General features: G+C 46.0%; 2 protein-coding genes across 9 annotated transcripts; one reads left to right on the top strand and one right to left on the bottom strand.

Moving 5' to 3' along the window:
* The first annotated feature begins 6,047 nt into the window (after window positions 1-6,047).
* sec22c (SEC22 homolog C, vesicle trafficking protein) lies at window positions 6,048-100,647 on the top strand. Of its 7 annotated transcripts, XM_055663374.1 has the most exons (8): window positions 6,271-6,333; window positions 7,201-7,252; window positions 15,992-16,203; window positions 19,382-19,545; window positions 23,901-24,080; window positions 27,071-27,189; window positions 28,155-28,220; window positions 36,555-38,669. In XM_055663374.1, the coding sequence occupies exons 3-8, from the start codon at window positions 16,022-16,024 to the stop codon at window positions 36,753-36,755; spliced, it is 912 nt and encodes a 303-aa protein (XP_055519349.1). In that variant the 5' UTR covers window positions 6,271-6,333; window positions 7,201-7,252; window positions 15,992-16,021; the 3' UTR covers window positions 36,756-38,669. The 7 variants fall into 7 exon arrangements, with proteins under 7 accessions (XP_055519366.1, XP_055519376.1, XP_055519391.1 ...); XM_055663391.1 differs by lacking the exon at window positions 36,555-38,669 and adding an exon at window positions 63,579-64,900 and having other exon boundaries at window positions 6,048-7,252; XM_055663401.1 differs by lacking the exon at window positions 36,555-38,669 and adding an exon at window positions 44,057-45,255 and having other exon boundaries at window positions 6,049-7,252.
* LOC129713939 (vasoactive intestinal polypeptide receptor-like) lies at window positions 45,361-105,989 on the bottom strand. 2 transcript variants are annotated; one of them, XM_055663362.1, is made up of 13 exons: window positions 104,147-105,989; window positions 100,688-100,790; window positions 88,332-88,439; window positions 85,792-85,895; window positions 82,824-82,921; window positions 80,748-80,871; window positions 73,817-73,970; window positions 70,700-70,760; window positions 69,738-69,804; window positions 68,242-68,333; window positions 67,257-67,386; window positions 63,567-63,608; window positions 45,361-45,584 (listed from the first exon to the last, which is right to left on the bottom strand). In XM_055663362.1, exons 1-13 carry the CDS (start codon window positions 104,207-104,209, stop codon window positions 45,513-45,515), a joined length of 1,218 nt encoding a protein of 405 aa, XP_055519337.1. In that variant the 5' UTR covers window positions 104,210-105,989; the 3' UTR covers window positions 45,361-45,512. The 2 variants fall into 2 exon arrangements, with proteins under 2 accessions (XP_055519337.1, XP_055519329.1); XM_055663354.1 differs by lacking the exon at window positions 45,361-45,584 and adding an exon at window positions 58,382-61,015 and having other exon boundaries at window positions 104,147-105,975.
* Window positions 105,990-121,896: the final 15,907 nt, after the last annotated feature.

Genomic DNA, 121,896 nt, shown 5'->3' with positions numbered 1-121,896 from the left:
GGGAAGGAGGTGGGAGTGGTGGGGAAGGTGGCGGGAGTGAAAGTGGTGGGATGGTAGTGGGGGCAGTGGAGTAGGTGATGGGAAAAAGATTGGGGCGGAGGTGGGCATGGAGTCGGGGTGGTATGGACAGGGTTGAAGGGGAAGGAGGCGGTGGGGAAGGAAGTGGGGGCATTGTAGTAGGTGATGGGAAGGAGGTGGGGAAGGAGGTGAGGGTAGACAGGAAGTAGAAAGGGTGGTTGGATGGAGGTATGGGTTCTAATTGAAAAAGGAAAATAATGCAGATACATGAAGCACTAAATGAGTTCTTGCTTTAGAAACAAGGAACTGTAAATACAAAAAAAGACACAAAGTGCTGGAGGAACTCAGCAGGTCAGGCAACGTCCCTAGAGAGCATGGAGAGGTGGCATTTCGGATCGGGACCCTTCTTCAGACTTGCGTTTCAGGATATGAAACATTACCTACCCAAGCTCTCCAGAGATGCTGCCTCACACACTGAGTTACTCCAGCACTGCAAGTACTTATTTTGTCAGGTTTTTATATTCAGCCAGTGCTCAAATGTTCTCCAAACAAGTTCTATTCAATCAAGCAGATGTCAGGCAACCGTGGTAGGGCCTGAAGACCATCACTGACAACAAGGAAGGGTGATCTCTACTCAATGCCTTCCATGCCCACTTTTTATTTTACTCAAGAGGTGAACACTGCTCGGTCAATCATGGATACTGACCATCTCTACCATCCATGGGATCCTCAGGAGGTGCTGCATCAAGAAGGCAGCTGATATTATCAAAGATCTACACCGTCATTGCCCTGCTCTCATCTTTGGTAAAAAGATGCAGGAGCCTGAGAACCCTGACCTCCAGGTTCAGGAGTCGTAGCAAGTTAAAATTCCATTGCTCAGGCCTGACAATTAAACACTGATGAATATCATCAAAGACTTACACCACCCTGGCCACAATCATCTCACTGCTACCATTGGCAACAAGATACAGGAGCCTGAGAACTATGACCCCCCCACCCCCCTCCCCCGGTTTCAAGAACAGCTCTTGAACATGACACAACACTAACCTCAGCAACCATGAACTTTTCTGGACAGTCTGTGGTAGCACTACAGATTTGCATTTTTGCATGAAGTTTTATTGTACTTCTTGTTTGTTATATATTATGTATTATTGCATTTATAGGCCTGTAAAGTTGCAGCAAGTAAGAATTTCATTGGTCCTGCCCTGGTACATATGACAATCAAACACACTCTTGATCTTTGATATGAACGACCATTTTTTTTGCACCAGTATTTGGAATATTAATTGACTAATTATTTTGTGTATTTTATCTGTGTGCATTGTGTTCACGGGCCTGTTAAGATGCAATATACAAGATCGTCATTGTTCTGCTGTCAGTATATATGACAATTAAACTCTCTTGACACTTGAAGGTTTTCGCTGGAGTGTCAGAGGCTGAGGGGAAACCTGAACAAAGTTTATAAAATTATTAGAGATATGGATAGTGTAGACAATCAGAGTCTTTTTCCCAAGGTGGAAATGTCAAGGGCTAGCGTTGTCTGTGAATATGGCAATGAAACACTCTTGATCTGTGACAATGTCTTTAGACAATAGACAACAGTTGCAGGAGTAGGCTACTCGGCCCTTCGAGCCAGCACCGCCATTCAATGTGATCATGGCTGATCATCCACAATCAGTATCCCGTTCCTGCCTTCCCTCCATATCCCTTAACTCCGCTATCCTTAAGAGCTCTATCTAACTCTCTCTTGAAGGCATCCAGAGAACCAGCCTCCACTGCCCTCCACACACTCACAACTCTCTGTGTGATAACGTTTTTCCTCGTCTCCGTTCTAAATGGCTTACCACTTATTCTTAAACTATGGCCCCTGGTTCTGGACTCCCCCAACTTTGGGAACATATTTCCTGCCTCTAGTGTGTCCAAACCTTTAATAATATTATATGTTTCAATAAGATTGCCTCTCATCCTTCTAAATTTCAGAGTATACAAGCCCAGCCACTCCAATCTATCAACACATGACAGTCCTGCCATCCCGGGAATTAACCTTGTGAACCTACACTGCACTGAAGTCTTTCACACCAAAGACTTCAGGGTTTTTTTTGATATAGTATTGGGGTTATTAATGTATTGTTTTTTTTGTGTGTTATATATTATCCTTGTATTGCATTTCCAGGCAATGTTAAGCTGCTTCAAGTAAGGATATAATTGACAACTAAACAATCTTTCTCCACAACTGTCTCCACTCTCCACATACCGCCAATGTTAGTCTCATCTGCAAACATTAATTTGGCAGCAAAACAATGTGCCAATTCAGTGGGTCGGGGAGCATCTGTGGAGAATATGGATAGCTGAAGTTTCAGGACATGAGCTTCCTTCAGACATACCTGCAACGTTCAACATTCCTCCACCTCATGGTCTCCCCCTACTGGCCTTCTATTCTCTCTTGATATTTATATTTCTAACATATTTCTAGTGCAATATCAACTGTTTTAACTCTTTCATTCTCCTATCCATTCTAGTCTAATCCCATCTGAGCGTACAGCCATCTGCTCATTCAGTAACAATGCAAATATTGTTATCAAACCCGCAGACAAGGCAGATGCTGCTGTAGTCTGGCAGGCTAGCGTCTATCGTGCAGAGGCAAAGCGCCAGCTCTTGGACACCTCCTCATACTTACCCCTTGACCATGAACCCATAGATGAATACCAGGCCATCATCTCCCAGACTGTTACCAATCTTGTCATCTCTGGCAATCTCCCTTCCACAGCCTCCAAGCTTGTTGTTCCTCAATCCCGCTTCTATTGCTCTCCCAAAATCCACAAACAAGACTGCCCTGGCAGACCCATTGTATCTGCCTGCTCCTGCTCCCACAGAACTCATCTCCAAACACCTTCTGTCCCTTAGCCCCTTTTCCAGTTCCTTCCAATCTACATCTAAGCCACCTCCCATGCGCTTCAATAATGTTCAATTGAATCTGAAGAAGGGTCCCGACCCATACCGTCACGTGTCCTTGTTCGCCAGAGATGCTGTCAGACCTGCCGAGTTACTCCAGCATTTTGTGTTTTTTGCTCAAAAATCATGCATTTTTGATTTGTGTTTACTAATCTGGAACGTTGTCTCTGCGATTAGCATTCTCTGCCCTTACTTCAGATGAATGTGGAGGGGTGGGAGAGGGTTTAGGTTTATTATTATTGTAACACATACCGTGGTACAGTGAAAAGATTTGTTTTGCATGCTATTCAAACAGGTCAGATAATACTATACATAAATAAAATCGTCAAACTCAAGTACAATAGGTAGACTAAAGGGGAAGATACAGAGTGCAGAATGTAGTTCTCAGCATTGTAACGCATCAGTTCCACCGACAAAGTCCAATGTCCGAATTGGGGTTGAGGGAAATGGACAGTACCCTAGCTTATGGAAGGACAGTCCAGAAGCCTGTTAACAGAAGGGAAGAAGCTGTTGCTGTGTCTGGTCATGCGTGTTTTAAAACTTCTGTACCTTCTGTGAAACCTTGCGCATGCGCATTGCCCGATCGCACCGCTGCGCCAGCACCACCCACCGCAGTGTATGCTGGGGGATGTAGTTTGCGCGCTCCAGCGAGAAGGAGGAATAGCCGGGTGGGTGGGAGGGGGGGTACCATTCCTTTCAGGTGAGGCACTTGCACCTCCTCCAAACTTATCTACTGTATCCGCTGTTCCAGGTGTGGACTCTTATACATCAGTGAGACCAAGTATAGCGATCTCCCGGTTGCCAAACACTTTAGCTGTCCTTCCCATACCCACTGACCTTTCTTTCCTGGGCCTCCTCCACTGTCAGAGTGAGGCCCAACACAGATCAGAGAAACAGCAACTCATATTTCACTTTCATTGGGTGCAGCTTACATCCCAGCAGTATGAATCTTGATTTCCCCAACTCCAAATAACCCGTTCCCTCTCTCCATCCATCCCCCACCCTGGTATTCCTACTAATTTCACTGTCCTCTCATTCATTTTAATGTTCAAAGGTTCATAGGTCAGTTTATTGTCACATGTACCAATTAAAGTAGGGTGAAACTCGAATTACCATACAGCCATACCAAGAAAAAGCAACAAGACACACAACTACATAAAAGTTAACATAAATATCCACCACAGCGGATTCCCCAAATTCCTCACTGTGATGGAAGGTAATAAAGTCCAATCTTCTTCCTCCATATTCTCCCGCGGTCAGGGCAGTCGAACCATCCGCAGTCAGGGCGATTGAAGCTCCCATAGCCGGCGGTCGAAGCCCCCGCGTTGGGGCGGTCGGAGCTCCCGCGTCGGGATGATCGAAGCCCTGCGGCTTGGAGCTCCCAAAGTCGGTCTCTAACCAGGGACCATGAGCTCTACGATGTTAAAGTCCACAGGCTTCCGTGGTTGGAGCTCCGAGGTTGGTCCCTGACAGGGACCGCCAGCTCCACAATGGTAAGTCCCGCAGGCTCCTGTGGGTGGAGCTCCTGAGTCGGTCTCCAGCAGAGGCCGCTAACTCCTCGATGTTGGGCCGTAGTGCGGACGAAGATAAATACGGAAATAAATTGCATCTCCGTCGAGGTAAGAGATGAAAAAAAGTTTCCCCCAACCCCACCCCCACATAAAACAAACTAAAGAGATTAATGTGCAAAATGAGAGCACATGGTATTGGGGGTAGGGTATTGACATGGATAGAGAAATGGTTGGCAGACAGGAAGCAAAGAGTAGGAATTTTCAGAATGGCCGGCAGTGACTAGTGTGGTGCCGCAAGACTTGGTGCTGGGACTCCAGTCATTTACAACATATATTAACGATTTAGATGAGGGAATTAAATGTGACATCTCTAAGTATGCGGATGACACAAAGCTGGGCGGCAGTGTGAGCTGCGATGAGGATGCTATGAGGCTGCAGGGTGACTTGGATAGGTTGGGTGAGTGGGCAGAAGCATGGCAGATGCAGTATAATGTTGATAAATGTGAGGTTATCCACTTTGGTGGCACGAAAACAAGAAGGCAGATTATTATCTGAATGGTGTCAGATTAGGAGAAGGGGTGGTGCAACAAGACCTGTGTGTGCTTGTACATCAATCATGCAAGCATGCAGGTACAGCAGGCAGTGAAGATAACTAATGGCGTGTTGGCCTTCATTGCGAGAGGATTTGAGTTTAGGAGCAAGGAGGTCCTACTGCAGTTGTACAGAGCCCTGGTGAGACCGCACCTGGAGTATTGTGTGCAGTTTTGGTCTCCTAAATTGAGGAAGGACATTATTGCTCTTGAGGGAGTGCAGTGTAGGTTCACGAGGATAATTCTCGGGGTGGCGGGACTGACATATGATGAACGAATGGGTCGACTGGGCTTGTATCCACTGGAATTTAGAAGGATGAGAGGATATCCTTGGACAAGCTAGATGTAGGAAAAATGTTCCCGATTTTGGGGGAGTCCAGAACCATGGGTCACAGTTTAACACAGCTATTTAGAACTGAGATGAGGAAAAACTTCCTCGCCCAGAAAGTTGTGAATCTGGAATTCTCTGCCACAGAAGGCAGTGGGGGGCAATTCACTGGATGTAATCAAGAGAAAGTTAGATTTCGCTCTTAGGGTTAAAGGAATCGAGGGATATGGGGAAAAAGCAGGAACGGGATTCTGATTTTAGATGGTGCAGCAGCATCTATGGAGCGAAGGAAATAGGAAACGTTACCTATTTCCTTCGCTCCATAGATGCTGCTGCACCCGCTGAGTTTCTCCAGCATTTTTGTGTACCTTCGATTTTCAAGCATCTGCAGTTCCTCCTTGAACATTCTGATTTTAGATAATCAGCCATGAAGGGCCAAATGGCCTTCTCCTGCATCTATTTTTCTATTTTCCTATGCCTCGTTGTCACCTTCCCCTAAGCCAACAATGAACCATTTTACATTTCCTGAAGACGGTTCGACCTTTTCCTTCGCTCCATGGATGCTGCCCAAAGGAGACAATGGGTTATCAGGGCTGTGTATTGTGACAGACAGACAGCCAGCCGGGGTCCATGAACTACAACCTCCAGCATGCATTGCGGCGACCAGCACCGGCGCAGTGATGCGATCGGGTAAAGCGCACGCGCAACGTTCCGAAGCGTCCGTCTCCCCGCCCACGCTAGGGCGCATGTGCAGGGCCGACACCCCTCCACGTTTATAACGGAATTGGACTACAACCTCCAGCAAGCACTGCGGTGGGAGCGCATGCGCAGTAGTGAAGTTGGACAGTGCGCATGCGTAGAATTCCGGAACGCCCCCGCCTGCCTCCCCAGGGCGCATGTGCAGCCACCATGAAGCGTCAATAAGAGGCAATAGGTGAGATTTATCCAATACAATTTATCCAATACAATGACAAATGTCAGTCCGCTGAATGATTTTAAACTGGGGGAAAGTAAATCTTCTGTGCAGAGGGTTGAGGTTTGGAGGGGGAGAAAATATTGTTGAGTTCTCATGGGCTTTTAACCACCTCAGGTCAAGTCGAATTTATTGTGAATGTAATTTTACATAACTACATTCTGTGCTTCTCAGCTGTTGTACTTCAAATGACACTATTAATATCACAAGTCAAGTCTATTGTCAAACGCACAATGACTGTGAAATACAAGCACAATGAACATTTTACTTGCAGCAACATCATAGGCACCTAGACTCAGACAACACATAAAAGAATACATTTTGCATACATTAAAGTGAAAAGAAAAAAAATGCATTGTTACAAAAAGCAAAACATTAGTTCAGACAGGTCCATGGTAGTGCTAGAGAGACACAGGGAACTGCAGATGCTGGAATCTTGAGTAAAACGCAAAGTGCTGGAGAAATTCAGCTGGTCAGGCAGCATCTGCGGAGGGAATGGACAGGTGACGTTTCAAGTTGGGACCCTTCTTCAGATAACGTAAGAGGTGGTCTTTAGTGTTCCGTTGCCGAAGTAGGATTAGGGTTGTGTAGGTCAGTTCAAGAACCTGATGGTGTTCACTTCCTGAAACTGAGGGCATCCACAAGGATTTGGCTGTCTGGCAGTCATGGTCTCAATGTGAAAAGCAATTCTTGTACAACAACATTATATGCATGGAATCAACATATGATATGTGAGAATTATTTGGGTATAACTAACTATTAGATAACCTAGTGGTGGAGGGTCGGGTGGGGTGCAAAGTGTTGAAACTCCACTGCTGTTTTCTGCAGGGATGCACAACTGAGGGAGGCGGATGTAGCCTAAGTTTATTGCAACTGAGAGGTGAGTCCTTATATAGAAAGTACAACTCGTGGAACAAAGGCCACAGTCCAACAGTTCTTGTTGGTGTTTATGTGCGACTATATCTTCTTACAATCTTGTCATATAATCTCGTAGGTACGGAATTATACAGCATACCATCAGGCCCTTCAGACCATTATGTCCATGCTGACCAACAATTACCTATCTACATTAAAACAGAAACAATTAACTGCAGATGCTGGTTTACAAAAAAATTACCCAAACTGCTGGATCTACATTAATAACATTGAGCAGTAAAAAGTTCTATAGCTTTTTTTTAACACATGCTACAATGCTACAAACTATATTCTGCACTCGGTATCTTTCTGTTTGCTCTGCCTATTGTACGAGTTTGGCTTGATTGTATTCACATGCTGTATGATCTGATTTGATTGGATAGCATGTAGAGTGAAGCTTTACCTTGGTACACGTGGCAATAATAATCCTAAACCTAATTAAAGTGCCCGTCCAGATACAGCATCCACTCTGGCTGTGCCTAACAGACGCTAATGACTCTGGGTGAAAAGGTTCATTATCGTCTCTTATTCTTCACCTTAAACCTATGCCTTCTTGTTGTAGTCAATCTGTTATGTATAAAGGTTTTCTATTACCTCTCCTATCATAATTTTGTATACTTTTTTTAATTTTAGAGTTTAGATAAACGGCAGGGAAACAGCCCACGGAGTCTGACCATCGATCACCTGTTCACACGAGTTCTATTACATATCCGCTCCCTACACACAAGAGAAAACATTCTTTTCTCCCTGTATATGTTCCCCTTAGGCGAAGTAATTCAAAGGCACGGCATTTCCTTCCATTGCTATGCAGACGATACACAACTCTATCTCCTCCTGAAGCCCAAAAAACGATCAAATCTACTTAACCTTATCCACTGCCTCGAGGATATAAAGTGTTGGATGACCCAGAACTTCCTCCAACTAAACGAGAGTAAGTCTGAGGTCATCCTTCTCGGCCCCTCGGATTCATTCAAAATGATAGTAGGCAGCCTTGAAAGCCTTACCCCATTATTCAAACCTCACGTCAAAAATCTTGGCGTTATATTTGACTCAGCTTTGAAATTTGACAAACAACCGTGGTAAAAGCTAGCTTCTTCCAGCTTCGGACGATAGCTAAAATAAAACAATTCCTCCAGTTTGATGACCTCGAAAAGATTATTCACACATTTATCTCCTCCCGCCTCGATTACTGCAACTCCCTTTACACTGGGACCAGCCAATCTTCCCTGTCCCGCCTGCGACTGGTCCAAAATGCCGCAGCGAGACTCCTGATGGGCACCAAAAAAAGGGACCACATCACCCCGATTCTGGCCTCTCTCCACTGGCTCCCTGTACGGTTCTGAATAAATTTCAAGATCCTTCTTTATGTCTACAAAGCCCTTAACGGGCTTGCCCCCACCTACATCAAAAGTCTGCTTACCCACCACACCACCTCCAGGTCCCTCAGATCGGCCGACTTGGGGTTACTGAACATCCCGCGGTCTAGGCATAAGCTCAGGGGCGACTGCGCCTTTGCGGTTGCAGCTCCTAGATTGTGGAATAGCATCCCTCTTCCCATCAGAACTGCCCCCTCCATCGACTCCTTTATGTCGAGACTTAAAACTCATCTTTACTCTTAAGCCTTTTTGACGTCCTCTGAGGGAGGGCTATATGCATGTATTTATGTATGTACTTAATCTATGAATCAATGTTGTATAACGTTAGTACCTCCACCAATGTAAAGTACTTTGGTCAATGTTGTTTTTTAAATGTGCTATAGAAATAAAAGTGTGACTTGACTTGACACTAGGGGTAATATATTGACAGACAATTAACCTTCAAACCTGCACATCTTTGGGATGTGGCAGGAAACTGGAGCACCCATAGGAATCCCACGTTGACACAGAGAAAACGTTATAACTCCCGCACCCGGGGTCAGAATGGAACCCAGATCTCTGCACTGGTAGGCACTAGAGGCTGCACCTCTATGGTATGATAATTTTGTCAGGTTCTGTTTCTTCCCCTATCTTTGCTGCAAGGAAAGTGTCTATGGTGCACCTATGGCGGCACAGTGGCACTGCGTTATAGTGCCAGAGACCCAGGTTCGAACCTGACTACGGTTGCTACCTGTACAGAGTTTGTACTCGTGGGTTTTCTCTGGGTGTACCGGGTTCCTCCCAGAGTCCAGAGAGGTGTAGGGCTGTAGGTTAATTGGCTTCTGTGAATTAGTGTACGGGTGATCGGTGGTCGCCGGGTTCTCGGTGGGCTGAACGGCTGGTTTCTGTGCTGTATCTCTAAAGCCGAAATTGGTAAGAAATCTGTAGAGATTGGTAAGAAATTGTTTGAGTAGAGGGGCTGAATAGAGTTATTTGAGAGCCCTGTCATATACTGTGGAGGTGGAACCATGTTAATAAAAAAGATCTCTTGAAAACAGTGGTGTGGAACAATTGTGAAGGTGCCAGTTTACCTGGGAGAATGGAATGGGGTCCATGTAGGAAGCAGAGTGGGAGGAGGTCAAGTCAAGCTGTCTCTGGGTCAGTGGGAGTGCAATGGATATTAGTCAGACCCATTCCTTGCAAAGTTGTCAATTCTAATTGTTTACGGAGGAAAAATATTGAGAAATAGAAGCCCAAAGCAAAATAGATGCAAAAGATCGCTACTCTTTTTGCATTATTTTGCTTATAAAATCAGGCAAATGAGTGCATAATATATGCTTTTGAAGCCACTCCTTAAGCCAACCATCCATAAGAATGCAAAGTGCTGGGGTAACTCAGCAGGTCAGGCAGCTTCTCTGGAATACATAGATAGGTGACATTTCAGGTTGGGACCCTTCTTGCAGACTGATTGTAGAAAGAGGGGGGAAAGAAATCTGGGACAGAAGTGAGGGTGGACAAAGCTTGGTAGGTAATAAGTGGACACGGGTGATAAGAACATTGTGCTCGACTTATTTAGCATTTACAGTTGCTTTATGTACTTGCCAGTTACGTGATTATGGTTTAATAAGTTGTATTGATCTTGGTATCTGACATCATTTGTAAAAAAAAAGTAATATCTGAAGTAATAATTACTGCATGGCCAAACTCGCTGAGCATTTAATAACAAGACACTGCTGATGCTGGTTTATACTAAAGATAGACACAAAATGCTGGAGTAACTCAGCAGGTCAGGCAGCATCTTTGGAGAAAAAGGATAGGCAACATTTCAAGCCGGGACCCTTAGTTTAATTTTGTTTAGAGATGCCGCATGGAAACAGGCCCTTTGACCAACTGAGTCTACACCGACCATCAATCACCTGTCCACACTAGTTCTATCCCACACAATAAGGACAATTTATTGAAGTAAACTAATCTACAAACCTGCGAGTTTTTGGGATGTGGGAGGAAACTGGAGCACCTGGAAAAAAATCCATGGGAAAACATGCAAACTCTACACGCACAGCATCTGTAGTCACGATCGAACCCGGGTTTTTGGATTTCCATAATCACGTAAGAATAAGAGATAAGCCTTCTAGAACGGAGATGTGGAAATGTCTTTTGCACCCAGAGAGTTGTTAATCTGTGTAATTCTCTGCCTCAGAAGGCAGTGGGGGCCAATTCTCTGGATGCTTTCAAGCGAGAGTTAGAGCTCTTAAAGATAGCGGAGCCAAGGGATATGGGGAGAAGGCTAGAACGGGGAATTGATTGTGGATGATCAGCCATGATCACAGTGAATAACGGTGCTGGCTCGAAGTGCCAAATGGCCTAATCTTGTACCTATTGTCTATATTGTGTATTGTAAGGCAGACATCACCTATCTGTGTTCTCCAGAGATGTTGCCTGACCTGCTGAGTTCACACTCTTACCACTGCTGCTCTTTGGCTACCACCTTTCTCCCCTGTCCTGTCAGGCAAGAGGTACGGAAGTGTGAAAACGCACATCTCCAGATTCAGGCACAGTTTCCCAGCTGTTATCAGGCAACTTATCACCATCTTATCACCAACTATTGAACGGGGTTCCTGAACTACCAACTACCTCAGTGGAGACCCTCGGACTATCTTTAATCGGACTTTATCTTGCACCAAATGTTATTCCCTTTATCCTGTATCTGACTGTCTACCAAAGATCTACCTTATCCATGGCTCTATCTCCAAAACTGCAGCTATTCCATAATATAAATTGCCATTGTTCCTTCTCTACTCCCCTTTCTTTCATAAACGTCACGTATTAACGAATAGTTAGAACGCGTCTGCCCTTTTTTTAAAGCCAGTTTCTGTCATTTCAGTCGGAAGAAAGACCCCGTCCCAAAACGCCACCTATCCATATTCTCCAGAAATGCTGCATGATACGCAGAGTTACTCCAGCATTTTGTGTATGTTTTTGTTAGCCAGCATCTGCAGTTCCTTGTTTCTCTATTATTTCTACATAATTAATGGCTGCTGCATTTTACCAATCTTGTTTAGATTCAGATCCAGGTTAGTTTAGTGTCATGCACCAGGGAGCAATAAAATTTTCAGTTCACATGAAGTTCACAGAGTAAACAGTGTACATGCAGTAATGATAAGAACAACATTTATTATACTTTAATTTAGTTTGGTTTAGAGATACAGCGTGGAAACTGACCCTTAGGCCCACTGATTCTGTACCGATTAACGATTACTACTTCTATCCAACACACTATGGACAATTTTTATCAAAGCCAATTAATCCACAAACCTGTTCGTCTTTGGAATGTGTGAGGAAGCCGGAGCTGTGTCTAAAAGCTAAACATTTCGTGTCGATAGCTTTCTTCAGCTTCCCGACCCTTCCCAGAGCTGCCAACGTTCACGCATTGAGCGTGAGACTCACGCATTTCACCCAATTCTCATGCTCTCACACTGATCACAGAATTTCTCACGCTCTGTGATCAACGAGAATTTCAAAACTAATATCAACTGCTTGTGTGCGCGTCTGTTGACAAGACTCAGCACCAAACCATGTCCCCATGCAAATTAACATTGAAAGACACGGACCGGGCAGTGAATGATTGTCACCCAGCGCAGCAAGTGAGGCCATGTCCTGTTCCCGGCGGCAGTCGGAATTTAAGGATTTGCGGGGAGCGGCTGACTTGAGCGAGGTCGGCGAGCGGCGGGAGAGAGGTACATGGACCGCGGAACCGGGGGGAATGCAGCCCCCACACGTTTTTGGCTAGACCTGTTTAAATATCACCGGCTTTGGACAAGGCACTACTTTGCTCTGAGCAACCTGCTTGTGGGTGTTGGAGAGCCGGGGTGGAGGGAGGGATGGAAGCTGAAGCAACGGCGGGGGCTTGCGAGTGTTTGCTGGGCTGGCAAGTCGCCTGCTGCAACTCAGGAATGAGAGAAGGTATGCAACTGGGATCAGGAGTAGTACCAGTGTGCAGAGAGACCCAGGAAGGTCAACATGGGCCAAGTGCTTGATTATAATCTGATTTCCATACATGAATATACTGAGATCATTCATGTGCTGCACCTGTTGCTCAGAGCCTGGCTCTACTGTGGAATGTAATTAGGAATGTAATTTAGTCCAACCTTATAGCTAATCCAATTTAAAGCATAAATATTGCTTTCAAGTGTAACTTAAAAGACTCCCTACAGTATGCACCAGATTGCACAATTTCAAGCTGAAAAATGCGAAAGCTCCGTATCATAGGAGGGGAGGCACCCTCATCCCACACCCTCCCCCCTCACCTCGGCCTCTACACTCCCTTGGGCTTGATCACTCGCAATTTCTCACTCCCAACACTCACCCAATGTTGGCCGCCCTGCCTTCCTAACCCAAAACATCACCTCTCCTTGTTTATCAGAGATGCTGCCTGATCTGCAGTTACTCCAGCACTTTGCATCCTCTCTTTGTAAACCCCCATCCTTGTTTCAACACCGTGAGAGCACCTTTAACATGCAAACGGAAATATTCGACCAAGAGGTTTGCCAACTCCACCCCTGGGCATCTAGCACTCTTTCTAACAACTCACACTCCCAGTAAAGCATTAAAAAAATGTAATTTAAAAATGTCCGAAGAAGGTCCCAGACCTGAAACCTCGCCTATTCATGTTCTCCAGGGATTCTTCCTGACCCGATGAGTTACTCCAGTACTTGTGTCTTATTAAGTGGTTTTGTGTCAAGTTTTGTCCGATCATACTCTAGTAATGTGTTATGTTAAAAGGGTTCTATTTCAATATGAATATTACGGCTCCCTAAAATGGAGAATGCAGTTTGATTCCACCCCTACTGTGGAGAGGAGCTGCAGGTGATCCTCGAATTACATGTATTACATTTGATCATTTTTACTGACAATGCCGACTTTTTGTCAATATACAAGATGGCACCCACTCCATGTGACTCTGCATGCTGGTCCCTGAAGTAGATCTGCAATCATTCATTGCAATCGTTCCACTCATTTAAACCTTTTATCCTGTATGTGTACACTGTGCAACACCACGATTGTAATCATGTATAGACTTTCCGCTGACTGGATAGCAAGCAATTTTCATTGTACCTCGATACACGTGACAATAAGCAAAACTGAACGAAACTTTTTTTGTAAACCAGCATCTGCAATTCGATGTGTTTCCATTTTAAAAAGAAATAGTTTGAAACGATTTCACCCGATCAATATTCCCTTGAGAAAAACCATTTCATTTTTTGTGCTCATTATAGCCATCTGGTCTAGTCATTGAGTTCAGTAATTTTAAATAATTAGTCTACTAATGCCATTTGCAGCTCCTTGAGAAGCATCTATTATTTACTAGGCCAAGTGCAGACCCGTTGGGTCTGTTCCCCCAACGTGCAGTTGTGGGGGGGGAGGCGGCATGCAGCGTCACACACTAACTATCCCCCCCCACACTCACACTAATTACCCCCCTTGATATTATATTAATATTAATTTGCTCCTTTTACCCCATAACCACCCTATCAACTGACCCATAGCCCCAACTTGCAGTCACATCTAGAGAAGGCGAGGGGGAGGGGGTAGAGAGTGAAGGGGCAGAGACAGAGAGAGAGACAGAGAGACAGAGAGGGGGGAAGAGGGATAGGGGGTGGAGAGGAAGAGGCAGAGTGGGTGAGGGGGGAAAGGTGAGGGAGGAGAGAATTGGGTGAGAGTGAGGGGGAGAGAGATTTGACAAAGAGGTGTGGAGCAGGGAGGGTGGAGGGAAGAGGGTAGGGGGTGTGGAGGGGAGGGGGTTTAGGGGGGGGATAGTGGGGGAGGGGATTACCGGAGGAGGGAGGACTTGGAGAGGACTTGAAGTGAGGGGGTGAGGAGAGGGTGTGCTGAGAGGGGGGTGAGATGAGGGGCGGGGGCAGAGGTGGGGAGCAAGGAGTGGGGAGGGGTGGAGGGGGGAGAGGACGGGTACTAGGGGTGTGAGTCAAAGGGGAGGGATGGTGGGGGAGGGGATGGAGGGGGAGGAGGAGGAGGGAGAGTCGGGAAAAAGAGGAGGGGGAGGAGAGGAGAGAGGGGAGAGGAGAGAGGGGGAGGAGGAGAGGGGGGGAGAGGAGAGAGGGGGGGGGAGGAGGAGAGGGGGGGGAGAGGGGGAGGGGGGGAAGAAAGGGGGGGGAGAGGGGAGGAAGAGGAGGAGAGGGGGGGATGGAGGGGGAGGATGAGGAGGAGAGGGGGGAGAGGAGGAGAGGGGGGGAAGAGGAGGAGAGGGGGGAGAGAGGAGGAGAGGGGGGAAGAGGAGGAGAGGAGGGGGAGAGGAGAGAGAGGTAACCTTAGAGGACTCCCTAGAGGAGGAGGAGGGGGGATTTCAAGCTGGGAGGGGGGGGGGGAGGAGAGGGGGGAGAGGAACTCCAGGGGGGAGAGGAGAGGGGGGGGAGAGGAGAGGGGGGAGAGGAGAGGGGGGAGAGGAGAGGGGGCCAGAGGAGAGGGGAGAGAGAGAGAGAGTGCCTTTTTACTTCAATCCAAACCCAAACAACCATTTGCAGGCAGGCGGTGCTTTTTTTTACCTCTAACCATATTTTCATTTTCAAACCAAATTAAGGGTACTCACAGTGCTGTAGACATTTGTTCAGTGGCATTCAGAGCTCAGAGTGACAGAGACTAATTGACAGAGCTCCATCTTGCAGAGATTAATTGTGGCACACCACTTCCTGGTTTTATAGTCCCTCCCCCCCCCCTGCCGTCAGCGGGGGCAGCAGAGAGAATGGGGAATTTTGTAAAAACATTAATATCTCTGTTATTATTCATTGACGGGAAAAATCCTCGGCACACATGCGGCGGAGGGGGGCTCTGAGCGAGGTGGCCAAAAATGACAGCCATAGGTGGCGGCGTTCTCTCGGAAATCGCAGCACAGAAGGCCAAAAGCGGTCAAGAACAGAGATTTAGTAATATAGATTTTTACCATGCACCCATTATCTGCTTTTGACATTTAATTGTACATCCATTCTACCACTCTTTGACATGTTTGTTCTTTCCTTCCCATCTCAAAACACTTTTACTTCCCATTTCTGATCAAAGGTCAATGATCTAAATCATTAAATCTCTACACAGATGTTACCTGATCAAAATGCAGGAGTAACTCAGCAGGTCAGGCAGCATTTCTGGAGAACATGAATAGGTGAAGTTTCTGGTTGACACCCTTCTGCACACTACTGCCTGACCTGCTGAGTTACTCCAGCACTTTGTGTCCTGTTTTGTAAACCAGCGTGTGCAGTTCTGTTTTTCTGTGATCTGATCAACTTGGCTTTCAGCAGTATTTGCACTATTTTACAATTTAATTTCTGCTTAATTTTCAGCGGCGGCCTTAATGAATACCAGGGAACACGATGTCTATGATCCTGTTTGCCTATGTGGCTCGGGTGACGGATGGGTTGCCGCTCTCTGCTTCCACGGACTTTGAATACAGCACAGAGTTGCAAGAATGTAAAATGCATCTGAAGATTGTGTCCAAAATGCTGGGGCAATTTCCTGGCCGTGGAACGGTGAAGAACAATCAGCTTCACATACAGTGAGTATGCCACGGGACCCATTCAGTGTGAATGCTAACGGTTATTTAGAGTATTGCGTGTAGTTCTGCTTACCCCATTACAGGAAAGATGTGGAAGCTTTGGAGAGGGTGCCAAAGAGGTTTACCAGAATGCTGTCTGGATTGGAAAGGTTCAGCCACACAGAGAGTTTGGATAAGCTTGGATTGCTTCCTCTGGAACATCGGAGGTTGAGGCGAGATTTATAAAGTTATGAGATAAATAGATATGGTAGACATTCAAACCCTTTTTACCCCAGTAGAAATGTCCAACACAAGCCATCAGGTGAGAGAAAGCGCTGCACAGCTCTGAAATTAAAGAAAGCTAAAATTCACTCTCGCCTGCATGTTAGTGGATATTCTTTTTAATGTTTCCAGCAATTTGTCCAAAATTTGGTTATCCACTCTCTGGCAAGTGCAGATGTAATTCTTTATGACCTCTGTGAGACCTCATTTGGCTATAGTGTTCTGTTTTGGTCTCTTTAATTAGTATACTCTCCGTAGTAAAAGTAGAGTGAAGATTCACTAAAGATAGATACAAAAAGCTGGAGTAACTCAGCGGGTCAGACAGCACCTATAAACGTCACCTATTCCCTTTTCTCCATAGATGCTGTCTGACCTGCTGAGTTGCTCCAGCTTTTTGTATCTATCTCTGGTTTCAAAAGTTTCAAAGTTTTCAAAGGTCTTTTATTGTCACATGTACCAATTAAGGTACAGTGATAGATGAATTACCATACAGCCATACGAAAAAAAAAAAGCAACAAGACACATGACGACATAAAAGTTAACATAAACATCCACCACAGCGGATTCCCCACATTCCTCACAGTGATGGAAGGCAAAAAAGTCCAATCTTCTTCCTCTTTATTCTCTCGCGTCGGGGCAGTCGAACCATCCGTCGGGGCGATTGAAGCTCCCACGTCGGTGGTGGTCGAAGCTCCCACGTCGGGGCGGTCAAAACTCCTGCGACTTGGAGTTCCCGAAGTCGGTCTCTGACCAGAGACCGCGAGCTCCATGATGTTAAATCCGCAAGCACCCACGGTGGAGCTCCGAGATCGATCCCGGGCAAACGGATCACGGGCTCCACAATGTTAAAGTCCCGCAGGAACCCGCGGTGGCACACTCAAAAATCGGCCTCCAGCAAAGGCCGCCAACTCCTCGATGTTAGGCCGCAGTGCGGAAGGAGATACGATACGGAAAAAAATTGCATCTCCGTTGAGGTAAGAGATTAGAAAAAGTTTCCCAAACCCCCACCTCCCACATAAAACAAGCTAAAGATCACTAAAAACATACATTCATCACATACTATTAAAACACAAAGAAGGAAGGGACAGGCAGACTGTTGGTGAGGCAGCCATTGCTGGCACACACTGGGTGGATTAAACCAGCAACTGTAGTTCCTTCCTACAAATAAAGATTCACTGAACTGGTTCCTGGGATGGAGAGCTTGTTGTTTGATGGGGAGTTGAATAGTGTGACATTAACAACAACAACAACAATACAACAATACGGTTTATTTGTCACATTGCACATAAAGTGCAAGTGAAATGAATATGCCAGCAGCGGTACAATGATAAAGAACACACACAAAAACACAATAAAAATTTAACATAAACATCCACCACAGCATTCATCACTGTGGTGGAAGGCACACAATTTGTCCAGTCCTCCTCTATTTCCCCCCGTGGTCGGGACCTCAACCCTCCGCAGCCGTTGCTGCGGGCGTCCAGATGGTAAAAGGACAAGGTACAAGTCCAGGTAAGTCCAGGATCGGCTCTTCCCCACCGGAGACCGCGGCTTTAAGTTGGTGTAGGCCGCAGGCCGGCGGTCGAGGTGGACAAATGTTATAGTGCTGGTCTGTGCACACGCTGGGAATCTAAAATAAAAATCAGAAAATGCTTGAAATACGGCAAAGGTCAAGCAGCATTGGTGGAGAGACAAACAGAACACTTGTTTCGTTTTTCATAGATGCTGCCTGACCTACTGAGTGTTTCCTGCACTTTTTGTTTTGCCTCACAGCGCTGGAGATCTCGGTTGTTGTCTTTGGAGTTTGCGCGTTCTCCCTGTAAAAGGCCTGTCCCACTTGGGCGGCCTAATCCGTGAGTTCTGGCGAGTTTACTCAACATATACTCGCAGCATGGTCGACACGAGGTCGTAGGAGGTCTTCGTAACTCTCCTTCATGCTCGAGAGTGGTCTCCGCGTACTCGAGGCCTCAGCTAGATCGCGGCGTTTTTTTCAATATGTTCAAAAATGCCTTTGAGTAAAAAAAGGTCACCATGGACAAAATCTATACTTTTTTCACTCGTAGGTTTTTTACTCGTAGGTCATAGGTCATAGTAGGTCATAGTAGGCCAGCATGTTAGTCGTAGGTAATCGAGGGTAGTCGAAGGTAGTCATAGATAGTCTTCATCATAGTCGAAGGGAGGTTGGAGGAGATCGAAGGAGGTCGTCTTCACTCTCCACTATTCGGTGTCCAATTTTCCGGAAGTTAATCATCGCTAGTCGTAGCTGGTCTTCAACATAATCGAAGGAGGTCGAAGGAGGTCTTCTACATGTCATTTTTTCAAACTCTTCTAAACTCGCCAATTAGGTCCAAGTGGGACAGCCCCTTTACTACATGAGTTTCCACCGGATGCTCCAGTTCCCTTCCACCCCCCCTACCACACACCAAAAAAGACACGTATTTGCAGGTTAATTGGCCTCTAAAATGGGATAACATAGAGCTAGTGTGAATTGATGATCAACGATCGGCATGGACTCGGCAGGCCAAAGGGCCTGTTTTAAGCTGTATCTCTGAACTGAAACTAAATTAAGAATGCAGAGACAAGGAACTGCAGATGCTGGTTTACATAAGAGGACACAACATGCTGGAGTAATTCAGCAGGCTGCATTTCTGGAGAAAATGGGTCTGAAGAAGGGTCCCCACCCGAAACGGCATCTATCCATGCTCCACAGAGCTGCTACCTGACCCGCTGATTTGCTCCAGCACTTTATGTCCTAAAACTAAATTAAACATTGTGCAACATTGCTTCCTTGGACAAAGACATAGACTGTACTGCCTTTCCTGATAACTCCAACCCTCCAGATGCAGTAACATCCTTGTAAATCTTTATTTGCATCCTTTTCAGCTTAATGACATGTATGTAATTTCTTCTCTTCCAGTTTTACTTCTTCACAAGGTGTTGCCTACATGACCATCTGCTGTAGCTATTATCCTACAACAATGGCGTATTGTTTCCTAGAGGAACTTGGAATGGAGTTTGTTTCTTCCTTTGAGGTTGCTAAAATCCAGCTGGTATCAAGACCTTACGCTTTTCTTGAATTTGGTAAGTTGTTAACAGCCTGCCTGACACTTCCTTGGTCTGTGCTTTTACTTCTATCAGCATACAACTGAGTTTCCATTATCACTTTAAAAAAATCTGTCTCATGATCCAGATCCCTCCATTTCCTGCACTCACATGTGCCTATCTAAACGTTTCTTAAAATGCACTATCGTATTTGCCTCCACCACCATCCTTGGCAATGCATTCTAGGCCCCCAGTACTCTCTGTAAAAAAAAAACTTGCTCAGCACATCTCCATTGAACTTTCTTCCTCTCACCTGATAGCTATGCCTTCTAGTGTTGGACATTCCCACCCTGGGGAAATAGGTCATAAGGTCATGTCATAAGTGATAAGAGTAGAATTAGGCCATTGGCCCATCAAGTCTACTCTGCCATTCAATCATGGCTGATCTATCACTCCCTCCTAATCACATTCTCCTGCCTTCTCCCCATAACCTCTGACACCTGTACTAATCATACATTTATCTATCTCTGCCTTAAAAATATCCACTGACGGCCTCCACAGCCTTTGGTGGCAAAGAATTCCACAGATTCACCACCCTCTGACTAAGGAAATATCCCCTCATCTCCATCCTTTAAATCTAAGGCTATGACCTCTAATCCTAGACTCTCCCACTAGTGGAAACATCCTCTCCACATCCACTCTATCCAAGCCTTTCACTATTCTGTATGTTTCAATGAGGTCCCCCCTCATTCTTCTAAACTCCAGCGAGTACAGGCCCAGTGCCAAAAAACGATCATCATAGGTTAACCTACTCATTCCTGGGATCATTCTTGTAAACCTCCTCTGGACCCTCTCCAGAGCCAGCGCATCCTTCCTCCATTCCATTATAGAGCCTCAGCATTACATCCCCGTTTTTGTATACAAGCCCTCTTGAAATAAATGCTAGCATTGAGTTTGCGTTTGGTTCTGACTCTACACTGTCCATGCCTTTCATAATTTTACTTTCTTCTATCAAGACTCTCCTCAACCTCTGCTGTTCCAGAGAAAACAATCCAAATCTATCCAACATCTCCCTACAATCGAAACCCTCTAATCCAAGCAGCAATCTGGTATTTTCACCGTTTCTCCATTTTTGTTGCTGGAAGTTGTGATCGATGTAAAGAGTCTAGCTACATTGGATTACGCTGTCATCGATCATCGTACAAACACTTTTTACTTCGGAGCATGAAAACATATATAAATAGTGAAAGAGAGCACACGTTAGTTTGACATGTTAACTATACAGCATGCTAAAAGCTTGTGCTTGGAAAGCCAGTGAGGAAAAAAAACATATAACATGGGATTCACAGAACTCCAATTCATCCCGAATGTAAAAGCTTCACATATCCTACAATTATTTTGTAAATTCAATTATTTGAAAAATCCAAATGCTACAATCGACCAGTTTTGCTGCTGTTCCACCCACATCCCAAAGATGCACTAATAACTGCTGTACTAAGGGGCCTTGCAAAGTACTTATCTGTATCAAAGACCCCACAAGGGAGACGCAGTGGTAGAGTTGCTGCCTTAAGGCACCATAGACCCAAGTTCAATCCTGACTACGGTGCTGTCTGTGTGCAATTTGTTTGTTCTCCCTGTGACCACGTGGGTTTCCCCCGGGTGCTCTGGATTCCTTCCACACTCCAAAGACATACAGGTTTGTAGGTTAATTGGCTGGAGTAACTCAGCGGGTGAGAAGGAATGGGTGAAATTTCGAGTCGAGACCCTTCTTCAGTCTGACTAGGGATAAGGGAAACAAAAGATATAGACGGTGATGTGGAGAGAAAAAGAACAATGAATGAAAGATATGCAAAAAAGCACCAATGATTAAGCAAACAGGCCATTGTTAGCTGTTTGTTGGATGAAAATGAGAAGCTAGTGTGACGTGGGTGGGGGAGGGATAGAGAGAGAGGGAATGCCGGGGCTACCTGAAGTGAGAAATCAATATTCATACCATTAGGTTGTAAGCTGCCCAAGCAAAATATGAGATGCTGTTCCTCCAATTTGCATTTACTCACTCTGACAATGGAGGAGACCTAGGACAGAAAGGTCTGTGTAGGAATGGGAAGGAGAATTAAAGTGTCCAGTGATCAGGTAGGTTCAGGCGGGCTGAGCGAAGGTGTTCTGCTAAACGATCGCCCAGTCTGCGTTTGAACTCGCCGATGTATAAGAGTCCACATCTTGAGCAACGGATACAGTAGATGAGGTTGGAAGAGGTGCAAGTGAACCTCTGCCTAACCTGAAAGGACTGTCGGGGTCCCTGGACAGAGTTGAGGGAGGACGTATAGCGACAGGTGTTGCATCTCCTGCGATTGCAGGGGAAGGTACCTGGGGAGGGGGTGGTTTGGGTGGGAAGAGATGAATTAACCATCCCTTCCCACCCAGGTTGCGGAGAGAACGGTCTCTGCGGAAGGCGGAAAGGGGTGGAGATGGGAAAATGTGGCTAGTGGAAGGATCCCGTTGGAGGTGGCAGAAATTTTGGAGGATTATGTGTTGTATGTGCCGGCTGATGGGGTGGAGGGTAAGGATTAGGGGGTCTCTCTTGCGACTAGGGGGAGGGAGCGGGGCGGAGCTGCTGGGTACCAAGGAGACATGAGTGAGGGCCTCATCTATGATGGGAGAGGGGAACCCCCATTCCCTAAAGAATGAGGACATCTTGGATGTCCTGGTATGGAACTCCTCATCTTGGGTGCAGATGCGGCGTAGACGGAGGAATTGGGAGTAGGGGATAGAGTCTTTACAGGAAGCAGGGTGGGAAGACGTGTAGTCGAGATAGTTGTGGGAGTCAGTGGTTTGTAATAGACATCAGTCATTAGTCTATTTCCTGGATGGAGACTGTGAGACCAAGAAAGGGGAGAGAGGTGTCGGAGATCGTCCAAGTAAATTTGAGTGCCGGATGAAAGTTGATGGTGAAGTTGATGAAGTCAGTGAGTTCTGCATGGGTGCAGGAGGTAGCACCCATGCAGTCATCAATGTAGCGGAGATTGAGTTCGGGAATAGGGCCAGTGTACGCCTGGAACAGGGATTGTTCAACGTACCCTACAAAGAGGCAGGCATAGCTGGGGCCCATGCGGGTGCCCATAGCTACGCCTTGGACTTGGAGGAAGTGGGAGGAGTCAAAGGAGAAGTTGTTGAGGGTGAGGACCAGCTCTGCTTGGTGGAGTGGAGTGTTAGTAGAGGGAAATTGATGGTTCTGGGGTCGAGGAAGAAACAAAGGGCTTTAAGGCGGGGGATGGAGTTGTTGAACGTCCATAGTAAAGATGAGGGAGTGGGGGCTCGGAAAATGGAAGGTATTAAAGAGACGAAGGGCATGTGAGGTATCTTGGACATAGGTCGGGAGAGATTGGACCAGAGGGGATAGGATGGAGTCGAGGTACGTGGAAATCATTTCCGTGGGACAGGAACAGGAACAAACAATGGGTCTGCCAGGGCTGTTGTGTTTGTGGATTTTGGGGAGAAGGTAAATCCAGGCTGTGCAGGGCTGGGAAACGATAGGTTGGAGGCTGTGAAAGGGAGACAGCCAGAATTGATGAAATCAAAAATGGTGTGTGAGAAGGCCCAGTGCTCGTCTGGGATTATCGTCCATGGATAGGTAGGAGGAGGTGTCTGAGAGTTGTCGCCTGGCCTCAGCCTGGTAGAGGTCAGCGCGCCAGACTACCACAGCACCTCCCGTGTCGGCGGGTTTGATTATAATGTCAAGGTTGCTGCAGAGTGCGTGGAGGGCTGTACGTTCAGAGGGGGTGAGGTTAGAGTTGGTAAGGGGAGTGGAAAAGTTGAGACAGTTGATGTCACATCGGCAGTTAGAAAAAAAGAGGTCTAGAGAGGGTAGAAGGCTGTTCTGGGGAGTCGAGGAGGAGGGGGACCGGTGGAGACGGGAGAAGGGGCCATCACTGGGTGGTGAGGACTCCTTCCTTTAGAAAAATGCACGGAGGCAGAGGCGACGGAAGAAAAGCTCTACGTCATGGCGGACCCGGGACTCGTTGAGGTGGGGGCGGAGGGGAACGAAGGTCAGGCGTCTGTTGAGGACAGACCTTTCCGTATCGGAATGACGGATGTCAGGGTGGATGGTGAAGACATGACAAGGGTGGGGGTTGGGGTCGGAGGAGGGCCGGGGAGTGGACTAAGGCCGAGGTGAGATCTGGTGGGAGAATGGTGGGTGTTCAGAGAGGAGGGGGGGCGGCGTGAGGACTATTATATGGGTTGGGTCAGGGCAACCTGGTTAAAAGATGGGGAAGACGGAGACCTGTCACTACTGAGGTTCCCTGTAGGGGGGGGGGGGGGTAGGACCCAGCAGAGACCACTTGGTTTGGGCGTCTGCATCGTGGGTAAACTGAATATGTTTTGTTTGATTGCAGACAATGTGATACAGAAGATAAAATGGCATTATAACCATTCTAACCGTCCATCATTAAAGATCAGCGTGACAAATATCCAGAGGGAGCTAAAGGTGACGCCACCTCGACAGGTGAACCTGGATGACATTGTGATCTCCAATGGGACACTGAATGGACATCTCCATTTATGTTCTGGCTCTGGTAAGCTCAGATCAGACAATGCTTCATGAGTCGATTGATTTATATCCTAAATATAATTTTCAATAAACCACTCACTTAAATTGCTTCGTGAGATCAGCAAGAACTTGCTGGTGGAGACATCAGGAACTGCAAATGCTGGGATCTTGGGCACAACAGTAAGTGCAGGAGGAATCTAGTTCATGCCAACCATCGATCACCCGTTCTCTGTTTTCCCATTTTCTTATCCTCTCCCTACCACACTCAGGAAAATTTAAAGAGGCCAATTAACCTACAAACCTCCACGTGCAAACTCCACACAGACAGCACCCGAGGTCAGGATCGAACCAGGGTCTCTGGTGCTGTGAGGCAGCAGCTCTACCAGCTGCACCACTCATCTGATCTGTTATAAATGATAGGCATATCAGTTCAGCATTAACTATGATAGGCATTCAGTGGTTTAGGATGTTGAAGTCTCCATTCAGCATAGTAGACTGTGATGTGAGGATTCAGGTTTGTGGTGCTTAGATTCATAGAGTGGAAATAAGGCCTTCAGCCCAACCTGTACGTCTGTGGAGAGTGGGAGGAAAACGGAGTACCCAGAGAAAACCCACACGGTCTTGGGGAGAACACACAGACAGCATCCTGTAGACCGGATTGAACCCGGGTCTCTGGCGCTGTAAGGCAGCAACTCTACTGCTGCTCCACTGTCATAAGGTCATAAGTGATAGGAGCAGAATTAGGCCATTCAGCCCATCAAGCCTGCTCCCCCATTCAATCATGGCGGATCTTTCTCTCCCCTCTAATCCCATTCTCCTGTCTTCTCCCCATAACGCATGACACCCGTACTAATCAATAATCTCTATCTCTGCCTTAAAAGTTTACATTGACGGCCTCCACAGCTTTCTGTGGCAAAGAATTCTACAGATTTACCACTAAGGAAATTCCTCCTCATTAATCCCACTGTGCTGTCTCTACCAAGAAGGGGCTTTGATAAAAATGTAAATTGTCCCTCGTGTGTAGGATAGTATCAGTGTATGGGGTGATCATTGCTGAGCGCGGGCTCGGCGGGCTGAAGGGCCTGTTTCCGCGCTGTATCTCTCAAGGCTATACCACTTAGTCTTTCTGCTCTACAACTATTGACAACACCATGTAATTTACTGTGTAAATCATGTCAGGGCCTAATTTCCTTCTTTAGTTGATCTAGATCCTGTTGTAATCTTGAATGTACAAATGATGAATGAATGAATGAATGAATGAATAAGTTTATTGGCCAAGTATGTACACATACAAGGAATTTGCCTTGGTGCTCTGCTCGCAAGTAACAACACGACATACAGTGACAGAATGACACATAAAACATTAAACATTAATAATAAAACATTACAGTTTAAACATGCAAATGAAATAAAATACCAGAGCAAAAGGAGGCTGCAGACTTTTGGTTATTGAGTAGAGCAACTACTCGTGAAAAAAAGCTGATTTTATGTCTGGTTGTGGCAGCTTTGATAGTCTGGAGTCTCCTTCCAGAGAGAAGTGCTTCAATGAGTTTGTGGCCAGGGTGAGAGGGGTCAGAGATGATCTTACCCACTCGCTTCCTGGCCCTTGCAGTGTACAGTTCGTCAATGGGGGGGAAGGTTGCAGCCAACAACCTTCTCAGCTGATCGGACGATTCGCTGCAGCCTCCGGATGTCGTGCTTGGTGGCTGAGTCAAACCAGACCATGATGGAGAAGGTGAGGACAGACTCTTGATGGCCGTTTAGATTTGGACCATTATTACTTGTGGCAGATTGTGTTTCCTCAGCTGTCGCAGGAAGTACATCCTCTGTTGGGCCTTTTTGACTGTGGAGTTGATGGTGACCCCCCCATTTCAGGTCCTTGGAGATGATGGTTCTAAGAAACTTAAAAGCCTCCACAGATGTGACTGTGGTGTTGTTGATGGTGAGTGGGGGGAGAGGAGGGGGAGCTCTCCCCCTCCTACATCCTCATCCGAATAGTTAATCTGTATGACAAACCGATGGAGATCCAGCACTGATCACTGTGACACACCACTGGTCACAGGCCTCCAATTGGAAAAGCAACCTGCCATCATCACCCTCTGATTCCTACCCCCAAGGCAATTTTATATCCAGTTGGCCTAGTTCCATTTAATCTTAGCCTTCAAGACCACAGTAAAATTGATTCCTGGCACACTGATTTAGAGTTAGGCATATACATTGCTTGACATACAATAGAGCTGTCAGAACAAGAGAAAAATAAATGGTTGGGAATGTTAGAAGGGTGTGAGAATGAATAAATCTACTATTTTGCCTGGAGTTGATCGCCCAATTATAGGAATGGTGTGGAGACTTTGGAGAGGGTGCAGAAGATGTTTATCAGAATGCTGCCTGGATTAGAGGGTTTCAGCCACAGGGAGATATTGGATAGACTTGGATTGTTATCTCTGGAATGCTGGAGTTATAGAGGCACAGAGAGCCATTGAGTCATACAGCGTGGAAACAGGCCCTTCGGCCTACCATGACCACACTGACCAACATGCTCCATCTAGGTTGAGAGGAGACTATATAAAATTATGAGAGGGTAGAACGTCAGAACCTTTTTCCCAGGATGGAAATGTCAAAGAGGTGAATGGAGCAAGTATTTTTACACGATGTGCTCCACACATCTACGGATGTGTGCAACGTGCTGGTGGGGGTGGAAGCAGACACCATAGTGGCGTTTAAGAGGCTTTTAGATAGGTACATGGATAAGCAGGGAATGGAGAGATATGGATCATGTGCAGGCAGATAGTTTATCTTGATATCATGTTGATATCATCACGGACATTGTGGGGCGAAGGACCTGTTCCTGTTCCGTACGGTTCGATTTTCTTTCACACGAAAAAGTGCTTTCTATAATAATCCTTAAACTTCAATTGAACTGTACCAGTTACACAGTTCCATTAATAAATAAGAGCAGTGGTTAAACAGATTGCTTCTGATCACTATTTCAAACCTTGTTTTATTAACCCGCAGCACCCAGTTACAGGCTGGAAATTGTGAGTGCACTTGGGATCCTATCGGTTATCCTTAACATTGTATGCGGAGCTCTCAATCTCATCCGTGGAGTTCACCTCATCGAACACAACTTTCAGGTAAATGCAATATAGCTGCATAGTTTTCACTGGTGCAGTGCAATGTTGCTGGAATATTTTCTGTATGATCCTTTGATAGGCTAGACTACTGACTGATTCACCTCTACACTAGGGGCATTGGACTTTGTCTCTGGAATTGATGTACTACAAGGCTGAGAACTTTATTCTGCACTCCCCTTTTCTCTACCTATTATATTTAAGTTTGACGATTGTATTTATGTATAGTATTATTTGATCTAATTGAATTGTATGTAAAGCAAAGCTTGTCATGATGAAACAATAATGAACCTAAATCGTAACCAGGAAAAGGCTCAAAGTGCTGGAGTAACTCAGTGGGCCAGGCACAATCTTTAATTTAATTTGATTTAGAGATACAGCATGGAAACAGGCCATTTGGCCCACCAAGTCTGCGCCGACCAATGATCACCCGTTCACTAGTCCTATGTCACTCCACTGTCGTATCCTTTACACTAGGGACAATTTACAGAGGCCAGTTAACATACAAACCTGCACGTCTTTTGGAATGTGGGAGGAAACTGGAGCACCCGGAGTCACAGGGAGAACGTACAAATTCCGTACCGACAGCACCCATAGTCAGAATCGACCCTGGCGCTGTAAGGCAGCAACCATACCGCTGCCCCACTGTGCCACTCTCTGGAGAACATAGATAGGAAGAAGGGTCCCAACCTGAAACGCCACCTATCCATGTTCTCCAGAGATGCTGCCTGACCTGCTGAGTTACTCCAGCACATTGTGTCTTTGTGTTCACCAGCATCTGCATGCAGTTCACCAGCATCTGCATGCAGTTCCTTGTGTCTCCTAAACCAGGGTATTTGAATCAACTGGCAAAGATGGGAATGAATGTAGAAACTGTGTTGCACGTGAACTTGTTGAATCCTGCCTTTATTGGCATCTACTTCAGGGGGAAATAATCTTTTGTTTCTGATCACTCTGTTTTTCACCAGGACAGTAATGAAGAAAAGGGATCAGCTGTTGCATTTCTTGTAGCTTTCATTAGCTGTGCATTTCAGGTAAGTTAACTTTCTTTTTAATTCTTGTTAAACGATTAGATCACTGGAAGTTGACGTGCAAAACGCTGTCTGCTTTTAGGAGGACAAATGTTACCTTGGTTTTTATTACTAGAGGGTTTTTAGTGCAAGAGGAAAGTTGACTTACAAAAATTACTTGGGAAAGAACATAGCTGAACTATGTTTAAGAAGGAACTGCAGATGCTGGAAAAATCGAAGGTAGACAAAAATGCTGGAGAAACTCAGCGGGTGAGGCAGCATTTATGGAGCGAAGTAATAGGTGACGTTTCGGAACGAGACTCTTCTTCAAACTGATGTGGGGGTGGGGGGGGGAAGAAGAAAGGAAGAGCGGAGACAGTGGGCTGTGGGAGAGCTGAGAAAGGAAGGGGAAAGAGGGAAAAAGCAAGGACTGAAATTGGAGAAGTCAATGTTCATACCGCTGGGGTGTAAACTACCCAAACAAAATATGAGGTGCTGCTCCTTCAATTTACGGTGGGACTCACTCTGGCCATGGAAGAGGCCCAGGACAGAAAGGTCGGATTCAGATTGGGAGGGGGAGTTGAAGTGCTGAGGCACCGGGAGATCAGGTTGGTTATTGTGAATTGAGCGGAGATGTTGGGTGAAGCGATGGCCAAGCCTATGCTTGGTCTCACCGATGTAGAGCAAACCGTCCGGTCCTCCTGGTCTATACAGGGGCTCACTGTGACCTGACCTCCCTCCCACTACAGTCATAAAGTCATCGAGTAATACAGTGTGGACACAGGCCCTTCGGCCCAACTCACCCCGCCTGCCAACAATGTCCCAACTAGTATTCATCCAACTTTGGGAATGATCTCCCTTCCCTTTTTGCCTCACATTTTTCAGCTCCACTTGCACTTGAGTTCTAGGAGGTGAGTTGTTCATGTCCTTTCTTGTTGTGCCGTATTTTATTTTTGTCCTCTTGCTTCACTTTGTCCTCCAGTTTTGTTCAGATTAAAATGACGCTGGAATGCAAACATAGAAACATTGAAACATAGAAATTAGGTGCAGGAGTAGGCCATTCGGCCCTTCGAGCCTGCACCGCCATTCAATATGATCACGGCTGATCATCCAACTCAGTATCCCGTACCTGCCTTCTCTCCATACCATCTGATCCCCTTAGCCACAAGGGCCACATCTAACTCCCTCTTAAATATAGCCAATGAACTGGCCTCGCCTACCCTCTGTGGCAGAGAGTTCCAGAGATTCACCACTCTCTGTGTGAAAAAAGTTCTTCTCATCTCGGTTTTAAAGGATTGCCCCCTTATCCTTAAGCTGTGACCCCTTGTCCTGGACTTCCCCAACATTGGGAGCAATCTTCCTGCATCTAGCCTGACCAACCCCAAACATTCTGTAGATGTTGGAAACTGGAAATAAAAGGCAGGAGATAGTGAAGGATTCAGCAGGTCAAGCAGCATCTGTGGAGAGAGAAACAGTAGATGTGATGAATTTTCGTCAGAATCGAAGATTAAAGTCGTGATTTATTCTCTACGAGTAATGCTATTTTCCTGATTAATAGTTCCTGCTTTGAAAATCTACATCAAGATTCAAGATTCAATTTATTTGTCATTTGGACCCCTTGAGGTCCAAACGAAATGACGTTTCTGCAGCCATACATTACAAACAAATAGACCCAAAACACAACATAATTTACATAAACATCCATCACATCGCTGTGATGGAAGGCCAAAAAAACTTATCTCTCCACTGCACTCTCCCCCCCCCGATGTCAGAGTCAAAGTCAAAGCCCCCGGCTGGCGATGGCGATTGTCCCGCGGCCATTAAGCCACGCCGGGTGGTGCAAGGTCGCACACCAGGTTCTTGATGTTGGAGCCCCCGGCGTGCGCTCGCAGAGTCCTGCGGCCATTCCAAGCCGCGCGGGGCGGTGCTGTGAGGCCCCGCTTCAGGCGCTCTTCGACCCCGCAACTCGTACATCATACAACTGTGCAGCAAAACCCTTTACATAACCTCATGCGATATAGGAGTGGCATTAGTCCATTTGGATCGTCGAGTCTGCTCTGCCATTTGATCCTGACTGATCGATTTTCCCTCTCAACCCCATTCTTCTGCCTCGCCCGTAATCTTTCACACCCTTACTTACGTCAACAACATAATTGAACAATTTTCCTAGAGTAGTGAGGGTTGAGATTATTTTCTCTTAAAACCAAAATGGTGGGGCAGCAGTATAGTTGTTGCCTTACAGCACCAGAGATCCAGGTTCGATCCTGACTAATGGTGCTGTTTGTATAGAATTTATACATTCTCCCCGTGACCTGAGTGGGTTTTCTCCGGGATCTCCAGTTTCCTCCCACATTCCAAAGATGTACAGGTGTGGCTTGGAAAAATTGTAAATTGTCCCTCGTGTGGGTAGGATAATTTAAATATACGGGGATTGCTGGTCGGTGCGGACTCGGTGGGCTGAAGGGCCTGTTTCCGTACTGTATCTCTAAACTAAACTAAAAAAACTAAACTAAAAGGACAGCCCAGTGGTGCAGTGGTGCAGTTGCTGCTTTACAGCACCAGAGACCTGGGTCCGATCCTGACTATGGGGGCATTCTGTATGGAATTACTACGTTCTCCCTATGACCTCATGCGTTTCCTCCAGGTGCTCTGGTTTCTTCTCACATTCCAGAGATGTGCAGGTTTGTAGGTTTTAATTGGCTTCTGTAAATCCTAGTATAAAGGATAGAACTAGTGTACGGGTGATTGTTGGTTGGCGTGGGCCTGTGGGCCGAAGGGCCTGTTTCCACGCAGTATCTCTCAACTAAAAAAAAATTGATTCCCACTTTCCAGGCACTGTTAATCTTGAGAAAATGTCGATAAAATTCCTTTATCAAGAATATTATACAGCCCTTTGCTGCATTAGTTGAGTCATGTTTAATTTATGTTTATTGAATTCATCTTCTTACCTTAAATCTACTTAATCCCAAAATAGATTAGGTAGACAGTCTGAATCTTTTTCTCAGGATGGAAATGTCAATCTTTAAAGTGAGAGAGGGGCAAAGTTTAAAGGAAAAGTACTGAGCAAGTTTATCACACAGAAAGTGTGGGTGCCTGGAACTGCTGCCAGGGTTGGTGGTGGAGGCTGTTATGATTGTGGCGTTTACGCGACTTTTAGATGGGCACATGGGTATTCAGGGAGTGGAGGGATACAGATCACGTGTAGGCTGATGAATTTAGATCTTATTCTGATTAATTTATTATCTTGACATTATGTTCGACCCTGATACAGGAAAGGGTTTGCTCCTGTGCTATACTGCTCTATGTTTTGGGTGTCATTCATGTTGCTGTTTGCAGATAGCTTTAAGCCTCTTATATTATCCAAAAAGTTATTGATTCAAGGGGTGGAAGGGAGGCTTCCATTGTACGGACCCACAGTCAAACACCAATTGAATTACTCTGCAGTTTTGGACAGAACACTTCAGGGCAACCGTGAGGTTCAAAGCAGATTGACTATAATACGACGTAATATTGATGGGTTTAATTTAGCAAACAGTTGAATAAACTTAATGTATTCCCTGGAGTGTGGAAGATTAAGGGTTGAACTAATTGAGGTGATTAACAGGATAAAAGGCCTGAACAGAGCAGACTAATCATTCCCCATGAAGATGAATTTACCACAAGGGAGTGTTTTCTTGAAATTAAAACCAGACAACTTAGATGACTAATGGAAATCTGCTCTTTTATTCAAAGTGCACTGGTAATCTGGAACCAGAACAGAAGTGCGAGTATTCTGTAGGAAGGAACTGCAAATGCTAGTTTACACCGAAGATAGACACAAAGTGCTGGAGTAACTCAGCGGGTCAGGCAGCATCTCTGGAGAAAACAAATAGGTGGCCCTTCGGGTTGAGACCCTTCTTCAGACTCAGAGTCAGGGGAGAGGGAAACTAGAGGTACGAAAAGGTACAGAACAAATCAGAGCCAGCACCGATGACTAAGGAAATGTGGAGCCCACAATGGTCCCTTGTTGGCTGTGGAAGAGTTGATAACGAAGGCATACAAGGGTTGAGTGAGGAGCAAGAGAAAGCTTTCCTCAACAGTGGCGCAGAGCTAGAGTTGCTTCCCTACAGCATCAGAGACCTGGGTTAATTCCTGACTACAGGTGTTGTCTGTATGGAGTTTGTACGTTTTCCCTGTGACAGCATGGGTTACCTCCGGGGGCTCCGATTCCTCCCACACTCCAAAGACGTGTAGATTTACAGATTAATTGGCTTCTGCAAATTGTCCCTAGTGCTTGGGATAGAATTAGTGTACTGGTGATGGAAGGTCGGCGTGGTCCCAGTGGGCCAAAGGGGCCTAGTTCCATTCAGAATAACTAAGGCAAGTTAAACTGGTCTGTATTTGGCCATTGGCTGGATTTCCAACCTTCCCTCTGTCTGATAGCTCAGAATTCCTCTTCAGACGATCAATATATTTGCAGCTGACACCAAAATTGGTGGTATAATGTACAATGGGGAAGGATATCTAAGTTCACAAAAGGATTTGCATCAAATGGGGAAGTGGGTCAAGACATGGATGATGGAATTTACCTGGGACAAGTATGAGGTGTTGTATTTTGATCAGTGAAACCAGACCATGACTCACACAGTAAACGGTCCTCCCAGGAGTGCCGAGAGACCTAGGAGTAAAGGTACACAGTTCCCTGAGGGTGGTGACATAGGTGATGAAGAAGGCATTGGGCACGCCTGCCTTCATCAGTCAGGGTGTTGACTATGAAGTTGGGAGGTCATATTACAACTTAGTTTAGTTTAGGGCTACAGCAAAGAAGGAGGCCCGTCGACCTACCGAGTCCACGTCGACCAACGATCACCCTTACACAACTTCTACGTTAGACCAGTTTCGTAACCTACCCAGTCGGGGCAATTTACAGAAGCCAATTAACCTACAAGCCAGCATGTGTTGGGGATGTGGGTGGAATGCGGACCATCCCATCAGCCAGCGGTTGAAGCTCCCGCGCCGGGGCGATCGATGCTCCTGCGGCTTCGAGTTCCCGATGTCGGTCTCTGACAGAGACTGCGGGCTCCGTGATGTTAAGTCCGCAAGCACCCACAGTTGGAGCGCTCAGAAGTCGGTCTCCAGCAAAGGCCGGCAACTTCTCAATACTAGGCCGCAGTGCGGACGGAGATACGACACAGAAAAAATCGCATCACCGTCGAGGTAAGAGAGTAGAAAAAGTTTCCCCCATCCCCCCTCCACCACCCCCCACACAAAACAAGCTAAAGATCACTAAAAACATACATTTAACACATACATTTAAAACACAAAGAAGGAAAGGACAGACAGACCCGGTGGATCCACGTGGGGGTGCAGTCCCTCGTCGTCAGTGAGGAGGAGCTGGCTATCTTGGGTTTGTCCCAGCAGCTCACTCTGGCCGCAAGAGGAGGTGCTGGTGGTCTCAGGCTTCTGCTGAGCCTGTGAAAGAGGTACAGTTAGTGGGAGATCTTTCACTTTCTCACCCATTCTTCCTGTACTGCTTTCTTCCTTTAGTTTAGTTCAGAGATACAGTGCGAAAACAAGCCCTGTGGCTCACCAAGTCCATGCCGATCAGCGATCCCGTACGCTAACACTATGCTACACACTAGGGACACTTTACAATTTGTACCGGCGCCAATCAACCTATAATCCGGAGTAAACCCACGTGGTCACAGGGAGAACGTGTAAACTGCGTACAAACAGCACCCATAGACAGGATCAAACCAGGGTCTCCGACGCTGTCGGGCAGAAGTTCTACCGCTGCGCCACTGTGCCGCCCTTCCTCTCTTGCTTCCTCTCTCTCCCCTCTGGCTGGAACTCCCTTGGTTTACATGTAGTAGGGCTGACAAGGTGCAGTTGAGTTTAGTTTAGTTTACAGATCCAACATGGAAACAGTCCATTCGGGCCAACTAGTCCCTGCCGACCAGCTATCCCCGTACACTAGCACTATCCTACACACTAGGTACAATTTACAATTTTTACCGAAGCCAATTAACCTACAAACCTACTGTACGTCTTTGGAGTCTTGGAAGGAAGTCGAAGCATCCGGGGAAATCCCATGCATCATGGGGAGAACGTACAAACTCTGTAGAGCCAGCACCTGTAGTCAGGATTGCTGTAAGGCAACAACTCGACCGCTGCAGCACCATGGCGGTGCACAGGGCTGTTTCTCATTTGCATGTGGCCTCGGCTCAGTCCAGAGCGCTGTCCATGGTACTGGCCTCCGCCAGCCAGCTGCTGCTTGTGGTGCTGATGGTTGACTTCTCCTGGTCTCTGTGCCGGTGATGGGGATCAGAGCGGCCCATAGGAGGACTTTGTTGTCACAAGAGATATTAAATTATGAGAGGCTTGGATAAGGTGGGCGGCCACACTCTTTTTCAGCTGCAGGAGGCAGCCCAGGAGCAGCCTTCCCAACATACTCCCCCATCTCTCCCCAGGCGTCCTGGGTGAAGAGAACACACTTGGACAGCAGGTGGCAGCACCAAGGAGCAGGCAGTGTGAAGTTTGCAGGCTGACTGGGAACATAGTTACACATCCTGAGTGAACATTCAACTCGTTGTGGCTGAGATTGAGGTCTGGGATCTGAAATGTCATCTATCCATGTTCTCAGAGATGCTGCCTGACCCGCTAAGTTACTTTAGCATTTTATGTCTATCTTTGGTATAAACCAGCATCTGAAGTTCCTTTCTATTACGTTTTACAGGCATTAAAAGCAGTTGGTTAAATGTGATTCGATCGAATGGGGTTAATTGAATTAGGGCAGTACACTAGAGGAGCTGCTGCCTCACAACGCCTGAGACCTGGGTGCGATCCTGACCTCGGATGCTATCCATGCGCAGTTTGCATGTTCTCCCTGTGACCGCTTTGGTTTCCTCCGGGTGCTCCGGTTTCCGCCCACATTCCAAAGACGTGCGGGGTTGTAGGTTAATTGGCCTCTGTAAATTGCCCCTAGTGTGTTGGGAGTGGATGGGAAAGTGGGATAACATAGAACTAATGTGACCATGTGATCGGTGGTCAACGTGGACTCGGTGGGCCGAAGGGCCTACTTCCATGCTATACCTCTTATACGCAGGCACTCAAATGGTACAGCTGTATTGATTGCCCTGGTTCTTAACTAAGTTAAAAAGTGCAAAGAATGACTGTAAAATATACATTAAACAAATTTCTATTTGTATTTGAAAACCTCTAAAAAAAATGCAGACGCTGGAAACCTGAAATAAAAACAGAAAACGTAGGAATGGATTAGTAGGTTGCACAGCATCTGTGGAAAAATAAACTGTCTGTCTTTCCACAGAGGTTGCCTGACTAGCTGAGTGTTTACAGTGTCTTCTGTTTTTATTGCTGTGTTCCCCCAACACTTTGAATTATAGCAGAGGAAGCAGTTGTGGCAGGTACAATAATAACATTTTAAATATACAGGTACATTAAAAAGACAGGTACATGGACAGGAAAGGTTTCGAGGGATATGGGACTAGCTGAGATGGGGCATGGACGAGTTGGACTGAAGTACCTGTTCTGTGCTGCATAACTAGTGGGTGGTACAGTGACACAGCAGTGTAGCTACTGCCCCACAGACATGGGCTCGATCCTGACTACGGGTGCTGCCTGGGTAGAGTTTGGATCTTCTCTCTGTGACCACATTGGTTTCTTCCAGGTGCTCCGGTTTCTCCCTCGTTCCAAAAACGTGCAGGTTTGTTGGTTTTTTGCCTTCTGCAGATTGTCTCTAGTGTGTAGGATGCGAAAGAAGGATAACATAGAACTAGTTTCAGAAACAGTTAGACAGGTACATGGATAGGACAGATTTGGAACGATATGGACCAAATGTGGGCAGGTAGGACTAGTGTAGCTGGGACATGTTGGCTGATGTGGGCAAGTTGAGCCGATGAACCTGTTTTCATGCTGTATCATTCTAGTTACTGGGTGATTGATGGTTGCTGGGGACTTGGTGGGCGAAAGGGCCTGCTTCCACGCTGTTTCTCCAAACTAAACTAAACTAAACGCGAACAACTTGCCACTTTCAATTACTCGCAAGTAATTGAAACAACTACGTTTGTTTCCTTGGCTAGTCCAACAGCATATTCCAATCCCAGGTTCTCCGAGTCAATAGCATCCTAATTTGGAAAGGTTTAGAGGGATATGGGCCAAATTTGGGCAAATGGGACTAGCATAGATGGTGCATCTTGGTCGACATGGGCAAGTTGGGCTGAAGGGCCTGCTTATGCGCTGTATGACTCTGTTTCGCTCTGTGTTTACTGTAGCTGCTGTTTGAATCTTACTTCTCCCAGCTTGCATGGATTTGTGTAAGAGTCAAGTATATGTGTTAATGGTTGAATGTTCCTTTTTCAGTGTTACCTGTACCTCTTCTACGTGTCGGGGAGAACAATCAAGGCACCTGTAGCGCTGGTTCTCCTTTGTATATGCAACCTTTATTTATTTGGGTTGAGGAACATTTGGCAAATCTTCTTCCACTTGGGAGTGGCGTGCCTGTCCACGCAGCAGATATTGTCGAGGAGGATGACAGAGAGACTTGCTGACTGCGGAGTCTGATGCCTGAGAGCTCCTGTCCCATTGACGACCTCCGGGAAAAGTCCAGCCCTCCAGCGCTCCCTCTCAAATGTGCCTTCCTTGTGTCCAATAACGTCAACGCCATCGCCTACCACCGCGGCCACTGCCTGGATGAAAAATAGCAAAACGCTTTCAAGGAAGTGGAAACACAAGGAACTGCGGGTGCTCTTTTACAAAAGGAAAGACACTAAGTGCTGGAGTATCTCAGCGGGTCAGACAGCACCCCTGGGGAACATGGACAGGTGACCTTTTGGGTCGGGACCCTTGAGTATTCTTCCATACGAGAGGATGATGATCACTCTAAAATTTAGTGTGCGATGATGAATTCGGAGGAGCCACTGGATGATACCTCATTGTGTCCATGGAGCGAGTTGAGGCCTTTGTGTTCACTTGGCTGGAGATAATTGGACCTGGGGAATGCTACGTATTCCCAGTTTAAAGTAACACATTCTTCCTGTAACGATATTATTTCCGTAAGTTGTGGCAGTTCATTTGGTGAACTGCAGTTGTGCTCTTGAATTGGGGTTGTGCCACTATGCAGGAGGTACAACTGTAAGATGACAGGGGCAGTTTTTGCCTCCAGCTGTGCACAGAGCAATGTTCATAAATTAATGTCATCGGAGCAGAATTAGGCCATCCGTCCCATTGAATCTTCTCCATCCTTCAATCATTCCTGATCTACCTTTCCCTCTCAATCCCATTCCCCTGCCTTCTGCCTTCTCCCGAGGCTGGAAGGAGGGAGCTTGTTGCTCTGTTAGAATGTCCTGTTCCTGCCCCACTGCTGAGGTCTACAATCTTCACATCACTTCCATTACGGATAAATGTGTTGGGCCAGGGACTTGGGAATAGTTTGTCATCATGTTTTTTCTGTATGTAACTCAGGATAACGATCCTTTTCTTAAAGAAAATAATACCGATTAATAGGACAGCTCAAGAGATAATGTCTATAGAATTTAGCCCACAAGACACAGGAACAGAATTAGACCATTCAGCCCATCGAGTCTTCTCTGCCGTTCGATCATGGCTGATCTATATTTCCCTCTCAACTCTATTCTCCTGCCTTCACCCCGTAACCTTTGACACCCTTACTAATTAAGAACCCATTAATCTCCCTTTTTAAAACACCCAATGACAGCCTCCACCGCCATCTGTGGCAATGACCTCCACAGATTCACCACCCTCTGGCTAAAGAAATTCCTCCTCATTTCCATTCTAAAGGTACATCCTTTCATTCTGAAGCTGTGCACTCTGATCACAGACTCTCCCATTAGTGGAAACATCCAGTTGTTACTTAATCATGTTGTAATAATTTTATTCTCTTGGGGCCGATGTGTTTTTCTGACATTTTTTTCTAGGACAGGGTAGTTCCATTAATTCTGGTGGGGAGGGGTGATATATTAAGGATGTGTTTTAGTGAGTGGTGGGTATATGGAACCAGCTGCAAGAGAACGAACTAATACACAAAGTCATGGAGTTACTCAGCGGGTGAGGCAGCATCCCTGGAGAACATGGATGGGTGTTGTTTCAGGTCAGCGCCCATCGTCAGAGCTGCCTGAGAAAGTGGTTGAGGCAGGTATAATAACCACATTTAAAAGACATTTGGTCAGGTTCATTGACAAAGGTCAAATGCGGGCAAATAGGACTTGTTTCAATGGTTACTGGTTGGCATGGACGAGCTGGGCTGAAGTGCCTGTTTCCAATCTGTATGACTGTAAATTGGAAGTTAGAGTAGGCCAACATTTGAATGGTGTTCTTTCGTATTCTGCTAGTGAATAGGGTGAGAATCTCATGCTTGTAACGACTACAGATGATATACCATGACTCCCAATGCTTATATTCATTAGTGTAGAGATACAGCATGGAAACAGGCCCTTCAGCCCACCAAGTCCACGGCAACCAGCGGGCAACTTTTATACAGAAGCCAAATAGCCAAATAACCTGCACGTCTTTGGAATGTGGGAGAAATCGGAGCACCTGACAAAACCCACGTGGCCACAGTGCCCATAGAATAGAACCCAGGTCTCTGGACTTGTAAGGCAGCAACTCTACCACTGCAACACTGAGCCACCCCAAATGTGGTCTACAGGTCTAGTTAGTGAAACCTGAGGCACTGGATGAGAAACACAAAGTGCTGGAGTAACTCAGCAGGTCAGGCAGCATCTCTGGAGAAAAAGGATGGGTGATGTTTCAGGTCAGGACCCTTCTTCACACTCCACAGAGGGAGCAGGGGGAAAGGGTCTCACAGACCTCCCGTCCGAGAGAGGAGAATTTGGGCAGAGGGGGAGCTTGCGAGAGGGTCTCACAGAACTGGGGGATGAGTGGAGTTTTGTGCAGATTCAATTTGAAGCCAAGGTTGTCACTGCTGCTGAACTTGCTAGGTTCCTACCTTTTGAGATACAGACAGTAAAAATGATATTGTTGGTCTGCATTGTTCAGGCAGTGGTTGAGATTTACTGATGGGTACAATGCTCGTCATGGATGTAGGGTGAAATGCAGCACGTAGAGGGCATAATTTTAAGGGCAGGAGGGCAAAGTTTAAAAGGGATTAGCGAGGCGAATTTTATTCAGTATTCAGTATTCAGTATTTACTTTAATGTCATTTTAACTGTGTAATTACATGGTGCCTGGATTATGCTGCTACGGGTGGTGGTGGAGGCCGTAATGATAGTAGCATTTAAGAGGCTTTTAAGTAGGTGAATGGATATGCAGGGAATGTAGGGATATGGATCACATGCAGGCATAGATTAGTTTAACTTGGTATTGTGTTCAGCACAAACATTGTGGGCCGAAGGGTGCTGTACTGTTCTAAAGTTGATCGGATGCAACTTGTTGCTGTAGCTATAGAAGAATAAATCTTAGTAGGGTTGTCATGATAGCGCAACAGCTGCCTTACAGCGCCAAAGGCCCAGGTTCGATACTGACTGTAGCTGCTGGCTTTACAGAGTATATACTTTCTCCCTGTAACCACGTGGGTTTACTCCGGGTGCTCAGGTTTCCTCCCACACTCCATGGACATACAGGTTTGTTGGTTCATTTGGCTTCGGTAAAAATTGTAAATTGTCCTTAGTGTGCAGGATAGTGTAAGTGTACAGGGTGATCGCTGGTTGACGTGAACTCAGTGGACAGAAGAGCCAGTTTCCACGCTGTACCTCTAAAACTAAAACTAAAAACTAAAACGTGCCCTCCGTCCCAAAAATATTTATTTTCATCCAGGCATCGTTGTCCAGATGGCCATTTATTGCCATTTATTGCACATTTCTGGCTGGTTTTGAGAAGATGGTGATGAGTTGTCTTCCAGGACAAGTGCAGTTTGTACACTGTGGGCTTTGGCTCATTTTTGTTTTTGATTGAAAGACACAGCCTCCCACAGAGTCCACCACGACCATCGATCACCCGTTCACACACAAGTTCTACATTATCACACTTTCTCATCCACTCCCTACACACAAGAGACAATTTACAGAGGCCAATTAACCTGCAATACCGCATGTCTTGGGGATGTGGGAGGAAACCAGAGCACCCAGAGGAACCCCACGTGGTCATAGGGAGATTGTGTAAAGTCCACACACAGACAACACCTGAGGTCAGGATCGAACCCGGGTCTCTGGCGCTGTGAGGCAGTAACTCTCCCAAGTTGCACCATCGAGTTGCCCTTCTTGCATGGGTGTTCCAGGCTGTGGTTATACAGAATGTCTAGAGTAACATGGAAGTCAGATCATTGATCTTGCTTATTCAAACCTGAATGCACAGAATACTTGATTGTTTTCATTCATGGATTATGCATGCACTATTATTGATTTTGAAGAAGTTTTTATATTCATTGTATTTATTCTGTTTGAAATGTAAACTCTTGGCTAACATATAATTGTAAGTACATTCATGTGTATGAAGTCCATGCTCTCTTTAGCAGTCGGTACATGCATTTTGACACCAAACTGTTTTTTGTGGTTGCTTCATGTATCTACTTGTGTAAGAAGGAACTGCAGATGCTGGTTTAAACCGAAGACAGACAAAATGCTGGAGTAACACAGCGGGACAGGCAGCATCCCTGGAGAGAAGGAATGGGTGAGCTTTCGGGTCAAGATGAAGAAGGGTTTTGACCCGAAATGTCACCCATTCCTTCTTTCCAGAGATGCTGCCTGTCCCGCTGAGTTACCCCAGTTTTTTGTGTCTATCTTCATATATCTACTTATTTTATTTAGTTTAGTTTAGAGATACAGCGTGGAAACAGGCTCTTCAGCCCACTAAGTCCGCGCCGACCACAATCACCCATATACTACTTCTAACCAACACACTGGGGAACATTTACAGAAGCCAATGAACCTACACACCTGCATGTCTTTGGAATGTGGGAGGAAACTGGAGCACCTGGAGAAAACCCACGCGGTCACAGGAAGAACGTACAAACTCTGGGCCGCTCCATTTATGAAGATTCACTTGATATTCGGCATAGCTCTAGGGTGAGAGGATTAAGTTTAAAGGAGACTTAAGGATGGATATGCAGGGAATAGACGGATATGATTTATGTGCAGTAAGACAAGAGTTTATTCTGGCATCATGTTCGGCACAGACATTGTGGGCTTAAGGACCTGTTCCTGTGCTGTACTGTTTCAAAGTTCTTTAAAATATATAGTCTTGGCCTTAAAGGCCCATTGTCTGTGCTTTGAAGAGATTAGTTTAGTATAGTTTAGAGATACAAGATGGAAACAGGCCCTTCAGCCCACCGAGTCCATGCCAACCATCGACCACTGTTATCCAACTTTCTTGTCCACTCCCTACACAAGAGGGGCAATTTACAGAGGCCAATTAGCCCACAAACCTGCAAGTCCTTGGGATGTGGGAGGTAACCAGATTATCCGGAGAAAACCCACGCAGTCACAGGGACAAAGTGCAAACTCCACAAAGACAGCAGCCAAGGTCAGAATCGAACCCGGCTCTCTGAGGCCGGTGCCCTACTTGCTGCGTCCTGAATGTGTCTCAACCTCCATCCACAGAATGAAGCACTATGTTGTCATTATTTCTCATTTCAATGATAATGGAGAAGGAGTCGTTTCCTAATGCTTACATTCAGGGTGACGGGATGAGTTTGTGTTTACTCGACTGGTATATGGGACACACTTGGATCAACTCAGAGAGATAGTTGCCTTTCAAAGCCTGCAGCATAGACATTGATGTTGCTAGAATGTGTAGCCTGAACTAGATAAACGTCAGAAAAACACATCGGCCCCAAGAGAATAAAGACTCATAGATTCACATTTAACTGTGTGAGTTTGGAGCATGAAATAGAGTTCTGGAGGAACTCAGCGGATCAGGCAGCATCTCTGGAGGGAATGAACAAGCAACGTTTCTCATTACCCTTCTTCAGAATTAAGATTTCTTAAGATTGTTCAGAAGTTAGTCGGTGTGAAATTATAGTGCATTGCCTTGATTGGATGGGAATATGTCACCCAAATGCTACACATTCTAACAACATCACTGTCTATGCTGCAGGCTTTGAAAGGCAACTTTCTTGATCATTGTTGCACAAGAGCTCAGGCAAGGGAGCTTTTAAAAAGATTATTAAAATATTTTACTATTTTCTACTTTGACTTTTAAAAATATATATATTTCTGAGAATAGCGGATGAGGCTTTGTATTGTAGCCAAAGCAACTGAACATTGACCACCTCTTGCCTTTCCCACTCGTATGTAAACTCTTAGGTTAAACATAATACAAACTTGCCCATTTTGCTGATAATTTCCACAATTTTCTACATCAACCACGTAAGGGATCGCTGTCAAAATTCATGTGATTGACTAATGTCTTTCATGAGGGCAAATTTGCCATTTCTATGTAGTCAGGCTTACATGCGACTCCAAGTCCACTCTTCAATGCTGTCAGAAATGGTTTGGTTACCTGCTTGGATCAAGAGCAGTTTGGGATGGGCAATGATTGCTGTACTGTACATGTCTCCACATCCCAAAGTAGGAAGTAAAAAGAAAGCAGTTAGACTGAGTTTACTGTCCCTGCATCAGTGCATTGGGGTAACAGAGTGAAACTGTTGCCCATAAAGAATGTGGATGATAAGTGAGTTTGAATAACATTTGAAAAACAAGGTGGAAGACACAAAGTGCTGGAGTAAGTCAGTGGCAGTTGGAGAATGCAGACAGGCCACGAGCATAAAAGCTTGCGACGGGCCATGGCTACACCGCGGCAGCAGGCCTGATGTCCACCACGGCACTGGGATCCCTCCCGGAGAGGGAAGCTGCCGAGCCTGGAACCTGCTCATCCCGAAAGTCCGGAGAGGAGAGTGGAGGGAGTCGGCGATGGTGATATGAAGAGGGGTCATGACAGCGGTGAAGCAATGCAGCCTCATCAGCGGTGGTGAAACCTTGTGGCGGGGCCTCAGTGGCAATGAAGCCTTGTGGCGATGGGGCCTCAGTGGCAGTGAAGCCTTGTGGTGGTGGGGCCTCAGTGGCAGTGAAGCCTTGTGATGATGGGGCCTCAGTGGCAGTGAAGCCTTGTGGTGGTGGGGCCTTAGTGGCAATGAAGCCTGTGGTGATGGGGCCTTAGTGGCAATGAAGCCTTGTGATGATGGGGCCTCAGTGGCAGTGAAGCCTTGTGGTGGTGGGGCCTCAGTGGCAGTGAAGCCTTGTGGTGATGGGGCCTCAGTGGCAGTGAAGCCTTGTGATGGGGCCTTGGCGGTCGTGAAGCCTCGCAGCAGCGGCGAAGCCTCGCGGGCCGACCCACGTTCGGCGATCGATGAGAGCATGGGGTAACTGCTGCGAGAGAGGGGGAAGAACAATGTATAATGGAGGACCCGGCATGGGGGGACTGCTGTGCAGGGGGAGAACAAAAGAGGAGCCGGCGTGCTTGGTAATTTTGTCAGCTCCGTAGGTGGCCGCTATTTGTATACCTTGGTTATGCAAGCGAAGAATTTCACTGTGCCTTGTCACAAGTGACAATAAAGCATTCCATTCCAACAACCGCCGGTATTGCCTTCCGCGTGCTCAAGGTCGGCTGGGAGAGTTGCCCCTGGGGCACAAAGATTGAAGGTGGCCAGGCGAGGAGAAGGACGACAGCTCGCTGGACGATCCGGAGCTGCGGCCAGCTGCAGCTGGGACTTTGAAAATGGCAGCAAAATCTGGCAATTCTTGCATATGGACTCAGTGGGCTGTTTCTATGCATTCTGTACTTAATCGGGGATTGTACTTATGTAGGGCAGTAAACTTAGTGATACAAAAAACAAATTTCACTGTACCTTGGTACATGTGTTAATAAAGAACCATTGAATTATTGGACAGGTTAAGATAAAAAAGCTGGAAGAGAGGAGGGGCAGGCCAAAGCCTGGCAGGCAATCGGTTGATACCAGGAAACTGAACAGTCCTCTCGACAGCTGGAGTGCGGTCCTGACCTTCCATTTACCTCATTGGAGACCTTTGAACCATCTTTAACGGACTTCAGTGTTATATCTTTGCACAACATATTGTACCCTTTATCCTTTGCACTGTAGATGGATTGATTATGTTCATGTAAGTCTTGACTGGACAGCATTCATACCAAAGCTTTTCACTGTACCTCTGAATACCTGACAATAATAAACTGAACTAAACCAAATTAAATGAAACTAAACTAAAGGTATTTTGATCAGCAGATGGTTGGGTAAAGGCCAGAGGTGAAAAGGCAGACGGTGTGATAGACAAAGGCCCGAGATGATCCACTGAGTTACTCCAGCACTTTGTTTCTTCATTTGTGGGACCAGCATCTGCAGTTCCTTATTCTACAATAGCCTACCACTTATTGGGCGGCACAGTGGCGCAGCGATAGTTGCCGCCTTGCAACACCATAGACCCAGGTTTGATCATGAATATGGGTACAGTCTGTGTGAATCTCGTGGGTTTTCTCTGGGTGTTCTGGTTTTCTCCCACACACCAAAGACGTGCAGGTTTATAGGTTAATTGGCTTCAATAAGTTGTAAAATTGTCCCTAATGTGTACGATAGTGTTAGTGGTCTGTGATAACTTGGTGGGCCGAAGGGCCTGCTTTCACGTCATATCTTTAAGGTCTAAAGTCTAAAGAAAGGTGGAGAAGAATTTGAGCAATCTAAAAACCTGCAACATTGGCAAAAGGCTAATGGATGATTTTAATATAGGTTTGGATAATGCCAAGTACTTTTAAATGTTGATGCATTTATAAGGCAATTGGAGGTACATCATAAAACAAGGCTATGAGGTTCATCCTGTCTGTACAAAATTGGCCTGGTGCAAGCCTGGGTATTGTGTGGAAATAAATCTACAAAAATATTTGAATGAAAACATGAACATTTAATACCTTTTGCACTGTTGTACGTAACTGAGAAATATGATATTTTATATGTTCCATTTATTATAAACATCAATTTTTGCATGTCAACCTGAATTTCTCAATACATCGCTGATGAAAGTACTGTTGAAATAAAGATTTATTCTATGAATGTTTAGTTGAGTTTAAGAGATACAATGCAGAAACAAGCCCTTTTGCCCACTGAGTCCACGCTGACCAACAATCCCCGTGTACTTGCACAATCCTACACATTTGGGACAATTTACGATATTTACCAAAGCCAATTAACCTACAAACCTGTACATCTGTGGAGTGTGGAAGGAAACCGGAGCACGAGGGAAAACCCCACACGGTCACAGGGAGAATGTACAAGCTCCGTATAGACAGCACCCGTAGTCAGGATCAAATCCGGGTTTCTAACGCTATAAGGCAGCAACTCTACCGTCGCGCCACCTTGCCGCCCAGTGTATTTTCTTTAAAACCATCATCAGCCATCATCTCATTTGAGGTCTGAAGAGAAAAACACAATGTTATGGAAAGTATGGACAAGCAGATCAAAATACACACAGCACGATATACAACAGTTACAGATCTGGACAGAGAAATGGCAGATAGAGTTTAATCTCAACGAGTGTGAGGCGTTACACTGTGGGAGGTAAAGGGAAAGTATACAATTAATGGCAAGATCCTTAACAGCATTGATGTACTGAGGGTTCTTGGTTTCCAAGTCCATAGCTCCCTGTAGATGACAACGCAAGTAAGAAAAAAGGCATATGGTATGTTTGCAGTCATCAGTCGGTGCATTGACAATTACAGTCAGGAAGTCATGTTGCAGTGTTATAGGACTTTGGTCAGGCTGCATTTGGATGATTGAATGCAGTTCTGGTCTCCCCATTACAGGAAGGATGTGGTGGCTTCGGAAGACTGCGGAAGAGGCTTACCAGAATGCTGCCTGTGTAGAGGGTATTAACTATAAGGAGAGATTGCACAAACCTGGATTGTTTTTTCTGGAGCATCAGGAACTGAGGGGAGACCTGATGGAAGTTTATAAAATAATGATAGGCATAGACAGGGTGGACAGAAACTTTTTTTTACCTGGGGTGGAAATGTCAAAGAATAGAAAGCATAGCTCAAAGGTGAGGGGCAAAATTTAAAGATGTGTGGGGTAAGTTCTTTTACTCAGAAAGTGATGGATACCTGGAACGCGCTGCCAGGAATTTTGGTGGAGGAAGATACAGTACGATAGTGCCAATGATTCAGATTCAGATTCAGATTCAATTTTAATTGTCATTGTCAGTGTACAGTACAGAGACAACGAAATGCATTTAGCATCTCCCTTGAAGAGCGACATAGCAAACGATTTGAATAAAAAAATAATAAGTGTCCGGGGGGGGGGGGGGGGGGGGGAGGTGGTGATTGGCAGTCACCGAGGTACGTTGTTTAGTAGAGTGACAGCCGCCGGAAAGAAGCTGTTCCTCGACCTGCTGGTTCGGCAACGGAGAGACCTGTAGCGCCTCCCGGATGGTAGGAGGGTAAACAGTCCATGGTTGGGGTGAGAGCAGTCCTTGGCGATGCTGAGCGCCCTCCGCAGACAGCGCTTGCTTTGGACAGACGCAATGGAGGGGAGCGTGGAACCGGTGATGCGTTGGGCAATTTTCACCACCCTCTGCAATGCCTTCCGGTCGGAGACAGAGCAGTTGCCATACCATACTGTGATGCAGTTGGTAAGGATGCTCTCGATGGTGCAGCGGTAGAAGTTCACCAGGATCTGAGGAGACAGATGGACCTTCTTCAGTCTCCTCAGGAAGAAGAGACGCTGATGAGCCTTCTTGATCAGAGTAGAGGTATTGTGGGTCCAAGAGAGGTCATCGGAGATGTTGACTCCCAGGAACCTGAAGCTAGAAACACGTTCCACCTCCGTCCCGTTAATGTGGATGGGGGTGTGCGTGCCGCCTCTGGACTTCCTGAAGTCTACAATGAGCTCCTTGGTCTTCTTGGAGTTAAGGGCCAGGTTGTTGTCAGCGCACCATGCTGCTAAGTGCTGGACCTCCTCCCTGTAGGCCAGCTCATCGTTGTTGCTGATGAGGCCAATCACCGTTGTATCATCTGCATACTTGATGATGGTGTTAGTACCATGTACAGGTGTGCAGTCATAGGTGAAGAGGGAGTAGAGGAGGGGGCTCAGCACACAGCCCTGAGGAACGCCGGTGTTCAGGGTGAGGGTTGAAGAGGTGTGCTTGTCTAACCTCACAGACTGGGGTCTGTTGGTTAGAAAGTCCAGTATCCAGTTGCAGAGGGAGGGGTCGATGCCCAGGTTACCGAGTTTGGTGATCAGTTTTGATGGAATAATGGTGTTGAATGCTGAGCTGTAATCGATGAACAGCATTCTTACATAAGTGTCTCTGTTGTCAAGGTGGGAGAGGGCGAAGTGAAGTGCCGTTGAGATGGCATCCTCCGTACTCCTGTTCTTGCGGTAGGCAAACTGATAGGGATCCAGTGTGGGGGGTAGGCAGCTTTTGAGGTGTGCCAGGACCAGCCGCTCGAAGCACTTGGTGATGATGGGGGTAAGTGCAACTGGGCGGAAGTCGTTGAGGCTTGCCGCAGTGGAGTGTTTTGGCACTGGCACGATGGAGGTGGCTTTAAGGCAAGTGGGGACAACTGCTTGGGCAAGTGACAGGTTGAAGATGTCAGTCCAGACGTCTGTCAGCTGCGCAGCACAGGCACTGAGCACGCGCCCGGGGATGCCGTCAGGGCCAGCAGCCTTACGTGCATTAGTCCTACTCAGTGCCACGTACACGTCGTAGGGGGTGAGTGTGAGGGGTTGGTGATCGGCAGGTAGCACAGCCTTGATGGCTGTCTCTAGATTGTCCCTGTCGAAGCGGCCATAGAAGTGATTAAGCTCCTCAAGGAAGGAGGCGTCGCTGGATGTGGGGGTGATGTTGGAGGGTCTGTAGTCCGTGATGGCCTGGATGCCTTGCCACATGCGTCGGGGGTCGGAGTTGTTGTTGAAGTGCTCCTCAATCCTGAGCTTATGGCAGTGCTTGGCCTTCCTGATGCCCCTCTTCAGGTTAGCCCTGGATGAACTGTAGGCTCGAGCATCGCCTGACCTGAAAGCGGTGTCCCGTGCTTTCAGCAGTAGCCTGACCTCGCTGTTCATCCATGGCTTCTGATTCGGGTATATGGTCACCTGTTTGAGGGAGGTGACGCTATTGATGGTGGAGTTTATAAAGTCCAGAACAGAGGATGTATAGGAATCAATGTCCGTGTGAGAGTCAAAGGTGGCCTGGGCTGCAAACGCCTTCCAGTCAGTGTTTCCAAAACACTGCTGAAGTGTGAAGTCCGCTTCCTCTGACCAGACTTTAACTGTCCTTACAGTTGGTTTAACCCGTCTGATGAGTGGGGAGTACTTAGGGAGCAGGAACAATGAGACGTGATCAGACTGACCAAGGTGGGGGAGGGGGATGGCTTTGTAAGCTTCAGCCATATTGGTGTAGACTTTGTCCAGTGTCTTGTCTACTCTAGTGGGGAAGGATACATGTTGGTGGAATTTGGGGAGTACAGTCTTCAGGTTGGAGTGATTGAAGTCACCCGCAACAATGAAGGCTGCCTCAGGGTTGTGCGTCTGTTGTTTGCTAATGCAATGTGTTACAATGCGGTGTTTCACCTTCCACGTTGCTTTACAATAGATTTTATCTTTGGAGCAGGTTATTATGCCTGCCCAACTTAGGCAATGGCATTCAGAATTGTTTGCAATCCTGTTTTATTAATCTCAGCTGTTAATAGAAGTAAATATTGTAAGTAAGAAGTAAATGTCATGGCTAGCTGAAACCACTGGGTGGTGCTACAATCCAAATATAGAACTCGATGGAATCTGAGAACATGGAACAACACAGCACAGAAACAGGCCCTTCGGCCCACAATGTCTGTGCTGAACATGAGTTAAACTAAGTTAAACTAATCTCCTCTGCCTGCATATATCCGTCCATTGCCTGCATATCCTTGTGCCCAAGAGTGACACAGTGGCGCAGCTGGCAAAGCTGTTGCCTCACAGCACGAGAGACCCGGGTTCAATCCTGACCTTGGGTCCTTTTTAGTGTGGAGTTTGCATGTTCTCCCTGTGACCACATAGGTTTCCGCCAGGTGCTCCGGTTTCCTCACACACCCTAAAGACATGAGGGTTTGTTGGTTAAATAGCCAATGTAAAACAAAATGCACCTAATATGTGGGGAGTGGATGAGCAAGTGGGATAACGTAATGTGAACTGGTGATCGATGGCTGGTGTGGACTCGGTGGCCTAAATACCTTCCACACTATCTTTAAAACAATTAAATCAATCTATCTAAAAGCCTAATAAATGCTGCTCTTGCGCCTGCCTCTACCACTGCCCCAAGCAGCAAGTTCCTGGCACTCGCCACTCTTTGTAAACCTCTGGATAAAGTGTGAAATTGCGCAAGAAACAATGAAAAACCAAACATTTTCAAAAAGGAGGATACATTTGGGGTTTCTTAAGCGTTTGTGTGTTCCTGTGACAAATCACAAGTTTATAACATTCGTAGAGGCTATTTGCCAGGTATTGGTGAGTGTGATTAGTGTGGTTTAGAGATACTGCATGCAAACAGGCCCTTCGGCACACCGAGCCCACGCCCACCATCGATCACCCGTTCACACTGCTTCCATGTTATCCCAGTTTCACATCTTACACACTAGGGGCAATTTATAGGGCCAATTAAACCTACAAACCTGCACTTCTTCGGAGTGTTGGAGGAAATCGAAGCACCTGGAGAAAACCCACATGGTCACAGGAAAGAATGTGCAAACTCTACATAGAGACAACACCTGAGGACAGGATTGAGCCCAGGTCTCTGGCGCTCTGAGGCAATAGCCTTAATTTACTGTAGACTTTAGAAATACATGTTCTCCAGAGATGGCGCCTGACCTGCTGAGTTACTCCAGCATTTTGTGTCCATTTGTGCATTAGCCAGTATCTTTAGACTTATAAACAAGAGATACAGCGCAGAAACAGGCCCTTCGACCCGCTGAGTCCGCACCAACCAGCGATCACCCCGTACACTAACACTATCCTACACATAAGCCATTTAACCTACAAACCTGCACATGTTTGGAGTGTGGTAGGAAAGCGGAGCATCTGGAGAAAACCCACGGGGCCAAAGGGAGAACGTGCACACTCTGTATAGAGTTTGCACGTTCTCTGGCGCTGTGAGGCAGAAACTCCACCGCAGTGCGTCTGTGCCGCCTATGAGCTGACCATCTGATAACAAGAATAAACGGACACTTTGAGCTATATAGAGAAAGTAACAACACATGAGATGCTATGTAAACAACCAACCTGGATTTAGCCAGGGAGATTCTGCTCCAAGTGTGTGCTGTTTGGTGTGATGTAGCTAGGAGCAATTAAGGTCAATCAAATAAGCAGAAAAATACATTTAATTGATAGCTTTAAGGGCCTGTCCCACTTACGCAACTATTTTGGCGTCATAGGTCGTCGAAAATTTTCAACTTTGAAAATCCAGGTACGACTCTTTGGGCGACTACTGACGCTGCTACACGTTGCCAGGGTGTCGCCTGTATGGTCGTGAGTAGTCTCCTAGTCGCCCAAAGAGTCGTAGCAACTTTCTGGTCGCTGCTGAATTTTCAAGATGCTGAAAATGTTCTACGACCTATGACGGGTGCCGGCAGTCGCTGAAAAAGTCACGTAAGTGGGACAAGCCCTTTAAGGTGAATGGAGGGAAGTTTAATGGAGATGTGTGGGGCAAGTCGTTTACACAGAGAGTGTTGGGAGCTTGGAACTCGCTGCCAGGGGTGGTGGCAGAGGCAGATAGCATGGTGGCGTTAGAGGGTTTTAGATATGAACATGGAAAAGCAGCAAATGTAGATGCTGGAATCTTGCGCAAGGCACAATGTGCTGGAGGAACCCAGTGGGTGAGGCAGCATCTGTGGCGTGAAATGGTCAGGCAACATTTTGAGTCCTTCAGACTAAAAAGAGCAGCGGGAAGAAAGCTGGAAAAGAGAGGTGGGGATGGGTGTGCCAAATGATAGGTGGATCACGACAAGGGGAGATGATTATGTGTAGGAAGGAACTGCAGATACTGTTTTTTTTTTACTGATGATAGACACAAGAAGGGTTCCAACCCAAAAGGTCACCTATTCCTTTTCTCCAGAGTTGCTGCCTGACCTGCTGAGTTCCTCCAGCATTTTGTGTCTATCAAGGAAGATTATTGGCTGAGGGGTAGAGTAAGTGACGAAGGTTTGTCTCTGTACTGTACACTGACAATGACAATTAAAATTGAATCTGAATCTGAATCTTGAGGTGAAATGGTGTCAGATAGGCGGTGAAAGGAGGATATGCAATGAGACATGACCTTGACATATCCTTGAACTGAGTGGCCATTTTAGAGGTAATCACATGGCTGTGGGGAGGAGTCACTTATGGTTCTGTGGGGAGAACAGAGTCATGAAATTGCAAGGCACAAGAGCAGAATTAGGCCATTCGGCCCATCGAGTCTGTTTCGCCATTCGATCACGGCTGATCTACCTTTCGCTCTCAACGCCATTTCCTGCCTCCTCCCCATAATCCCCGACACCTTTACCAATCCTTGTAGCCAGGGTCCGGAGGGCAAGGAGCACCACCACTCCAACTAGGGTTCGCAGGGGGAGGAGTGGCTATGCTGTCAGTGACCGAAGGACTGGTGACGAGATCTAGGGAGTGGGCAGGGCTGAAGACCCTTTACCAATCAAGAATCTGGTAATCACCAGTTTAAAATACCCTATGACTTGTTCTCCACAGCTGTCTGTGGCAATGAAATTCCACCACAAAATTCTGCCTTATCTCCTTTCTAAAGGTATGTCCTTTTATTCTGAGGCTGTGTCCTCTGGTCCTAGACTCTCGTACTAGTGGAAAGATCCTCTACCAAGGGTTTAACCCTGGCCTGCACCCAGTGAATTGTTCCTAGTGTGTAGGATAGAACTAGTGAACGGTGTAGGGCAGGGTTAAACCCTTGGTAGAGGATCTTTCAAGCTGGGCGGCGCAACCTTTTTTTGTATTAAAACATAATTTATTTAAATACCAATACGATACAAAAAACCCAAAAACCCAAAACCGTGATGACACACCCACCACCATACTACTGAATCACCAAACTCCCAGGCTCTGGAATTCCCTCCCCCAACTGATCCGCAATTCCATGTCCCTCACCATCTTCCAGTCCCGCCTCAAGACCTATCTCTTCACCTCTGCCTATCCTTAGCCCCACGTCCCCCTCCCTTTTCATCTGTGCTTGAATTGCCTCATATTGTGTTTTGAATTGAATTCTGTCTTTACTTTGTGTACTAGTCATGTCTCTACTATTTATTCCATTCCCCTTACATGTTTTTCCTCTACTTGCTAAATTTTTGTAAGGTGTCCTTGAGACTCTTCAAAGGCGCCCATAAATGCAATTTATTATTATTATTATTATTATTAAATAACACCACCCTCTCTAACACCACCCAGGCACGGACATAACCCTGGTAAAGGGGCAAGCATCTGGCTTGGGCAAAGCCCTCTTCCGCCTGGCGCCGTGACTCACGGATGGCCAGCTTGGCCAGGCCTAACCCAACCCAACCCAACCAGGACATCTTCAGACCTGCCCACTCCCTAGATCTCATCACCAGTCCTTCTGTCACTGACAGCAGAGCCAATCCTCCCCCCTGTGGACCCTAGGTGGAGTGGTTGTGCTCCTTGCCCTCCGGACCCTGGCTACAAGGAACACTCTACTGGTCCCTGGTTGACGCAGCCTTGGTGTTTCCACGCCGTATCTCAAAACCAAACTAAGCTGACGATACAAAAACACCATTCGCTCCATCCAACCAGTGTAGAACTCAGTCTACAACAGATTCGGTCAGCGATAACCAAAGTCTGTTATAGAGGACGATTAAAATGAGGGTTTACTGTACTTGTTTGAGGGGCATCTGCCAACATTCATGCCCTTGCTTTGTGATAGAGTCAAAGACCAATTTTTTTTTCCTACACAATCCACGATATCTTGTTCTCTCATCGTACACAATGCACTCACAATGTCATGTCTCGATTACTCATACACTCCAAACAACATTAAATGATCTAATTAGGTTGAACGAATCAATGCTAACTGATTCCCCCATCTCCCTGCAGAGCCATGCAAAACAATGACCATTCGCCTACTGAAATGTTGCTTCCGCAGATTAATTTACAATTTACCTTTCTTTCAGCGCAAGGCCTTGTTTAGTTTAGTTTAGTTTTGAGATACGGCGCAGAAACAGGCCCTTCGGCCCACCGAGTCTGCCCCGACCAGCAATCATCATACTCTAGCACTATCCTACATATTAGGGACAATTTACAATCTTTACCAAAGCCAACTAACCAATTAATGTATTTGGAGTGTGGGAGGAAACCGGAGAATGTACAAACTCTGTACATAGTCATGGGGAGAATGTACAAACTCTGTACAGACATCATTGAGTCAGGATTGAACCCAGTTCACTGGCGCTGCAAGGCAAAAACTCCACCACTGCGTCTACGTGCCGTAAAGCCCCGTTCTTTTAACTCTTGGTTTCCAGGGCAATTCATTGCTTCTTTGAAACCAGGCTGACAATCTCACAGAGTCATGGAGACGTACAACCATGGATACAGGCTTTTCGGCCTACCACATCTATACTGAGCCTTGGGCACCAATCTCATTTCCAGCACATGGTCCTTACCCATCTATGGTAGGACAATTCAATGCCCTTCTTGACACTTCTTTAATGCTGTCAGTGACTTTAATGCTGTCTGCACCATTCCCTATCCATTATTCTACATGTTACTATCGCAATGTATAAGAAACGTTTAGACAGGTACATGAATAGAACAAGCTTGGAGGGAAATGGGCCAAACACAGGCTGGTGGGACTTGTGTAGGATGGACATGTTGGTCAGTATAGGCAAGTTAGGCTGAAGGGCCTGTTTCCATGCTGTGTGACACTCTGTCAGTATTTTCAGGTACTCACTGACCCCTTGAGTGCGGTGCCCAGATCTGTGGCGATATATGAAACCTACAGGCTTTCCACATTACTGTACTCATGAAGGTCACGGCCCAGAGCTCCTCACGGGCACGCAGAGTCAGTAGTTCTTGGTGTGCCAGAGTCTTCCTGCCCAGAAACAGGCTCTTGGCCCACCGAATCCATGCCAACCCTTTTGTCCAATCTCCACCAATTTAATTTTCCCGCATTGAGACCATTTCCCTTTGTGCATTATGAGTCTGAAGAAGGATCCCAACCCAAAACATCACCTATCCATGTTCTCCAGAGATGCTGCCTGACTTGCTGAGTTACTCCAGTAATTCGTGCCTTTCCTTCTATGCCTTTCCCATTTAGGCGAGAGCTACAGCACCGATACAGGCCCTTCGGCCCGTCGCGTCCATGCCGATCGGCGATCACCCCGTATACTAGCACTATCCTACAACTCTAGGGTAATTCACAAGTTTTTACCGAAGCCAATTAACTTACAAACCTGTACATCTTTGGAATGTGTGAGGAAACCGGAGCACCCGGAATAAACCCATGCAGTCACAGGGAGAACGTACAAACTCCATACATTCAACATCCGTGGTCAGGATTGACCCTGGATCTCTGGCACTGTAAGCAGCAACACTACCTAAGTATGTATAAATGCCTCTTAAAGAAAGTCATTGTATCTGATCCCCCCACTTCCTCTAGCAGCACTTTCCAGGCATCGACCAACTTTGTGTGAAGGATTTACCCCTTTGTCAAGGAAGACTCTCTCTAACTTCTACAAGTGCACAGTAGAGAGCATGCTGACTGGTTGCATCGTGGCTTGGTTCGGCAATTTGAGCACCCCGGAGAGGAAAAGACTACAAAAAGTAGTAAACACTGCCCAGTCCATCATCGGCTCTGGCCTTCCTTCCATCGAGGGGATTTATCGCAGTCGCTGCCTCAAAAAGGCTGGCAGTATCATCAAAGACCCACACCATCCTGGCCACACACTCATCTCCCTGCAACCTTCAGGTAGAAGGTACAGGAGCCTGAAGACTGCAACAACCAGGTTCAGGAATAGCTACTTCCCCACAGCCATCAGGCTATCAAAACTGGCTCGGACAAAACTATGATTATTAATAACCTATTTTCTGTTATTTGCACTTTATCAGTTTATTTATTAATGTGTGTATATATTTATATAATGGTATATGGACACACTTATCTGTTTTGTAGTAAATTCCTACTATGTTCTGTGTGCTGAAGCAAAGCAAGAATTTCATTGTCCTATACAGGGACACATGACAATATACTCACTTGAACAGATCCCCTTTGAAACTCCTTCCTCTCACATTAACCCTGCACCCGCTTCTCTCTGATACCCTTAGCATGGGATTTTGACTCTCCACCTCTCATAATCTTATATATTATAATATTATATACAGACATCCGTGGCTTACGACACTCCTACATACGATCAAGCTCCTTTTATAATGTTAAATTCAAATATCCGACTGAGGTACATACGTTCAATCCTGCAAACGCTAGAACTAGTTTCTCCTCTCTCTCCACTTTAACATTGTTCTTTCTCTGGAGCTGTGAGGCAGCAACTCAAGCAGTTTTGTGATAGAACTAGGATTGTTCTCTCTGGCCCCTTGGATGGTGAGGGGTCCTAATTGGTTTATAAAAGTATGAGAGGCATTGAAAGGGTACCTTTTTCACAGGATGGAAATGTCATAAGGTTATATGTGATGGGAGCAGAATTAGGCCATTCGGCCCATCAAATCTACTCCGCCATTCAATCATGGCTGATCTCTCTCTCCCTCCTAACCCCAATCTCCTGCCTTCTCCCCATAACCCCCGACTCCCAAACAAATCAAATATCAAGGACCAGAGGGCGTAGCTTTAAGGCAAGAGGAACAAAGTTTAAAGGAGATGTGTAGGGCAGATTGTTTTACATGTAGGGTGGTGGGTGCCTGGAACAAGTTGCGAGGGGTGGTGGTGGAGGCAGGTAACGATAGTGTTTTTTAAAGAGCCTTTTAAATAGACACAGGGATATGCAGGGAATGGAGGAATATGGGTCATGTGCAGACAGAGGAGATTAGTTTAACTTGGCATCATGTTTGGCACAAACATTGTGGGCCGAATGGGCTGTTCCTGTGTAGTACTGTTCTGCACCCCAATAACTATGTTGCTGCATCGAGTATATACTACTGTCACTGCCATTCAGTTTAACAAAGTGGCAGATCGAATAAGAAGGCTGTCAAAGCAGAGATTTCTGTTCAAGGATTAAATCATGAAAAGCACTTGAGACTTTCACATGACTCACAAAGCCCTCTGTGTCAGAAGAATATACTACTTATTGCCAGCAGTGGATAGTAAGTGGATTCTTCTCAGTGCTATTGTGCAGGGTACAAGAACAAGCACCCGGCTGCCATTTCACTCTCCAGGTGGCTCCGTATCTTATCTTTTCAATTGCCTTGTAAAGGGCTGATGGAGTGTTAGAAATCCAAAAGAATCATAGCACAATCCGCACCAATCATCAACCACTCAGTTACACTAATCCTACATTCATTCCAATGTTTTCATTCTCCCCACAATCCCATCGACAGATTCTATCACTCACCCACACACCAGAGTCAATTTAAAATGGCCAAATAACCTTGAGACCTATGCAGTTTGGGGACATGGGAGGTTTAGTTTAGTTCATGTTCTAGGAGCAGAACTAGGTCATTTGGCCCACCAAGTCTACTCCACCATTCAATCATAGCTGATGCATCTTTCTCTTCCAACCCCATTCTCCTGCTTTCTTCCCATAACCCATGACACCCATATTAATCAAGAATCTGCCAATCTCCACCTTAAAAATACCCATTGACTTGGCCTCCACAGCAGTCAGTGGCAATGAATTCAACGCCACCATACTGCCCTTTTTAGGTTCACAGACTTGTTTTATGTTATCCCACCTTCATGCCCACCAGGAGCAATATTACAGTGGGCTAATTAACCTACAATAACTGTAAATAAGACATAGGAGCTAAATTATGTCATTCAGCCCATCGAGTCTGCTCCCCTGCATTTCGATGGGCCGAAGGGCCTGTTTCTGCACTGTATCTTTAAAGTCTAAAGTAAAGTCAATGGTATCAGCAAAGATCTTCATATAGGGTTGTGTTAGCGACTGGATTTGCATGGGTTTCCTCCAGGTACTTTGTTTCCACACCATATCTCCAAAGTCTAAAAACTATTTCTACTTTGAGGGGGGAAAAAAAGATTCTGACTGTCCACCCTATCTATACCTCTCATCAGTTTATCTACTTCTGTCCAGTCTCCCTTCAGCCTCAGAGGCAGCAGAGAAAACAGACTGGGTTTGCACAGCCTCTCCTTGTACAAGAGGGCTCCACTTTGGTTATTACAGTTTGTTTACATGGTTACATGAAAAGAAGATTCATTGCAAAGTAATGAACATTGCAACTGTTTGGTTTGGGATGAAGTCTATTTACAATAGTTTATACCTTGATCTACTTTCACAATAGATTGAACACAATAGAATAAGGGCTAAGCCATTTAGAACGGAGATAAGGAAACACTTTTTCACACAGAGAGTTGTGGGTCTGTGGAATTCTCTGCCTCAGAAGGCGGTGGAGGCAGGTTGATCAGCAGGTTGATCACATTGAATGGCGGTGCTGGCTCGAGGGGCCGAATGGCCTACTCCCGAACCTATTGTCTATTATCTATTGACAGCTTTAATTTCCACAGGTAGCCTATACACTAATGGTGCTGTTGATAAATCAGCCTTTCATCTGTTGCTGGGCACGAGAGGTTGGACTGATAAAATTGCATATGAAAGACATTGCTTCCACCAGTGCAGATGTCTTTGGCAGTTAAGACACAAAGTTCTGGAGTGATGTAACCTGTCCATGTTCTTCAGAGATGCTGCTTGTTTTTTTCTGGTAAAGCAACATCTATAGTTTCTTGTGTCCCCTGGAGTTCAATTGGCAAGTCAGTCCATTATCCCGGTGTAATTGCATGGCTCACCACCACATCCCAACTACATGTTGGCCGCGGAAAAGGGGTGGCAATCTAAGAAGAAGGGTCTTGACCTGAAACTTCGTCTATGACTACAATATTGTTTTACAAGCCCTGTTTATCTTCTCCCCTGCCATTGAACTAATTGCTAACTCCAATCCCTTTCTTTCAATCTAGACAATGACAAAAGGAGCAGAATAGGCCATTCAATCATGGCTGATCTATTTTTCTTCTCAATCCCATTCTCCTGCTTTCCCTCTGTAACCTTTGACAATTGGCTTTGGTAAAATTGTAGCTCATGTCTAGGATAGTGTTAGTGCACGGGGTGATCGCTAGTTGGCACGGACTCGGTGTTTCTGTGCTGTATCTCTTAAATCTAAAGTCAAGTCAATGGTATCAGCAAAGATCTGTATGTAGCGACTGGATTTGTCAATTTCACAACTTCAGTTAAACTCAATTAAAACTTAAGAAATATAAAATTAAATATCAATTAAACTCATACAAAATGTAAAATTAAATATTGTAACATTATAGGCCGTGGCCAAACCAAGATCTCACAGATAATTAGAGGGCTAACAGATCCAGCTCTTTAATCAAATAAATTCACCAATATCACATCACAATTAATGTAAAAATAAGAGAAAAGCCTGCTTTTACGTAACAGCCATAAAGCTAAAGGACAACATGTATAAGCAATAACAACAACTTCATCCATCCTTGAAAATAATAATCAGAAAATGTCAGAAGCACACAGCCGAGATGGGAAAAGTAAGAGGTAATATTCCAGGTCGAGGAACTTTCAACTCCGTTACTCTTCCAGCAGATGCTGTTTGACCTGCTGAGTGTTTCAGGCATTTTCTGTTTGGTTCAGATACCCAGCATCTGCAGTTTTTTATTTTTACATCAACAGCACAGTTCTCAACATCCAGAAAAGGAAATGAACCAACAGATATTACAGGTCGAACTAGGGACCTTGCAATTTGTTTCAATGATCAACACCAGTGCCGGATTTACATACAAGCTAAACAAGCTATAGCTTGGGGCCCCCACTTTCTAGGGGGCCCCCCGAAAAAATTGATGGGCCTCGAGGTCTAGGGGGGCCTCCGGCCAAGGCAGAACATCTACCGTTCAACTCTGGGCGGCCCCCCTCTCTATCTCTCTCTCTCCATCTCCCCCTGCTATCCGTGTCCGGGCCGCCGGGCTCCGCTCGCTCCTCATCCGCCGGCACGGCACGGCAGGCCGCCTTGCACATGCGCACAACCACGGCCAGCGCATCATCGGCCGCCCTGCGCATGCGCACTGCAGCGGCAACTGGTCGGCGCTGGGCACTTTCTCCCTCGCTTTGAATTGTGGGAGATTTGGCCGCCATGGCTGTCCGGTCGTTGGGGGCCTCACAAGTGGAACAGCTTAGGGCCTCTCTTCATCTAAATCCGGCACTGATCAACACTTCAAGTTAGCACAGTGGCGCAGCCGGTGGGACACTTCCTCACAGTGCCAGAGACCCAGGTTTGATCCTGAACTCAGATGCAGTCTGTGTGGTGTTTGCACGTTCTCCCTCTGACCCTGCGGGTTTCCTCCATTTTCCTCCCACGTCCGAAAGGCGTGCGGGTTTGCAGGTTAATTGTCCCCCTGTAAAATTGCCCCAACTGTGTTGGGAATGGATGAGAAAGTGGGATAACATTGAACCACTGTGAACAGGTGATCGATGATCAGGTGGGCCGAAGGGCCTGTTTCCTTGCTATAGTTTAGAGATGGAGCATGGAACAGGTCATTGACTGAGTCCATCCACACAGTCCATCGATCACCCGTTCACACCAGTTTTATGTTATCTATGTTCTATGCTCAATTCTGCAAGTCTGAAGAAGGGTCCCAACACAAAAGGTCACCTATCTATGTTCTCCAGAGATGCTGCCTGCCCACTGAGTTACTCCAGCGGTTTGTCTTTTTTTTACACCATGTCTAGCTTTATCCATGTCATAGTTTAACCAGGTAAAAACAAAACACCCATGACTTTCTCTCCTAATCTCAACCCATTGGAAGTTCAACACAACAATATCAAGAAATACAACAATGATTTTATTTTGCTGAATCTTCCCCGGAAGGCTGGGTTTCGAAGCAAATCAATGGTACAAAGTTTAGATTTAGTTTAGAGATACAACATGGAAACAGGCTATTTGGCCCACCATGTCCACGCCAACCATTGATTACCCGTTCTCACTAGTTATCCCACTACACACTAAGGGCAACTACAGAGTCTAAAGGCCAAAAGCTGCCTTTTTTTTTTGTTAGTCTCAGCTTTTTATATTAGTCGTAGAGATACAGCATGGAAACAGGGCCTTCAGCCCACCAAGTCTGTGCCAACCATCAATCACCCATTCACACTGTGCTATATTATTCCACTTTCTCACCCACTCTCTACACACCAGGGGACAATTTACAGAAAGCACTTAACCTGCAAACCCGCACGTCTTTGGGATGTGGGAGGAAATCGGAGCACCCGGAGGAAACCCACGTGGTCACAGGGAGAAAGTGCAAACTTCACATGCACAGACTACACCCGAGGTCAGGATCAAGCCCGGCTCTTTGGTTCCGTGAGGCAGTCGTTCTACCAGATGCGCCACTGTGCCACTCTAGCAAATTTGCCCAAGCAAATATCTGCGCATCTTTGAGTTGCTTCCCAGGGGTTAGAGTTCAGCTGAAGCCTGGGTCAGCCTGGACCTAGGAGATGGAGGACTCGGTCTGAATGTTGGAGTCTGTGATCTTGGGGCTGCACTTGGTCAACATGGAGATCTGGGTGGTGCAGTTGGTGCCATTGCTGCCAACCGAAGGCTGGTGATATTTCATATCTCCTCCCACTACCCTCTTGATGCGCCAGCGTCTCCACTTCCTCTTCAGCTCCGACTGTACCTGCACACACACACACACACACCACAATAAATCAACAATTCGGCACGTCCCCAACCATTAGCAACTTCTACCGATGCGCCGTAGAAAGCATCTTATCGAGTTGCATCACAGCATGGTTCAAGAACGGTTCCACCCAAGACAGCAAGAAATCGCAGAGTTGTGGTCTTAGCTCAGACCATCACCCAAACCGACCTCCCTTCCATTGACTCCATCTACCCTTCACACAGCTTTGGCAAGGCCACCGGCATAATCAAGGATCAGTCTCACCCCAACTACTCCCTCTTCTCCCCTCTCCCATCAGACAAGATGTACAAAATCCTACATCTCCAGTTTCAGGGACAGTTTCTTCCCAGTTGTTATCAGATAACTGAATGGTCCTCTCATCAGCTAGAGTGTGGTCCTGACCTCTCATCTACCTCATTGAAGACCTTTGAACGATCGTTAATTGGACTTCAATGTTGTAATGTTGTATCCTTTACCCGTGCACTGTGGGTGGCATGATTGTATTCATGTACAGTCTTTTCTTTGACTGGATGGCATGAAGACAAAAACTTTTACTGTACCTCAGTTCACGTGACAATAATGAACTAGACTAAACAATTCTGATTGTAGTCTTTTCTGACCATTGCTCCAAAGCAGAGCATTATCCCCGAAAGTGGCTTTGCAGGTAAATAGGGCTGTCATGTTATCCATGTAGACCATAGAACAATACAGCACAGGAACAGGACGTTTGGGTTTAAACATGATGCCAAACGACCATAGGTCAAGGAATATATATATTCCTTGAAAGTTGTGTCACAGGTAGATTGGGAGGTCTAGAGGGCCTTCGTCAGTCAGAATTCTGAATATAGAAGTTGGGAGGTTATGTTACAGTTGTACAAGGCATCAGTGAACCCACATTTGGAATACTGTGTTCAATTTTGGTCACCCTGTTATAGGAAAGATGTTATTAAAATGGAATAGGTGTAGAAAAGATTTATGAGAATATTGATAGGACTTGAGAGCCTGAGCTATAGGGAGAGGTTGTGCAGGCTAGAGCTCTATTCCATGAACCACAGGAGGATGTGGTGATCTTATAGAGGTGTGCAAGATCATTAGGGGAATAGATTGGATAAATGCACAGAGTCCTTTACCCAGGGTATGGGAATCATGAAGCAGAAGACATAGGTTTAAGGTGAGGGGCAAAGATTTAATAGGAACCCGAGGGGTAACTTTTTCCACACAAAGTGTGGTGATTAAATGGAACATGCTGCTCGAGGAGGTAGTTGAGGCAAGTACTATCACAACATTTAAAATACATTTGGACAGGAACATGCATAGGAAAGGATTAGAGGGATATGGGCACACAAGGGCAGGTGGGACCAGTGTAGATAGGGCAACTTGGTCAGCGAGGGCAAATTGGGCTTGTTGTACGACTGACTAAATCAGATAATACTATACATAAATACAATCAAGCCAAACTGAAGTATAATGGGTAGAGCTAAGTGAAAGATACGAGTGTGGAATATTGTAGTGCAACAGTTCCCAAGGCAAAGGGGGTACTGAATGATTCACTGCAATAGGAAAGAGGCGAATTAGACAGTGCCCAAGCTTATGGAAAGACCATTCAGAACCCTCTTAACAGAGAAGATGCTGTTCCTGAGAAGTGCACCTTTAAGCTTCTGTATCTTCTGCTGGATGGGAGCAGGGGGAAGAAGGAATGACAGGGATGGGATAAGTCCGATTATGTTAGCTGCTATCTTGAGGCAGCGTGAAGTGTAGAAGATATAATGAAAATGCAATTGGACTAAATCTAATTATCTGCCAATCTGTCCTTGCCCGATAACATTTCACGAAAATCTATTTACATTGAAAACGATGCCATTGGAGAATTGACAGGAGCACAGACATTTCTGTGCTTCATATGGCCAGGATGGGGTCAATGCAAAGGTTATTGTAAAGCACTACCATAGTTAGGAGAATTAAACTGCAATATAACATCTTTACATCTATGAATGTTGAAATAGAAAAATAAAATGCAAAAATGGGTGACAGTGACATAAGTTTACTTTAGAGATACAGCGCGGAAACAGGCCCTTCGGCCCACAGAGTCGACACCGACTAGCAATCTCCGCACATTAACACTATCCTACACTAGGGACAATTTTCACATTTACACCAAGCCAATTAACCTACAAACCTATACGTGTTTGTAGTGTGGGAGGAAACCACGTTCTCGGAAAAAACCCACGCAGGTCACGGGGAGAACGTACAAACTCCGTACAGACAAGCATTTGTAGCCAGGATTGAACTCGAGTCTCTGTTGCTGTAAGGCAATAACTCTACCGCTGCGCCACCTTGCAACCCAAATAACTGTGATGTTTAGAAATAAAAAGTTGTAGCTTTTGTGTGTATGTACATGTGGATACAAGGATGGACACAGAAAGTTGGCGTAACTCAGCGGGTCCTTTGGGTCTGATTCAATGGCCTATTTCTTCTCCTAGGACTTATGAACATGAGCACGTAGGTACAGATTTAACATATGTAACAGATTTCTCATCTCGCCTCTTACCTCTCCATTCAGGAAACAGTACAGTACGGCCACAATGAATCCCTGTGGACAAGAATATCAATTCTAATGTGGATTAGAAGGTCAATGCATCACTGTTTGAATAAAATACAAGCTGCCATTCAAAAGGTAGCTTTCCCTTTAATCGCTTCACATGTACATCTTGAGGTAAAGTCTGCTTTAATGTGAGTTAACTGTTCAATGCTGAGCATATTTTCATTTTAAGTATCATCAGTGCATTCTATTGAGAGTTATCTGAAATCCTCTTTATCCATGAACCTTATATCAGGAGAAAAAGCAGGATTTCCCGGCAGAGAGTTTATATGCAAGGCAATCGACCCTGGCTTATAACTCAGCGGTATGAGCGTTGAGTTCTCTAATTTTAGGTAACTTATACAATTGCTACCTTCCTCTCCATTCCTTGCTCCCCCCTTCTTTCACTTAAGGTTTCCACGCTGTATCTCCAAACTAAACTAAAGACACTGCGTGGAAACGGGCCCATTTTCGCATCCTACACACTAGGGGCAATTCACAGAAGCCAAGTAACCTCCAAACCCTCCAAGCCTTTGGGATTTGGGAGGAAACCCAAGTAGTGACAGGGAGAATATGCAGTCTCTGTACAGCAACAAACCCAGTTCTCTGGCACTTGAGCAGCAGGCCTCCCACTGCATCACTGTGCTGCCATACTTGCAGCAGCACAACAGGTCTGTAAACACAGTATTCAATAGATAATATGAAAAATAAATAAATAAATAAATCATGAGAAGAATCGATTGGGTAAATGCAGAGTCTTTTACCCAGAGTACGGGAAATCGAGAATCAGAGGACATGGGTTTAAGGTGAGGGGGGAAGGATTTAAAAGGAACCCGAGGGGCAATGTTTTCCACACAGGCAGTGAAGGGGGATATAGAATGAGGTACCCGAGGCAGATACTACAACAGCATACAAATCATATTTGGACAGGTACATGGACAGCATAGGTTTGGAGGGATATGGGCCAAACACAGACAGGTGAGACTAGCATAGACGGGGCATGCATGTCAGCATGGGCAAGTTGGGTTGAAGGGCCTGTTCCATGTTGTATGACTAAACTTAAAAAAAGCATTATTGCTGCAAAATAATAGCCTGCCCCTAGTTCATAGTTTGGAGCTTAGTTGTTGTTGTAGTATTCAATAACCTGACGGCTGTTGGGGAAAAAACTGTTCCTGAACCTGTGAAATAAATGGAGGGGAGATTTGGTCAATAGGATTGCTATTTTTGTGGAACCAGCATGGTACTGATGGTCTGCTGGTGTTGCAGTTAGTGTGCAAGCAAAGGTGTACTGCACTTGTACTTAGGGTGAAAAATGTAAAGATTAAAAAAGGAAAGAGAAGATCAGGGTAGAAAAAGGAGGGGAGAGGGGATAGAAGACAGAGAAACAAAGAGAAGAAAAGGAGGATGAGAGGAGAGAGGAGGATATTATACAAGAGAAGAGAGAGGGAAGAAAGGAGGAGAAGAAGGGGGGAGACAAGAAAGAAAGGGGGGAGAATTATTAGAGAAGAAGAGACTTTAGAGGAATGATAATATAGCTTTAGGGCTAACGGAGATAAGGGGGAAGGGAAGAAAGAGAATAAAGGAAATAGAAGAGGAGAGAGAAGAGTATCAATAGGAGAGGAGATTTTATGAAATGCTGGGAGGGGGTGATGTAGAAGAGACCTGGAGGGTAAGAGATAGGGAGAGGGAGGAGTTGTAGAGAGGAATGAAAGAGAGCTTTATAGAAGAGAGTGAAGATTTTTGAGAAGAGAGGAGAGAGAGATCAGGTGTACCAATTATTTATAGGTGGAAAAGCCTTTTTTTAGAGAGTGAAAAGGGAGAGCCATCAGATCAGGAGGGAGAGGAGCGAAAGACAAGAGAAAGATTACAATTAAGAATGGTTCCCAGTATGGGGAAAGGGGGAAGGATCATTTAGGTCCAGTCCAAATCAAGATATGTAAAGATGATAGTTCGAAGGTCTCCATAAGGATCATATTGAATGGCGGTGCTGGCTCGAAGGGCCTACTCGTGCACCTATTTTCTATGTTTCTGTTCCTATTATTATCAGGTGTACCAAGGTATAGTGAAAAGCCTTTTTGTTGTGTGCCATCAGTCAGCCGAAAGACAATACATGATTACAATTAAACCGTTCCCAGTATACAGATACAGGACGAAGGACACAACGTTTAGTGCAAGATAAAGTCCAGTAAAGTCCAATTAAAGATAGTTCGAAGGTCTCCAATAAGATAGATGGGAGGTCAGGACCACTCTCTAGTTGGTGAGAGGATCATGTGATAGGAGCAAATGTAGGCAATTTGGCCCATCAAGTCTACATCATCCAATCATCGCTGATCTCTTTCCATCCCAACCCCATTCTTCTGCCTTCTCCCCACAACCCATGACACGGCGTACTAATCAAGAATCTATCAATCTCCGTCTTAAAACTATCCATTGACAGACTCCACAGCCGTCTGTGGAAATGAATTCCACAGATTCACCACCCTCCGAATGAAGAAATTCTTCCTCCTCTCCTTCCTAAAAGCATGTCCTTTTATTCTGAGGCTGTGACCTCTGGCCCTGGTAATGGAGACATCTTCACATCCACTCTATCCAGACCCTTCACTATATAGTAAGTTTAGTGAATGTGGTCTGACCAGCACCTTATAAAACCTCAGCAATACACCCTGCTTTTATATTCTAGCCCTCTTGAAATAAATGCTGGCATTGCATTTGCATTGCTCACGACCAATTTGACTTGCAAATTAACTTTTTGGGAATCCTGCACCAGCACTCCCAAGTCCCTTTGCATCTCAGATTTCTGAATTCTCTCCCCATTTAGAAAATTGTCCTAGAATTTAGAAATAGGATGGTTCTGTTGCCCGATATCAGCTGGGAGGAGCCTATCCCCGAATCAGGAGGTGTGCATTTTCACACTTCTGTACCACTTGCCTGATGAGAGGGGAGGAGAGGGAGTGACTGGTGTGAGACTGGTCCTTGATTATGCTGGTGGCCTTGCCGTTGCAGCGTGGTGTAGATGAAGGGTCACCCAGCAGAGCGAGATGTCCGTCAGGGAATGTTGCCGACTGGCCCACTGCAGGAGTACGTGCTAAGGGACTCGCTGAAGCTTGGTGCAGCCAACGCCAAGGCTCGGTGGGGGAGGGCCACAGTCTAGGGTCCTTCTGCTGCTGGACATGGGGGGCACGGTATGGTGGAGACGCCCCTCAAATTAAATTAAGGGAAGGTATCCCACGCCAGGGGGCCACATGAGTGGCACGGATGGGGGACATTATTGTGGAACTTAAAAGACATAAACGGTATTGAACAATCTCTATAGCCGACGAAAATGTCAGATGGAATTTTCGCACTGGGTACACATTGTTTATATTTATTACTTGGACAGGGGCCACAGAGTGGCACGGGTGGGGGACTGTTTGGTGAAATTTGACGAATGTAAAAAAATATTGTACTGGAAAAATTTATATAGTCTCCGAAAATGTCGGATGAACTTTGTTTGTTTGAATGGTTCAGGAATTGTATATATTTATCAATTGAATAAAGTCTATTTTGAAATTAAAAAAAAAAAAAAAAAAAAAAAAAAAAAAAAATGAAGGGGGAGTTAGGGCCAGGAGGAAGGGGCCAGAGTTTTGCACAACCAGGATGGAGTGACGGTATGGATCTTACCTGAAAGGATCCAAGAACAAGATCAAAGACAATCTTCACTTTTGGGTTTAATTGATCGGGGAAGAAAGCGAATGCAATGTAATTGATTCCGAACAGTGGGATCAGCAGAAGGGTCGACTTTGCCAGCCTCCTGTTCCAAGCAGGTAAAGAAAAGTCACACATTAAGACAGCCACTCTCGTCAGCTCCCACTCGAGTCACTGGTCTGTGCCAGAATAAATAGACTAGAGAACATAAAACAGGTCCTTCGGCCCATGCCAAACAGTGATCACCCCGTACATTAGCACTGTCTACACACTAGGGACATTTTAAAATTTACAAGTACACTGGAGCACTCTGAGAAGACCCACACAGTCATAGGGAGAACGTACAAACTCCACATAGGCAGCACCCACAGTGCTGTAAGACAGCAACTCTATCGCTGCACAACTGTACCAGCCCTGTATATCAATACCAATACTGAAATAAACCCACTTTCTAGTCTCCCCTTATGACCAAAACATCCCACCTCAGGTGAATCTCCTCCACTTTCTCCCCTGTACCTTTTAATTGTCAGATTGTTTTCTTTTTTGCAAAAACAAATTAAGCTCTTCGGCACTCAAAAAAACAAACGTGGAGCAATGTGCTTTGTTAAGATACGGCATGGAAACTGGCCGACCAACAATCATCCTGTGCATTAGTTCTATCCTACGCACTAGGGGCAATTTACAATTTACAATTTAAAGAAGCCAATTAACCTGCAATCCTGCACATGTATGGAGTGTGGGAGGAAACTATAGCACCTGGAGAAAACCCATGCGGTCACGGGAGAACGCAGAAACTCCGTACAGACAGCACCTCTAGTCAGGATCTAACCCGGAGCTCTGGCGCTGTAAGGCAACTCCACCGCAGCGCCACCGTGCCGCCTCGCTCAAAGTGCGAAGCCCGGTCTAACTGATCTGGTCTCCCTGCTAGTCTGAGCAATGGGATATTGAGTGGAAGACTCACAAGTGCTGGTTGGATTGATTCAGTCCCACGTCAGGGGAGTGCAGCTTCTGAATCAATATTCGGATAATGCACGTGAAGAAAACAAAGTTCACCTGCAGAGGGAAAGCCATGTTAGTGCTGGAGAGATGGGAGGAGGAAGACACTCATACTTTAACTGAGCTAATATCCTTTACTCCTGTAAGCTCGCTGCTCACTCCGTTTGGACTTTGGAGATACAGCGTGGAAACGGGCCCTTTGGCCCACTTAGTCCGCGCTGAGCAGCGATCCCAGTTCACTAGCACTGTCCCACACAATAGAGACAATTTACAGAAGCCAATTAACCACCATCTCTGGAATGTGGACAAAAACCGGAGCACCCAAAGAAAACCCACGCGGTTACAGGGAGAACATGTAATTCTGGTAGGCGGCGCGACTCTGGTCAGCAGCGGCCTCTGCAGCCTGTCCGCGTTTTTATTATTTTTTGTCTATGGTTATATGTAGTTTTTTTGTTATTTTATGTTGGGGGTGTGTGTGTGTGTGGGGGGGGGGGGGGGGGGGTGGGGTGGGAGGGAGGGGGGAAACTTTTAAATTTCTCCCTGCACTGGAGACCCGACCTTTTTTCGTCGGGTCTCAGTTGTCGTTGAGGCCGCAACGAGGAGCGGCCTCCAACAGAAGAAGCCGGGGACTCAGGTGCCGACTCACCGTCAACGTCGCGGGGCTGGCCGAGTCCGGAGCGGGTGGAGCGGTGGAGGAACGCTGCTGCTGCTGCTGCTGCTGCTACCGGAGAGTCGGAGGCTCCAACGGCAGGTCTGTGGACGGCGGCACCGGGAGCCCGTGGCTCCCTGGAGGGAGACCACTTTTCAGGGCTCCTGCAACGGCGACTTCTCCCGCCCGGGTTGCGGGGTGGAGCGGGGCCTAACATCACCGCCCCGCGCGGCTTGGAATGGCCGCGGGACACTGCGAGCGCACGCCGGGGACTCCAACATCAAGACCCGGTGTGCGACCTCGCACCACCCGGCGTGGCTTTAATGGCCGCGGGACAATTGCCATCGCCAGCCGGGGGCTTTGACTTTGACTCTGACATCGGGGGGGGGGGGGGGGGGGGGGGGGGGGGGGGGGGGGGGGGGGGGGGGGGGGGGGGGGGGGGGGGAGGGAGAGTGCAGTGGAGAGATAAGTTTTTTTTTTTGGCCTTCCATCACAACTATGTGATGGATGTTTATGTAAAATGTAAATTATGTTGTGTCTGGGGTCTATTTGTGTGTAATGTATGGCTGCAGAAACGGCATTTCATTTGGACCTCCAGGGGTCCAAATGACAATTAAATAGACTATTGACTAATCAGATAGAACCCGCAGTCATGATTGAACCAGATTCCCTGGCGCAGTGAGGCAGCAACTCTACTGCTGTGCCACCATGCCACCCTGCAAATGGCATAGAGTTGTCAGCAGCTCCACCTGAGACTCTGAACGCTCAGACTACCCCTCAGGAAAAAGTGAAAACAACAACTGCTTCCTTACCAAGATGGCGATGAGAATCGGGGTCCGAATGATCCACCAGAAAGGGGAGTCAATGATCTGCCAACATCTGCAAGGACAAGAACAAGTCAATGTTAGAACACAAAGCGCTGGAGGAACACTGCAGGTCCGGCAGCATCTGAGGAAGGTTATACACAAGTGATGTTATACTGGTGGGGGTGTAAAGTTGTTGAGAATGTGGGAAAGGGAACAAAAAGGGGTGATCATATAGAGGTGTAAAAAAACATGGGTGATAGGGGGTAAAGTCCCAGAGCATTTTACCCACAGTAGGGGAATTGAGGACCAGAGGACATGGGTTTAAGATGAGGGAGGAAAGATTTAATGGGATCCTGAGGGGCAGTGGTAGAGTTGCTGCCTTACAGCGCCAGAGACCCAGGTTCAATCCTGACTACAGGGGCTGTCTGTATGGAGTTTCCACGTTCTCCCCATTACCTGTGTGGGTTTTCTCCGGGTGCTCCGGTTTCCTCCCACATTCCAAAGACGCGCAGATTTGTAGGTTAATTGGGTTGGTAAAATTGTAAATTGTCCCCAGTGTGTAGGATAGTGTTAGTGTGCAGGGATCGCTGGTCGGCGTGGATTCGGTGGGCTGAAGGGCCCGTTTCCGCACTCTCTAAACTAAACTAAAACTAATTACAGGCCCAACATCTGCCCCCCTCTCCCAACCCCTTCCTGGATAGGTGACGTCTCAGGTCGGGACTCTTCTTCAGACCGACTGGGGTGGGGGAATGGCGGGGAGAAAACTGGATGAGAGGAAGGTCCCAACCCGAAACATCACCCATCAATGTTCTCCACAGATGCTGCCTGACCTGCTGAGTTACTCCAGCACTTTGTGTCCTTTTATGCCACCCCTCCACCCCCACCCCACTTACAGACCCATCAGCCCTCCCTCCCCGTTGCCACAGAAACTCAGCAACCTCCATCCACCCATAACTCCTCGCACTTACGCAAAATCATCAAAATGGACTTTCGTGATGACCCAGATGATAATAAACGGCAGTGGTGTCCCTGTCAAAAAACACAGATGTCAGGCAGGACAGAACAGTCATGTTGCCCATCATACCCATCCTCCACCCTAAAATGGTTCATTCCCCCCACAAGTCCACCCCATCACACAGTGGCTGCAGGGTGCACGCACATGGTCTACACAACAAATACCAGGTGAATGCATGGGTTCGAGAGAGAGGGCATAATATACGGCCAGCTTACAACCCAACACTATGAACAGTGAATTCACCAACTTTAGATAACCTCTACACAACAATTCTTCCCCACGCTGACACAACCCCAAATAACCCTCCCTTTCACCCACTGTTCACTCCCCTTTCTTTCTCCTCCCTCATTTCCACCTGTGAAAAATGCTCCGACTGTCTACACTATCTTTATTTTATATGCTTATATCAAGTTTCCTCTCAACCTCAGACGTTCCCGAGAACCAGTCCAAGTTTGTATTTCTTCCAGCAGCTGAAACCTTCTAATCCAGGCACCATTCTAGTAAAGCGTTCAAGAAGGAACTGCAGATGCTGGAAAATCGAAGGTACACAAAAATGCTGGAGAAACTCAGCGGGTGCAGCAGCATCTGTGGAGCAAAGGAAACAGGCAACGTTTCGGACCGAAACGTTGCCTATTTCCTTCGCTCCATAGATGCTGCTGCACCCGCTGAGTTTCTCCAGCATTTTTGTGTACCTACCGTTCTTGTAAATCTCCTCTGCACCCTCTCCAAAGCCTCCACATCCTTCTTGTGAAGTGACTCCCAGAACTGCACACAATACTCCAAATGCAACCCTAATCAAAGTACAGGTGCACAACCTTTTATCCGGTGTTCCAGAAACCGAAAAGCTCCGAAAACCGGCCATTTTTTCCGGATGTCGTCTGCGCACCAAAGCTCGCGTTTGGCGCCAAACCTGACCCAAAACGACCCACGGTCAACCCAGGTCTGTACTACTGTAGCGGCTGCCTCCTCCCTGGAGACCGGGAGACGCTTAAACATCTGTAAATCATTGCTTAAATGTTAGTCAGTTAGTTTGGAGGGCTTTTATGTGAAGGGGGGTGAAGGGGGTAAACTTTAATTCTTAGTCCCCTACCTGGTCGGAGAGGCGGGGAGCGGTCAATGCCTTACCGGGTCGCTGTGCAGTAAGCTCCGCAGCGCTGTGGCCGGTCTGGCCGCGGGCGGCGCCAGTTGTAGCTCCGACCCCGGCAACTCTACCCCTGGCTGCGAGGCGCTCCAAATCCAGCGCGGCCCGCGGCCGGACGTCCCAGCTCCGCGAATGTCGGGAGTCGGCGACGTCGCAGCGCTGGGATGCGGGCAATGCCAAGCTCCGGAGCGCTGTGGCCGCCGACACACAACATCGCGGAGCGTCGCTGGATTTGGAGCCGCGCAGCCAGGGGTAGAGTTGCCGGGGTCGGAGCGCCAGCCGGCGCCGCCCGCGGCCGGACGGAGCCCCCAGCTCCGCGGCTCCAAATCCAGCGACGCTCCGCGAATGTTGGAAGAAGGCGGCCACAGCGCTCCGGAGCTTGCCGCACGGCGGCCCGGTAAGGCATTGCCCGCTCCCCGCTGGTATCCCAGCGCTGCGACCAAAGATCCTATAGCGGAGCTCCTCTAGGATCTTTGGCTGCGACGCCGCCGACTCCCGACATTCTCGGAGCTGGGACGTCCGGCCGCGGGCGGCGCTGGATTTGGAGCGCCTCGCAGCCAGGGGTAGAGTTGCCGGGGTCGGAGCTACAACTGGCGCCGCCCGCGGCCGGATGGAGCCCCCAGCTCCGCGAGGTTGGGAGTCGCTGACCAGGTAGGGGACTAAGAATTAAAGTTTCCCCCTTCACCCCTACACCACCACCACCACATAAAATCCCTCCAAACTAACTGACTAACATTTATGCAATGATTCTCCCGGTCTCCGGGGAGGAGGCAGCTGCTCCAGACTTTTCAAGCCGCCCGCGCTACCTACCTAATCTACGCTAAAAATCTTCCATTCTGAAATCCGAAAATGTCCGAAATCCGACAAGTGTCTGGTCCCAAGGCTTTCGGATAAAAGGTTGTGCACCTGTACTACAGAGCTGCAACACGACTTTCTCATTCTTATACTCCATTCCCCTAGCAATAAAGGCGAGCACACCATACGCCGTCTTTACCACCCTATCTACTTTTTGTGCTCCCGTTTTATAGTTTAGAGACACAGCGTGGAAGCAGGTCCTTCGACCCACCGAGTCTCCGCCAACCAGCAATCTCTCATACACTATGCTACACAGAAGGGACATTTTACAGAGGCCAATTGACCTATGAAGCTGCACATCGTTGAGATGTGTGATGAAACCGAAGATCCCAGAGGAAACCCATACGGTCACAGGGAGAACGTACAAACTCCGTTCAGACACCACCCTGTGTCAGGATCGAACTGGCATCTCTGGCGCTGTAAGGCAGCAACTTTACTACTGCACCACTGTGCTGCTCTCATAGAGTCCTATAGAGCCGCATCATTACATCCTCACTCTTATATTCAGCGCACCTAGCAATGAAGGAAAGCATTCCAAATGCTGGATTTTTCTCTTGTTGTGCCATTCCTATTCAGTATCCTACAGAGCCATCTCCATTATCAAGGACCCCTATCATCCATCACACCACATCTTCTCCATTCTGCCATCTGGGATGAGGTACAGGAGCATCAGCTGCAAAACCGGCAGGATGCGACACAGCTTCTTCCCACAGGCAATAAAACTGGTTAACGGACTGTGTCCCCTCCCCATATATCATGCACCATCTAACCTCGCCCACACTTTGACTGCCAGGCACCTGTCAAAGCAAAGCCACTGTTCGGTCGGAATGTCTGTTTTTAATTTCATTTTTAGGCCCATTTTACATATGGTAATTTTCATTTTTAAAGCTATATGTATTTATTCTGTTTTTATTAACCGCACTGGTGGGAACCGATTGAGAAACAGTTTTTTTGTTTCATCCGTGTATGCAAGTACTCAGTGAAAATGACATTAAAGTAAATACTGAATACTGAGCTACAAAACAACTATGAGACAAAAGGCTGCTGCACGGACCTGCGATCATCCATACCTACCCCAGCCGATGGGGATGTACCACCAGAAGTATCTTTTCTCGGAGAAGAAGGAGATAACCAGCAGGGTGTGCAAGTAGAGACCCTCCACCAGCAGCCAGAAGAAGTTTGCCATGATGCAGTATTGAAAGAAGACCACTGCTGCTTTACAACCGGCCTGGGAGCAAAGACAGGACAACCTTAGATTTAGTACATAGTTCTGTTTGGTTTATTATTGTCACGTGTACCAAGCTACAGTGAAATGCTTTTGTTGCTCGGTATCCTGTCAGCGGAAAGATTGTACATGATTGCGATCAAGCTGTCCACAGTGTACAGATACGGGATAAAGAGAATAATATCTAGTGCAAGAAAATTTGACTAAAGATAATGCAAAGGTCTCCAATGAGGTAGGTGGGAGGTCAGGACCACTCTAGTTGGTGATAGGCCAGTTCAGTTACCAGATAACAACTGGGAAGAAACTGTCCCTGAATCTGGAGGTGTGCATTTTCACACTTCTGTACCTCTTGCCTGATGGGGGAGGGGAGAAGAGGGCATGGCCGGTGTGTGACTGATCCTTGGTTATGCTGGTGGCCTTGCTGAGGCAGTCGATGGAAGGGAGATGGACACAGTGCTGGAGTAACTCAGGCAGCATCTCTGGAGAAAAAGGGTGGCTGACATTTCGGGTCGGGACCCTTCTTTAGACGGGGACCCTTCAATGGAAGAGAGGTTAGTTTGCGTGATAGTCTGGTTTACGCAAGTCCACAACTCTGCAATATCTTGCAGTCTCGGATGGAGCTGCCCCCAAACCACACTGTCATGCATCCCATTAAAATACTTTCTACAGCACAGAATGGAACAGATTGAAGTTGGATATATTGACTGGGTGGTAGAGCCGCTGGGTGGGTATATTGACTGGGTGATAGAGCCACACAGCGCGGAAGCAGGCCCTTCGGCCCAACACATCCATGCTGACCGAGATGTCATGTTGGTGTTCACCAATAACGCCATCACATTACTGGATGGCATGGTGGTACAGCAGTAGAGTTGCTGCTTTCCCACGCCAGAGACCCGGTTCAATACTGACTATGGGCGCTGTCTGTACAGTGTTTGTACTTTCTCCCTGTGACTGCCTGGGCTTTCTCCAGGTGCTCCGGTTTCCTTCCACACTCCAAAGACGTATAGGTTTGTAGTTTGATTGGCTTTGGTAAAGATTGTAAATGGTCTCCATGTGTAGGATAGTGCTAGTGTGTGGGGATATCTGGGCGGCATTAACTCGGTGGGCCAAAGGGCCTGTTTCCATGCTGTATCTCTACACTTAAAAGAAACAACTTCCTCTCGAGGGTTAAATAATAAAAACAAGGAGCATAGATGGGCGATCTGTTGTGATCATGTCGAGGGAATGCTGTGACGTGGATAAACTGTCAAGGCTGGGATTCCTTTGATGCGGGTAGGATTATAGTAAGCGCCAGAAGATCATAAAATAGTTTAATACAGATCAAACTATCGGGCTGCTGGCAAATAATTTTATAACCATTGCCCAATGTTTACGGATATTAAGCAGCAAGAAGCAGCAGTGGAGATAGTTCTCTTTCAGCCCATTGATCAGACAATGGGAGCAGGAGTACGCTACTCGGCTCTTGCATAGTTTAGGTTTAGTTTATTGATACAGCGTGGAAACAGGCCCTTTGGCCCACACCGACAATCGATCCTCTCACATTAACACTATCCTACACAATCAGGATAATTTACACACTTGTACCAGTCAATTAACTAACTAACCTGTACATCTTTGGAGTGTGTGAGGAAACCGAAGATCTCGGAGAAAACCCACATGGTCACGTGGAGAACGTGCAAACTCCGTACAGACAGCACCTGTAGTCGGGATTGAACACAGGTGTTCGGTGCTGCAAGTGCTCCTACCCCACCATTTGATATGATCACCGCTAATCTATGCTGGCCTCAATTCCTCCTCTGTGCCAGATCTCCATTGCCCTCAATCTTTCAAATATTTGTCTCCACCTTAATGATATCTAATATCCATTCACTACCACCCTCAGGGGTAGAGAACGTCAGAGCTTCACAACCCTATGAAAAATGTCAAACCGCCTCCGTTATAAATGATTAGTCCCTTAGTCAGTAACCGTGTCCTCTTGCACCTGACTCTCCCTCTGGTGAAAAGATCAATTGTTTCTCTTTCCAAAGATGCTGCATTCAATACCAAATAGGTGTAGGAGTTAGGGCTTTTGTCCCAGCTTCTCAGCTTGCCTCTCAGTAAAGCCAGAGCTCAATAAATCCACAGTTCCCTGCACGAACGCCACATTAGCATAGAGCCACGGCCCCCCGGCACAAGAGACCCGGGTTCAATCCCGACTTCGGGTGCTGTCCGTTTATGGAGTTTGCAAATTCTCCCGGTGACCGTGTGGGTTTCTTTCGGGTGCTGCCGTTTGTTCCCACATCCCAAAGTCGTGCAGGTTGGTAGGTTAATTGTTTAGGGAGTGGATGAGAACGTGTGATAACATAGAACTAGTGGGAACGGATGATCGCTGGTCGGCGCGGACTCAGTGGGCCGAGGCCAGTTTCCTGCTGTATATCTCTAAACTAAACTAGCATCTGCAGTTCTTTGTTTCTCAGTCTTGGCATCTTATTTGGCACAAACATATGGCTGAAGGGCCTGTTCTTGTTGTAGGTTTTATGTACAGTGACATTTATTTGTTGCATGTTTCAGTGAAAATCTTACTTTACATCGGCACAGTCATACTCAAATACAAGCGTGTAAGAATCATAGATTATTCGGAGACCATACATAATAGTCGCCACGTTTCTGGTGCCGTTTGGTATGAGAGCATGGTGGACAAGCTGCATTGCAGGATACAATTTTGTTCAAACTACTGACAGTACTTTTCACAATGCAAATGGATAATAGAGTTCACGGGGATTTGCAACATGCATATTCTGTGCAAAAACAAAGATAATTCTTGTGCCCGGTCTCTTCTTTTTACTACTGGTAATTATTTGTGCACAACACAGGATTTGTGAGATATGGGCTGAAAGGCAGCAATTGGGACTCGTGTGGATGAGATATCTTGGTCAGCATAGGCAAGTTTATCCGAAGGGCCTGTTTCTGTGCTGTATGACTTTGACAGGTGTAGAAATTGTTTTGTGCCAAAGAAGGTACCGTTAAGTCTAAAGAATTACTGCTGAAAAATTTAATTGTACACAAAGTCCATGCATCAGAGATAAAAGAAAAAAAACAGGTCGCATGCTCAATCGACAGAAAGTTTTTGCTTTGTATTTCCAGAATAAGGAGAGAAAAGCAGATATGTTGTGGGTGTAGGTCAAGGGAGTAAGTTTGATTTTTTTCAAATCTAAATCCATTTGGCTAGCTCATCATTCCCTATCTTGTTGACTGAATATCCTGTTTAGTTTAGAGATGCAGCATTTGAATCAGGCCCTTCGGCCCACCGAGTCTGTACCGGCCAGTGATCACCCGTACACTAGCACTATGCTCCAATGTAGGGACAGTTTACAAGAGCAAATTAACCTTCAAATCTGCAAATTGTGGGAGGAACCCGGAGAGATTCCACGCAGCCACAGGGAGAACATACAAACTCCGTACTGACTGCACCAGAAGTCAGGATAAAATCTGGGGCTCTAAAGCTGTCAGGCACAACTCTACCGCTGCGCCGCCTAAAATAATAGACCCAGACAGGGTTAAGAATCTACCAATGTTTCACAAAAGCACAAAAAAAAACTTAAAGATAATATTTCAATTCTGAAAATTCAAATTCATGGAGCAGATTTTCCTTTTGTCAAACATGTCACTTCACACCAGGTTCAGAGTGGATTCAATGACGCACATTGGAAAAATAAGTAAACGTTGGCGGGGGGGGAGAGGCAGAGACGGTGATAGAATTTGTCTTCCCCTGCTCTCCACCACCAAACAACACAATCACCTCTCCTTGACTTCAGGCACAATCTTCCATCTTGGTACATCAGTTGGCCGCCACCCATTCATTGCACCCCTTCTCAGAAACGAGACTAATAATCCAATTGCTCACCAACCTCACAGTCAGACATCAGTCCAATCTATACAAGTCAAGTCAAGTTTATTCATCACATACAATGACACCTCCTACTCTACCAGTCTGAAGAAGGGCCTTGGTTCAAAACAGCACCTATCCATTATCTCCAGAGATACTGCCTTACCTGCCGAGTTACTCCAGCACTTTGTGGCTACCTTTATGAAACCTTCCACTCTATAGGGTTTTGGTTGTCAATGCCTCGGTGACTTGCAATCACCACCCCCCCCCCCCCCCGACACTTATTATTTTTTTATTCAAATCGTTTGCTATGTCGCTCTTCAAGGGAGATGCTAAATGCATTTCGTTGTCTCTGTACTGTACACTGACAATGACAATTAAAATTGACAATTAAAATTGAATCTGAATCAAAGCTGGACGTGGTTTTGCAGGGTGTCCACTTGACCAAGTCGGAAGGTTGTGGGTTGAAGTCTCGCGTCAGAGATGTGAACTGCATTAGTCTGGCAATTGCAGCACTTTGAGAAGAGTGGGTGCCGCTTGACATCCTACCCTTATGGTGAAGAGTAAGGGCAGCTACCCTTGGTGTCTGACCACAAGTTCATCGGTCATAGAAGTGGAATGTCCATTCAGGCCATCGAGTCTACCCTGCCATTCAAGCATGGTTGATCTAGCTTTCCCTCTCAACCCCATTCTCCTGCCTTCTCCCTGTAACCTTTGACACCTTTTTCAAACAAGAACCTGTCAATTATACATGAACCCAATGATTCCTGACATCATTATCATAAACCTCCCCTCGTTTCCCCCCCCCCCCCCCCCCCCTCAGATATGGGGCCACAATAACTGCTAACAATACTCCAAATGCGATCCGACCTGCGCCCTGTAAAGCCTCAGCATTACTTTCCCATTTTTATATTCTAGTCCTCACGAAATAAATTAAAAGCCATGTTCCCTCAATCAACATCATGGCAACGATTAGCTGACCACGAGCACATTTCCCTTTGCGTGTAAAAGACAAAAATTGTCAAGGGAGTTTTCGGCACTTTGACATTCAGCAGTCAGGGTATTGAGTACAGAAGTTGGGAAGTCATATTGCAGTTGTACAAGACATATGCGAGGCCACATTTAGAGTATTACTGGGCTAAGTGAGACCCGTTGGGTCCCAGCATCACACGGGAGGGCTGGTCCCCTAACACAATATTCCACCTCACCACCAATTCCAAGATTCCAAGAGAGAGAGAAGAGGGAGAGGATGGACAATCAATTTTAGACATTGTCATCTTTTTTTACAGTTGCAAAAGACAGTTGCAAAAGGCACACATTTCAATAGCCACATAGTTGCAAAAGGCACAGTTTATAAACACATAAAGGGCACTCACAGGGTCAGTATTTTCAGTGTTCTGTAGATTTCCAGCTCAGACCAAGTCATGACCCTCTCCTTCCCCCATCTTGCAGAGACTGAGCCACGCCCACACTTCTGGGTTATATGGCCCCTCCCCCTCCCACCAGAAGGGGCGTGGTCTTCATGGCATGTTTGACAGAAGAATCTCAACATTTTATAAACATTAATAAGTCTTTTATTTTTCATCAGTGGAAAAAATCCTCTGGCCCTGACAGCTGGAGCTGGACTCTGAGTAAGGTGGCCAAAAATCACAGCCATATGTGGTCCCGTTTTTTCTAAAATCAATATACAGTGCAAACAGGAAGTGGTCAAGTTTAGACTTTTAATTATATAGATGTTCAGTTTTGGTCAGCTTGCTATAGAAAAGATGTTAAGGTGGAAAGAATGTGGAGAAGATTTACGATGATGTCGCCAGGACTCGGTGGCCTGAGCTGTAGGGAAAGGCTGGGCAGGCTAGGACTACATTCCTTTGAGTGCAGGAGTGGCGATGTTATAGAGGTGTATAAAATAGTGAGGGGAATAGGTAGGGCGATTGCACACTTTCACCTAGAGTAGGGGAATTAAGAACCAGATGATATAGGTTCAAAGTGAGAGGGGAAAGATTTAATAGGGATCTGAGGGGCACATTTTTTACAAAGGGTGGTGGGTATATGGATGGAGCTGCTACAGGGGTTAGTTGAGGCAGGGAGTATAACAACATTTAAGAGACATTTTGACAGGGATATGGATAGGAACGGTTTAGAGGAATATGGGCCAAACACGGGCAGGTGGGACGAGTGTAGATGAGGCAAATTAATCAGCATGGGCAAGTTGAGCCAAAGAGCCTATTTCCATGCAGTATGACCTCTGACAAAGTGTTGGAGTAACTCAGTGCATCAGGCAGCATCTCTGGAAAACATGTATCTGGAGGAACATGGCCTCGGTGTCAGAGACCCACATTCGATCCTGACCTTGGGTGCTGTCTGTGGAGCTTACACATTATATATTCTCCCTGTGACCATGTGGGTTTCCTCTGGGTGCTTCAGTTTCTTCTCCCATCCCAAGGATGTGCGATTTGTAGGTTAATTGACCCCTGTAAATTGCCTCTAGAGTGTAGGGAGTAGATGAGAAAGTGGTTTAGCATAGAACTAGTGTGAATAGGTCATCAATGGTCGACATGGACTCAGTGGTGCAAATGGCCTGTTTCTGCGCTGTCTCTCAATTAAACTAAGTCTGAAGAAGGGTCCCAACACTGAAACATCACTTATCCATGTTCTCCAGAGATGCTGCCTAACCTGCTGAGTTACTCCAGCACTTTGTATCTAGCTAAATTAAAGTTTATTTTTGTTTAGTCCGATTCTGAAGAAGGGTCTCGACCCGAGCATGGCCTGTCCATGTTCTCCAGAGATGGTCTCTAGTGGGTAGAAATGCCAGACCTAAAAATTGGAAGTGTTTCAAAGCAAAGGTATTCTTGCTTCACCTGAAACGGTGGCATATTTTGTCTGCTGGGTAGCAACATCCATCGTCTGTAACTTACCGGCGCTTTATAGCACGGGTCCAGCTGAAAGAGAACCAGGTCCTTGACAAAGACAGCGATGGCCCTCAGGATAAACGATATGAAGAGGTGCATGTGGATGTAGTTTCTGGTGCAGTGTAACTTGCTATAGAAAGAGCAAACGCACCATTAGTGCCTGGTCATTGCAAACTAAATAATGCAATCAAGTGACACAGCGGTAGAGTTGCCACAAGTGGGAGAGTCTAGGATCCAGACACCACAGCCTTAGAATAAAAGGATGTACCTTTAAGAAGGAGATGAAGTGGAATTTCTTTAATCTGTGGAATGGTGGTGAATCTGCAGAATTCATTGCCACAGAGGTCTTGAGGCCGTGATTGGATATTTATAAGGCAGAGATAGATAGATTTTTGATTAGTAAGGGCGCTATGGAGAGAAGGCAGGAGAATGGGGTTGAGAGGGAAAGATCAATTAGCCATGCTTAAATGGTGGGAGACTTGATGGGCTGAATGACCTAATTCTGCTCCAGCAGAGTCCATGCCGACCATTGATCACCCGTTCTTACTGGTGCTATGTTATCCCACTTTTCCATCCACTCCCTATGCACCAAGGACAATTTAGAGTCAATGAATCTACAAACTTGCACGTCTTTGGAATGTGGGAGGAAATTGGAGCACCCAGATGAAACGCACAGAGATCCCAGGGAAAATGTGCAAATGCACCAAGGTCAGGATTAGAGTCACTGTGAGGCTACAACTCTGCCCGTCTTTGGAATGTGGGTGCCAAACCGGAGCACCCAGATGAAACTCCACAGAGATCCCATGAAAATGTGTCTTCAAACTTTGCACCAGAGGTCAGGATCGAAAACAAACCTTTATGGCACTGTGATATGCAGCTCTATCGCTGCACCATTGTGCCACCCCTAACTACTCTGAATCTCCACCAATGTTGCATGAGTTTGGGTCTTCCTACGATTTGTCCATTCACGTCCACACAAACATACCTTTCTTATGAAATATGCACTAACCTGCCCCTGCCTCTCAGCCCAAACCGTAAACCACCCCTACGTACACGTTCCTGTTGGAGGTAGGATCTTATATGATTGTGATGGTTAAAGGCGCTTTTATATAGGCACGTGGTTATGCAGGGAACCAAGGGATCTGCATAAATATATAAAGTTAAAGGAGATTTGAGGCATCTTTGTGCAAGGAGTGGCTGGTGCCTGAAATCAAGATAGTGCGAAGATAGGCACAAAAAGCTGGAGTAATTCAGCGGGACAGGCAGCATCTACATAGGACTATTAAGGAATGCTTAATAGTCCTATGTACCAAAATGGAACAATAACATTTTTACATGTAGCAGTGTAATACGTCTGTAAACACAGTATTCAATAGATAATATATAACAACAATAGAAATTCAATAAATACAAAAGCCCCAAGTCCATAGTGCAACCCGGACAGTTTGTAGTTCGAAGTTTAGTTGGTGTCCCATGGTCTCCAAGAGCCTGATGGTTCCCAAACCTGGAGGTACCACATTTCAGACTCCTGTACCTTCGCCCTGATGGCATGAGATGTATGAGAGCGTGGCCAGGGTGGTGTGGATCTTTGATGATGCTGGCAGCCTTTTTGAGGCAGAGCCTCCTATAGATCTCTTTGATGGTGTGGAAGTCAGTACCCGTGATAGACCGGGCAGTGTTCACCACTTAAGGTGAGGGGCAGAGTTTAACAGATGTGCAGTTTTGTTTTATAAACAGAGGGTGGTGGGCACCTGGAAGACGCTGCCAAGTAAAACGGTGGAGGCAGATATGATGGGGGTGTATAAAAGGCTTTTCGATAGGCACATGGATATGCAGGGAATGGATCACATTCAAGTAGATGAGATCACTTCAACAAGGGATCGTGCTCGGTACAGACATTGTGGGCCAAAGGGCCTGTTCCTGTGCTGTACTGCTCCAAGTTGTAGAACAGCATCGTCCAACAGCCTTGGGCCAACCCGAAGCTCTCCCTGAGCAACAGCGCACCTTATGACTGTTTCGTTGCTGGTAGAACATGGGCAAGAAGCTGGGACTGAGCCCCATGCAAAGTGGTGGACATCCTACCTGAAGATGCAAAGGATGACTACGGCCACTGTCAGAGAGAGCAGCGAGAGGCTGTATCCTATGGTGTAGCCAATCCTGGACACTTCGTAGAAGGTTTGCTAAGAGAGAGGACAGGAGGAGAAACATTAGCAACAAAAGGGACACACGGACACAGAGACGTGGACACACAGATGCGGACACCCACAGAAACAGACACTTATTGGCGCTGCAGTGGTAGATCGTCAGAGACTCAGGTCTGCCCTAACATGCTGGATTATTGGAGCTTTACTCTTGGCATTCAATAGGTCAAGAGTTATTTGACTAACCCAAAGAGTCATAGAGCATGGTAACAGGCCCTTCGGCTCATCTTTCCCATGCCGACCAACATTCCTCATCAACACTAGTCCCACCTGCCCATGTTAGCCCATATTCCTCTAAATATTTCCTATCCATGTACATGGGCAAATGTCTTTTAAATATTGTTATAGCATCTACCACAACTACCTCCTATGGCAGCTTGTTCCATACACCTACCATCCTTAGTGTAAAAAAGTTATCCCTCAGGTTCCATTATATCTTTCCCCCTCACCTTAAACCTATGCCCTCTGGTTCTCAATTCCCCTACTCTGGTTTTCTTCTAAAAACATGATTATTGGAGAGTAATTAATAGGAGTACATGCTGAGAGATTTGCTAAAGTTTGGTGCAGCCAATTTAAAGGCTCCGTGGTTGAGGACCACAGTCTAATATGCTTCCGTTGCTGGATATTGAGACGCAGAGTCCAGTGGGGACATCTTTCTAACGAGAGATGCTTTGTTAACCTCCAGGTTCAGGAACAGCTTTTTCCCCCAATGACCATCAGGCTATTGAACACTGCGAACTCCAACTCAACCATGAGCTGCCCCGGTTTCACTAGGGACTATGAGGGTGGTTTTGTATTTGTACTTTTGTTTTTTTTTTTTTTTTAATATATTCAATTTTTTTCAAAATATATTCAAGTTTGTTTGTTTATTATATTAACTGTGAACATTGTGTTTGCAACCCTGTTTGTGCTTCGGTTCATGGTCATACAGTGTGAAAACTGGCCCTTTAGCCCAACTTGCCCATGCCAACTAAGATGCATCATCTACACTACCTGCCTGCGTTTGGCCCATGTCACCCTAAATCTTTTCTATCCAAATGTCATAACATGAAACAATATTATTGTTCAGTTTCAACACATATGACCATAAAACACTCTTGACTCTTTATTTAAATATAGATACGAACACTACCGAGACACTAAACGACTGTATAAACATGGAGATTGTCTGAAGCGTTTTTGCACAGGTTTTGTTTGTATATATATTTTACCCTGAATAAAGTTTACTTTTGGAAATAAAATTAATCTACAGTTAAGCCCACGTTCCTGGACAGCTTCACTGGTTTTACAATAACAAGGAACTAAGGGTGCTGGTTTACCAAAGAAAGACAAAGTGCTGGAATAACTTAGCAGGTTAAGCAGCATCCCTAGAGAACATGGATAGGTGATCTGACCAGTCTCTCCTTTATGCTGTTAAACTGGAAGTTGTGTCAACAGCAATTAGTAGCCAGAGTTAAAATGGTCCAGATATTTTGCTCAGGGTACATCCTTTGAACAACAACAAAGATAGATATATTACCACTCTCACCACAACAGCTGTCAAACAGCAGAAGGAATAGTTCACCTCAGAACTCCCTCCTGTTACATGTCAATAAAATCCCACAGGAGACAGGCTCCCTCTGAGGAATGCTAGGCTAATTAATGTACAAATAAAGGCATAAACCTTCAATAAATTCTATCCCAGCCATTAGCTTTCTGCTACTGAAGCAAATATCACGAAATCTATTAGTTCATACGATAAAACTTGGCGGGTGAGTTTACGTTTTTGCTAGTAAAATCCCTTTCGTTTCCCGTGGAGGGATGGACAGGTGATGTTTTGGATCAGGACAGTTGTTTTGTAAAATAATGGTGCCCTTTTTGTGATGCAATTGTAATCAAAATCATAAGGGGAATAGATAGGATGAATGCAAAGAGACTTCTACCCATTGTAGGGGAAATCAAAAACTAGAGGACATTGGTTTAAGACGATATGAAAGGTTTCAAAGGAGAAGATTGAATAGGTATCCGAGGGGCAACTTTTTCCACAGTGGGTGGTAGGTATATGGAACGAGCTGCCAGCAGAGGTAGTTGAAGCAGGCACAATAGCAGCATTTCATAGGCACTTGAACAGATACACGAATGGGAAAGGTTTAGAGTGATTTGGGTAAAATATGACTAGCTTAGATGAGGCAGCAGGGATGAGTTGGGCTGAAAGGCCTGTGCCTGTGCTGTATAACCTTGCAACACCATGGGCAACTACTTTCTAATAGCCATTGCTGACCATCTCTGCATTCAGCTGACTCCGTAACTCCCCAGACATCACGTCATATCAGAAAATGTATGGATGTAGTGTTTGGTTGGGGTGGGGAAGTGTGAGGGCAACACGAGGTGGGGGAACCTTGTGGTGGTGACAGTCGGTTACTTCCTGTGCAGACAGGAAGTGCCACTTGGCAACGACCACACTAGTTCTGTTTTAACACTTTCTCATCCATTCCCGACACACTAGGGGCAATTTACAGAGGGGCAATTAAACTACAAGCACATACTTCCTTTGGATGTGAGAGGAAACTCGTACATGACCCGCATGGACATTACCCGAGTTCAGGATTGAACCAGGGTCTCTGGCAATGTACCGCCTGTGCCATCGTCATTACAAGGCAACTGCTTGCTCGAGAAAAACTCCTTGGCACTTTGTTTGCCCTTCTACATTGTTGGCTTAATTAGTTTATGAAATAGGAACTGAAGGCAGTGTGTGTGTGTGTGTGTGTGTGTGTGTGTGTGTGTGTGTGTGTGTGTGTGTGTGTGTGTGTGTGTGTGTGTGTGTGCATTTAACAGTCGGAGTCAGTCTTGGAGAAGGGAGGTCGACAAACCTTTTCATCAGACGGAGTGCCGTTCTCGTTGTATCCGCAGGCCAACTTATAGGGCTGCTGGAGCATTGACCATCCTGTGCTGGTGCAGTTCCTGCTGACGTTGGCTGCAAGACAAAGAGTTTGCACGGGTTAACATACATAGAACTGTACAGCACAGGCCCTTCGGCCCACAATGTCTGTGACGAACATGATGCCAACAACAACTCATCTGCCTGCACATAATCCACATCCCTCCATAACCAAGTCTCTTAAAACACCACTGTTGTATCTGCCTCGATCGCTAACCGGCACCTCATTCGTAATACCCATCACCCTCTTAAAAACACATTGCACATCTCCTTTAAACTTTGCCCCATTCACCTTAAAGCCAATCCCACTTGTAATTACTTTTTTTCATCCTGGGAAAAAGGTTCTGATTGTCTACCACATCTATGCCTCAATGTTTAAATATATATACTTTTCTCAGGTCTCCCCTCAGCCCACTGGCATTCCAGAGAAAACAACCCAAGTGTCCAACCCCTCCCTGTAGCTAATACCCCCTAATCCAGGCATCATTCTGGTAAAAGCCGCCACATCCTTGAAATGGGGGTTGGTCAATTGTGGGAGAGACTGTTTAGTGATGAACATTTATACACGTTGGATGACTGTGGGGTGTTGGGAGCCGATTGATTGAAAGGCACTGCATGGAAATTGATTCTTCAATCCACACTGACCACCTGTTCTATGTTATTCCGTTTTACAATTCTATGCTGTCCAATTGAGAAAGTGGGATAACTTGGTTTGATGAATTCAGAACCGGCTTACAGATGGAAGTTATTTCCAGTAGTGGGAGAGACTAGAACCAGAGGGTGCAGTCTCAGAATAAAAGGACATACCTTTAAAATAGAAACAAGGAAGAAGATAGACAGGGCTGGGTGGAAGGGCAACATTTAAGCTGGTGGCTGGGGACCAGCGGAGTTCTGAAGGGCCCGTTTCCTTGCGATAAAACTAAACTCGGCACCCACACATCAAACTAGAAGATTGTCTGACTGGCAGAAGGCAAAGTGTGGGAATAAAGGGAGCCTTTTCTAGTGGTGTTCCATGGATGTTGTTGGGTCCGTTATTTTTCACTTTATATTTTAATTATCTGGGTGATGGACTTGAAGGCTTTGTGGCCAAGTTTGTGGATGAAGTGAAGATAGGTGCAGGTAGTGTCGAGGAAGCAGGGACTCCACAGAAGCACTTGCACAGGTTGGGAGAGTGGGCAAAGTGGTGGCAAATGGAACACACCGTAAAAAAGTGTGCGGTCATGCACTTTGGTAGTAGGAATTAAGGTGCGGACTATTTCCTAAATGGGGAGATGATTCTGAAATCAGAGGTGCAAAGGGACTTGGGTGTGCTAGTACAGGATTCCCAGAATGTTAATTTGCAGGTTGAGTTGGTAGTAAGTAAGTTTATTGGCCAAGGATTTACATACAAGGAAATTGCCTTGGTGCTCTGCTCACAAGTGACAACATGACATACAGTGACAGTTACGAATGACTCAGAAAACACTAAACATTAATAACAATAAGACATTAATGATAAAGGAAGGCAAATGCAATGTTAGCTTTCATTTAGAGAAGTAGAATATAAATGCTGAGGCTTCATAAGGACCCGATGAGGCCACACTTAGAATATTGCGAGCAGCTGTGGGCCCCATATCAGAGCAGAGATGTGCTGGCATGGGAGAGGGTCCAGAGGAGGTTTAAGAGAATGATCCTGGGGATGATTGGGTTAACATATGAGTGTTTGAAGGCTCTGGGCTTGTACTCACTGGAGTTTATAAAGATGAGGGATCTTGTTGAAACCTACCAGATGATGAAAAGCCTTGAAACTTGGTTTATACTCTCTAGAATTTAGGAGATTGAGAGGGGATCTTATAGAAACGTACAAAATTCTTAAGGGGTTGGACAGTCTAGATGCAGGAAGATTGTTCCCGATGTTGGGGAAGTCCAGGACAAGGGGTCACAGCTTAAGGATAAGGAGGAAATCCTTTAAAACCGAGATGAGAAGAACTTTTTTCACACAGAGAGTGGTGAATCTCTGGAACTCTCTGCCACAGAGGGTAGTCGAGGCCAGTTCATTGGCTATATTTAAGAGGGAGTTAGATGTGGCCCTTGTGGCTAAATGGATCAGGATGTATGGAGAGAAGGCAGGTAGAGGAGACTGAGTTGGATGATCAGCCATGATCATGAAGTGGCGGTTATTCATGACTCGGTGGGAGAGCACGACATTCTGTTAAGGATGATCATCCATATTGAAGGACGGGCAGACTCAAAGGGTTGCATCTATGTTTCTATGAAAGGTGGCTGTGCCGAAGGATGTTGTTTCTACTTGTGGGAAAGTCGAAAGCCAGAGGGCACAACCTCAGAATAAAAGGATGTACCTTTAAAATGAAGACGAGGAGGAAATTCTTTAGCCAGAGGGTGGTGCATCTGTGGAATTCGAAGCCGAAGGGCCTGTTACTGCGATGTATCTCTAAAATACGACAAAAGGCAGCAACAGAAGTCTTAACGTACCTCCGGGGTTGAGGAAAAGGCCAGGCAACCTTATGCAAGACACCACAACCACTTCTCCATCTCTGGCAGGAGGCCAACACGTTACATTTTCCCACAATCTGCTGCACCCTGTAAATAAGCACACAAATAATATAGAGCATCAGAGCTGGGGTTGGCACAGTAGTTCAGTGGGTGAGGCTGATGTCTCGCAGCACCAGAGACCCACCTGTGACCACGTGGGTTTCCTTCAGGTGCTCCAGTTTCCTCCTACATTCGGAGATGTGCAAGTTTGCAGGCAAATTGGCCCTCTGTAAATTGCCCCTAGTGTGTAGGGAGCGGATGACAAAATAGAACATAGAACTAGTGTAAATGGATGATCAATGGTCAGTGTGGACATGGTGGGCAGAAGAAGTCTGAGGAAGGGTCTCGACCTGAAATGCACCCATTCCTTCTCTCCAGAGATGCTGCTTATCCCGCTGAGTTACTCCAGCAATTTGTGTCTTCCTTTGGGTAGGCAGAACGGCCTGTTTCCATGTTGTAGGTTTTGAAAGATTATTGAAAGAGGAACTAAATCAACATGTAGAGGAACCAACGAGAAAGCAGGCTATTTTAGACTGGGTATTGAGTAATGAGGAAGGGTTAGTTAGCAATCTTGTTGTACGTGCCCCCTTGGGCAAGAGTGACCATAATATGGTTGAGTTCTTCATTAGGATGGAGAGTGACATTGTTAATTCAGAAACAATGGTTCTGAACTTAAAGAAAGGTAACTTTGAGGGTATGAGACGTGAATTGGCCAAGATTGACTGGCAATTAATTCTAAAAGGGTTGACGGTGGATGTGCAATGGAAGGCATTTAAAGACTGCATGGATGAACTACAAAAATTGTTCATACCAGTTTGGCAAAAGAATAAATCAGAGAAGGTAGTACATCCATGGATAACAAGGGAAATCAGGGATAGTATCAAAGCGAAGGATGATGCGTACAAATTAGCCAGTAAAAGCAGCATACCGGAGGACTGGGAGAAATTCAAAGACCAGCAGAGGAGGACAAAGGGCTTAATTAGGAAAGGAAAATAGATTATGAAAGAAAACTGGCAGGGAACATAAAAACTGACTGCAAAAGTTTTTATAGATATGTGAAAAGAAAGATTAGTTAAAACAAATGTAGGTCCCTTGTAGTCAGAAACAGGGGAGTTGATCATGGGGAACAAGGATATGGCGGACCAAGTGAATAACTACTTTGGTTCCGTCTTCACTAAGGAAGACATAAATAATTTGCCGGAAATAGCAGGGGACCGCGGGTCAAAGGAGTTGGAGGAATTGAGTGAAATCTAGGTTAGCCGGGAAGTGGTGTTGGGTAAATTGAATGGATTAAAGGCCGATAAATCCCCAGGGCCAGATAGGCTGCATCCCAGAGTACTTAAGGAAGTAGCTCCAGAAATAGTGGATGCATTAGTAATAATCTTTCAAAACTCTTTAGATTCTGGAGTAGTTCCTGAAGATTGGCGGGTAGCAAACGTAACCCCACTTTTTAAGAAGGGAGGGAGTGAGAAAATGGGGAATTACAGACCAGTTAGTCTAACATCGGTAGTGGGGAAACTGCTAGAGTCAGTTATTAAAGATGGGATAGCAGCACATTTGGAAAGTGGTGAAATCATTGGACAAGGTCAGCATAGATTTACGAAAGGTAAATCATGTCTGACGAATCTTATAGAATTTTTCGAGGATGTAACTAGTAGCGTGGATAGGGGAGAACCAGTGGATGTGGTGTATCTGGACTTCCAGAAGGCTTTCGACAAGGTCCCACATAAGAGATTAGTATACAAACTTAAAGTACAAGGCATTGGGGGTTCAGTATTGATGTGGATAGAGAACTGGCTGACAAACAGGAAGCAAAGAGTAGGAGTAAACGGGTCCTTTTCACAATGGCAGGCAGTGACTAGTAGGGTACCGCAAGGCTCAGTGCTGGGACCCCAGCTATTTACAATATATATTAATGATCTGGATGAGGGAATTGAAGGCAATATCTCCAAGTTTGCGGATGACACTAAGCTGGGGGGCAGTGTTAGCTGTGAGGAGGATGCTAGGAGACTGCAAGGTGACTTGGATAGGCTGGGTGAGTGGGCAAATGTTTGGCAGATGCAGTATAATGTGGATAAATGTGAGGTTATCCATTTTGGTGGCAAAAACGGGAAAGCAGACTATTATCTAAATGGTGGCCGATTGGGAAAGGGGGAGATGCAGCGAGACCTGGGTGTCATGGTACACCAGTCATTGAAGGTAGGCATGCAGGTGCAGCAGGCAGTAAAGAAAGTAAATGGTATGTTAGCTTTCATTGCAAAAGGATTTGAGTATAGGAGCAGGGAGGTTCTACTGCAGTTGTACAGGGTCTTGGTGAGACCACACCTGGAGTATTGCGTACAGTTTTGGTCTCCAAATCTGAGGAAGGACATTATTGCCATAGAGGGAGTGCAGAGACGGTTCACCAGACTGATTCCTGGGATGTCAGGACTGTCTTATGAAGAAAGACTGGATAGACTTGGTTTATACTCTCTAGAATTTAGGAGATGGAGGGGGGGGGATCTTATAGAAACTTACAAAATTCTTAAGGGGTTGGACAGGCTAGATGCAGGAAGATTGTTCCTGATGTTAGGGAAGTCCAGGACAAGGGGGCACAGCTTAAGGATAAGGGGGAAATCCTTTAAAACCGAGATGAGAAGAACTTTTTTCACACAGAGAGTGGTGAATCTCTGGAACTCTCTGCCACAGAGGGTAGTTGAGGCCAGTTCATTGGCTATATTTAAGAGGGAGTTAGATGTGGCCCTTGTGGCTAAGGGGATCAGGGGGTATGGAGAGAAGGCAGGTACGGGATACCGAGTTGGATGATCAGCCATGATCATATTGAATGGCGGTGCAGGCTCGAAGGGCCGAATGGCCTACTCCTGCACCTAATTTCTATGTATCTCCATAAAAATTAAAAAAACGTAAAAAACTTGTATTTCACCAGCAAAAGTCAGCTTTCAGTTTAGGATTAGTGCATTGTGCCATTCTTGGCCAAGGAAAACTTCCAGGAATAAAGAAAAACAAGATCACCTCTTCACAAATAAACCCTCTATTTTTGGCTCATTAAAAAAAAAACTCAGCAAGCTAGGCAACATCGCTGGAGAACATGGGTAGGTGAACATTGGTAGGGCGATCTTATAGAAGGTGGCATCTTGGGTCGGGATCCTTCTTCAGACTGATTGGGGGGGGGGGGGGGGGGGGGGGGGGGGGGGGAGGGTGGAAACGGCGCCTAGTAAGTGATAGATGGATACAGGTGAGGGGAGAGTTTGGTTGCAAATGCGCAAAGACCAGAGTTGAAGAGGAGACAAAAGGGTGTCAGAAAAGAGGAAAGGAGTAGTGAAATGTGAAGCTAGAGTAAGGGAGTGAAAAATGTGAAGCTAGAGTAATGGGGATAGAGGGCACAAAGGAGGGGAGGGGGGGGGGGGTCAAAAAGAGAGGGTGACCAATTAGTCAGGGGGAAAATGGACTCGAGAGATCTTTGCCTCCTGTAGGGGCACACAGGAGGGGAGGGGGGGGGCAAAAAGAGAGGGGTGACCAATTAGTCAGAAGGCTCTCAACTTGAAACGTCACCTATCCATGTACTCGAGAGATCTGCCTGACTCTCTGAGTTACTCCAGCACTGGGTGTCTTTTGTAAACCAGCATCTGCAGTTCCAAAGCTTGAAAACACATGAGAGTACAGATGCTGGAATATTGTGCAAACTACAACGTGCTGGAGGAACTCTGTGGGTCAGGCAGCATCTTGGGAGGTAAAAAAATTAAAAAAAAAACACAGGGAATGTTTCAGCTCAGGACCCTTCTTCAATCTGAAGGAGGATTCCCAACCCAGCATGCCACCCAAGAAGGGTCCCGGCCCATAATGTTATTAGTTCATTCCATCCTCGGATGCTACCCGACCCACCTAGTTCCTCCTGCATTTTGTGGTTGGTCAACAATCAAAGCTTGGAAACCAGGAAGTAATTGCCACAATGCATCTTCCTAACATCAAACAAGAGAAACAACCAATAAAATGTTGAGCAGGTATAGTGTAGACTCTTGTCTAGCGAGGCTGTTTGCACTAGAATCATATCAGCATTATGAATCAGGCCAACATTATGAGAACAAACATGTTTGATCATTCTGCTGCACCCAACATATTTCTACAAAAACACACAGATCTCCATAGTCAAGTCAAACCAAGCAAAGTCAAGTTCATTCAGTGGGCCAAAGGGTTCATTCCTGTGCTTTACAGTTCTGTACAAGCAAAATTGTAATTGTAGCACTTGTACAGCGAGGTGCAGCTACAATCACAATTTTGCTTGTACAGAACTGTAAAGCACAGGAATGAACCCTTTGGCCCACAATGTTTGTGGCCAACATGCCTAGCCCAACTGACCTCATCTACCAGCAAGTGATCCATATCCAAGTGCACTATCGTATCCACCACCACCTCTAATGGCCTCAAAAAAACTTGTCCCGCATGTCTCCATTAAACCTTCCTCCCTCTCACTTTATAGCTGTCAAAAAGGTTTTTGATACATTGGCCTTCATCAATCAGAGTATTGAGTATAGATGCTGGGAGATCATGTTGCAGTTGTGTAAGACGTTGGTGAGACCGCATTTAGAGCATTGTGTTCAGTTCTGGGCAGCATGTTATGGGAAAAATGTTGTCAAGCTGGAAAGGGTACAGAGAGGATTTACGATGATGTTGTCAGGACTAGAGGGTGTGAGCTATAGGGAACAGTTTAGTAAGCTGAGACTCTAGTCCCTGGAGCATAGGAGGCTGAGGGGTGATCTTATAGAAGTGTATAAAATCATGAGAGGAATAGATTGGGTAGATGCACAGAGTCTCTTGCCCAGAGTATGTGAATCGAGGACCAGAGGACAGGGTTTAAGGTGAAGGGGAAAAGATTTAATAGGAATCTGATGGGTAACTTTTTCACACAAAGGGTGGCGGGTGTATGGAACAAGCTGTCAGAGGAGGTAGTTGAGGCTGGGACTATCCCAACGTTTAAGAGCCAGTTAGACAGGTACATGGATAGGACAGGTTTGGAGGGATATGGACTAATTGCAGGCAGGTGAGACTAGAGTAGCTGGGACTGGTTTGGGCAAGTTAGGGTGAAGGGCCTGTATCCACACTGTATCACTCTTTGCCCTCTAGTGTTAGGCATTGCTAAAAAAAATTCAGACAGTCTACCCTATCTATGCTTCTCATAATTGTATATACTTCTATCAGGTCTCCCATCAACCTCTGAGTTTCCAGAGAAAATAATCCATCCAGCTTCTCCCTGTAGCTGAAACCCTATACGCCATGCTACACTCTGGTAAACCTCCTCTGCAGCCTCTCCAATGTTCTCACATCGGGGAAGCTAGAACTGTATGCAATGCTCCAAATGTGGCCTAACCAAAGTCCTATAGAGTTGCATCAAGACTTCCCGTCTCATATATTTAATGCCCATAGCAATGAGAGATTACAGGTTTTGAGTTTGGGTTTATTATTGTCATGTGTACCAAATTACAGTGAAAAGCTTTGTTTTGCATGCTATGCTATCAAATACACTCAAATTAAACTCAGGGAGCCTAGGAAGGGCAAAGGGGAAGATATAGGGTGCAGAATATAGTTCTCAGCATTGCAGCGCACCAGTTCCAGAGACAAAGTCCAATGTCCGCAATGTGGGAAGAGGTGAATTGGACAGCACTCTAGCTTATGGAAGGACCATTCAGAAACCTGACAGAGGGGAAGAAGCCGTTCCCGAGTCTGGTGGTGCATGCTGTCAAGCTTCTGTATCCTCTGCGTAACTAATGTCAGTGAATGTAGAATGCAAATATTTACAGTGCAAGAAGCCATTGTGTGCATGCTAACGCAGAAAAAACCCTCTAATCCAATAGACAATAGGTGCAGGAGTAGGCCATTCGGCCCTTCGAGCCAGCACTGCCATTCAATGTGATCAGTACCCCGTTCCTGCCTTCTCCCCATATCCCCTGATTCTGCTATTTTTATCTAGCTCTCTCTTGAAAACAACCCGCCTCCACCACTCTCCACAGACTCACCACTCTCTGCGAGAGAAAGTGTTTCCTCGTCTCCGTTCTAAATGGCTTACTCCTTTTTCTTAAACTGTGGCCCCTGGTTCTGGACTCCCCCAACATCAGGATCACGTTTCCTGCCTCTAGCGTGTCCAAACCCTTAACAATCTTATATGTTTCAATGAGATCTCCTCTCATCCTTCTAAACTCCAGAGTGTACAAAGTGTACAGAGAAATCCAACCCCATCTCCCAGCACTGTGTCCATAGCTGTGCAGGCCATGGCTTGTCAAATACCGTCTGATAGAGTCAAGGGTGTTTAATTGGCAACAGTACAATGACATTCTTATTTACTACATCTTAATAGGCTTGTAAATGCAACAACATTCAGATAATATGATAATCAAAAATACAAATCAGTGACCATATTAGTTCAAAATCCATAGTACAACCGAAGACATAGAAGTCCATGGTTGCTGAGGTTATTGTGGTGTAGTGTTCACGAGTGTGATGCTTTTGAATGCTATAAATAACATTTTACTTTCAAGAGTAAAGGATTGCAGAATCACTGATACAGAGTGGATGATAATTAGAAAAGCAACCACAAAACCGAGATTAATCTGACGGAATCATGCATCCATCTTTCCATCAAATGGCAACAGATCCTTTGGCCCACACCGACCAAACATTCACATTAGTTCTACGTTACCCCATTGTACCATCCATTCCCTGCACACTAGAAGCCAATTAACCTACAAACCCACACGACTTTGGGATATGGGAAGATGTTGGAACACCCAGAGAAAACCCACATGGTCACAGGGAGAACTTGCAAACTCCACACACAGACAGCACCCAAGGTCCGAGTCTCTGGCGCTGTGAGGCAGTGGCTGTACCAGCTGTGCTGCCCATACTTTTCTTTGGAACATGCCACTGAACCAATCCTGGATCCATGTTGAAACACTCCCTCCGGTAGGGGCAGCACAGTGGCGCAACAATAGAGTTGCTGCCTTATGGTGCTAGAGACCAGAGTTCGATCCTGACTAAAGGTGCTGTCTGTATGAAGTTTGCACGTTCTCCGTGACCGGGTGCTCCGATTTCCTCCCATACTCCAAAGACTCACAGCTTGGTAGGTTAATTAGCTTCAGTAAAGTTGTAAATGGTCCCTGGTGTGTAGGATAGTGCTAGTGTTTGGGGATCGCTGGTCGGCAGGGACTTGGTGGACTGAATGGCCTGTTCCCACACTGTATCTCTAAAGTCTAAAGATCCTGCTGTTAGTTTTTTTGACCAGCCCGCCACATGGGAACTGTTCTTGAGCCTTGCTAAATCTATGTAGACTACATCAAATGCACTCCCCAAGGGACTCTCCTTTCAGCCAAATTATTCAGATATAACCCTGCTTTGACAAACCAAGGCCAAACATCCCCAATTAATCTTTCTACAACATATATATTTTTAAATCTCACTCCCATAATCTTTCAGCCTAGAGTTATACATTGTGGAAACAGACACTTCAGTCCAACTTGCCCACACTGACCATCATGCCCCATCTATACGTCCCACCTGCCTCCGTTTGGCCCATATCCCTTTTCTACCCATGTACTTATCCAAATGTTTTATTTAAATAAATTGACCTAAAAATAAATCACGTGGATTTTCTCCGGGTGCTCCACTTTCCTCTCAGGCTCCAAAGATGTGCAGGTTTCTAGGTTAATTGGCTTTGTTAAAATAGTAAATTGTCTATTGTGTAGAATAGTGTTAGTGTACGGGCTGATCACTGGTCAGCACAGACTCGCTGGGCTGAAGGGTCCATTTCCACACTGTATGGCTAGGGACCTAGTTGTATTAAGCCAAAGCTTCCCCATTTTGCCACATCTGCCAAATATGGTTATATTTATGGTCTGAGCACAGGTATATGGGACTAGGGGAGAATACGTGTTCGGCACGGACTAGAAGGGTTGAGATGGCCTGTTTCCGTGCTGTAATTGTTATATGGTTATATTATATGGTTATCTTGCCCCTGCACTCCACATCCCCAGTAAAGAGAGGTCTAGATTAATCACTCACCTTCTGTCGCCTAGAATCTCCCACTTAAATGCCTCCAATTGCCCTGGGCCCAATTACACCAACAAATAGCTGCATCTAGACCACTCTTGTCAAATCTCTCCTCGGTGAAATAAAATTCACCCTCCTCCACTCAAAACGAAACTGCAGGTGCTGGCAATAGGAAATCAAAATAGAAAGTGCTGGAAGATTAGGCAGCATTTGTGAGGGCTGGTAAAGTTGATGAACTGTCTCCCTCCATAGATGCTGCCCGATCTATTGAGTGTGTCTAGCATGTGGGGTGATAGGCTGAGAAACAGATGGGGCCTGGTGTTGAGGTGGCGCAATGGTAGAGTTGTTGCCATACAGCGCTAGAGACACAGGTTTGATCCTGACCGCGAGTGCTATCTGTACAGAGTTTGTACATTCTCCCTGTGACCACATGGGTTTTCTCCAGGTGCTCTGGTTTCTTCCCACATTCCAAAGACATGAAGGTTAATCAGCTTCTGTAAATTGTGTGTAGGATAGAATTAGTGTGCGGGTGATGCTGGTTGGCACAGGCTCAGTGGGCCAAAGGACCTACTTCCACATTATATCTCTAAATTAATCAGCCATTATTGTCACATGTACTTCTTCTTTCGTGTGGCGTGCACAGCCTAAAGTTGTTGGACAATTTGTTCTATTTGATCTTCAGTTTGTGCACGTCGAGTTGATTGCATTAGTCAAAACAGGGCGGACCACGTGAAGGTTGCAATCTTCCACCCCGTCACGTGTACTGAGATACCGTAGAAAAAAACTTTGTTAGCATGCTGTTCAGTCAAATTGTACCATAAATGAGTACTATCATGCCATACACAAGTACAACAGGTAGTGCAAAGGGAAAAATATCAGAGTGTAGAATAGAGTGTTATTGTATTAGAGTTTTACAGTCACAGAGAAAGTGCAGGTAAAAAAGTGCAAAAGAACACGAAGTGCTGGAATTAGTCAGTGGGTCAGGCAGAATCTCTGATGAACATTAATAGGTGATGTTTTGGGTCGGGATCTTTATCAGGCCAATCGCACCCTCCTACTCACCATGTTCTCCAGAGATGCTGCTTGATCTGTTGAGTTACTACAGCACTTTGTGTCCTTGTGTAGACCAGCATTTGCAGTTCCTTGTTTCTACTACAAAAAAAAAAGTGCAAGGTCTGCAATTGGATAGGTTGGAAGATCGGGACTACACCCTAGCTTATGGGGTTACGGTTTAGGAGTCTGACAGCAGCAGGGAAGAAGCTGTTCCCGAATACGATTGTATGCGCTTTCAAGCTTTTATATCTTCTGCCCCACAGGGGAGGGAAAAAGAGGGGATGACTGGGGCCCCAAGGTTATGTTGGCTGCTTGGTTATGTTGGCTGCTTTCTGAAGCAGTATTCAACAGTTCTTTAGTGTCCCGTAGGCACAGCACATCAAAATTATTTTGCACAATCACAAAATGCAGTTACCACAATTTTGGCGCCTTTAAAAAAAAAAGTATGGAAGTGTGTGGTGTAGATGGAATTGATAGGGAGGAGTCAGCTCAGCAAGATCAACTGGGATCAATTCACAACTAATTTCCTGCAGACTTGGGCAGAGCCATTGATTCACAGGCCCAATGATGGTAGGAGAGACCTAGTCATCTCCAGAGTCTCATCGCAGCCTATTGCCCACCTTGTCCAAATTCACAAACCAGGAACATGGAATAGATTTTCACGACGTGTCAGCTACACCTGCCCGCATTATCCGAGTCACCGACTGTTTGCTATGCCCGATAGGTCTGGTGTGTGTCACTTGGATCAATACCGCTCACTAATGAGAAACAGGCGCCCGTCCCTTCACAGTACGTGGGAGGCAATGAACTAACAGGCACTCGCGCGAGAATTATGGAGGATTTTTCCAATGGCAGCAATAAGTAACGAAGAAGCATTTACAATGCCATGGGGAAAATGTGGTGCAATGGAACTAAGTGAATGGATTGCAACAAAACCTACTCTGCTGGATGAGTCAATGCCATAAGTTACAATATGTCTAGACAGACAAGCATTCACACAATAGATAAGAGTGCGCATTCAAATTATTTACATTTATGGGTTTCTATGCATCTATATTGGCCGCTCAAATCAATGAATTTGTCTTCACTGCTTCATAAACATTAGTCCCTTTGCAATATGAAAGATTAGCACATCAACTGCTTGAAACACATGGATTTACTTCCAACTCCACACAAAATCCCTGCTGAATAACCGATTGCAGCCACCCATCAGAGTTCTAGCTATTGCATGGTTGAAATTAAATGCATCTCTGCAGGGCTGCACAGTAGCGCAGATACTGCCTCACATCGCCAGAGACCCGAGTTCGATCCTTACTGTGAGTGCTGTCTGAACGGAGTTTGTACATTCTCCTTGTGACTGTGTGGGTTTCCTCCCTCATCCCATAGACGTGCAGGTTTGTAGGTTAATTGGCTTCTGTAAATTGTTCCTAGTGTGTAATGAACTAGTGTACGGGTTGCTGCAGACTCAATGAACCAAAGGGTACCTCTAAACTAAACCATGGATAGGATAGGTTTAGAGGGATATGGGCTAAACGCATTGAGGTGGGACGAGTGTAGATGGGGCGTTGGTTGATGTGGCAATGTTAGGCTGAAGGGCGTCTTCCCCTTTGCTTTATCTTTTGTAGTCAACTTTGACCACAGCATTTATGTATTCAGTACTATTTCACAAGTCGCAGGAACAGAATTAGGCTCTTTGGCCATCGAATCTACTCTGCTAAACAAAGGTTTTCACTGTACCTTGGTACACACAACCATAATAAACTCCAACCCAAAGATGGTTGTGATTGGATGAGAAAGGTGGTATTACATCCAAGAAATGCAGTGGGATTGTCCATGTTTAAGAAGGAACTACAGATGCTGGAAAATCGAAAGTAAACAAAAATGCTGGAGAAACTCAGCGGGTGAGGCAGCATCTATGGAGCGAAGGAAATAGGCAAAGTCTCGGGTCGAGACCCTTCTTTAGAAGTCTGAAGAAGGGTCTCTACCCGAATCGTTGCGTATTTCCTTCGCTCCATAGATGCTGTCTCACCCGCTGAGTTTCTCCAGCATTTTTGTCTACCGTGGGATTGCCCATGGTGCCCTGGTCAAAAATACTAACACAGATAACATAATTATGGTTTGTTTGACCTTCTTTTCGGTAAATTTGCTATCATGTTGCTACGTGACACACAGGTGTAGGGCAGAGTGCGAACCGACTGGTTGTATTATAGTTTTGTTTCTTGAAGGCCAAAGAACGACAGAGGCGGCAGAAAATGGTGGACACTGCCTGGTCCATCACATGTACTGAGTAATACACTATAGAAGGGATCTACAGGAAGCACTGCCTCAAGGAGACAGCCAGTATTATCAAAGACCCATACAACCACAGCCACCGTCTCATCTTGCTGTTACTATCAAGGTGGTACAGGAGCCTGGGAACCATGACCAGGAGGTTCAAGAAAAGATTATTTCTGATGCAAATGACTATTAAACACTTGACAACACAAATGGGTCTTTAATTGACTGTAGACAAAAAGGCTGGAGAAACTCAGCGGGTGAGGTAGCATCTATGGAGCGAAGGAAATAGGCAACGTTTTGGGTCGAAACCCTTCTTCAGACTGTAAATACACAAAGTACTGGAGGTGGCACAACAATAGAGTTGCTGCCTTACAGCGCCAGAGACCCATGTTTAATCCCGACTACAGGTGCTGTCCGTGCAGTTTGTACATTCTCCCTGTGACCGCGGGGTTTTCTCTGGGTGCTCTGGTTTCCTCCCACACTCCAAAAATGTGCAGGTATCTAGGTTACACTCCAAAAATCTGCAGGTATTTAGGTTAATTGGCTTCTGTAAACGGTGTTGCCTGTAGGGTAGAACTAGTGTATGGGTGATCATTGGTCAGCGCAGATATGGAAGGCCGAGGGGCATGTTTCCACGCTGTATCTCCAAGATAAACAAACTAAAACTAAACTCAGTGGGCCAAGAAGCATCTCCGGAGAACATAAATAACTGACGTTTCAGGTCAAGAGCCTTCTTCAGGGTTAAACCAAAACATCACCTATTGATGTTCTCCAGAATTGCAGTCTGACCTGCCAGGTTACACCAGCATTTAGGTGTTATTTCTTGGTAAACCTGCACCTGCAGTTCATTGGTTGTACAGTCCCCTCTTCCTTTCCCTTGTCTACTCCATTGATATAGGTGCCATTCCCACAGCCCACCCTCTCCTTACCCGTCTCCAAGCTCTGGTTTTCTCTCTCGATGTTCCAGAGACATTCATCGCGCAGTCGTGCGACTTCTGACCAAACGTTGCACTCCTGATGCACGCACAGCACCTAGATACAATGCCCCATCATTACAACGTCAGAGACAATGCCCCATCTTTACAACCTCAGATACAATGCCCCATCAAAACAACTTCAATGTTCAATCTCAGACAGCAGTCCCATTAAAAAAAAAGCAGCCTCTAATGCAGAACTGTGGAACAGCCATAAATGTTTTTCTTCTAAAAATAGACACAACATGCTGGACTAATGGTGGATGTCACGGTGGTGCAGCAATAGAATTGCTGCTTTACAGTGCGGGAAATACAGGTTCGGTGCTGACCACAGGTGCTTGTCTGTATGGAGTTTGTCCATTCTCCCCGTGGGTTTTCTCTGGGATTTCTGATTCCCTCCCACACAGGTTTGTAGGCTAATTGGCTTCGGTAAAAATAGTTAATTGTCCCTAGTGAATGCGGGATAGTGCTAGTGCACGGGGATCACTGGTCGGCGAGGATTCGGTGGCCAAAGGGCCCATTTGCACATTGTATCTCTAAAATGCTACAAAATTAAAAAATTAAAACTCAGCGGGCCTTAGCAGCATCTCGGGAGAAATAGGACGGGTGACACTTTGGGTTAGAAGTGTCTTCAGACGGAAAGTGGTGTGGGGGGGGGGGGGGGGTAAGACAGACCTTGTTAATTATCTGTGAGTTACCACACCCAAAGGCAGGCAGCTGATACATGAGACTGCCTCCATTGGACAAAACCTATCCCTATTGTGCGAGGGTTGCAGTCGCTGGCAGCTTTGCCCCACGAACTTAATCTCATGATAATCAGTAAAGCACACTCAAGTGTGTCATCTTTACCCACCAAGTTCCTGTGAGTGACAATAAAGCCTGCAAATGGGGAAAAGGAGTCTCGATTCTCTGTTTTGGAAAGGAAACGGGGCAAAATGCTGCAAAGACGGTGCAGAGGAATGGGGTGATTTAGACTGGACAGTCAGATGACAGCACAGCCACAGTGGGCCGACTCCCCAAAGAAGACAGAAGGTCCTCCCAAACATTGAATGGTCCAAATATGGACACGAAGTGCAGGAGTAACTCAACAGGTCTCTAGAGAAAGGGTCCCAACCCAAAACGTCACCCATCAATGTTCTCCAGAAATGCTACTCGACCTGCCAAGTTACTCCAGCACTGCGTCCTTTTTGGTAAATCAGCATCTGCAGTTCCTCGTTTCCACACAAGGACAGACAGTAACAATGCTTTTCTTACTGTAGGTCTATGATCAATGGAATTCCGCAAGGATCTGTTCTTTGTGATATATACCCCAATAAAATGTAGACCGTCCAATTAACAAGTTTGCATATGATACAGAAAATGGTGTTATGGGGAACGGGAAAGGTTGTCAAAATATTCAGCAGGCTTATAGATCATGTGTGAGAACGTGTGTGGAGAAATAAGAGATGGAGTTTAATTCAGACAAGAGTGTGGGAGGATGTATGGGGTGGGGGAGGGGAGGGGGGCATTAAATGCAAGAGAAACACTGGCAGGATTCTTGAAAGAGCTTGAGAGCTTCCAAAATGTAGCAACATAACTGGACAGGATGGTAAAGAAGGTGTATGACACACTCGACTTGATCCAGGGCATTGAGTACAGGAGTTAGGAAATCAAGTTGCAGCTTTATAACGTTGGTTAGGCTACATTTGGGCAGCAAGTTGGCGCAGCAATAGAGTTGCTACCTTGCAGCACCAGAGATCTGGGTTTGATCCAGACTATGTGTGCTGTTTGTATGGAGTTTACACGTTCTCCATGTGACAACGTGGGTTTTCCCCAGGTGCTCCATTTTACTCCAAAGACATGCTGGTTCATAGGTTAATTGGCTTCAGTAAATACTGTAAATTGTCCCTAATGTGCAGGATAGCGTTAGGGTATGGGGGGGGGGGGGGGGGGGGGGGGGGGGGGGGGCTGATCACTGGTCGGCGCGGAGCCGATGGGCCTCATTCTGCGCTGTTTATTAGGGGCATTAGGGGCAATTTACAGTCAATTAACCTATAAACACACGTCTTTGGGATGTGGGAAGAAACTAGGGCACCCAGAGGAGATCCACGTGGAAGGGCCATTCAGAAGCCCGAGGGGAAGAAGCTGTTCCAGAGTCTGGTGGTGCACAAGCCTCTGTACCTTCTGACAGACGGGTGAAGGAAGAAGAAAGAATGACCGAGTTCGATAAGTCTTTGAATATATTGGCTACTTTTCCGAGCCAGCGTGACTTGCAGATGGAGTCCATGGTGGGGAGTTTGGTTTGTGTGATGGACTGTGATCCACAACTCTCTGCAATCTCTCATGGTCTTAGGCAGATGCAACCCAACAGTGTGTTTTCTATAGTGCTCCTGTAGCAGTTTGTAAGATCCCTGGAGACATGCCATCAGGCAGCATCCATGGAAGAAAATATGAAGGTTCCCAACTCAAAATGCCATCTTTCCATTTCCCACCACAGATGCTGCCTGACCCACCAAGTTCCCCCAGCACTTTGTGTGTTTTGGTCTAAGGAAGGAGACCCTGCCCCAAACTTCCCACAGATTCTGCCCAACTCACCCAGTTTCTCCAACATCAAACTAACCCACTAGCAAAATACTACAATTCCAAGTTCCACACCTGCAGCGACATTTTAAAATTACTCCACAAAAGGGACAGATTTCCACCTGGTATTCCTTGGCTGTGAAATTAGATATTCTAAAGTACAACCATTAGAATCATTCTAAAATATTGGCATTCATCACTTACTTACTCATTCTCCTGCCATCACCCCATAATACCCCTGACACCCTTACGAATCAAGAATCTGTCAACCTCCAACCTAAGAATATTCATTGACGGCTCCACAGCCGTCTGCAGCAATGAATTCCAGACTCACCACGCTCTGATGAAAACAATTCTTCCTCATCTCATTCCTAAAGGTACATCCTTTCATTCTGAGGCTATGGCCTCTAGTCCTAGACTCTCCCACTAATGCAAACATACTCCACATTCACTCTATCCAGGTCTTTCACTATTCAGTAAGTTTCAACATGTCTCCATATCAGTCTCCCTCTCCCCGACTTTCAATCTGAAGGGTGCCCACCCAAAACGTCACCCATTCCTTCTATCCAGAGATGCTGCCTGTCCCACTGAGTTACGCCAGCATTTTGCCTGTGTAAACCAGCATCTGCAGTTCCTTCCTACAAGTTTCAATGAGATCCCCCACTCACAGATTCAATCCTAGGATCTCCGTATTTCTAATCCTATCTCAGTGGTCTGACCCCTTCATCTCGGGGTTTAAATATATTTCAGTGATTTGATTCTATCTCTGCTGAAATCAAATACTAGATATACAAACGACGAAGCTTTCAATCGAGTCACCCCACTCCAGTTTTATAAACGCAAGCATTGACTTACCCGGGGGATGGGGCACTGGGTTAGGAGGATTAGGAGCAGCGCGGAAACTTGGGCGAAGTTCATGCCTCAGACACACTCCGTCCCAGAACTTGCGGTGGGTGCTGCCTCGACACTCCGTCGCAACTCCGGCCACTTCAGTGAGAACGGGAGCGATTCTCCGGGAATGTTAGAGCGCACTCCTTCCCCGGCATTTGATCTGTTGGAAATAAATGAAAGACATGCTTATTTATGTTGGCCAGAAGCGTTTTAAACTACTGCAGCTTCTACAAGTCGCTGGATACATCTTCACCACTCCATCCTGCGCTCTCCAAGTGGCCAGAGCCACTAGTTATATTATCCCTGGGTTTGATTGACAACGGTGGTGACCATCCAGTAAACAGGATGCGTTGTCGTTCGCCAATAGCAGCGCGGTAATGGGGAGGGGTTGTCAGGTACCTGACTCCAACTCACCCGCACGGCAATGCATTCAGTGGAGTTACACAGCATGGAAACAGCCCCTTCGGCCCAACTGGCCCATGCCGACCAACATGCCCCATCTACACTCGTCCCACCTGCCTGCGTTTGGCCCGTATCCCTCTAAACCTTGCCTAGCCATGCCCCTATCCAAGTGTCTTTCAAATGCTGTGATAGTACCTGCCTCAACTACCTACTCTGGTTGCTCGTTCCATACACCCACCACCCTCTCATGTTTCTAATAAATCTTTCCTTTCTCACCATAAACTTCTTGATCCCACTATTCTGGGTAAAAGACTGTATTCATCCTATCTGTTCTCCTCATGATTTTATACACCTATATAAGATCGCCCCTCGCCTCCTGCGCTCCAAGGAATAAAATCCTTGCCTGCCAGACCTCTCCCTGTGGCTCAGGCCCTCAACACATGCACACAGTGGGGCAGCACAGCACAGTGGTGCAGTGGTAGAGTTGCAGCCGTACGGCGCCAGAGACCAGGACTCAATCCTGACTCTAGGTGCTATTTGTACAGAGTTTGTACGTACTCCCATGGGTTTTCCCCGGGTGCTCCGGTTTCCTCCCGCATTCCAAAGACGTACAGGTTTTTATGTTAATCAGCTTCTGTAAATTGAAAATTATCCCTAATGTGTAGGATGGTGCTAGTGTTCGGGGAGATCGCTGGTTGGCGTGGATTTGTTGTGCTGAAGGCCTCATTTCCATATTATCTCTCCAGCTTTTTGTGTCAATCTTCATTTTAAACCAGCATCTGCAGTTCCATCCTACATACAGCGTACAGGCACAGGATAAAGGGAATAATATTTAGTGTAAGATAAAGTCCCGTAAAGTCAGATTAGAGGAAGTCCAAGGGTTACCAATGAGGTAGATTGTAGGTTAGGAACGCTCTAGTTAGTGCCAGGATGGCTCAGTTATTTGATAACAGCTGGGAAGAAACTGTCCCTGAATCTGGAGATATTTTCTATGTTTCTATATGCGTTTTCACACTTCTGTACCTCTTGCCTGATTGGAGAGGGGAATAAGACTGGTTCTTGATTATCATGGTGGCCTTGCCAAGGCAGCGTGAAGTGTAGATGGAGTCAATGAAAGGGAGGTTGGTTTGCATGATGGTCAAGTATGCAAAGAGTCGCCACAAAGTTACCTGAAGAATAGCGGTCCCAGCACCGACCCTTGCGGAACACCACTAGTCACTGGCAGCAAACCAGAAAAGGTCTTCATTAAAAGCTGCAGACTATAGCGCAAGGAGCCGTCTTTCACTTTACACGGGCACCAAGATCTTCAACATTGGGAAGGGTGCATGTCCCTGTCACAATGACCCTTTGTGTGAAATCCCCCGTGTCTAACCACCCTCCACTCTGCACAGTCTGAGATGGTGCTTTTGTAATGATATAGCACATAGAACATAGTTACAGTTCTATTACAGGTTACATTACAGATCTAAAGAAGGGTCCCAACCCAAAACGTCACTCATCCTTTTTCACCAGAGACGCTGCCTGACCCATTGAGTTACTCCAGGGCTTTGTGTCTATCTGTTATAGAACAATATAGCACTGTAACAGGCCCTTTAAGCTATGGCCTCCAGTATTTGATTTTTGCATCCTGGGAAAAGGTTCTGACTGTCTCCCCGCCCTGTATGACTATGACTCTATAAGCAAGACATACACAAGTACAACAGGTAGGGCAAAGAGAAAAATGCCAGAGTGTAGAATATGGTGTACAGCGTTGTAGTTACAGACAGAGCAGATAAAAAAAGTGCAAGGGCCACAGTGAGGAAGATTGGAAGTTGGGGACCACACCTCTAGCTGATAGGAGGAGTGATATACAGTGATAGTCCTGATGGGGAGGAGGTGAGAATGCCCTCAGGCACACATGGTGCCCGAGGTTGAGGTTGAGGACGAGAAGGGGTAAAAGCTGAAGGTGACAGTGTCCCGATCAAAGAAGTGAAGCAAACAGAAGCAGACTGATTGTGAAGGAGCTTGGCTCCCCATGCAGTCTGCAAAAAATGCTAACTGATGCTTCTTGCTTACAACAGATCCTAAGCTGAAGACCACCATGTTTTCCTGCACTGGTCAGGCCATCACAAGATACATTGCAGAATCAGGCCTTTCGGCCCACTGAGTCCATGCCAACCAATGATCACCCCGCACACTAGTTCCAACCTACACTCTAGGGACAATTTACAGAAGCTCAATTAACCTCCAAACTTGGACATCCTTGGGATATGGGAGGAAACTGGGGCACCCGGAGAAAACCCATGCTATCACAGGGGAGAACGTCCAAACTCCGTACAGACAGCACCCGTAATCAGGATTGAACCCTCGAAGCAGCAACTCTGCTGCAGCGCCACCCTGCCTCCCATAGATAGTCATACTTGAGTGTGAACGGAGATAGGCTTCATTGTTTTTCAAGCAGAATTTCTTGAGGTAATGAAAATGACCGTGGATCAGAACCAAACAATATTCTGGATACAAGGAACTGCAGATACCATTTACAAGACAAGGCACAAAGTGCTGGAGTAACAGCAGTTCAGGCAGCAACTCTGGAGAACATGGATAGGTGACGTTTCAGGTTGGGACTCTTCTTCAGACACTTCTAGTTCAGATGATTCTGGGTTGCATGTTTATTGAGGTATTTACAACCAAAAGGTGAAGTTTTCAACAGACAATATCTACTGCCGTAGCCTCATTGCTCAACTCCTCAAACAGGTTCACGTTTATTATTGTCACATGTACCGAGGTACGGTGAAAAGCTTTGTTTTGCAAGCTTTCTAATGAAGTCAAATAATACTATATATGAATACAATGAAGCCAAACTCAAGTATAGAAGGTAAAACAAAGGGCAAGATACAGAGTGCAGAACATAGTTCTCAGCATTGTAGCGCATCCGTTTCAGAGACCAAGTCCAATGTCCGCAATGGGGTAGAGGTGAATGGGACAGTAGACTAGCTTATGGAAGGACCGTTCAGAAAACTGACAAGAGAGGGGAAGAAGCTGTTCCTCAGTCTGGTGGTACAGATTTGCAAGCATTTGTACTTTTTGCCTGATGGGACCGGGGAGGAGAAGGAATGACTGGGATGGGACAAGGCTTTGATTATGTTGGCAGAGTAGAAGAAGATGTTACTTAGTTTCAAAAATGTGTTCAAGTTAGTAAGATGACCTGCCACGTATGAAGCTGTGCTCACTGTGGCTTAGAGTTAAGGCGTGCCAACAACATTCTGTGCAGCATTCATATTCAGCATTCATAATTCATCACACAAACCACACACCTCCCTTTCATTGATTCCATCTACACTTCACGTTGCCTCAGAAGGGCCACCAGCATAATTTAGACGTGTCGCACTCCAGTCACTCCCTTTTCTACCCTCTCCCATCAGGCAAGCGGTACACAAGTACAGCGGTACAGAATGATTAGTCATGGTGTCAGGGGTAATGGGGAGAAGGCCCAGGAGAATGGGGTTGAGAGGGAAAGATAGATCAGCCATGATTGAATGACAGAGTAGATGATGGGCTGAATGGCCTAATTCTGCTCCTATGGCTTATGCACTTAAGAACGTATGAATGAAGAAGTGTAAAAACGCACAGCTCCAGATTCAGGGACAGTTTCTTCCCAGCTGTTATCAGGCAAATGAACCATACAATCATCAATTAGAGAGCAGTCCTGAGTACTATCCACCTCATCGGAGACCCCTCAGACTATCTTTTAACAGACTCTAGTGGACTTTATCTTGCACAAAATGTTATTCCCTTTATCCTGTATCTGTACACTGTGGACGGGTCGATTGTAATCACGTGTTGTCTTTCTGCTGACTGGATCGCACACAACAGAAGCTTTTCACTGTACCTCGGTACATGTAGCAATAACCCAACACGGTAGATGAAATGATGGATTTGACCTGTGAGGGAACACAGGAACATGGTTGTAAGGCTGAAGCTTCGAGGTCAAGTAGTTAGAAGCTGGGCAGGAAATTAAATGAGGAAGTGCAACTTAGTTAGTGGCGGATGTGGTTAGGGCCAAAGTGAGAAATGTTCTTGACCCAGAAGGTTGAAAATCCAGAATAGACTTGTTGGAGATAAGCAGCAGCAAAGGGAAGGAAGTCACTGCTGTGTGCAAAGTGCAGGACTAACAGTACCACCACCCCTGGCAGCACGGTTCATGCCCCACAAGCCTCTGTGTAAAAAACACCTTTCCGCACATCTCCTTTAAACTATTCCCCTCTCACCTTAAAGCTATGCCCTCTAGTCTTTGACATTTCTTCCCTATCAGTCTATCCCAGTGATGCTTCTGATCATTTTATAAACACATCTCGACATTCACCCTGTCCTGCTCCCTCCACATGTTTCAAACCCTTGTCTAATTCCCTTTTCTCTCTCCATGACCATTCCAAAGAAACTGCAGGAATTAAAAATCCTTGCATTCCCATCACGTCATTTGGTCCCCAACACGTGCAAAGTATTTGAAGTATTTATCCATTTCTCTTATTAACGTTACAGTTGTATCTGCAAACATTGCCATCATCGTATCAACATGTACTAACGTGAGAGGGGGAAAGTTAGGGTGAGAGGGGGAAAACTTAATGGAGAGGCAAAACTAAAACTCAAACTTAAAACCCATGCGGTCATAAGGGGAAAAGTGCAAACTCCACACACAGAACGCACCCGAGGTCAGAATCGAGCCCGGGTCTCTGGCGCTGTGGGGCGGCGGCTCTACCAACTGCATCACTGTGCTGCCCTAAGGTAAACAATCTCCACCTAATTGTGTCTGTAATCTCTCTGCTGCAGCCTCTATACTTCCCTGCTGCAGCCTCTAGCTGTTAATGTCCCTCGCATGGCTCAGTGCCCAGAACTGGGCACCGTTCTGCAGACGAGTCCTTAAGTAGTCCCGTTATGAATAATTGAGGCAGTAGGTACCTTGAATGCAGAAGTGATGAGTTCATAACCACACCAGCACAGGTGGCAAGACGGCGTTACATAGATACATAATGTAGATATCTACGTTGCAAAATTATTATTCAAAATCTGTCTATCTCTCTAACACTGCCTACAGTGGGAAGCACATGCGGTTGGTACTGCACAGATTAATTAAACTATAAAATATAACTGATTGGATGCAGGACACTTAATAAGAAGCTTTTTGAATAAAGAAAGCTCTTTGGCCCACACAGTTGCATCCTTCTCGATTATCCGCACTGTAATGTTCTCAATAAAATAAATACCTACCTGAATACATATCCAGAACACTGATCGTTAGTTTATTTTGTTTAGTAGGGTTATGGAGATACAGCATGGAAACAGGCCAAGGCGTTCCTGGAATGAGTGTAGGGCCAGGGCGATGGCATCGTCCGCGGACCTGTTGTGGTGGTAGGTGAACTGCAGAGGGTCAAGGTTGCTTGCTAGACTGGAGTTACTCCAGCAATTTGTGTCTTTCTTCATCCTTCATGACATGGTGATGGGTGGAGGGGGCGCGGTAGGGCATTAGATTAATCGACCTGCTGTGGATCTGGAGTGCGGTGGATGGGAATGTGGGAATGACAGAGAATGGTTTAAATGGGTGGATTAACATGAAGGGTTATTACAGAAACCAAGAACTGCCGATGCTGGTTGATACACAAAAGAACACAGAATGCTGGAGTAACACAGCAGATCAGGTAGCATCTCTGGAGAACATGGATGGGTGATGTTTTGGGTCAGAGCTAGGGTCCAGACTCGAAGCATCACCTATCCATGTTCTCCAGAGATGCTGACTGACCCTTTGAGTTACTCCAGCACTTTGTCAGATTCAGATTCAGATTCAATTTTAATTGTCATTGTCAGTGTACAGTACAGAGAGTCCTTTGTGTCCTTTTGTGTGAAAGACAATTGTGTTTCCTTGCCAGGAGGATAGATAGATAGATAGATAGATAGATAGATAGATAGATAGATAGATAGATAGATAGATAGATAGATAGATAGATAGATAGATAGATAGATAGATAGATAGATAGCCTTTTATTGTAAATCTGTTGCCTATGTTATATTATCTCGGCAATGTTATGAAGTCAGAGTGTACTGGAAAAATATAAAAGAGAAATATATTGGCAGGCAGAAATGAGCAGTACACACAGACAGAGACAAAGAATGAGTTATCTTTTGTCAGAGAATTCAATACTGAGTCTGACAGGTTGCAACCTGCCTGCATGGTAGATGTAGTTTAGGTTTAAACAAAAGGGCACAAGGTGCTGGAGTAAATCAGCGGGTCAGGCAGCATCTATGGAGATCATGGATAGGTGACATTTCGGGTTGGGATCCTTCTTCAGAGTTTAGTTTAGTTGAGATACAACATGGAAACAGGATCTTTGGCCCATCAAGTCCACGCCGACCATCACAACATTTCTATGTTATCCCACTTTCACATCCACTCCTGACATACTGGGGCCAATTAACCTACAAATCTGCTTGTCTTTGGGATGTGGGAGGAAACTAGCACAACCATAATGTCCTAGACTGCTCAACCTCAGGCCCTCGAGTCCTGGCAACATCCTCGTAAATCTTCTCTGCCCCTTCCCAGTTTGCAGCAGTGGGGGCCACCTCATGACCATGGGATACAATACACCAGGTTGGATGAAGTCCGTGTAAACCACTGCTTCAGAGGTTGGAAAGTAGCTCAGAAATGATCTGACGCAAAGCATCAGGAGTGGCCAGGAGTCTCGCGACCAGGAAGGTTGGCAGTTTGGAAGAGAAGCATAAATGAATGAAAGAACAGGCAGACAGTCACTGCCTTTTCTCCGAGGGTGGAAACGTCAAGTACTAGAGGGCATAGCTTCAAGGGGAGAGCGGCAGAGTTTAAAGGAGGTCTGTGGGGCAAGTCTTTGTACACAGTGGATGAGTGCCTGCAATGCACTGCCAGGTGGTGAAGGTGGAGGCAGATACGTAAGTGGTGTTTAGATGGGCACATGGACATGCAGGGGATGGTGGGATAGAGATTGGAGGGAGACCTGATAGAAGTAGATGCAATGATGAGAGGCATAGAGGGGATATACAATCAGAACCTTTCTCTTCAGGATAGGAATGTCTAAGATTAGAGGACATGGCTTTAAGGTGAGGCGGAGAAATTTAATAGAGATGTGCGGGGCAGGTTTTTTTACACTAAGGGTGCTGGGTGCCTGAAATACACTGCCAGGGGTGGTGGTGGAGGCAGATACAATAGTGGCATTTAAGAGGCTTGTCGATTGGCACGTGGATATGCAAGGGATGGAGGGATATGGATCACGTGCAGGTACAGGAGATTAGATTCACGGCATCATGTTCAGCACAGACATTGTGATTCTTTTTCTGTGTTGTACTGTTCTATGCTCTATGTTGAATGCACATGGGTTTAAAACAATCTGAGGTCAATAAGTTAGCTTGGCAGCAAAAAGGGTTATAAGGGGGGCGGCATGGTGGTGCATCAGTAGAGTTGCTGCCTTATAGAGCTAGAGACCCAGGTTCGATCCTAACTACGGGTGCTGTCTATGTGGAGTTTGCATTTTGTGCCTGTGACTGTGTGGGCATTCTCCGGGTGTTCCAGTTTCCTCCCGCATTCCGAAGACGTACAGTGTTGTGGGTTAATTGGCTGCGGTAAAGTTTGTAAATTGTCCCTCGTGTGTAGGATAGTGCTAGTGTACAGGGTGATCGCTGGTCAGCACGGACTCGGTGGGCCAAAGGGTGCTGTATCTCTAAACTAAAAAAAGCTATTTGTTTTATTAGTCCTCGTAACTCAATGTACTCCAGCATTAAAGAGTCAGTTATCAAACATTGAGACAGGTGTTATTTATCAAATAAGCTATATTTTGGAAGTGGGGGTCTTTTAAAAACAAAATTGTATGAGTTCAGGGCATGAGTTTAGGACTCCATCGAAACTCCTCCCTTCCTCCCCAAGTACTTTCCCCAGCAATAGTAGGAGGTGTAACACTTGTCCCATCACTAAAGGGTTTGGAGAGGGTGCTGAAGAGGTTTACAAGAATGTTGCTTAGATTAGAGGATATTAACCATAAGGAGAGGTTGGACAGACTTGGATTGTTTTCTCTGGAACACCAGAGGCTGAGGGGAGACCTGATGGAAGTATATAAAATGATGAGAGGCATAGATAGAGTCGACAGTCTTAACCTTTCTCCCCAGGATTGGAATGTCAAAGACCAGAGGGCATGGCTGAAGGTGAGAGGGGAGACATTTCAAGGAGATGTGTGGAGCAGGCTTTTTGTGCAAAGGGTGGTGAGTGCCTGGATCGAGCTGCCAGGGGTGGTGGTGGAGGCAGATACGATAGTGGACATTAGATAGGTACATGGATAGATACAAAGTGCAGGTGTAAATCAACGTGTCAAACAGCATCTCTGAAGAAAAAGGATGGGTGATGGTTTGGGTCAGGACCCTTCTTCCAGAGAGGATACTCTTCAACTTCTGCAGGTGTACAGTAGAGAGCATATTGCCTGGTTGAATCATGGCCTGGTTCAGCAACATGAATGCTCAGGTGCGGAGAAGACTGCAAAAAGTTGTGAACACTGCCCAGTTCATCACGGGTTCTGACATCTCCATCGTCGAAGGGATTTCAAAGTCAAAGTCAAAGTCAAAGCCAAAGCCAAAGTCAATTTTATTCATCAAAGCACCCAAAAGTGCAGTGAAATGAATTTGCCAGCAGCGATACACTTAAAAAGAACACACAATACACAATAAGATTTAACACACACTTAAGATTTATCAGAGTCGCTGCCTCAAAAAGGCAGCCGGCATCATCAGTGACCCACACTACCCTGGCCACACACTCATTTCACCCCTGCCATCGGGAAAAAGGTTCAGGAGCCTAAACATTGTAACGTCCAGGTTCAGGAACAGATTTTCCCCGACAGCCTTTAGGCTATTAAACACTACATCCTCCAAATAAGCTCTGAATGACATGGACTATTATTGTTATTATTGCACTATTATGTTTAAGAAGGAGCTCCAGATGTTTGAAAAATTGAAGGTAGATGAAAATGCTGGAGAAACTAAGCGGGTGAGGCAGCATCTTTGCACTATTGCAGTGTTATTGTTTTTTTTAATGTGTATGTATGTGTGCGTGTGTATATGTACACATGCATATATATAGGAAATAACAGCAGATGCTGGTTTAAATTGAAGGTAGACACAAAATGCTGGAGTAACTCAGCGGGACAGGCAGCATCTCTGGAGAAAAGGAATGGGTGACGTGTTGGGTCGAGACCCTTCTTTAGACTTTCTGATTGCTAGGGTGTGTAGGGGGGCTGTGGGAGTGCGGGGGGGCGGGGATGGGGGGGTGGGCAGTGTGGACTCGACGTGCGGGGGAGGGGGGTTTGCGGGCACTCTCTCTCGCTTTGTCTCTCTCTCGCTTTGTCTCTCTCTCTCTCTCTCCCTCTCCCTCTCCCTCTCTCTCTCTCCCTGTCCCTCTCTCCCTCGATGACAGCACGCAGCATTCTCCTCGTTGACGGAAGGCCTCCAGCATCCCCGTGGACACCGCATGTTCCCTCTACAGGTAGAAGCGAGCACGGACGTAGGCCCGGAAGAGGGGCAGGCAGTGACTCTGGTGTGACCATCGACTGCCCTCTGTCTGGACCCGCGAATGGGCATCTCGGCCAGGCACAGGAGCGAACCGACGGGTAGATCCCCTCCCCCCCTCATGGTGATGTCATTGTGGCACTCGACAGCTTGAGAGCCCATTGTGATTGGTGCGCTGTGTGTTGCACTGCGACATCATCAGTGGAACCTCCTGGAAAAAAGGCTGCGTTTACCGTTGGCCACGCCCATTGTGATGTCATTGCGGCGCTGTGGCTGTGTGTGAGAAACGTTTTTTCCCCTTTTTTTAAAACTTGAATCGTCGATAACTTGTGAAAAATATGATGAAATCTTAAGTGAACCCGAGTACGGCGTGGACAGGAAAAATGTGAGTTAGAATATGTAAAAATGTAAGCGCTAGCGTGTAGCGTTTTTATGATTATACAAACACGGACACACACACAAAAGATGAGACTTTTATACAGTGGCTTGCAAAAGTATTCATACCCCTTGAACTTTTCCACATTTTGTCACGTTACAACCACAAACGTAAATGTATTTTCTTGGGATTTTATGTGATAGACCAACACAAAGTGGTGCATAATTGTGAAGTGGAAGGAAAATGAGACATGGTTTTCAATTTTTTTTACAAATAAAAAACTGAAATGTGTGGCGTGCAAAAGTATTCAGCCCCCCTGAGTCAATACTTTGTAGAACCACCTTTCGCTGCAATTACAGCTGCAAGTCTTTTGGGGTATGTCTCTACCAGCTTTGCACATCTAGAGACTGAAATATTTGCCCATTCTTCTTTGCAAAATAGCTCAAGCTCAGTCAGATTGGATGGAGAGCGTCTGTGAACAGCAATTTTCAAGTTTTGCCAGAGATTCTCAATTGGATTTAGGTCTGGACTTTGAATGGGCCATTCTAACACATGAATATGCTTTGATCTAAACCATTCCAATAGTAGCTCTGGCTGTATGTTTAGGGGCGTTGTCCTGCTGGAAGGTAAACCTCCGCCCCAGTCTCAAGTCTTTTGCAGACTCTAATAGGTTTTCTTCCAAGATTGCCCTGTATTTGGCTCCATCCATCTTCCCATCAACTCTGACCAGCTTCCCTGTCCCTGCTGAAGAAAAGCATCCCCTCAGCATGATGCTGCCACCACCATGTTTCACAGTGGGGATGGTGTGTTCAGGTTGATGTGCAGTGTTAGTTTTCCGCCACACATAGCGTTTTGCATTTAGGCCAAAAACTTCAATTTTGGTCTCATCTGACCAGAGCACCTTCCTCCACATGTTTGCTGTGTCCCCCACACGGCTTGTGGCAAACTGCAAACGGGACTTCTTATGGCTTCTTTTCAACAATAGCTTTCTTCTTGCCATTCTTCCATAAAGGCCCGATTTGTGGAGTGCACGACTAATAGTTGTCCTGTGGACAGATTCTCCCACCTGAGCTGTGGATCTCTGCAGCTCCTCCAGAGTTACCATGGGCCTCTTGGCTGCTTCTCTGATCAATGCTCTCCTTGCCCGGCCTGTCAGTTTAGGTGGACGGCCATGTCTTGGTAGGTTTGCAGTTGTGCCATACTCTTTCCATTTCGGATGATGGATTGAACAGTGCTCCGTGAGATGTTGAAAGCTTGGGATATTTTTTTATAACCTAACCCTGCTTTAAACTTCTCCATAACTTTATCCCTGACCTGTCTGTTGTGTTCCTTGGGCTCCATGATGCTGTTTGTTCACTAATGTTCTCTAACAAACCTCTGAGGCCTTCACATAACAGTATTTATACTGAGATTAGATTACACACAAGTGGACTCTATTTACTAATTAGGTGATTTCTGAAGGCAATTGGTTGTACTGGATTTTATTTAGGGGTACCAGAGTAAAGGGGGCTGAATACTTTTGCACACCACACTTTTCAGTTTTTTATTTGTAAAAAAATTTGAAAACCATGTATCATTTTCCTTCCACTTCACAATTATGCGCCACTTTGTGTTGGTCTATCACATAAAATCCCAATAAAATACATTTACGTTTGTGGTTGTAACGTGACAAAATGTGGAAAAGTTAAAGGGGTATGAATACTTTTGCAAGCCACTGTAGGTATAGATATACTGTATATATATATATATATGTGTATGTATGGGTGGGTATGTGTATATATACACACACTGAACTTTTTTCCTCGTTTATTATATTGTTTACAGTGTACTATATTTACATATTCTGTTGTGCTACTGAAAGTAAAAATGTCATTGTTCTATCTGGGAAATATGACAATAAAACACTCTTGACCCTTGAGTCTTCAGACCCTTCCCCAGTGTAGATAAATGGATATACAGGCAATGGAGGGATATGGATACAGGCAGATGAGATTGGTTTAACGGCATAATTTTCAGCAGGAACATTTTGGGCCGAAGGGCCTGATCCTGTGTTGTACCGTTCAATGTTGAATGTACAGGAGTTAAAAATATTCTGGGATCAATGATTCAGCCTGCCAGCAAAAAGGGTTATGAGCTATTAGTTTCATTGATCCTCATAAACTCAATACAAACCAACATGAAAGAGACAATTGTCTACACTGAGATAAACGTTACTTATCTGAATAAACTACATTGGAAAGTGGGAGATTTTTAATTGTGAGATTGTAAGAGTTAAGGGCTCACCACTTCCACCCCCTCCCCACGCACTCTCCCTGGCAAGTTTCAACCCTTCTCTTTCCCTGCGGACCCCCACTGAGTGCATTTTTTTTTACTCAAGAGTTTAGGACCAATGTATTAGGGTGAACATAGAATAAACATAAATTGTGGAGGCAGATACAATAATAGTGTTTAAGAGGCTTTCAGATAGGCACATGGATATGCAGGGAATGGAGGGAAATGAATCATGTACTGGCAGAGGAGATTAGCATAACCTGGCGAAATGTTGGCAACATCGAGTAGCTGAGTGGCACTGCGGTAGACCTGCTGTCTCATAGCGCCAGAGACCCGGGTTCGATCTTGACTACGGGTGCAGCCTCTACGAAGTTTGTCCCTGGATGATCGTTTTCTCACACATCCCAAAGATGTGCAGGTTTGTAGGTTGATTAGTCTCTGTAAATCGCTTCTAGTGTGAGGGACATAGATAGAGTGCATGGGTGATCGATGGTTGACGTGAACATGGTGGGCTGAAGGGCCTGTTTTTGCTGTATCTCTAAACTAAACTACATATCTCAAGCTTCAATGGATAATGTTGGGGTCCTGATGGAGATTAATATCTCCTTCAGGACCCCAACATTATCCATTGAAACAATGCCAACATTTTATTCATGGTAAGGCACCAGATGACTGATCATTAATAAATAAAGAGAGGGGGAGAAGTTTAAAGGAAATGTGCGGGGCATGTTTTTTTCACACAGAGCAGAAAGTGGTGGGTGCTTGGAATGCATTGTCAGGGGTGGTGGTAGAGGCAGGTACGATAGTGACTTTTAAGATACTTTTAGATAGACACATGGATACACAGGGAATGGAGGGATATGGATCACATGCAGGCAGAAGGGATTAGTTTAACTTGGCATCATGTTCAGCACAGATGTCGTGGGGTGAAGGGCTTGTTTAGTTCTTAGTTTAGGAACAAAATTGCACCGAAGATAGACACAGGATGCTGGAGTAACTCAGCGGGTCAGGCAGCATCACTGGAGAAAAGGAATAGGTGACATTTGGATCAAGACGCTTGTTCAGACCCAAAGGTTTTTAGATCTTAGAACTAAAGACCTAAAGTTTTTAGTTTAGTTTAGTTTATTGTCCCGTGTACCGAGGTACAGTGAAAAGCTTTTTGTTGTTGTTTTATCCTCAGTGGAAATGCTATACATGATGTTCCTGTGTTGTACTCTTCTATGTTCTATCTTCTTAACTTTATGAACCGTTCGTTAGGCCACAGGTAATTTGTACTATGTACAGTTCTATTTGTCACACAGTAAGAAGGACATGATTGCACTGTGGGAGATTCACCAGGGCATTGCCTGGGGGTGGAGGTTTCAGTACAAGGGGGGACTGGCAAGGCTTTACCTGGAGCAGAGGAGAGTGTGAGGAACCTGACTGGAGAACAGACAAGGTAGATCCTGAAAGCTTTTCTCTTCAGCAGAGGTTTCTGTCAGAAGGCATAGATTTGGGGCAGCACAGTGGAGCAGTGGTAGAGTTGCTGACCTACAGCGCTGGAGACCTGGGTTCAATCCTGACAACAGATGCTGTCTGTACGGATTTGTTCGTTCTCCCCGTGATCGCACGAGTTTTCTCCGTGTGCTCTGGTTTCCTCCCACACATAAAAGATGAGCAGGTTTGGAGGTTAATTGGCTTTGGTAAATTATAAATTGTCTCCGGTGTGTAGGATAGTGCTAGTGTATGAGGTAATTGCTGATCGGCACAGCCTCGGTGGGCCAAAGGGCCTGTTTCCATGCTGTATCTCCAATGCCTAAAGTCTAAACATGCAGGTTAGTAGGTTAATTGCTTTCTGTAAATTATCCCAAGTGTGTAGGATGCGAAACTGGGATAACATAGAACTAGATGGACACAAAATGCTGTAGTCACTCAGCGGGACAGGCAGCATCTCTGGAGAGATGAAATGGGCGACGTTTCGGCTCGTGACCCTTCTTTAGACATAGAACTAGTGTGAGCAGGTTATCATTGGTCAGCATTGACCTCGGTGGGCTGAAGGTCCTCTTTCCACGCTGTATCTCTAAACTAAAATAAATTTGGAGTAAGCGATTGGAGATTTGGTGGGGATCTGTATTTATTTCACCCAATGGAATATTGACTGAGATACTGGTCATATAGTCATAGAGTCTTACAGCGTAGAAACACGCCCTTCGGCCAAACTTGCCCATGCCAACTGACATGCCCCATCTACACTAGCCCTACCTGCCTACAATTGGCCCATATCCCTCTAAACCTGTCCTATCCATGTACCTGTCTAAATGCTTCTTAATCGATGTGATAGCACCTACCGTGACTACCTCCTCCGGCAGCTCGTTCCATACACCCACCACCCTTTGTGTAAAAAAGCTTCCTCTCAGGTTCGAATTAAATCTTTCCCCTCTCACATTACACCCATGTCCTCTGGTTCTCGATTCCCCTACTCTGGGCAAAAGACTCCACCCGACCTATTCCCCACATGATTTTGTACACAAGTGGAATTGTAATCTCTCAACAACATTTGAGATGTATTTAGGTGCTTATTTGAAAATAAAGGTTATGAGCCTAGTGTAGGAAAATATGATTAATAAATATCCGGCATAGAGTAAGTTGGACAACGCATCTCTGCAACGTTGTATCATCCACCACTATCAGCCTCGCTGCTGCAGAGCAACAACTATATTGCTACCAAGTTCTGGTGTTAAAATGCCATTGGTATTGGTTTATTATTGCCGCATAGACTGAGATAAAGCGAAAAGCTTTGTTTCTGTGCTATCCTGTCTTGTCATATCATACATGATGACAATCAAACCATAGCAGAAGTACAAACAATATCTGAGTGCTAAATATAGTGATACAGCATTATAGTGTTACAGTTACAGCAAAAGTGCAGATAAGAAAAAATGTGCAACGTTCACAGTGTGGTAGATTGGGAAATCGGGACTATACTCTAGCTTGTGGGAGGCCCGTTCAGTGGTCTGATAACAGCGGGGGAACGAGCTGTTCCTGAACCTGACGGTGTGTGCTTTCAAGCTTTGGCATCCTCTACCTGACGGGAGAGGGGAGAAGAGGGAATGTGAGTAGTGAGCGTGTGAGTGGTTCTTCAGTGTGAAGTGTGGATGGAGTCAATGAAAGGGGAGGTTGGTCTGTGTGATGGACTGGGCTACGTCAACAATTCTGCAATTTGGCCTTAAATAGAGCTGTTGTCAATTCAAAGTGTGATGTATCCCGTTAGGATGCTTTTTATCGGGCATCTTTAGAAATTGGTAAAGTCGTTGGAGATGTGCCAAACTTACTTAGCCTTCTGAGGAAGTAGAGGCGTTGGTGTGCTTTCTTGGCCTTATCTTCAGTGTGGTTGGTCCAAGATAAATTGTTGGTGCTATTTTTGCCTGAGAACTTGATGCTCTCAACCATCTCGATTTTGGCACTGTTGATGCTGAGTGGGGCAACTACAGCACCTCGTTTCCTGAGGTCAATACTAGTTCCTTTGTCTTGCTGGTAACATGTTACTGAGCTCTCTATCTGCCTCCTGTACTCCGTATTGTCAGTGCTGGTGATCTGGCTCATTAGGGTGGTGTCATCTGCAAACTTGTAAATGGAGTCAGAGCAGAATTTGGCCACACAAACATGTTAGACTTCAGACTCTAGAGTTACAGCGTGGAAACAGGACCTTTCGGCCCACTGAGTCCGCACTGACCACAATCACCCCACACACTAGCACTATCCTACACACTATGGACAATTTACAATTTTTATTAACGCTAATTCACCTACAAACCTGTATGTCTTTAGAGTGTGGGAGGAAACAGGAGCAAACCCACGCAATCACAGGAAGAGCATACAAACTCCGTACAGACAGCACCCAGAGTTGGGATCGAACCCGAGTCACTCGTGCTGTAAAGCAGCAATTCTACTGCCACGCCACTGTCCGCCCCAGAGTGTATAAGAATTACAGTAAGGGCCTGAGAACGTATCCTTGCGCACCTGAGTTGAGAATTATCTTGGAAGATGTTTTGAAGTCTATCCTCACTGTTTGTGGTCTATGGGTCAGGAAGTCCAGGATCCAGCTGCAGGTTGGGGAGCTGATTCCTATAGGGGTCCAGGAGTTTGGAGATGGATGTGAATGGAATTGTAATGTTGAAAGCGGAGCTATCATCAATAAATAGAAGCTCATTATGACAAAGCTAAATAATAAATGATGTGGGACCATCAATTTGTGGTGATGACATTTGTCAATAATTAAATTCTTGCTTTAAATGAAAGGAATGCAGATGATAAAACAGATATTGTATATTGGTATAACCTTTTAAGTTACATCAGATCTCAGGAGGTGGCACAGTGGCTCAGCTGGTAGAGCTGTTGCCTCACAGCACCAGGGAACCTGGTTCGATCCTGACCTCGGGTGCTGTCTGTGTGGAGTTTACACGTTCTCCCTGTGACCGCGTGGGTTTCCTCCTGGTGCTCCAGTTTCCTCCCACATCCCAAAAAGATGTGCGGGTTTGTAGATTAATTGAACCTCTGTAAATTGCCTCATTGTGTGTGGGGAATGGATGAGAAAGTGGGTTACCGTAGAACTAGTGTGAATGGGTGAATGATGGTCGGCATGGACTCGGTGAGCCGAAGGGCCTGTTTCCATGCTGGTACTCAAAACTAAATTAAGCTAAACAGTCTGGCCAAACTACTTCTTTTAGCACCTAATGGTTCAGAAAACCATTAAGTGCTTAAGTCTGAAGAAGGGACTCAACCCGAAACGTCACATATCCATGTTCTCCAGGGATGCTGCCTGACCCGCCAATTTACTCCAGCACTTTGTGTCCTTTTGTGTATTAATAAAGGGCAGCACGGTGGCCCTACAGCGCCTGAGACCCAGGTTTAATCCTGACAATGGGCGCTCACTGTACAAAGTTTGTAAGTTCTCCCCGTGACCTGCTGGGGGTTTTCTCAGGGTGCTCCGGTTTCCAGCCTAATTGTCGTGGAAAATTGTAAATGGACCCTACTGTGTGCAGGATAGTGTTAGTGTGCGGAGATCGCTGGTCGACGCAGACTTGGTGGGCCGAGGGGCCTGTATCCACGTTGTATCTCTAAACTAAACTAAAGTAAA

The sequence above is a fragment of the Leucoraja erinacea genome, chromosome 2 (assembly GCF_028641065.1).
Source record: "Leucoraja erinacea ecotype New England chromosome 2, Leri_hhj_1, whole genome shotgun sequence".
In the NCBI taxonomy this organism is placed as follows: domain Eukaryota; kingdom Metazoa; phylum Chordata; class Chondrichthyes; order Rajiformes; family Rajidae; genus Leucoraja; species Leucoraja erinaceus.
The sequence above is the reverse complement of the archived record's forward strand: the minus strand, read 5'-3'. Positions and strand labels throughout refer to the sequence as shown.

Bases quoted from the DNA above. Each gene is read 5' to 3' on its own strand.
- LOC129713939 (XM_055663354.1), bottom strand. From the start codon at position 104,209: ATGAACTTCGCCCAAGTTTCCGCGCTGCTCCTAATCCTCCTAACCCAG. The intron at 69,805-70,699 runs GTAAGTGCGAGG...TTGTCCTTGCAG, and splicing joins GTCCATTTTGATGATTTTGC to ATGTTGGCAGATCATTGACT. The intron at 63,609-67,256 runs GTAAGATCCATA...TCTTGTCCACAG, and splicing joins TTGTTCTTGGATCCTTTCAG to GGATTCATTGTGGCCGTACT.
- sec22c (XM_055663382.1), top strand. From the start codon at position 16,022: ATGTCTATGATCCTGTTTGCCTATGTGGCTCGGGTGACGGATGGGTTG. The intron at 16,204-19,381 runs GTGAGTATGCCA...CTTCTCTTCCAG, and splicing joins AACAATCAGCTTCACATACA to TTTTACTTCTTCACAAGGTG. The intron at 28,221-36,554 runs GTAAGTTAACTT...TTCCTTTTTCAG, and splicing joins TCATTAGCTGTGCATTTCAG to TGTTACCTGTACCTCTTCTA.